We start from the raw sequence: 144,179 nt of genomic DNA, 5'->3' as shown, positions 1-144,179 counted from the left end.
ACATCTCTCAGTTAGCCTCGGCTGGCATGGAGACGGTGGCTGGGAAAAGAGAGGTCTCGGCTTCATTCCTTAGAAAATGGATGGATTTTTTTTTTAATCCTAAATGTGACTTTTTTTTTTAATGACGTTTTAATTAAGAATTTAATGAAGGTTTCTTATTCTAATTCCACTTTCCATTTATTTGGGTATTTATTAATGCATTAATAGTTCATTTAGAAATATTTACTTATAATTTGGCTTTTTATAGTAAATTTAAATGATTAAATATAGAATTACGTCATCAATGTCTCTCAAATGATTCAGTAAAGGACTAGATGTTACAATCCCTGATAATGCATTGCTTCAAATGGAGTAAGTCTTGAGGGGTTATTAGGAAAGGCAGTCCAGAGACTTTACCAGCGGGACACATCTATGTGTGCCTCAACTTCACAGGGTGTTTCGGTCTTGTATCCCAGGCTAATCTGCCCTTTTTTCCCTTCCTTGGTTAGGGTTTAGGAATTAGAGATCTGATCTAGATTATCATATTAAAATTTTGGGACACATCGTCAGTAGTGGACCTTGGATTCATCGGGTGTTTCAGCCATTATTACTAGACACTCTCATCCAAGGAGGCCTTCCATGGTTGATCAGGCCCCGGAGTGTGTCACTGGTTTATGTTAAATTGTTATTTCTACTGCTTTCTTCTGTTTAGTTTTCTACAATAGTAATACCTAGCCTTTAATATTTATGGAGCCTCACTTCTTCAAAGGGACAGAAAAGGTGATAGAGAGCAGTAAGACAAAAGAGACAAGATAGGAGAGAGCAGAGAGGAGACACCTCCCCACTGCCTCCCAGAAAAGGGAAGAAGAGCAGAGGGGAGAAAAGCAGAACATTTTCCTTTTCTTTATTTCTCTTTCATTTAGTTTCACTACCATGAGGTTGACTGCACAGCCCCCAGGAGGCCCTGAGACAGCTGTATCAGTCAACCAGCAAAATTTCTAGTGTTTTCTACACCCTCTACTAAGGCAGGCCCACCACAGGTTAATCAATCCTGGGCGTGTGTCTCACGGTTAGCTGACTGCCTTAGCTGCCCAAGTGTTGTCAGTCCTCTTTAGCCACAGCCAGTGGCTGGTCCTCTCATCAGTGTTAGCTAGTTCTCTTATAGCCTGACGTTGCGCCTGTCTTCTGATCCCAATCTCTCTAAGCAGTTTTGCTGCTGTACTGGCAACAAAGCCCCTGTACCCCACAAAGAATTTCCCAGAGGACATATTTTGTCCAAATGCTTCATTTTGCAATACATGCTAATTAGTTGGGTCTGTTGCAAAGAGAAAACAGATTGTGCTAGCACATTTTGTTGTGATTTTGTAAGCAGATTTTCCAAACATCCGCATTTCCACAGCTATACAAGAGTGTGGTCTCTATCATCAATATTTCCCTTTGAAAATTTAGTTTGTCTTCAGAAAAACCGTATAGATGAATGTTTGTTATCTCTATGTCTGTAACTGTGCATTCAGCCAGGCTTGAATGAAAGGATAGAAACAGAAAGCGAGATCTCTGTGTTTGCTCATCAAATATGAAACAGCCTCCTTGGTGGCAGCAGCTCCCCAGGATAGATTTTAATTTCTGTAATGCTGTGTGCTCGTACACCATCTCCCTGTGTGTGTGTGTTAATGAGTGAGTAGGAAAGAAAGAGAAACTTGCCTGCTGCCGAAGGACGAGGGCAAGCGTGTGTTTCCATCTGTTTTTACACGTGTATTTGTCTTTATGGCAGTTCAGATGAATTAAAACCAACATTATGTAATTTTTAATTTCGTGGGAATAATATAATGAATGTTTTCTACCTTATTCTGCAAAATGAAACACTCGCCTGCATTGATTCGTTTTTTGTCACTGCAGAGGACAAACGTGAGTGTCATGATTACATCAGACTTCAGCGTCATTATCAGCTTCACTTTTTTTTCTTTTTTTTTCCTCTTAATATAAGTTAATAAACCTTGATGTTTTGAGAAGGGCTGCATGCTGCGTCGTGTTAATCATTTGATTCAAAAGTGGATTTTTCAGATTTCCCTTGTGGGTGTGTGTGCGATAATGCAGAATGACCGATTATAAACAATGTCCACCAAATGGACTGGACTATATATAGATATACTAGATATACACTCCCAACTGGTGCATCTGTGTCCAGTAAAGGTCCCTAGGCTAGACTTCAATGCCAATCAAGCCTACCTCAGACATGAGCAAGAGACAGAAAAATGAAGCGATACCAGCTCAGACATCACCCGGATTAACAAGGTCCACGTCAGGTGTTGAGGAACCAGGACACACTGAAAAGTGGGCAACTGGAACAAGAAGGCATAAGTGGGCAAGAGATGAAAATAGGGCGCTGTTGGAATGCTACTACGCAAGTAACCTCAGCGGAAGGGGTTATATGAATAGAATGAGAGACTTATGAAATCTCCGATACCCAGCATCCAGATTGATGGCGAAACAATGGTTGCTCAGTGTTCCAAATTTGGGAAGAAGGAACTGCTATCTCGGCTAGAGACTGACGAGGTACAACACAAATGCTATGGCAAGGGGGAGCCAGGACAACGGGTCAGGGGATTATGTGAGGACAGCCTGGAAGGCTTCTGGAGAAACCTGTAGTAGAGGAGGGACTGGTTCCATTCAACTACCAGCCGATATCCTGCCTCAGTACCACAGGCATCAGAAGAATCAGAATCAGAAAGGGTTTTATTGCCAAATGTTGAGCAGGTTTACAACATTAGGAAATTGCTGCGGTACTTAGTGCAAACATACTGTCAGACAATGCTTAAATAAACATAAAAATAAAAAATTAAGTGCTAAGTAGATAGATATATACACTCAACAAAAATATAAACGCAACACCTTTGTTACTGCTCCCATTCCCCATGGGATGGACGTAGAGACCTAAAATTCATTCCAGATACACAATATAACCATCCCTCCCAAACAGTGGTCACAAATCAGTCCAAATGTGTGGTAGTGGGCACATCTGCTATATTGAGATAATCCATCCCACCTCACAGGTGTGCCACATCAGGATGCTGATCTGACATCATGAGTAGTGCACAGGTGTACCTCAGACTGCCCACAACAAAAGGCCACCCTGGAATGTGCAGTTTTGTCTCACAGCAAAATGCCACAGATGCCACAAGCAATGAGGGAGCGTGCAATTGGCATGCTGACAGCAGGAATGTCAACCAGATCTGTCGCCTGTGCATTGAATGTTCATTTCTCAACCATAAGCCGTCTCCACAGGCGTTTCAGAGAATATGGCAGCACATCCAACCGGCCTCACAACCGCAGACCTCGTGTAACCACACCAGCCCAGGACCTCCACATCCAGCAGGTTCACCTCCAAGATCGTCTGAGACCAGCCACCCAGACAGCTGCTGGAACAATTGGTTTGCACAACCAAACAATTTCTGCACAAACTGTCAGAAACCGTCTCAGGGACGCTCAACTGCATGCCCGTCGTCCTCATCGGGGTCTTGACCTGACTCCAGCTCGTCGCCGTAACAGACTTGTGTGGGCAAATGCTCACATTCGATGGCGTCTGGCACGTTGGAGAGGTGTGCGCTTCACGGATGAATCATGGTTCACATTGTTCAGGGCAGATGGCAGCTGAGAATGTCCCAGTCCTTTCATGGCCAGCATACTCACCGGACATGTCACCCATTGAGCATGTTCGGGATGTGCTTGACCGGCGTATACGACAGCGTGCACCAGTTCCCACGAATATCCAACAACCTCGCACAGCCATTGAAGTGGAGTGGACCAACATTCCACAGGCCACAATTGACAATTTGATAGACTCCATGCGACGATGTGTTGCACTGCATGAGGCAAATGGTGGTCACACCAGATACTGACCGGTTCTGGGTCCCCAGACCCCCAATAGCGCAGAAAACTGCACATTCCAGGGTGGCCTTTTGTTGTGGGCAGTCTGAGGTACACCTGTGCACTACTCATGATGTCAGATCAGCATCCTGATGTGGCACACCTGTAAGGTGGGATGGATTATCTCAATATAGCAGATGTGCCCACTACCACACATTTGGACTGATTTGTGACCACTGTTTGGGAGGGATGGTTATATTGTGTATCTGGAATGAATTTTAGGTCTCTACGTCCATCCCATGGGGAATGGGAGCAGTAACAAAGGTGTTGCGTTTATATTTTTGTTGAGTGTACATGAGTGCAGGTGGTGATCAGTGCAAACATGGAATGATGCAGTGAACACAGTGTAGGGTCATGTGTTAGTGCTGGAAACAGTCATATGGTTATTGTTCATGAGTCCAACAGCAGAGGGGAAGAAACTGTTCTGATGCGAATGGACCGGAGCCTCCTGCCTGAGGGGAGCAGGTCAAACAGACTGTGTCCAGGGTGAGAAGGGTCAGCTGTGATCCGAGCTGCACGCCCCAGTGTCCTGGAGGTGTACAGGTCCTGCAGAGATGGGAGTCTGCAGCCAATCACCTTCTCAGCAGAGCGCACAACACGCTGCAGTCTCTGTTTGTCCCTGATAGTGGCTCCAGCGTACCACACGGTGATGGAGGAGGTGAGGATGGACTCAATGATTGCAGTGTAGAATTGGATCATCGTCCGTTTCGGCAGGTTGAATTTCTTCAGCTGCCTCAGGAAGTACATCCTCTGGCTAAGATGAATAACCACATGGCTCAATGCATGAGCGGGGCACAGAAAGGAAATGGCAAGAAAACCAGAGGAGCGAAACACCAGCTACTGGTAGACAGAGCAGTCGCCTGAGACTGCAAGACCAGGCCGACCAACCTGTGCACTGCCTGGATTGATTACAAGAAGGCCTATGAGTCAGTGCCCCACAACTGGATCCTAGAATGCCTATAATTGTACAAGATCAACTGGACCTTAAGAGTCTTCATCAGGAATTCAATGGGGATGTGGCATACAACACTAGAGGCCAACTTAAAGGCCGCAGCACAAGTCAATATCAAGTGCAGGATCTACCAAGCAGATGCTCTGTCCCCAATGATGATCTGCATAGGCCTCAACCTCCTCAGTCAGCTCATTGACAAGACAAGACGGATACAAACTAAGAGCAGAGCAATCGTCAGCCACCTCCTCTACATGGATGACATCAAGCTGTTTGCCAAGAGTGAACAAGACATTGATTCACTGATCCACACTACCAGAATATACAGCAATGACATTGGAATGTCATTCGGATTAGAGAAGTGTAGTCAGATACTAAAGTGAGGCCTACTAGTTTAATTTCATTTAATCGGTTTTATTTGAAAAGGGATGATCTACAATATAAACAGAAATCTTGCCATTTGATGAATTATACCAGAGTTAGCTTAAAGCTAATTGGCATGTGCAGTCCCTTGGCAGGTTACATGCAAAGATCACAAAAATGTCACTGTGAGACAAATGAGGACACACACACAGCATTGCACATTGCTATGTGCTTTATTGTGTATATGATTAGGCACTTTCTTTCTGAGCAGCTTTCCAGCTGCTACACCGCTCTCCCCTCCAGTGCCGGCAACATCCTTTAAAGGGGAGACACATTCGATGATGGAGGTCAGGTGTGTGAGTCAGCCTCCCCTGACACCACACCCTGAACACACTGCTCCACACCTCCCCTGCAGCTGAGCCACAAGCCACACCCCGCCGAAGTTATTCACACAACAAAAAATGAACTAGTGCAAACATCCGTCAAATAGATCAAAACCATAAAATTATTGGACAAATAAGAAATGAAGTCTGTGTCCTCATCATAGATTTTTTTCTGTTTCTCATTTTTTCTGTCCAAATTGTAAAACAATAAGAAATAAACAAAAAAAATCTACATTATATGAATTTAAAGTGCACAATACATAAATATGTGACTGGGCATCAGTGTATTATTGCAATAAAGACAGATTAAACAAAGAGAACAAACAGTGAAAACTCAGTGCAAGGCAGCAGCAAAGAACTCTAAAGGGATTTATTTTAATTCTGTAACAGGGTAATTAATCTGCTGCGGAGAGTTCAGTAGTTCATTGTTTTTTTCTTTTCCACCCTCAGGGTTCATTCCAGAAAAACGCAGCTGAACTTTCACCTCTAACATCTTTTTCACCATGTGCTACAAAGTTCTTTTAAAAGACTCTCCAGCTGGTCCCGCAACATCTGACAAGCCTCCTTTTGGAAAGTCTGACCTTACTCAATATAGTTTGTACATGTGCAAGGCTCTGAGGCTGTCAGCATGTGAATACCCATCACTGACGCAGACAGTCCTCATCATGCTTGACCTCAGCTGCACTTCTTTACCAATGGGAGCCGCTCAAAATATACTAGCATAATGTGGCAATACTTTACCTCAAATTACTCTAATCCAAGATACTGGAGATATACATTTAAAATCAACAGGTAATTACATCAGTGGTGATAATAATTCCCTTTTTACAACCTACTAATTGTGTTTAAAGATGTAACAAGACGTGTTTAAACTGGTTTACTGCCAAGATTGCAGCTTTGCAATAAACCAGTAAACTGTAGAGTCTGGACTATGGAGAGTCGCAAAATACGACCTTACAGTCACTCAGAGACTTTTTCTTCATCAGCTTGCTGTCTTGCAGAGAATATGAGAGATTTTGAGCTAGGTATGTCATTTCCACCTTTATTTGTCAAGTTTTGCATCAAGGTAAATAGGGACCAACAGAAGCAATCTTTGCATTAACATTAGAATTCAAGTCTGTTAAATGTACATCAAAGCAGTGGTAGATGTACACTTAAACACAAAAAGTACTCAAACTAACAAACTCTAAAAATGAAATCTAAAAAAGCATTAACAGCACAATATTTCCATGAAGTGTTAAAAAAAGGAGTTGGTGAACAATCAAAGGGGATTAGGTAACTCAATTGCTGGAATCTGAAGGGTACAGTGGTCCCTCGCTATAACGCGGTTCACCTTTCGCGGCCTCGCTGTTTCGCAGATTTTTTTGGGTGCAATTTTGCATGCCTTTTATTTCGTACAGCGCATTGTGTTCTGTGTCCTGATTGGCTGTAGACCATTGTCAATCAATCTTGTGTTATGTCTCCTGTGCAGTACAGAATGCATTCAGATTGTCAAATTTACATAAATCTTCAATCGCTAGCTGTGTGACTCTGAAGTGCTGTACTGTATGTTTGTAAGTTTTCTCCCCAACAAACAAAACAATGTCAACGAAACCGCGGGTGCCTTTGGTTTCATTCTATGATACTGGACTTATTTTTCTACGAAGGTTTGAAATTTGAGAGCATTTAAACAAGAGAGAAAAGTGTGAAAATGTTCGTGCCTGTCTGAGAAAAGTGCATAAATTGTATAGTGAGGGGTTTTACAGCCTTAAGACATCTATAATAATTGTAAAAAATAAAGTTGGCTACTTCGCGGATTTCACCTATCGTGGGTTATTTTTGGACCGTAACTCCCGCGATAAACAAGGGACCACTGTACAAGATAAGAGGTGACTAATGCAAAAGTTCTACATAAACTTGAATGGACTGACTTCTTTGTGAAATATTAGTTTCATTACCTGTGTAGTTATCCATTTGAGTCCTTAAATATTCACTGTGGCAAAAATGATCTTAATCATCCTAAAATGTCACTGTCTGAAACTGTGTATAAAAGATGGATGTGAGCACCATGACGCCACCCAGTGGTTAGCGAGGGTTCATGATGAGCAAGTGGTTACTTACTCATGAGCCAACAACGTCTCAGCAATGATGTAGATCTGTTTTATCCTCCTTTTCGGAATGTGTTTTTCCTTACTTTTTTGTTAAGCCACTTAAATCTGACCTGTGAAACATTCAGGAGGAAGAACCTGAGAGATGAATCTACTGTTCAATGAAGCGTCATCAAAAATGGCCTAATTAAAATGTAGCAGTTTTTCCCCAAATTTTAAACACAGTCTATGATCAGACAGCATGGAAAGAAACAACTCTTCTGTACGTAAACTCATTGTTGCGTAAAACCCTCAATAACTACTCCTGCACAACAGGTTATATTTTAATGTTACTGCTCTCATTAATCACCACGGTGTTAAACACACAACACAGTGACCAGCCACAGCTGCTCTTTACATAACACGATCTATCTGAAATGTCTACAAATGGAATGTGATAGCAGTCGAGTCACCACTGCCAGAATGACTTCAATGTTGCCTAGAGGGGAAGGGGCGTTACTAAATTTGTACATTCACAACAGAGAATGAGAGATCAGAAGAAAAAAGAGGAGAAGAATCGTAGGGTTAGGGTTAGATCCCCACTGGGAAAAGGGTTGTCTTCTGAATCACTGTGATAGTGTCAAACTGAATTAAAATCAGTGTAGCCACAGTTGGATTATGAATGAACATTTGTTTGATTTAGCCTGAGTAATATAACTTCTGTATAGAAAGGATGGGCGTGGTTGTGTGGCTTTTAATTGTATTATTTCTAATGGCCAGCAGGGAGCGACTCCTCTGTTTGCAAAATGTTCTGCTTCCTTTATCTTTGACTGCAGTAAACACTTTCTCGATGAGTTTCTGGGGTCATTTAATAGTTTCTTCTATTCACAGTCTTTGATTAAGTTTTATAACATGGACCAGACCAGACCATGTGTCATGGTCTTCAAGTCCTCCTAAGCTGCCTCACTCTTTTCTATCTTTTCTCTTCTCTTTATTGCACGATCTCTCGTTCTCCCTGTCTATCTGAATGTTGGTGTCAGTGTGTGTGCTAGCCACACGCTGTGTTTCAGGGGTGGGTCCTACTCTGGTTTCCCACCCTCAGAATCTGCGCACCTGGAACTAACAAATTCACCTGTTGGTTATTACCTGAGTCTTCTACTTAATAGGAAGGAAGACCTTCAGCTGATGCCTGATCATTTTTTGGGACCAAGTTAGTGATGGTGCCTCCTTACCTGCCTGTTGCTTTAATTTTGCTCTGTGACTTTGTCTAACCTTCTGTTCTCCTCTGTGCAGAAAACCTGGAAGTGGAAACTGAGTGAGTTACCAAGAGAGAGATTCCTGAGAGAGGTTTATTCTGTGCATGTGTTTGTGGGAGCCCAGGCTAAGCTAACCTTGAATCTTTAATTACTGTAAATAAACATGCTGAACTCTTCTCCCGAGTCCAACCTGCACCTCTAGTCAAGAAAACATAGTATGATAATGTCTCAGTAGCTCTTCCATGGTAGCTGGAGCCTGGCTATGTAGAGCTTTGTGAATTGATGATAGAATTTTAAAGTGGATGCTGAATTTCACTGGAAGCCAGTAAAGTGAAGAAAGAATGTGAGTGTTGTGCGCCTGCCTTCTAGCTCTTGTTAGCAGCCTACCTGCTGCATTCTCAACCAAGTGAAGTCAGGCTAAGGAAGACAGAGATGCACGTAACGCAATAGTTACAATAATCACAGCAGGAGAGAATCCAAGTGCACACTGAAAGTTCCAAATTATTGAATGACAGTAAATGTTTAATTTTTGCAATACTTCTGCAAGACTGGATAAACTTAGATTCAAACTTCAGATCGATTCAATTCAATTTTATTTGTACAGCGCCAAATCACAACAACAGTCATCTCAAGGCATTTTATATTGTAAGGTAGACCCTACAATAATACATAAAAACCCAACAATCATATGACCCCCTATGAGCAAGCACTTTGGCGACAGTGGGAAGGAAAAACAGGAAAAAACCTCCAGCAGAACCAGGCTCGGGGAGGGGCGCGACCGGTTGGGGAGAGAGAAGAAAGACAGGATAAAAGACATCATGGTCAAAGATGATACCGTGGTTTTGCTTTAAAGGGGGCCGATATAATGACCGGCCTCCTTAGAGAAGCTGTCAGGGTCAAACACAAGAACCCGAGTTATCCCAGGGTTGAGATGGAGGAAATATGGGGACATCCAATTCTTAATAGAAATGGAGAGGCTTTTGAGGTTGTTTTGAGGCTGCTGGGCTTAACAGAAAAATTTAAAATAATTATGATGAAACCCATTTGAGAACATCACTGTGCCAGTGATGCGAAAACAGTTCTATAATCCATTAATAAGAAAAAGGTTGCTGAAAAACTGCAATGGAAAATTCACCTTTGTCTAAGTGCATAAAAATATTAGTAATTTTCAGTAAAGTGGACTCAATGAGCGATGGCAGTTTGAAATAAACGGCAGTTTGGAAGTAGGCCTGTAATTCTAAAAGGACAGAACTCTAGGAAGAAGTTGTTTTAAGCAGAGGAAGACATGAGCTCTTTGACCCCTAAACTGGGCGAGTGGCTCCAGCAGATCCCAGGAACAACATCTGAGATCTCTGTCCAGAAGAGCGCAGTCTCAGGCCTCTGGTAGAGGACCTGAGATTGAGGCAAAGACTGTTGCTAGGTGAAATTAGAACTCTTTGGGCCCTAGCTAATTGTTTCATTTGCCCATAGTTTGCATGGAAGATGCTGACTTGTTTGCCACGCTCGCTAATTAACCACTAAGCAGCATTTAAAAAATGAAGACATGAGGCAAACAAAAAAGTAAAATCTGTGCCCTGCACACATAACTTTTTATGCTCATCAGCCATTCTGTGAGATCTTGTGTTTTATTACCAATTATTATAGAAATGTTCGATTACAGGTGAGCATTTAGAGGAACATCCTGAAACTTTCCTCCAAGGGAACAAGTAGACCCAAAGCAAAACTTCCCCGCAGCATGACAGATTGACAAACTCCCCTCACTGTGGCGGTCAGTGTTTCATTTTGTTCCTTAAAGAGTTGGAGTCACGCACACAGACACTTTATGTGCAGTACATAGAAACAAGGATACTGTGCATGTTCAGATTTACACACAAATATGCACTGTTATATGCATTCTTTCACACACAGAAACACACACACATGCTTTCATAGATGTCGCCACGCTAGTGTGTGCGCCCTGTCAACACCACAGGCTGGCTCTGGGGGAGGAGGGGGAGGGCTGAGAGGCAGAGGCTCGTGTTTTCCCGAGTGGTAATTGGCAGTCGCCATACCAACGAGGGAGGGCCAAAGTCAGAGATTGGTGGGGGAGGAGTTGCAGGCTGATTAAAAAGCCCTCCTCAGCAGCAGTTTCTCCTCTCCTGAGCTGTCTCCACTGTATTTCTGTGTCTTTATTTAGTCCTTCCTGTTATCTGGCCAGTGAAGCGACGCTTTGCGTGGAGGACGGAAGGGAGGGTGGAAGGGTGAGCTGTCAGAAGGACTGGTGGACAGGTTGGTCAGTTTCTTTACCCTGCCAAGTCATCTGTCCATCACTGTGGCAGAGCTGCCTACATCCTGTGGATTTATCTCTGTTTAAGACTGTGAGTGACACCTGGGAAGGCGAGAAGAAACCTGAGAGACAGGAGGCAGGAGGCTGCTCAAATCCCCTCCTCACCTCGCCTCTCACTCCCTCCATCTATCCATCCATCCATCCATCCTCTGTGTGTGTGTAGATGACCTCTGCTCTTCTGTAAGTAAGTAGCTCTGCTGCAGCAACATCCACTCACAATGTTTATTAAAGGCGAACAGACTTCATAGCACCGATCAGGGGTTCAGGGAAAGCATACTTACATTTCTTTTCTTTTTTCTTTAGAAATCCTCCTTACCTCACTGAATATCTCATTCAGTAGCAGTAATTTGCCACATAAGTTGCCAGTTTCGGTTTGACGCTTTGTCTGGTGCAAATACAAGGTCAGACTTAGAGACTGTTTACACATAATAAAAGCTGCTATTACATAACATGCTCTAAGTACAACAGGTACTGATATGAGGAAGCATTTTTCTTAAAGTTGTACGTCTGCACAATAACTGTAGCTGCTACAAAAATAACATCTGAAATCCCTGCCTACTCCCACCTCTCCCCTCAAGGTCTCTTCTCTGTGATCAGCTTCATGCATTAGTACTCACATGTAACCTGACACAGTGATAGCTGTGATGTAATAAGGACCCCTCACCCCAATTTACAGAGATCCATCTACAAACACTGTACACACTGCACTGTTTGCCCATAAGGGCCTGCAGGTGTAATTGTGCGTCTGATGTGTGTGTATGTGTGTGCAGACCAGCTTCTCTTTTCCACTTCATTGTCACACGTTGTTGAATCATGCAGAGTTAAGTCTGCAGCGTTGCTGCTATGGCATCACGAAAATAACTGACTGTAACATTTTAGTGAGAAGTTTTACATCTGCTTAAGTGTTGCATACTGAGCACGCTAAGAATGTGAAGTCATTATTAAATAGTTTAAAGTCTTCGCAGGCATCAAATAGCTTCGACTTTAATTCAGTTTCATTTTTCTGCAACTGCATTTAGTGACATACAGTTGGCAAATGTTTAGTTTGGCAATAACTGATCTCCCCTTATTCTGGACAGCAACTATAAGCTGGCCTGGCATGTTTGACAGGCTTTGATTATATCAAAATAGCAAAGTAGTGTCTGCAGGACTTAAAGTTACTCCAACGTTACCATTAGCTTGCTGCCTACTGTGGTACCTTAGTGCTGTGTGGATATTAGCTGCCATTATGGGTAACCTTAAAAAGCCACTCAGGACCAAAATATACTGAACACAGAGCTGCAAGCAAGTGTGAAAACACAACCAAAAGTGAATCTTTGAACTTGTTGCTAAGCCATCCAGGTCATTATAATCCTAAGTGGTTGAGTTAAAGGCAACGGGACTCCTTTTTAGGTGCATGAAGATATTTCATCTCTTTGAGACATTTTGGTTACACAACTTGCCTCATTCCCCCATTTACACAAACACTTTTTCCTCTTGCCAAAATATATTTGGCATGCAGACTGGAGCAACCAGGGATGGAACCACCAACCTTCCGATTAGCAGATGACCTTAGCTTTTGAGCAAGAGGTAGCCAGGGGTGCTTAATAAAGTGACTGGTGAACATAAATATGTAGCCATAGACAATGTTCCCTCCAAGCTGCGCGCGTGCGCAATTGCGCACTGCTGGCACGGTCTCTGCGCACAGAAAATCTGTGTTGCGCACAAAAAAAAAATCCGCACAAAAAAAAAAAAATCCAACCTGAATTGAAATGAAAATTAAAACTTTAACAATTCTGTTTTGCAGTGTTAGTCAGTAAGTGACTGGCTGCTCCAGTATGGGATCAGAATGATGCCACCTTATCCCATAGTCCTGCCAATAATGCGATTCACATTCGTATATACGCAGCTAATCAACGTCGTTGACAGGCTATGACAGCGTACTTATGTGCCGACACCGGTGTTTTAGCTAGCAAAGCGGCGTGGCTGATGTGGAGTGAAGCCACGTTAATGACAACGTGTACAACCATTGGAGATGTGAGCAGGACAGACGGAACAATTGACAGAAAAAGTGTTGACTTTATACCAGTTTTTAAATTGTGTTGATTGGCCACGTAAAACCAGAGTTATGATAAAAATATCTGCAATGTTTGTTTTTCTTCCTGAATATTGTCGTTGTTTATATTTACTGCGGGAAGAAACGGTAAAAACTGCGTTTTATAAGGAAAACGTTCAAAAGCTCTCTCCACCTGTGAGCAAAAACCAAACCAAAAAACTCCACCCTTTCCTATTGGTGGAAAAATGTACTATGTGGACCAATCAAAAAATGATATGGCAACATCCCACTTAGTTGTTTAGGAAGGGGGGAAGTTTTAGGAGTGACGGCGGTGTTTTGAGATGTGAGAGATTTGCGACGTTTAGCACAAATCTTGTGTAGTTAGTGTGTAGTGTAGACAATAGTTTTGTTGTGTGTGTCAGAACAATGAGGCGACTGCTGAGTGTTACAGGTGTTACAGCAGTGATACATCTGCTGTTGTCAGGCCTGCAGGTATCAGGCTGTTGTTCTCCTTCATCTCATAGTGGACAGAAATTATTTTTTGGCACAAATAATCTGTGTGGCATCAAATTTGATGCAGAACAGCTGATTGTTCTGTAAATAGTTTGAAATGTTTATTTAAAAACGCCTTGGCTGCATTTAAAAAATAGCTGCAAGAAACTTTGTTGTTTGCACAACTCAGTTACTTTTTTAAAGAAGTAACTAAATAATTAATTGCCCAACATTGGTCATTATATTCTGTATTTTGTAGACAGAGTTACAGGACTCTCTCCCAGACCACAGACTCAGACTCATAATACAAGTCAGAGCAAATAATAATAATAATAATAATAAAGTTGTGTTTTCAAAATTGGAGTTCAAGTTATTTTTACTTCCAATAGTGTTAACATACTATACACGTCATGAACAAGATTTTTTAACATTTTCATTGTAAGTGGGCTAAAGCAGTTAATTAAAAGTAGTCTAACAGAAATGTAAATGCTGTAATTTGATGATTTTAATAAACATGTAACTTGGATGGATTCGATGCTGGCGTGACCACAGTGCACACGTCTGCTGTTGCTCACAGTGGTCCACGGGATTGTTCAGCGAGTTTGTGTGTTCGCTCAGACACATGAAAAATTAGAGGGAACATTGGCCATAGACACATTGTAGCTTTTTGCAGGGTTCTTTAGTGTAAAATAGATTATCAGATTACAATTTGAATGTTAACTGGCTATCTGGCTAGCTAGTAGTTCTAAAACTCCCATTAGCAGTTTCCAGCTTACCTGGCAAACATGCTTATTTTTGTATTTGTTAACTGCATATGTGTCAAGCAAAAATGAATTGCAAGAGTAGCAGCAGTGGCTCAGAGGGGTCTGAACGGGATGTGAAGGCTCACCTGTCTGCATGCAAGACAGCAGCTTGGATGTGAATAAAGTGACGTTGCATAAACAGTCACTTTCTTTCTAGTTTTCAAGTGTTTAACACTGAATTTGTCCCATCGCTCCAGGATTAATCCAACAGACCAAACACAAGATTTGCTCCTGCTTTTTTGTATTCTGTTAGTCTTTGTCAGCCTCATGACAGCTTCCCGTTTCAGATGACATTATCACATGCGTCACGTGGTTGTGGGTTTTTTTAAAGTAACACTTTGCCACACAGAGAGGTTTGTATAATTTGGAAATCATCATCATGTGTGCAGCTGAGGCACAATAGTAATATTTACATAAGCAGCTTATTATTGAGTTCCTAATTACAGAGCTCTAGGCCCACTCAGCCATGATAATGTGAAGATAGACCTTATCGTATTCAACAATAGCCATGGCACCAGCTCTGAGATGAACAAACACACGCAAACATTTGGTCAAACACACCAAATGGAAGATGGCTTGCCTGTCACACAGCACCAGGCCTCTCTCGCAACTAATGTGATGAAACATTAAAAGATTAAATGCTCCAGCAAGCCAGAATCTTTTGTGCAAATATTTCCACCGTGTCCGTCACCTGAGACTCCATTTGTCTTTACTGTGTCTGCATTATTACAAAGGCTGTATTTCATTCGTGTAACCTGTTTAAACAGGACGTGGCACTTCACCACTTTGTTTCTTTGTTTTCCATGAGACGTACAAAAAGTTATGTTTACTCGCTGTTCTCATAAATCATTTGTCAGTCTTTAATAGTACATTTGTAATCATAAACTAGCAGAACTGCCTGACATCCTTACCACAAATGTGCATCATATTGCAAGTGGCTTCGCATGAATGCTGGGCTGCTGGTGGGACCTTTAAATACAATCTTCTATAAATCATGTTCACATTTTATAAAGTGTTATAATGTTCCAATATGTGGACAAACTGAAAGCTGTCAGTAAATTGCATGTAGCAGTCAACTGAATTCTGTTTTCTTATTATGCATAATCCAAGCTATGGTGGCCTCAGCTGGCTGACTAAAGCATACTTGTCCTACAGCAATCAAAAACATTAAATTAAATTAACTCATAGCTTTCATTTAAGTGATAACAGACTCCAAGGAATGAGAAATTAGGTGAAAAATGGATATGTCTTCATATTTTGCACTGTCACTGTGCAGAGCCATATGTTACTGGTTAAAAGGGCTGAACTAGTGCTGCACGATTATTGCCAAAATGATTATCTTAATAATTTTTTATTAATATTAAGATGATAAACATTTGTCAAGATTATGCAATGGGTTCAGTGACAAAAACGTTTTTATTCCACATAACACTGGTTTCACATCCATGTTTGGGTGTCATTCATGGTAATGTATACATTGTTGCATCACATAAAACTGATGACACTGATTCACCTAAATTCAGTTTTATCTTTTAGAAGAAAAGTGTAAAAATATAATTAGAAGAACTGCATCAAAAACAGGGAATTGTTTTCACTTTTAGATTCTGTTCCATTCCTGTTGGTCGCATTGGAAAGCTGGCCCTCTCTGAGCCTGGTCCTTCCAGAGGTTACTTCCTGTTAAAAAGGAGCTTTTCCTTCCCACAGTCGCCAAATGCAGAGTGCCATCTGATGGTTGGAGCGTTCTCTATATTATTGTTGGCCCTTTGCCTTTCAGTAAAAGCTGCCTCGACGCAAATGTTGTTGTGAAATGGCACCACATTGAATTATTTTAAACATCTATGTAGGCAAACAAGGTATGTCTTCACCTGACCTAGGTGCATCTATTAGAAGCTCAATGTAAAGTCTTTCACTCTGTTGACTGTGCCCGCATTATGGATGTGACTAAAACCCATATCAAAGCACTCAACAGCTGTATGACTGCTGTACGTTGACCATTTTCCTGAAGCGTGTTCCTCACTGTGTTTAATGGACAGATGTCTTTGGCCAAAACAAATCTGACTGCTTGGTGATTTCATTGTGTCTTAGTGAGCTGGATGGATTGTAAAACCAGCTGCACAGGCTCATCTTTATATAAGCCTGAGCTGATGTTGTAACATTCACATTAGTTACCTTACATTGTTTTTCTTTGCTTTCATGCAGTAATTATACTGCAGCCTGTGGTGGCTTTCCAGGCAGCTGAATAAATCAGTTATGTTGCTCTAGACCGCTCTGCATATGATTTGTTCTTGATCACTTGTGCTCAGTCCAAATTATTTCCAAACAACAGATGATGGTCCTCTTCGAGGGACAAACTCTTCACCGTCTGCCGTTTGATTTTTGTTTAACATAGTGTTACTCTTCCAGACTAGTACAGGAAACTTCAAGGTGCACAATACACGATGATTGGTTTTGTTTTGTTCTATTGGTGAAGCAGCCATTTTCAATACTGCTTAGGTGGTAGAGTGCACGGTCAAGTCAATCAGGTCGGTGAATCAAACCCTGGCTTTTATAGTCCATGTGTCAAAGTAACCTTAGGCAAGATACTGGACCCCCAAGTTGCCCCTGATGCATCTATCAGTGTGTGTGTGTGTGTGTGTGTGTGTGTGTGTGTGTGTGTGTGTGTGTGTGTGTGTGTGTGTGTGTGTGTGTGTGTGTGTGAGAGAGAGAGAGAGAGTGTGGATGTTAGATAAAAGCACTGCATGACTGCATTTGTGAGCATTATAACACACAGTCAATATATGAAATGGTCAAATTTCACAAGCATTCGCAGACAGTCAGATTCTGTCATGTGCACAGGCAGTAACCACGTACTGCAGCATGTGCAGCTCTGGCTGCTGCTGCTGCTGCCAAGGTCACACTAATTTTTTCTTTTTAAAGCCCTAAAGGACGTAAAGTGTTGCTGGGCATTCTTACCTCACTCACACCCATCACGCTTCAAATGGTTGTCACAGGTGTGTGGGCAGCGCTTTCGCAGCCTAGCAGTCCAGCTCATTTAAATGATCCATCCTATCTCAGGCAGCCAGTGCTTTTTAAAGAATAATTGTTGTTTTCAGGAATGTTGGACAAAAGCAATTGTTGTGACAGGCTCCTTCTCGAGGGGGGGGGGGGTTCGGTGATGGCATGGGAAAACGGACATCCAGGATCTGCTTCCTTCTCTGTTCAGGAGGATAAACACTTTAAACTGTGAGCTCAGTTTTGTATTTGAACACTCTGGATAATTGCAGGGCTTTTTCTCAGAAGTTGCTACAGTGCTGCAGCTGCGTTGGCTTATTAGGTGCCCGCTCACACACAGACATGTAGAAGACACCTCTGTGGTGTAAAGTAAGCTGTGAGTCACCAAGCTGCTCCTGTCAGAAACCTGACCAGAAGCTAAAACCTGAGGGAAGAGTCTCAAAAACACCAGAATAATCACACACACCAGGTGATGTGAGGCGGTCTGACAGGTGTGAATGTCTGAAACACGATTCCTGTTTCTGCCTTTAAAATGTGTTAATTTCACAACCAAAGTTTGTTTTTCCGCTTATACAAACTGAAAGAAACAGAAGATCCATAAAGCTAAAAATCACATCCAGCAGCTCTAATCTGAAAGTTAATATCTCTCAGTGAAACACTGTTTCGAGTATTTGCCCCCTTTCTTAATTATTTTTGCATAGATTTGAATGACTTTGTTTCTCAGCTGTTTCTTTTGATAGTGGCATGATTTGTTTCTTTCTGAGCTATTTTAGCCTGCTTCACTTTATCAGACAGGTTTTATTTAAGTGGTATATTTCTGTTTAAGGTCTGGCAGTAACCAGGCCTGGGTGTGGCTAGTGAAACTTTGGGTGTTGATTGGTTAAGCTATAAGGACATTAAATTGTAGCAGGTACAATGCACAGCTCCTTATCAGGAGTGCGGAGCAATATCAACAGTAGTACACATGACCTGAAAGATAAGCCTGAAACGTGCCCTTAGTAATTCCTCAGACGGCGTTTGTGAGATAAAAAGCAACACCAGTGTCAAACAAAGCGCATGTATGGTGCCGATCAGAACGCCCTGACTAAACTTAACATTTCTTTCTGTCAACAGGAAGTCCCTCACTCTAATTTTCCACTGAGCTTTTTTGGCCTCACTCGAGTAATTTCATGCTTTCAGTCACAACAAATGTCCATTAGGCTGAGCTGAGCTTGTTTGAGCATGATAGCCTTTCAGTGACGCTGCTCCTTTATTCTTTATAGTCTGGGATTAGTTTTTCTTCTTTGTTCTTATACCCTTTGTTTTTCTGTTTGGCAGCTAAATTATTTGGAGAGACATTTTATTTATGCTGCACTTTGCATCACATGATACCACATTTCAGTCTGAATCCTGAGTCAATGTGAAATCTCCATATCTTTAAGTTAACAGCAAACCTGAGCTAGCAGGATGGTTTATGTTGGATCTATGTCTTTAGTGTTGTTCGTGGTGGAGTGCAGACACTCGTTCCCTGTTCTTTGTAAGGATATTAACTTAACATGTTGCGTGCCCTGTTAGCCGCTATGCAGGTGTAGACAGTCTAAATAGATGCAGCAAAAAGGAAATCCCTTCATTCATTTTAGGTTGCTGATGCTAAATTTTTACCCTCATTTGTAGAGGAATGAATGAATGCATAAGTACCTTAACAATGCGGCAGACTCACACTCACTACAAACAGTTGCTGAGAAACGCAGCCACACTGCTAAGTAGCTCCCCCGAAGATCCTGATGAGCTGCAGGTGTGTGAGATCATCCTCGTCAGGTGTGGCCAGCCTCCCAATGGGACACACCCGGGACACAGGGTTGACAGGCCTGGCGGTTACTGTAAACCGGTCCTCTGGAACACGCACACACCCACACACAAACACCTATACACACAAACCCGGAAACGAGGGACACAAGCACCACGGACCAGCAAATATACACAATTCCACAAGCTACTCATGAACCCTGGGTCCACAGACCCAGGGTCCTTGACAGTACCACCAAGTTTGTCTTTTTAATCGAACTGTGTGACAAATGTTGTCACCTGTGGTAAGGCCTCAGTTTTGGTGACTGGTATTTTTTTTAGTCCGTTACATAATCATAATCAGGAGTTTTCTGTGGGGTGGCTGTAGCTACTAATCAGAAAGGACCACAAACACAGTTGGACAGTCCAAGTGATACTTGAATTAAGCCTTGAAGCAAGTGGCTACAGCTCCTTGTTTCCACATAAGTCAGAGTAGTCATGCCCCTCACTGTAAGTCTCACCAATATTTCTTACTCAGTTGTATATAGCATTTGTATTTCTATTTTATTCTATTGTATATATTATTCTATTCTATTTTATTCTATTGTATATAGTATTTTATTTTATTGCATTCCAGTGTTTTCTAATTTCTGCTACATAACTTTGCACTTTTGCTGTAACAAGACAAATTTCCCACCTGTGGGACTAATAAAGGTACGGAGCCCAGCAGGGGAAATGGGAGAAAAAAAAATTAAGACGGACTTTTGCGAGATCTCGCAAAACTATCTTGGGATCTCGCAAAACTTTTGCGAGATCTCGCAAAACAAACTCGGGATCTCGCAAAACAAACTCGGGATCTCGCAAAACTTTTGCGAGATCTCGCAAAAGTTTTAGCCGACCTCCCGTTAGCTCGGAGCTAACGGGAGGTCGAGACCTACTACAGCCGGGAGGAACACCACTTTCCCGGCACATCGTGCCTCAACCTCCCGGTCGGCTTCGAGCCAGCATCCGAAGAATGCGGCTAAAAGTTTTGCGACATCTCGCAAAACTTTTGCGAGATCCCGAGTTAGTTTTGCGAGATCTCGCAAAAGTCCGTCTTAATTTTTTTTCTCTCCCATGTCCCCTGCGGGGCTCCGTATAAAGGTCATCTTATCTTATCTTATTATATTTATTATTAACTATTATAAAGTTTTACAAACTTTCCCCACTATAGAGTTATTATGAAAGGGGAAACTAGCCAAAGAGGCCAAAGCAATTCATGTGCTCGGTTGTTAAGGTTTTCCAAGCACATTCAACTGTTAGGAAGTCAGATGCAGGTTCTGGGAATGTCCATCAGCTGACTGCCTAGAGAAGAATTAATTTTAAAATAAATACTAAAGCTCTTACAAACACATTTGCTGTTTTATTAAAACTTCTGACTGATTAAAAAATAAGCAAAACTCTAAATGAATTAGAGGATATGATAAACAAGGAAACAGAACAACCTCTATGACATTTAACACGTGCAGCACAAACCATGTCGGCCTGGGTTACAATAGGCCAGTCTGACCTGTTTGACCTCAGTACTTTTGCTATTCACTCATGAATACAGTGGGGCTACTGTTGACACGGGGACATGGGGTGACATGTAACAGAAAACAGCAGAGTACAAAGAGATTTATTGTTTCTGTCACACGTCTTGTCAGTTTTATCTCATTTATTAGCATTTATCTTCATCATCGAAGATGTGAACTGAGAATTTAAGAGCGATGGGAGATGAACAAAGTGATGGAAATGTGTAGCAGAGAACAGAAGGCTGCGACTGTAGTCTAGTCAGCCTTGATTGAAAAAACAAGAATAGATGGGATGGAAGCAAACAAAATGCCATCTTTATTAAGGCTTCAGCCTGGAGACAAAGAGGCGGCGAGAATGTGACATCATATTTCTAATTACAAGTATTGTGTAATATGTCACACAAATGTTAAGCACAACAATGCTTGATTTTTCATCATTGATAAAAGGGGGACACCGACTCATAAACAAGCCTGTGTCAAGTCATTCAGGCTCGACTTTGCTTAACACAACACTGCACAGAGACGTCTGGCAGAATTGATTATCACTGTGGGACATGGAGGCAGGGGGAATGTCTGGGTTGCTACCTCTTAAGCTAATCCCACTTGTTCCTGACACAACTTAAGTCAAGTCCCTATCAAGTGTGCTTTAACTCTAAACTCTTCTTAAAACTGTGCTGAAGCCTGTGAAAAGTAAAGAGTAAGCATTCACGGTGCTGCTTTGTCCACAGTAACTTCAGATTTAGTTAAATATGTTAAAGGACATGTTAGACTGCTGAGAGCTCTTCTTTAAGTTTGGTTTGAAGTTTCTGAGATGTACGATTGTTATTTGTATTGTTATGTCAGCCAGCTACAGGAAGCTCACACTGTCATGGACTAAACACAGAAAGCTCAGGCCTCAAGGTCTAATTTTTAAAAAGGCACAAAAGTTACAGCTTGCTTTTAAAGCTCAAATTATAAATGTTTTTAAAGCATCAGATAACAAATGACTACATGTAATCGCACTTCTGGTGGTGACAACATTAACCGTGTTACAATCCCTCAGCTTTGCTCTGCTCCAAAGAGCTTTTAGCAGCTTTAGCAAATTGCTTTGGTTCCTCTTGGTTATTCTATCTTCTATATTCTGGATGGGTCAAGTTCAAGACTTGACCTGTTTTAACATTTAAATGACCAGTATTTAGCATTTAGTCTTCTTGTGGTGAGAAGTTGAAGACTGAAATCAGTGCGTACCCTTCTATCACACCTTAACTTTAGTCCACACCGGACAGAAGAGACTAGCAGCAACATGGAGACCAGCGATCATGAATTGCCAAAGAAATTCGGCAACTTGCAGCAAAAACGGGTGAAATAACTGCTATAGACTCTTTCCACTAGTGCCTGCTTGGGTCAGCTCAGCATGACTCGACTTGGTTTTTAGGCTTTTTGATTAGGTGGTAGTACCTGCCCTTTAGTTCCTACTTCGCAGGGTTTCAAGCAATTGGCTGGTCAGTGGCGTCACAGGATGAATCATGAGTCTTCTTCTAAAATCAAAACCGCCATTTCTCAGAGCAGCAGGTATATCATCACCTCGACGTCCCCCATTGTGTTGTTTGTGTTGCATATAAATGACATCAAAGGACTTTCAGGCACGTTGCTATAGCAACCCTACGCACATTAGGTGCTACTTGATTGTAATGGAACCAAGTTGAGTTGATTGATGGGTGGGTGGGGGGTACCTAGTGGATCATAGCACGGTTTTTGTGCTCTCAAAGAACTCAGTGGGACTGTGCACAGGAAGAATGCATTCATAGCGTGATGGCGTTGGTTCCAGGGTGGATGAAATTTACTCTGTATTAGAGAATTACCTATACAACCAGGTTTCAACTCCAACTAGCTTTTGATGACTGTTCTGGGCTACAGTAGAAAGAAGACAGCTCACGTACATCTAAATAAAGTGCTCATTTGATTAATTTTAATAATATTCATATAAGGAGTTCATTGCCATTGTGATCGTTCTATATTCAGGGTTTATTTATGTAATGTCTTAGATTATATAACACTTTGCTCATACAGAGATGTGTATTTGATTATATATGTGTATTGTTGCAGTATGGCTGGATAATGGCAGCTAAAACTTGATTGGCTGCATTACAGACTGTACAGCAGCTATTTCATAGTGATTGTCTTTCACCACTCTGTGAGCAGCACTGTCACTCCCATTCATCTTCTTTTAGGGAAAATGCGCGTGCATTTGTGCACGTGTGATGGTGGGTGTTGTGCAAGCAAAGGGGTTTTTTCAGTCTATATGAAGCAGTGGAGCACACAGTAATTTAACCCCAGGCTCAAGGTCAGTTAAGAGCGCATGAGCCATCAAACGAATACACAGAAGACACTGACAGACATGTTCACGTGCTGAACTCTACTCCCTCTGTTTCTCACACACGTTGAACATAAAGCAGAGAAAAGCATGTATGACGATGATTTTCACACATGAACAACATGCGAGAACATGGCATGAACTACATAGAAAATAAAAAAGTGGTGTGTGATAACAAGACCAACCTTGTGCACATATACAGTACAACAAACTGTTTACCTTTCCGCCACATGTGCTGTTGGTGTGCAGCTGGAGACGTTCTTGCAGGAGGAGTCATGATACTCAAAGAATCCTGAACAGAAATCTGTGGGAGACTTCAAAAAATGGTGGTTACCTCTGCCCCTCGAGAGCTAATTAGCAGCTGAAATATATTAGCTGTTCCACTGACATCGGTGCATGGCAGAGATTTAGATTTGTGGTAGACTCTCTTATTCGTTACCAAAGTAAAGATTTACATAAGGGTACTTTTTATTTTTTTTGTCTTAGTATCTATGATGTAATGTGAGCCTTTGATCACACAGTGAGTTATTAATACAGCTTTAATATTGTGAAACTTTGAGAATTAAAGTGATTTATTTCTAAAGGAAAAAGTCTTTCAAACCTTTTTTGTAGATCCTAGTGTGGATCAGATCACAGCTTGTGCTGTCAGAAACAAGAAACGGCCATGCCAGGTTTCACTGGACAAACACAGCAGTCAGATGATGCAGCAGTCTGAGTGATAGCAGGCTTATGGCCTGCTCTGACGCTACGCCAGAGCTGCTTTTTACCAGCCTCTCAGGGTCATTCATTCACTCACTTTCAACAAACTGAATGGAGAGATAAAAATATATGTTTGCCCAAGGCTCTATATCTGAATGAGTGCACATGTGAACTGTGGTTTGAGTCACAGTGGTATATAGTCATGCCTGTTCTGTTAAATGTGTCATATTTTCTGAGGTCTGTGCTTACTGACCATGAAGCCCATCTAAACAACCCATCAGCTGGCCCCATTCTAAACAAGCGCACACAAGGGGAGTTGTGTACGCCACGGTTCACTGATTTGATCTGATTCTAACCCAAAAGTGCAATATTTTGTTAGCACTCAGCAGCTGAGCCAAGTTACTTGATGCATTTATAAGTACGTAACTAACAGGGCTACTGTCAGCTTTTGCGATGATCTAAACCACAATAGTGAAAAGCAGATTGTTATTTCCACCCACAGTACTTTATATTTAGCTAAGCCTGCACTGGACCTCCCCGTCCTTTCATGTGCATACGTGGAAAGCCAGAGGCAGGGAGAGCAGCAGCAAGACCCCCCAGCACAGAAAAGGACAGGCATCAGTGACAAGTGTCTTCTATCTGTTTGGTTGTGGTGATAGTGTAACTAACCCTCTGCAGTCCAATTCACCATAAGTGCCAACCCCTAATCATATATTTTGGCAAAACAAAGGGGGGTGGCATACATCAATATTTTTCAAATTTTGTTTCCCCCAATTATTTAGTTTATCAGTTAGAAGAGTAACCATTTTGGCGGTACTGGTGACATTACTTTAACTTGTTTTGGAATGTTGCAACTCTTCCAGTCTCCTCTAACTGTAACGACTTAATCAGAGGTCGGCTGGGACATATTCCCAGGTCACTCTGTGCATGTAAGTCATCACACTGCTTATTTTGCAATCACAATATAAAATTCTCTGTATCCATGGCCAAATCATCATAATAATTTACTCTAATGTTATCCTAATACCTAGAGATTTTGAAGAATAAACAATATTCCATCCTGTTAATAAAATAACATTAATGTACTAATGCCCAATTCATTTTTAATTGCCAAATAAATACTGGTGTAGAGAGTAGAGCCATATGTGTCCAAGCGCTTTCTGATTGGCTGTTATTCGCATAATATGTTTGTTAACAACATGATATCAAAATGTAATTTTCAAAGTTTTCAAAGCTGTGGTTTGCCTGGATGTAGAAGGTCAGGCAAAATAATTAAACTAGATTTTTTTTAAACAGACACTGAGTCATAGTAAGCTCAAACTGCCCAATGATTTTAATCTGAAGCTTAATAAGCAAAAGGATAAAAAAAAAAAAAAACCCAAACATAAACACACATTGACTAAAAACTGATCATTAGTGATTGTTTACATTGACTTGGTTCCAGACTCACAGGTTTCACAGCTGCATCTCTTCTTTATTCTCTTCCTCTCTACTTTGCTTTCTTTCCTTTTTCCTGATTGATGTGTCTAACATTGGCTCCCTGTGTCCATTTACGTGTGTAATTAGCCATTAGAGAGCATGCAGTCTGTGGCTGAGACTCTGGCACCTGGCACATAAACTGTTTGCTGATCAAGTGGAATCGCAGTAAGGTGGCTCATGGTGTTGTGGGATTCCTAATGCTAACAGAAATGTATTTTAATATAACTCAAATCCATAAAAACATCTAAAAAGAGAAAAACACATTATTTATGCATGAAAAGAAATTCTGAATTTTCAGAGCTGAAAACTAATTGATAATAACACTAAGACAACACACATGAATATGTATAGCAGGATCCACCAGGAAATATCCAGTGTCCCCTGGAATAGTGACCAGTCTGCCTCTGACAGTTACAATCATTTAGTATTTTAATTTCTTTTACATATGTATCATTCTGTTAACCAGCTCAAATCTAAATTATTCACAGTAAAAACAGCATGTTTTAAAGAAAAGCTGATGGTGCAGCAGGTGCAGTGGCTCTATAAGCTCTATGGGTTAGGGCTTTGTCTACGTTCACACATAAGCAGACTATAATCAGCTAGACTTCCTTATGGAAGAACATGATGTTCATACAGGTTTCCATCCATTCCCTTCTGCTTATCCTTTTATACCTTCATTTTTTTTTCTTGATTCTGTTCTCTTACCTATCATCCAATGTTTTAGTCAAGATCCTGTTTTTAATGTTGTGCTATAGAATATCATCTTAAGTTCATCGTATGTATTTACAGTGACAATGTTTATTTTTTAAACTACCAGATCTCTGGTAGTTTATTCAGGGTGAAGATTTGGATTTTGTTGTGCTGAACGAGCACAACTCGGGTGTGCCAGATGTTTCATTAAAAAATACAATAAAAAATAGAATCTAGTAGCCTAACCTTAACTGTTGTTAGTGTTTAGAGGTTAAAAATAAAGTCACTGGCATGTTTCTGTCTGCAGTGGAACCGAGGGTGCAATGCTGATTTACAACATTTCTGATAGAACAAATTAAGGTTACGTGAGTGACGTGTGTGAAAGAAGCCCTCATCCAGATGCATGAGAGGTGGGAGGGTTGATGGAGGAAGACAAAGAGAGATCAAAGAGGAGAGTGGGTGCTGTAGCAACGTGAAGTGTCCAGGCAGGATCACAGTGAGGGGAAAACTGAGATATGCTGGCACCTTGCTTTGAGCAGATGCACTTATGAGATCAAGCGTGTGTGTGTGTGTGTGTCTGTGTCTGTGTGTCTGTGTCTGTGTGTGTGTTAGTGTGTGGTCAGACAGTATCACACAACTACAACCACAAAGACCAGCTTCCTCCCTTTGATGGAGTAACTCTGAGTGTGATGCCAGATTCTGCTGATTGGATGCAACCATCCAGGACCTAAATCTGCACTCTTCTCCAAACAGAGGAGTCTGTTGTCTGGAAGATAAATACAACACACCGCTGGTCTCACAGAAAAACACACAAACACTGTCCACTGCAATCAGGAACTTTCTCCGTCACGACCTATGCAATTACGTTGTTCAAGAGGGCAAATGAGGGAGCAAAGAGAATAGAAGCTTTCAATCAGATGTTTTTCAAAGTCCTGTGTGGAAAATGAAACTTTTGATTTTCTTTTGGAGAGCAAAGGGGCAAGATCAACTGATATTATCTTTGTGTGGACACTGCAAACAGAAAACATGTGGCTGATTGGCATTCTGTGTGAATAGAGTTGGAGGGGAACTACAGATGAACAGATCTGTGGTTAAAATCTGAGGTTTCAGAAACTATTTCCACTTTGCTCTCTGTCTAAACTTTGGAAATTAAGTCATTTCACATATGCATAATACTGTACATGGGGTTTCAATTGTGCTGGCCTAAAGTTGCCATTAGATCTTAATGAAATTTAGACAAATTAATTTGGAGAAATCACTGAAGAGCAATAAAGTTTACAAATGTCATTTTAATACTCTGGGCAGTGTTGAATCTGCAGGGTTCTGGATTCACACTTCTTGGTCATCTGGGGCCTTTCTGTGTGGGGTTTGCATGTTTTCCCTGTATTTTTGTGGTTTTTGTGAGTGTCAGTGTGTGGTTGTCTGTCTCTCTGACCTGCACACGCTATGTGTACATTAGCTCGGAGTGCCCAGCATATTAAGTGCTGTGTCAAACCAAGTAGTGTTAAGTGGATTTTAAAGTCCTCCAACCCTAATGCATACTTACTAACCTCACTCCGTGAAGGAGCAGCACCTGGTTTGTTTCTGCTATGGAGGAAACAATCACTTCCAAAACTTAGTTTTTATTATTTCAGTGGAAAAGGAATGTTTTTAATGGAAACTTTGTACATGACTTTCTACATCTGTACATTTAACCCTCAATATTGAATTTTTCCCTCTATAGCATGAAGTGAATGAAGTAATGCCAAAACACATGTCAGAGAATTAGTTTGAAGGGTTAGAAGCTTCTGAAACTAAGCTTGTTTAGTGTGTTGCTGAAATGCAACTCTAACCCCAGTTCTAAGTAGTTCACTGGCTGATCTGGTGGATTTGAACCCTTTGGGTCTAAGTCATAATCCTGCCCCTGTGATGGACTGGCAAACTATCCAGGCTGTACCTTGCCCTATGGCCCAGGTGTCAAACTCGAGTCCTCGAGGGCCGGTGTCCTGAAACTTTTCCGTGTGTCCCTGCTGCAACACACCTGAATACAGTCATTAGCGAGACTCTATAGAACCGGACTGAATGCTGAGGTGACAATTCAGCCACTTCATTCATGTAACAGCAGCTCATGAGTGAATGAACATGGTGCAATGAGGTGCAATTTAGAACTACATTTTCACTTAAATTTACTTAGATTTACTTGAGTAGGGTTAGAGTCCCCACCTCAGCATGCAGTCAAGTTCTATAGTCTTGCTAATGACCTACTAATTTTATTCAGGTGTGTTGCAGCAGGGACACCGTCCCTCGAGGACTGGAGTTTGACAGCTGTGCTGTACGGCATCTGGTTGTCTCGACACACTGAAATAATCTGCAAAGACTGGTATGTAAAAACAATATTTACTTAGGGTTTAAGGCCCAGTGTCGGGGGCAGAGTTAGGGGTTAGGAGGTTTATCTAAAAATAAAAACTGGAAACTATTTTCTTCAATGATGCTGATAAAGATTAAAAAAAAAACCACCTCCTCAATCTCCTTAGAAAGAATAGCTCAGCCAGTAGGCCAGTGCTGATGTAACACGAGGAAGTGTTTGTATTGCTGTTTTTTTTGCTTTGTTTTAGATCAATTTCCTTGACTTCAGTTTTAGACCACAGACTGAGCTACAATGTTCCTTTGTGTATCTCAGCTCCTGGTAAAGTGCATCGGCGGTACTCCTTGTCTGTGCAGCAGGCTTCCATACCCTGCTGATACACTGGGGAATTCAGCCTTCACACAGGCAGCCCCACAAATCCTCATGGGGAAAAACATTTGCCACAACTGCAAACAAAGCAACACTTCAGTCAGCCTGCTGGTATTGATTTCTGTCTTCTCAGTAAGCCTCTTTCCGCCTCCATTCTCAACTCGTTAATCTGCTTTCTATCTGATGGCTTTTACTATTCCAGCTTCCCAAATTTAGAACTATTGTGCATTCCAACAATTCACAATAAATGCCTCAGTCGTCAGGGTTCATTGTTTATTCTAGTCTCTGGGCTTATGGGATTATTATTGGCATATTATGGACATTGCTTTAAATAACTGCAGCAAAGATATTTACTGGTAGTGAGAACAACTGCAATTTTGCTGATACATTTAACTTAATCTAATGCATATATAAAATGTGAAATGTCAGCTGCTCATTTGACTTGATACTATCAGGTCTTTAAAAAAAGGTGATCTTTAGTTCTTGTAGCTCTGCTATGACAGTGCTGTTGTGATTTATGCCTCCGAGAGTGAGATTCCCTCCACAACGAGGCTTCACGTGAGCTGAATTTGATTTCTAAAGGCATCCCCTTTTAGAAAATGAGAAATCCTCTCTTTCTCTGCACTGATCTGGGGATTATTTGCTTCCACCATCTTCTTGTGAGCGGCTTCCTCTCCTCTCATTCACTGTTCAATTTATGGCTGCCACCTACACGTCTTTGGTTCTGAGAATGCATTCATTATCTTCCCCCAACCCCCCGGTCTGTATTCATTTTTCACACCTTTAAATGATTTTTTTTAGCAGATTAAAGCACCAAACTAGTTATGCTGTAGAGCTGAAAAATAACTAAATACATACACATATACACAGTATGTGGTAACTGTTCCCTGGTTGTTGAAATGACAATCAGCTGAACACAAGCTTACTGGCAGGGCTGAGGATACTGTCTCATAACTATTGCTGTCTGGCCAAAGCCATCAAAGGAATCTTAAATAATCAAACCAAAACAGTTAAAGCAAACTTTAATAAATCAGTTTTTGATTTTCTCCAGTCTCCTTTTGTATGAAGATCCAGATTCCTGTTACTAAAATGAGAATCAGACCTCAGCCATTGCACTTATAAATCTGCTTATATTTCCTGTTTAAAAGAAGAAAAAACTATTGGCTTCTATATTGCAGTGTCAGACTTTTAAATCACCAAATATCCGTCACATTCTTAATAGCCCTGTGTGCTTTGGGTTATCATGAGTACGCTACAAAACTTTTATGTATGTATCAAAATTTGTTTGACAGTTACATTGATACTTTCAGCATGAATTAAACTTCTTCCACTTAACTTTAAGTTTTAAGAGATTATGGATATCTGCCACATACACAAAATCTAATATTAGATTAATGCTATTAATGTTGAAATTAGTCTCATATCAAACTTTTCCATTTAATAATATTTAATCAGCTACAAAAACGAAGATTATGAACGAGTGTGTGCACACCTGTTTCTAATGATGTTTCTCTGAGTCATCACAAGGCTAACATTATTCATGCTAATCTCATTAGTCTGCAGTCCCACTGTTATCAAAAGTATCAGTTCCAATATTGACTAAGCAGCCTGTGTTGTCTTACCTTGAAGCTGGATTTTAAAGGTTATTCACCACCTTCAGTGTTTCCCCTGGATTGACCAGTTTGGAAGGGGGAGGTGGTTTGTAGTGGCGACATCACCGAGTCCAGCAATGACACGCTTCCCTCAGAGACCATTTAGAACTCAGAAGGTGCACAGACTTTGTCATACTGACTGCTCCGGTGCCTGCCTGCTTTAGAATTCCTTGGAATGTTGTGGAAAATTCTGGAAATGACCATTGTCATACTACTGTCTTTACCTTTACTGGGAAAGGATCGAGAAAATAACTGAAATTAAAATTAAAAATGTTGTTTTTAGCTCTGTGTGCATATTTGTGAATAATTCATCTAAATTCACTTACAGGAAATTTGTGTATGAATCATTTCTGTGAGTGAAAATTTCAAAATTTTAATTCCATTCCCAGATCTCCACATACAAGTCTAGATTTTTCTCCTCAAGGTTTTGGGGCCAGCTTTGTGTTAACATGTTGGAAATGCTAAGAGTGATTTGATGTCCGTTTGCAGCAGTGAGCTGTTGTGTAGGATCGGGCACAGTCTGTACTTTACCATCATGTTCTTGTCCTTTTCAGAAAAGACCTCCTTTCTGAAAGCTGCAGAAGTTTTAACTGAAAGTGCTCTCACGTTAGAGGGATCTGAATGCAGTTTGTACACTGCCTCCTGATTGTCAGCTATTGAAAGACACTGTATGGGCATGCTTTAATTTAAACCTAAAATGTTACCCACCTTAACCAGAGACTAACTAAAAATATTCAATCTTACCAAAGAGTGAAATCTGCTCAACAATGTCATTAATAGCAAAATGCTAAACATAAGATATCATGACTCAAAATATCAGATTTTCTAGTTTTTTGGAAGAATAAAACAAGATAACATAAAATAAATCTTCCCAGACAGAGTGCTGCTGGAGTGTGTTATGACTTTTAGATTGCTGCTATTTTCTGTGTGCGTCTTTGTTGTTTTTGCTTTGAGTCTTTCTTTCTCTGCCACCTTGTCTTTCCTGTTCCTTTGTTCTGTCTCTTCCTGTGTCTCCAGCCTTGGTGTTTTCACTGTATATGGCAAATAGACTGGTCTTTACATAGCACTTTTCTAGCTGTTATGACCACGAGCCACATTTATAAAACATTATTTTCAAATACTTTTTCTGTTTTGCCCACACTGGAAATTAAAAGCTCAGTATCTTGAACCATCCAACCTCCAGTTTGTAGATGAACAGTTCTCCCTCCACAAACACATCCCCGTGCTTTTTCTAGTCTTTTTGCTTTTCCTGGAATTGCATATGTTTGTGGTCCTGCGTCAGACCTTTGTTCATTATACCTCCCTCCTGATCTATATCTAATGTCAGGGTAAAGGGAGATGAGTAGTTTGATTAGGTTTCTCAATCATGCTTTTATCTATTAAAAAACTTTAGTGATTGTTAAGGAGGGAAAATTCTGGGTAACAGATTCATATCAGGAGTTTGACATTTTCTGCAGTTACAAAAGACCTTTGTGAAACCAGGCTCACTAATCATGAATACCTAAAATGTTCGCTTCCTGGAAAATTAAACAATTTCCCACTGATTACATGTGAATTGTGCTGCTTGGCACCAAAATAACTCCTGATATTCATCCTGCATTTTTGGTGCAGATGTTTAGTGAGCTGCTGTATTTCCCAGAGAGAGAGAAAAATATTTGATCATTTTATGATGGAGAAAGATGTCATGAATGCAGGAATTATTTTTGAATGTAAGGACTGCTCCATGACATTTGATAAACTGGACATTTAAAGCCTACATGTGATGTCCTTTGTTAGAGTTTAACAGAGCCAGATGATTTGGTGCTGATATGTTTTTTCTTTCTTTTTTCTTTTTAAAATATCTTCCAAAACAAATTGTAAAAAAAAAACAAGAAGTATACTAACTTGAGAATGAAAATATTAAGCAGTTTCATGTTAATCAAATCAAGCTGAATTTAAGCTGTTGTCGATCTGCAGAACTCATTGAGCTTTATACTGGGTTTATATTGTCTAGAGGTTGAAAATCAATCATCGCAGATGCAACAACATCTGTGTATATCTTGTTAAATTCTTTTGGCTAAATCCATAAAGAGCAGTGAATCTCAGATAAGAGATCACAACTTCTCATCCCAGTCTATACACATAAATCTTAGCCTATTTTTAAGGGACTCAACTGGACTTCACTTTTTCTGTTAAGGTGAGGAGGTAAAGACAACCATCTACAATGTAAGAAACGGCAAATTTCAACCTCCAGGAGTACACGGACACTGTACTCTCGTACATCAGGAACTGTGTTGACAATGTCACCGTCAACAAAAGGGTCAGGGTGTTTCCAAATCAAAAACCCTGGATGAATAGCGAAGTGCAATCCCTCCTAAAAAGCCGCAACACTGCCTTCAAGTCAGGGGACAGGGCTGCGTATAGGGCGGCCAGGGCAGACCTGAGTAGAGGCATCAGGAAAGCTAAGGCTGCCTATAGGAGGAGGATTGAAGATCACTTTGCTGACAACGACCCCAGAAAAATGTGGCAGGGGATCAATCACATTACCAACTACAGAAGCAATAACCAGGCAACATCTAGGACTGATGCCTCACTGGCTGAGGATCTAAACCGTTTCTTCGCCCGCTTTGAGACGACCAAGCCCTCAGCTGCCACACCACTTCCACCCGCCCCCAGCACTGGCACACTAACACTTAGGGAGCACCAAGTGAGGTGTGTTCTAAGGTCAGTGAATCCCAGGAAGGCGGCAGGTCCTGATGGAATACATGGAAAGGTTCTCAGAGCATGTGCTGACGAACTGACCGGAGTCTTCACTAAAATCTTCAACCTTTCCTTGTCATCAAACACCGTCCCGCCCTGCCTCAAAACCTCCACCATCATCCCCATCGCCAAGAAGACAGCTGTGGCCAGCCCAAATGACTACAGGCCTGTTGCACTTACGCCTGTAGTGATGAAGTGCTTTGAGAGACTGGTCTGTCAGCACATCAGGGCCGGTCTGCCTCCCACTCTGGACCCCCACCAATTTGCCTACAGGACAAATCGTTCCACCGAGGACGCCATCACCATAGCGCTCCACACTGCGCTGAGTCACCTGGAGCACCGAGGAAGCTATGTGAGAATGCTCTTTCTGGACTTCAGCTCAGCATTCAATCATATCATCCCGGAGATCCTGGTCCAGAAACTGTCTCACCTGGGACTCTCCACCCCCATCTGCCTCTGGATCAAGGACTTCCTGACAAATAGACCACAGTCTGTCAGACTCGGCCCCCACCGGTCCAGCACCATCACACTCAGCACCGGGTCTCCACAAGGATGTGTTTTGAGTCCCCTCCTGTTTAAGATAAGATAAGATAAGATAACCTTTATTAGTCCCACACGTGGGAAATTTGTTTTGTCACAGCAGGAAGTGGACAGTGCAAAAGTTATGACGCAAAAATTAGAATACAATAAGAATAAATACAGTACACAGCTGTACAGAATAGAATAAAATAATATACTATATACAGTAGAATAAAATAGAATAAAAATATACAATAAGATAAAAATAGAATACGAATGCTATATACAACTGAGTAAAAATACAACGATGCCAGAAAGGCTCTACACATCCGACTGCTCCCCTACCCATCTCTCAAACACCATCATAAAGTTCGCGGATGACACCACAGTGGTTGGACTCATCTCAAGGGGGGATGAGTCGGACTACAGAGATGAGGTCAACAGACTGACTGAGTGGTGTTCAGTTAACAACCTCCAACTGAACACCACGAAAACTAAAGAACTTATCTTGGACTTCAGGAAGGGCAGAGCAGACCCGGCCCCACTTTACATTCACGGGAGCTGTGTGGAGAGGGTACACTCCATGAGGTTTCTGGGCGTGCAGATATCTGATGACCTCTCCTGGACTGCAAATACTACAGCGGTGGTTAAAAAGGCCCAGCAGCGTCTCCACTTTCTGAGAGTGCTCAGGAGGAACAACCTGGAGGAGAGGCTGCTGGTGACATTTTACAGAGCCACCATAGAGAGCATCCTAACGTACGGCATAACAACATGGTATGCAGGGTGCTCAGCTGCAGACAGGAAAGTACTGCAGAGGGTCATCAACACAGCCCAGAAGATCACTGGCTGCTCTCTGCCCAGCCTGGAGGTCACTGCAAACTCTCGGTACCTCAGCAGAGCTGGCAATATCATCAAGGACCACTCTCATCCCAGCAACCAACTGTTTGAACTATTACCGTCAGGCCGACGGTACAGGTCACATAAAACCAGGACAAACAGATTCAGGGATAGCTTCTTTCCCAGAGCTATCACCGTAGTAAATAAGCACAAAAACAATTGAACCTATTCCATACAGTCACTGTCATTATATTATGCTGCTATTCATACTGTCATTATATTAATGCTGCTATCCTGTATATATTGTACATACTATTGTTTGAGTACTTACGATTGTTTTTTTTGTACTTTTTATATTTTACATTTATATTTATTATTGAAACTTGCACCAAGGGAGTGGCACTCCAATTTCGTTGTACTCTGTACAATGACAATAAAGGCTATTCTATTCTAAATACAGCTGGATGTTTTAATTCCCTGTTTCCTGCTTTTCTTCTACTAAATAGATGTTCAAATTGAGCACATTCAGAAGAATTTGAATTTAACTTGAAATAAAGTTTGTACTCCCCTGTACAAAGTGATTTATTTTGTTATATATTAATATATGTTGTACAGTTTCCTCCAACAATGTGCTTTTTACAACCTGCACTTTTTCAATGCAAGTTAATCTTCTACTTCAACTTTTTCCAGAGTTTGTCAAAATGTTTGTACGTTGCCACTGCAAAAGTCACCAGATGCAGATGAAGTGGCGATGACTCCATCGCAAAACCTTCAAATGAAGGATTTTGAGTGCAGTAGGCTTTCCTTTTACTTTTGTTCTGCACCTTTTCCCTGGATGTGTTGTTGGGCCCGGGTATAACGGTTATGTCTATACACTAACGCTACTCTGTAAATAAAAGTGATTACAGGATTGTATTGTAGAGCAATACAATACTGTGCACTGAGAAATGATGCTAAAAACATGTACAGCAGGCTATATTGTGCCAGGGATGGATCCTGACCACATCATTGTGCTAACCATCTGAGGCAAAAGTTTTTGGGAATATTTTTCTTTTCTTTTAGATAGTGTGATCGTTTAATATGTTCCTTAATTACCAGAGACTTGGAGAGCAATTGAATAAAAGCAAAAAGGGACATATTCTGATTCACTAAGGGGGACAGAGCTGTCAAAGATGATGACATAAACCTCGGGGGTTAAGACTCAGGAGTGAGAACAGGTTGCACTGTACATTAAAATCCGTATATTCAAATATTTGGTAGTGGGCTGGAAGATTGCACCTGCTACTGGCAGAGTTCTTAAAAATAGAGAATACTGTTATGGGCTCAAAATGTGGTCATAAATATTTTGTACTTGTAAATCGGTTTTGTACTTGTAAAAAAGATTTGTATGTGTAAAAAAATTTGTGCGTGTGTAAAAAAGATTTGTATGTGTAAAAAAGATTTGTGCGTGCGTAAAAAAGATTTGTATGTGTAAAAAAGATTTGTGTGTGTGTAAAAAAATTTGTGTGTGGACTTAGCCAAAAACCCCTGCAAGTTACAACTAAGAATTTTGACCCTATTTTTCTTCCTTTCATCTGATTGGTCGATGTCATGTCAATCACAAATGTAACAATCCAATCAGAGAACAGATGGGTTTGGCTGTCGGAGGGGCGCTTTTTTGAACTGCAGGTCCTTGAAGGGTAATCTCTATATAAATATCCGATAGCAGCTAGGTCCCCTAACTTTCAGTAGCTGTTGAAAGGAAAAAGTTGTGGTATGTCAGTGGTTAGAAATACCATTATTACTTTAGGATTAGTGTAACACAAAGTCAGGGCTGACCCGGGACCATTGCTGTGAGTCACAGTGCGCAGCATAAAAGTCCTTTCACATCGGACGCAGGATGTGCTGCTAATGCTAATTGCTAACTAAAAGCAAAGGATCCAGAATTTGTTGCTGGCTGCTGGGCTCTGTGGGTTTTTGCAGCAGCTCTACCTGTACTAGATGCACCTGCTCCTTGTCGTTTTTATCTCTGACTTTATGTGAACTACAAGAGTTTGTGGGTTCTCTTGCTAGTTCTTCAAATGTTCAATAAAAACATGTATGCTAGTTCATAACGAAGAAAGCTTTGTAATGAAGACTGTCATTTCCAAAACACTGCCCCCCCCCCCCCCCCCCCCCCGCGCGTCCGCAGCGCTGTTGAAAAGGCTGTGGAAGTCCCTGTATTAAACACGTAGTCCTGTGACACAAAAATCACCAAACTCGGACGACCACAGACTGTTTTCCTTCGTGGTGATGAAGGAAAACGCTGGGTTGGCATGTAAAAGGGCATTTATTCCCTTCAAAGACCTGCAGTTCAAAAAAAGCGCCCCTCCCACAGCCAAACCCATCTGTTCTCTGGTTGGATTGTTACATTTGTGATTGACATGACATTGACCAATCAGATGAAAGGAAGAAAAATAGGGTCAAAATTCGTAGTTGTAACTTGCAGGGTTTTTTTTGGCTAAGTCCACACACAAATCTTTTTTACACACACACACACAAATCTTTTTTACACACACACACACAAATCTTTTTTACGCACGCACAAATCTTTTTTACACATACAAATCTTTTTTACACACACACACACAAATCTTTTTTACGCACGCACAAATCTTTTTTACACATACAAATCTTTTTAACACACACACACACAAATCTTTTTTACACACACACAAATCTTTTTTACGCACGCACAAATCTTTTTTACGCACGCACAAATCTTTTTTACAAGTACAAAACCGATTTACAAGTACAAAATATTTATGACCACATTTTGAGCCCATATACTGTCTCCTAACCCTCTTAAGACTTCTGCATCACCAACAACCTCAAACCTGGCTCCAAACCCTAACCTTGACCCTTTTCTGTCATGGGCCGTGGTGCGCGGGCACGAAAAGATCCAGGCGCAGACTCCGCGCTAACAGAAAAAACACTTTATTGTAACAACGAAAGGCGACCCGGGGAAACTAGGGAGCAAAACAAGAAACTAAAAACCCGGGGAAACAATGACACGAGGAAGCCTGTTCAGAGTCTGTTCAGTGACAGGTTGCTTCTCCCCAAGACAAGAACTAACAGACTTAAAAACTCCTTTGTCCCACACGCCATCAAACTGTTTAACTCCTCTCTGGAGGGGAGAGGGAGGGGAAACAGGAGGACAAAGGAGGGGGGAACAACTAAGCTGTAGTGCCTCTTCACCTCACTGTACAATACCTTGTGCAATACTTTTTGTAAATAGTCAACAGTGCAATAGACTCAATACTTGAAATGTGCAATTCACTTGTATTTTTATTTTTTATTCCTATTTATTCTATTTATCCCCTTTGTATATTTTATTTATATTTGTCTCTGTATTTATATATGTGTGTGTGTGTGTGTGTGTATATATATATATATATATATATATATATATATATATATATATATATATATATATATATATATATATATATATATATATATATATAACAATTCTGTAACTGTAACTTCGGTCGTTGCTGTGCTTTTTGGAAGTCGAATTTCCCAGAGGAACCCACCCGAGGGATTAATAAAGTTCTATCTTATCTCTTATCTTATCTTATCTTATCTTATCTTAAGCCGGGATCGGGATGGTGGGAGGCTGCAATAGAAAGGGGAGATGATTACTAGGGAGCCGGGAAGTGGGGAAAACACATCTGGACTGAGTTAGAGTAGGGGGCTTACGATAGAACGGGACCGTGGGAGCTCGGGAGGGAAGTGTGGCAGTCCGTGGGGGCAGGAAGTCCGTGGGAATGGCGAATGGGCCAGGTGAGCACCGCGAGATCCAGTTGAGCCGGAGGACAGGCAGGTAGCAGATGCCGAGTAGAAACCTGGACAAAAGTAGGCAGGTTAAACACAGTTCCAATCCAGAAGAGAATGCACGCTTTTCGTGGAAGTCTGGTTACCACTGTGGGGGTGACTAACGGACTGGCGTGGAGCATCCGTCAGCGCCGGGTTAAGCAGATCTCCGTGTAGTCACCGTGATGGAGAGCAGGTGTGCTGGTGATGGCCCAGCCCGGGGGTGTGGCTACCCGAGCATCACGCATTCCACAGACACAGGACCACGGACCATGACATTTTCTAGGAAAATGTAAATAGTTTTTGAAATGTTTCAGTTATATATTCACACACGGTTAACGTAATCACAGATGACAACTTCCTTTACATTATCCCTTACATTATATATGCCTTACAGGGATATATAATGGACAAGCACAGTATTTTACTTGGTGCATTCATACATTTTTTCACATTTTCTTGACTGGGCTAGGCGGCCGTCTGACCTGCACTGTGTACAGACGCACGTTCTCTTAGTACCTACGAAGATTTCTCTGAGATAGCAATACTCTTATGAGCGAAGGCTCAGTACTGGTTGTATTTGAACCCACCACACACATCTCTTAGCTTTTTGCAGTAATGAGCAAAAACACATATACACATATGCTATATGTGGAAATCTTAGATAGTAAAGAAATGGTGGCGACCCTACGATACCAGTCTGTGCAACACACAGACCACAGGAAAGGAGGAGGATCAAAAAAACAAGACCAACAAAGTAAAAACTAACTGCTAGGGCAGGATTTGGCTGTGTAACCTACTGAGAGAGGGAGTATATTGATCAGCTGCTTTCCCGCTGCTTTCTGCCTCATTATCAGACAACACACATGACTTTATTTGGTCAAGCTGCACATGAAGATCAGAGCTGTACAACATGCCCTGCAGCCTGTGCCATGTAGACGGTGTACCAAGGAGGATTAACACTTAGTTACTTGTATTGATGCTGTCCTCTTTACATCGATCATTCTCTTTGCCTGGATGGAGGTATGTGTTTACTGCCAATTTTTAGTTAGCAAGGTCATGCAAAAGCCCCCTAACAAAAAAAGAACAAAGGAAAAAATCTCACCCAGTGCACTCATTCTAAATAGTTTGCATTCAAAATGACTGACTACCGAGTGTAGTGTGCATGGCTTTATTACACCTTGAAAGTTTTTGTGAAATCTCTCTCTGCTTGTCTTCTCCTAGAGTCAACTACTCAGCATCATGAACAAGATGAAGAACTTTAAGAGACGTTTCTCTTTGTCGGTTCCTCGGACTGAGACGATTGAAGAAAATGAGTTCACTGAGCAGATCAACCAGCTCAACATACGGCACACTCAGGGTAAGAACACCTTTCCCCCTCAAATCACCAGCATTGTCTGAGATTACTACAATTATCTGTTCAATTTTGAAATTTCACAGATTATGAAAACCATTGCGGTTGCAAACATTTTAACAGCAAATAACTCTTCAAAACTCACTACGATGGTCGATTTGTCGTAACATCCACTGCTAAGCCACATAGTGTCATATGATGTGGAATTGAGCACCCAAAGGACGAGTTGTGGGACAGAGTTCATAAAGAAAAAGACAAACATTTATTCAGGTGTACCAGAGAAGTCCAAATGGCAACTGATAAGCAAAGTCCGTAAGTCCAAACCAAGAGAGGAAGGACTGATAATCAACAGAGAACTGAGGGGAGACCGAGGGTATAAATATACAGTAGGCAATCAGGGAGAGTGACGAAACACAGATGCAAATAACCAATAATTAAGAAAAAGACAAGGGAAGTAAACTTAAATATACAAACATCATTTAGTTGCTTCACTAAACAACTTTCTATGCATTGTTTTGATTTAACAGCCAATTCAAAGATGTCCACTCTCGTCAACAACCTTTGGCACCAAAACAACAAAGAAAAATCCACACGTCAACAACTAGGTGCTGAATGCAGTGGAGCATTTAGCATCTGCAGCTAGAGAGAAGACCAGAGCAGAGTTGGTGGAATTGATCACTTTACTGTTAGAACAGGTAGCTGGTGGAACATTTAGGAGCTTGAAAAGCCAGATATTTCTGCCGTTCTAGATTTAAAGAAAAAATAGTGCATATCTGACTTAAGGTTGTAAGGTGAGCACGAGCTTTAAATGGAAGATGTTGTTCTTTAACTGTTGAATGTTTGATTTCTCAGAGTATTCAGAGGCCGAACGAGCTTTTAAAAACAATAAAGCACTGGGTAATTAAAAGCATTCAAATCCATTCACATTCCCAACCCATGAGCTCTTCTACCTCTTTGCATCTTTGGTCTCCATGTGAGCATGAATGGCTTGTGTCTAATAATAGAGCACAAACTGCAACACCGCTCTGGGTTTTAATACAAAAGCCTTCCTTCCTTCCGTGTCTGTAGCAGACCCTCACAGATTAACTGGGGGTTTTCCGGCTATGACTGGTACCACCACCAAGTTGGAGCCAGAGGATCAGCAGGCTTCAAAGGGGAATAAGGGTTATAGTGGGATAAATTGGGGTAGATAATACCAGGAAGCTGAATACACTCACAAGTAGATCCTTGAGTGCCTGTGCTTGATTATGTAAACCACGTCTGATACTGAGAGATGGAATAACAGTGCAGAGTCTATAAAATGCATCTGATTTAAACTTTCATCACAATTTCCAACCATTTGTTCCCGGGTTCAATTCAATTTTATTTGCACAGCACCTACTGCTACGGTGCTATTTTGACGATTCAGTATTATTATGACGTGTTATTATAAGATACCTTAGGCGTCCGTGTGTACTACCACATAAGTAATCAAAATGAGGCATCTAAAGTGCTTGCTTCCTATGAAAATATTACATTTGAATGAGGATGTTATTCAGCTGTCTAACGGAGTAGCAGCTGGCTATGTAGTCTTACCCCCCCAGAGTCCATCAGTCTGCATTACTGTCTGCTACTGAAGGTCAGGAGAGAGGTAAGCAGACAAACCCAGCTACCTCCTGATATTTACAGTCCACTCGTAGCTCTTACTGATCATTTCTCTTTTTTGTTTTGCTCTGTTCCATCTGAAGCATGTAGGATTTTATCATGTCCCATAGTGTAGCAGACTTGAATAAAAAACATCTCGGATATAAGCATCACATGGAAAAATCATGTGATGCCTTAACATTTTATTGTTGCTGTATGCCAACTTCATAATTTGTGTGGTGATGGAAAAAGTTTGGTCGGCATCAGCAAACATGGTTTTTGGGGTTTTTTAAATTCAACCCAGAATTGTTTCTCGTGCAGCAAAATAAGTAGACTACCATACTACGTCAAAGGTTTGGACACACCTTCACATTTTTCTTCTGTTTCTTCTTTATTTTCATTACTATTTACATTGTAGATTCTCACTGAAGTGAAACTATGAATGAAAAGATACAGAATTATGTAGTAAACAAAGTGTGAAATAACTCAAAACATGTTTTAGATTTTAGATTCTTTAAAACAGCCACCCTTAGCTTTGATTCCTGCTTTGGACACTCTCGGCATTCTCTCGATGAACTTCATGAGGTCGTCACCTGAAATGGTTTCCAACAGTCTTGAAGGAGTTCCCAGAGATGCTGAGCACTTGTTGGTCCTTTAGCCTTCACTCTGTGGTCCATCTCATCCCAAACCATCTTGATTGGAGGTCAGCCTCCATATGTCAGGTGACTGTGGAGGACAGGCCATCTGGTGCAGCACTCCATCGCTCTCCTTCTTAGTCTTCCATTCAGTGTGCCTTCAGTTTTGAATAAATCCCCAACAGTGTCAGCAGCAAAGCACTCCACACCATCACACCTCCTCCACCATGCTTCTGGGATCCATGCATGTGGAGACCATCCGTTCACCTATTCTGCGTCGCACAAAGACACAGTGGGTGGAAACAACTGTGGGAGCAATCATCAGAAAATGGAAGACATACAAGACCACTGATAATCTCCCTCGATCTGGGGCTCCACGCAAGATCTCATCCCGTGGGGTCAAAATGATCATGAGAACGGTGAGCAAAGATCCCAGAACCACACGGGGAGACCCGGTGAATGACCTGCAGAGAGCTGGGACCAAAGTAACAAAGGTCACCATCAGTAACACACTACAACGGCAGGGAATCAAATCCCGCAGTGCCAGACGTGTTCCGCTGCTGAAGCCAGTGCATGTCCAGGCCCGTCTGAAGTTTGCCAGAGAGCACATGGATGATACAGCAGAGGATTGGGAGAATGTCATGTGGTCAGATGAAACCAAAGTAGAACTTTTTGGTATAAACTCAACTCGTCGTGTTTGGAGGACGAAGAATACTGAGTTGCATCCCAAGAACACCATACCTACTGTGAAGCATGGGGGTGGAAACATCATGCTATGGGGCTGTTTTTCTGCCAAGGGGACAGGACGACTGATCCGTGTTAAGGACAGAATGAATGGGGCCATGTATCGTGAGATTTTGAGCCAAAACCTCCTTCCATCAGTGAGAACTTTGAAGATGAAACGAGGCTGGGTCTTCCAACATGACAATGATCCAAAACACACCGCCCGGGCAACAAAGGAGTGGCTCCGTAAGTAGCATTTGAAAGTCCTGGAGTGGCCTAGCCAGTCTCCAGACCTCAACCCCATAGAAAATCTGTGGCGGGAGTTGAAAGTCCGTGTTGCTCGGCGACAGCCCCAAAACATCACTGCTCTCGAGAAGATCTGCATGGAGGAATGGGCCAAAATACCAGCTACTGTGTGTGCAAACCTGGTAAAGACCTATAGTAAACGTTTGACCTCTGTTATTGCCAACAAAGGTTATGTTACAAAGTATTGAGTTGTATTTTTGTTATTGACCAAATACTTATTTTCCACCCTGATTTATGAATAAATTCTTTACAGATCCTACCATGTGGATTCATGGATTTTTTTTCCACATTCTGTCTCTCACAGTTGAAGTGTACCTCTGGTGCAAATTACTGACCTCTGTCATCATTTTAGGTGGGGGAACTTGCACAATCGATGGCTGACTAAATACTTTTTTGCCCCACTGTAGGTAGTGAGTACACAGAAAGTGTGCTTCGGATGAAGCACGTGAAGATTATACTATGAAAAAGAATGTATTTAAAAGTTGTTAATTAAATTGCTAAGCAAATAAGCTACTCAGAAACACCACTGTGTTTGAGCAGGAACAGGAAGTGATACTCTACCGCAGAGCGAGCAAACACCAAGTGACAGCGCCACACACATGCATTCTTCAGACCAAAGCACAGATTTCCACTGGTCTAATGCCCACTCCTTGTGTTTCTTGGCCCAAACAAATCTCTTCTCCTTGTTGCTTTTCCTTAGTAGTGGTTTCTTAGCAGCTATTTGACTATAAAGGCCTGATTCACAGTCTCCTTTTGAACAGTTGATGTAGAGATGTGTCTGCTACTGGAACTCGGTGTGGCATTTTTCTGGGCTCTAACCTGAGCTGCTGTTAACTTGTGTTAACTTTTTGAGGCTGGTGACTTGGATGAATTTATCCTCAGCAGCAGAGCTGACTCTTGGTCTTCCTTTCCTGGGGCGGTCCTCATGTGACCCCGTTTCCTCGTAGCACTTGGGGACGCATTCAAAGTTTTAGAAAATTTCCAGACTGACCTGGCAGTAATGACGGACTGTCATTTCTCTTTATTCATTTCTCTGATTGGTTCTTTCCATAATATAAATTGTAACAGTTGACAATGCACACCTGTGAAGGGAGAACCATTTCAGGTGACTACATCATGAAGCTCATCGAGAGAAGGCCAACGGTTTGGAGCACTGTCAACGAAGCAAAGGGTGGCTACTTTCAGGAATCTAAAATATAATACATATTTAGAGTTATTGATCATTTTTTTCTTTGCCACATATATCTTGCTTCATATATTTGATGACTGTATCTATAAAGAAAACCCATTAAATGAAAAGGTGCGTCCAAACTTTTGACTGGCAGTGTATAAGTGGTCAAATAATTCATGCAAACATGAGCTGGCGTGTCTATTTTTAAAATACAATCAATTACATGAATAACTGAATGATTTTACAGACGTGTGGCAACAGGACTGAAAACACCTGATGAAAAATTACTTATACATATAGACCTATACTACAGCGCTGTAATAGTGAAACACAATAGTGCAGGACAGTGTAGTATATGTTGCATAATATATGTTGTTTTGGTAAATTGTCTCTATCATTGTAGTAATACGATGGTACTTTGTCATAAAGATGTCAATAAAGGCTCAACTTATAAGATCCCACTATCCATACTATAATAGTTTTAATGTAGTGTATCCTGTCAAATCATTGGTTTCTATTACATGTTTTTTTTTTTAAAAAAAACATTGCAGCATCAAACAGAGACGATTACAATCCCTGATCACGGAGTACAATCAGCTCATCAGCGTAACCTATAGATTCATGCACACATGAACAAAAACACACACTTTCAGTGCTGTTTTCTGTCATTATAAAATTATTATATTACATTGCAGGAATATTTTTTTGTTTGCATGAAACTACGTGAGAGTGATTTTGTTTTAATGGATAATTTAAAGCTGCTTTGCTGAATATGCTTTTGTATAAGTGTGATATTTAAATGTCAAGTGTTTTCCCTTAAGGAGCTATACCAGATCAGAAATTCATCTCAGTCAATTGTCTGTGCAGACGACGTGCAACACTGATGAAAAGCAAATAATCTAACATGTCCAAGTCAGTACTGAAGGTATTTCTTTCCCCGCTCATTTGTTCCTATTTCAGCCTCTCACTATGAGCACAGTTTGAGATGGAAATGCTACAAAAACATCATGCTGCGTACCATATTGGATTGTCCTTTTTCTAACAAGATTTCTAGCAGGCATCCATCCATATTTCACAGCAATGTGACACTTTGTTAGCGCGTGTTCATATCAGTGTCACCTTCACCGACCCTAATTAGCATCAAGAGATCAAAGGAGTGCTGTAGCTGTGATATTCAAATGACCAGCAAACAGGTTGTCATTTCATCCCCCCGGCCCATTTAGACAGTCACTGAATACAACGCATAGCATGGCTTGTTAAAAGCCTCTCTGCGGTGCTGTTAAAACGTTGCATCAAACCCAACCAGGCATGCTCAAATCTGAGCACCTGCCTCTAGTTTTGCGTTATCTTTTTATATGTGTATGCATATATGAATGAGCTGGGTGTGTGTAGGCAGGTTGAGAAAGGCCATAGTTACACAGTAAATGTTTAGCATGTATGCATATAAATGTGAGTGTGTGCTGTGCGGAAGCTAGGAAGAAACCTACTGTCTGAGACCTCCTCCTGAACACGAGACCTGCTTCCCTTGTTAAGCAGTATCTCCATGGAAACAGGGGCGCTTTGTATTTTAATGCACATACACATGCCTGGAGGCTGCAGATGAGATGAAGCTTATGGACAGTGAGGAGCTACTACCCCTGTGCTGGCACAGCTGTCAGTCAAATCAGGTCAACATTCAAACTTTAAGTCTCATCAAAATGGTTGTAAAGAATAAAGTCACACACACAAATGGAAGACGAAATATCCATAAAATCGAATACTCTTTTGTTCCATCCTGTAAACATGCCGTTTAGTTGGGCATTTAAAAAAAACGTCCTTATTTCATTTAAAGTTTAAATGCTTATGCATTTAAAGTACATAAGCAGAGTTTTAAACATAAAAGGAGAAGGCAGTTTTCTTGGGAAAAACACAGATTTGTGCACACATGGATATCAGGGTCAGATGTACAGCTTTGAAGTGGGACTTAATTACATGGGTTGGGGATGGATGTTTTCCCTTGATATTGAAAGTCAGCTGTAGTTGTGTGATTAAAGGACCACGACTGCAGAGAAACCCAAACTGAATTACTGCTTAAACTCAATGAATGCCGACGCTTTACAGGAGCTAAGGTGCCAGTCGCTGACTGTTCTGTCAACGTATCCCACTGAGATCTTAAGCTGTTCTCAGAGTTTTCGGTGGCCCACCACCGTTGATTATATTTCCCCTCTGTCAGGCCTGACTCCAGACAGACTGGGTCCTCCATCTCATGATGTCAGCCCAGTGAGCCCTGAACCAACCACTCCAGGAGCTCAGTCTCCATCCCACCTCCACTACCACAGCAAGGCCCAGCACAGACGCTTCTCCATGGAGGTAAGTAAAAACTCAAATTGCAGTATTACAGTACAGTAAATAAACCAGTGCAGTGGAATTATAAGACGTGCGTGTGTGTGTGTGTGTGTGTGTGTGTGTGTGTGTGTGTGTGTGTGTGTGTGTGTGTGCGCGCGCGCCACATCAATCTCCTGCATGTTTGTATTATCTGTTGTTTTCTCCTTACTACACTGATACAAATCATTGTACCATTTGCCTATATGTGTCACAGCATGCAAAAACCATGCTACAGTCCAAAATTGAATTTTTAATTTTTTTAATGAATCATAAAACTTCAAAGCCTGTGGATTAACATGCAAAAACAGATTGGTTTAATTTTCTATGAATTTGTTGCTTAAACGTGTTACACTGTGTCTGTTCTGTGAATTATTGTGGTTTAGCAATGATGCATAAATAGTAGTCTATAAATCATCACTTACAGCATGTTTGTAAATGATTAAACGTCCAATAAAAACTCGACCAGGGTTACAAGAAACTGTTAATCAATCACAAACCACACAGTGTTTGGACATTAGCTGGAAAAATGTGCTGCCACGTGACTGTAGAGTGGACAACCAGATGATCTGGCAGAGACAATATATACATTGAGTCACAGAAGACAGGAAGAAGAGGAAGTCATAGAAAAGGAGATGAGAGCAGGGCAGACAATCACAACAGAAGGAGACAAAAACAGAAAGTAAAATTATCAAAGGTCCAAAACACAGCAACATGAAGATGAGATGTGAAGACTGACACTAAAAAAGATGTCAGACAAAGAGACAGAAAGGACGAAGGCACTGAAGGAGAGACAAGACGGAAGGAGATGAAAGGGAAGCACTAATAACAATGCAGTCAAAGCAGGGACCATGGAGTGAATCACATTAATTCCATCAGGAAGTTTTACTGAAAGGTGAAACTATAAAGATTAAAACTGATAACTTCGTCATCAGAAGGACCCAGCAGAGGTAGTTTGGGTATCTGACAACAACCAGGAGGAAGCCCCAGGGAAGACCCATTACAAGCTGGAGAGATCGTATCTGTCGACACTATGAGCTGGTTAAGGTGGCCGGGATGTTGGAAGTCTGGGCTTCTCTGCTCAGACTGTTGCCTCCACGAACTTAACCCAGACAAGGGACGAATGGAAACTGATCGCTAGAATAACAAAGAAACTCATGTGAACTGAAATCCATCATGTCTAGAAAAAGAAATCTGGATGATAACAGAATGGCAAATGTTCCTTCTTATGTGCAGAGGTAATGAATTGTTCTGAAGGATTTTACAGCTTCTTTTAAAACCTTCATCTGTCATTTGAGAACTGAACAAAAGAAACTGAGAAAACTCTTAATACTTAGAGTATTTGAGGATATCTAAGTGTTGTAGAGCAGCGGTCTCCAACCTTTTTTGCGCCACGGACCAGTTTATGCGGACATTATTTTCACGGGCCGGCCTTTAAGGTGTCGCGGATAAATACAACAAAATAAAACTAGTACTGGTACCGAAAAAAATAAGATTTATTCATAACACACGTGAAAAACCCAGGAAAACCGAGGTAACGATAAAAACGATAACAAAATAACGCTGAAAACCAATTAAAAACCCTGAAAACCATACATTTCACACCTGAGCCTCAACTCTCGTGGCCCGGTACCAAACGACTCACGGACCAGTACCGGTCCGAGGCCCAGGGGTTGGGGACCGCTGTTGTAGAGTATTCAGTGTCACTGAAATACCTGGTTTAAAGAATCTCAAAGGAAGACGACATTTTGATGGCAGTGAATTATTCATGCAACGATTTGATTTTGATGTAAAATCAATACTTTGCTGTGTGTATGAGTTCTTTCGTGAAAAGCATCTTCAGAGGTGAGGCGCTAAAACATGTCGTGTCACAGCACTACAGAAAAACTGTAATATAATAGATGGTAGGGTTTGGATTCCTGTAATGCCTTCCATCTCACACGCTGCTTTCACACTAATTTGTGTTTTGCCAACTGACTGAAAGGAAACTGTCTAGGTTGGAGTGCATATTAAAAACATGAAACATCAGCCAGACGCAGATATCACCAGTTACACGAGGAGATGTCCTCCTCCCCACGAGTTATTTCTCCATTTCCACCTCCGTGGGCTCAGTGAGATGAGTCAGAAGCTTTTAACCCTGCGCGCTGCAGCAGACATTTTTATTGAAAATGTGAGAGTTCACAGTTCTACCTTTGCAGAAAAAGTCCCCGTGGAGCAAAAGTCGTTCACGCCACACAGCACAGACAGTCGAGCGAAGCCACGAGAGAAATGAGTGCTCAGTGAGAAGACAGAAATAGGTTGCAGCCTGCGAGCTTACACAGACTTGGACAGCTTTTGTGTGCAGCTCTTTCTAATAAAAGGCTTTAAATACTGTAACTAATTAATGTGCTTTAATAAGAGATCGTTTCATGGATTCGGCACTCCTCTGCTCACCTTCAGTCTGAGCAGAGTTGCAGTAAATCCAAATAGCCCCTGTGTGGGTGCTGTCTTATCAAGTAACACTTTTTGACCACACACTCTTTAATTACACGTCATGTTGCAGTTACTAAAAACGACTGAGTAAATTGCTCAAGGGCAGTCATTAATGACTGTTTAATAGCAGCGCAGTTACTTCACTTTATGCTTTCATTAAAGTGTCATTTCTTTCATTTTAACATGCAAAAGAGCAAAATGGAATTTAACCTATAATAAATGCGCACTGCCTTATTTAAGTGTGTATGTAGGACATATTAAATCTGATATGTATTTTAACCCCCCGCTCCCCAACGTCTCACTTAAGCTCCTCCCTGAGCCTGGAGGGAGGAGCTTATACGGGGGTTGTTTGATTGTTAGGGTTTCTTTCTAATGTTTAGGTTTTTACCGTACAGTAAAGTGCTTTAAGATGACTGTTGTGAATTGGTGCTTTATACAACACTGACTTGAATTGAATTGAAATCATCCTGTAGTAACTATATAACTATTTCAAATTCAAATTCAAATTTTATTTGTCACACACACACACAACCATACACAGTATGACATGGGGGTGAAATGCATGTAGCTGTACAATGCCCGACCATTACATGACAGAAGAAAAGTTTTACAATATTTACAATTTACAGTTTACTACAAAATTTACAAATTAACTTGGGAATTTACAGTAAAGAATGTGCAAATAGCAGAAAAGATTATAAAGATAAGGATTATAAATTATAGGAATTATAGGATTATAGGAAATGTGTGGTGGTGCGTGTGGTGATGTGTGTGAGAGTCCAGTCTTATAGTGATGTGTGTGGGAGAGTCCAGTCCTACACCTGGTTCAGGGCCCGAATAGCCTGGGGGAAGAAGCTCCTCCTCATTCTTTCTGTTTTGGCCTTAAGGGAGCGGAAGCGCTTCCCAGACCTCAACAGTGAGAAGAGTCCATTGTTGGGATGGGAGAGGTCCATCATAATCTTCCTAGCTTTGGACTTGCACCGCTTGGTGTAGATGGACAGCATGTCAGGGAGCTCTGATTGAATGATGCGTTCGGCTGAGCGCACCACTCTTTGCAGATCTCGTCTGTCCTGCTTGGTGCTGTTCCCAAACCAGGTGCAGATGTTTGCCGTCAGGACGCTCTCGATGGTGCAGGAGTAAAAGTTCTTGAGCACCTTCAGTGGCAGATGGAAGTCTCTAAGTCTTCTGAGGAAGAAGAGACGCTGACGGGCTTTCTTAACCAGGGAGTTGATGTGGCAGGACCATGACAGGTCCTGAGTGATGTGGACACCCAGGTATCGGAAACTGTCCACTCTCTCAACTGGCGTGCCACTGATGATGAGGGGTTTGTAATTCCTCGCCTGCTTTGTAGTGAGGTCCACGATCAGCTCCTTAGTCTTGCTGATGTTTAGGAGGAGGTTATTCTCCTGGCACCAGGTCTCCAGGTTCCTAATCTCCTCCAGGTAGGCCGTCTCGATGTTGTCGGAGATCAGGCCCACAACAGCAGTGTCGTCAGCAAACTTGACAATGGAGGTGGTGTCTGATGTGGCTACACAGTCATAAGTGTACAGTGAGTACAGCAGGGGGCTTAAAACACAGCCCTGAGGCACTCCAGTGCTGAGTGAGATGGAGGGGGAGACTTGTTTTCCCACCCTCACTGATTGGGGTCTGTCTGTGAGGAAGTTGAGGATCCACTGACACAGTGATGAGCTGAGTCCTAGATCCGTCAACTTGGTGAAAAGCTTAGATTGAATTATTGTGTTGAATGCTGAACTGTAGTCCACGAACAGCATCCTAACATAATTCCCTCTGCCAGTGTCCAGGTGACTCAGGGATGTGTGGAGCAGGTGAGATATGGCATCGTCTGTGGAACGATTAGTCCGGTAAGCAAACTGAAGTGAGTCGATGGTGGCAGGAAGTGAAGAAGTGATGTGATCTCTCATCAGTCTTTCAAAACACTTCATCACAATTGAAGTCAGTGCTACTGGACGGTAGTCATTGTGGCAAGCGGGCTGTTGTTTCTTTGGAACAATAATGGACTGTTTGAAGCACGTGGGAACCACAGCTTGGGCCAGGGAGAGGTTGAAGATCTCTGTGAACACCGGTGCTAGCTGGTCAGCGCAGGCTCTAAGGACCCGGCCAGGGATTGCATCTTGTCCTGCTGCCTTCCTGGTGTTCACCCTCCTGAAGGTGTTCCTCACGGCATGCTCTGTGATGATGAATGCATTGTCTTCACTGGTGCACTCCGAGCGCGCGCAGCCGTTTGTTGTTTTAATTGCTGCGGCGTCGAAGCGAGCATAAAATGTGTTCAGCTCATCAGCCAGTGAAGCATCGGCATTCATCATTGAAGAAGCTGGTCGTTTGTGGATGATCTGATATCCTCGTGTTGGTGTTGTTCCCAGACCATCATGAAAATGTTGTTCCAGGTTCAACATTGCAAGTGACCAATCACATTGTTGTGACGTTATTCCTTTGCGCGCCAAGCCATTCGTGCATTTATGAAATTCCAATGTTGCAAGGACAATATCAATTCTGCTTACTGTTTATTAAAGGGTTATGGTTAGGGTAAGGGTCAGGGTCCGTTGATCGGCGGACAGAGGTGGTTTCACGCAGCTTTAGTACAGTTTTTTGTTTTACGCCAGTTTTTCCCGAAGTCGCAAAAGTATGACGTCACAACATTCTGATTGGTCACTTGCAATGTTGATCCTGGAACAACATTTAGTATGATGATCTGGGAACAACACCAACACGAGGATATCAGATCAACCGGTCGTTTATAGTCCGTTTATAGTCCGACTAGAGTCACACTGTCGTAGCTGTGACTCTAGTTTTTCCCCATAGCTCCGCTTTGCCTATTTGTGGGGAGATTTCCATCTTTTACTAGATCTTTGAGGTTTTGGCTGCAAGTAATTAATTTCTGTTTAATATGAATTTCTATGAATGTAGACAACTACATGCCAAGTAACTAGACTCAATCCCTGTATTATCACAAACACATTGCCAGTTTGATCCCATTCTGTCACAGAATGATAGCAGACTGATTGTCTTATTGCTGCTTCATCACAGTCCTGATGCTCTAAAGACACTCGGAAGGTGGCAACTGACTGGAGAGTCATCGCAGATCTGGTCCCCATCTTTGAAGCAGCCATTTGAAAGGCAACAAGACTGCATGTTCTTTGCACACGGTCAAAATAATTGTGGTAGTGCCGCAGTTTCCAACCACTATTTTTACCCAGTCTGACTTTGGCATGATTTAATAAGGTTGTGTGATGTCGGTTGTGTAGCATTGTGTGGACTTTGTATTTTGAAGGCAGACATGACTAACAAGTGAATTGGACTGAGTGAAAATAAACAGACAAAAAGTGTTAAGCAATGACGTAATTTAAAAATAATAATAGTTATAAATGGTAAAAGAATTAACAGTATTAATGACAATGGCTCAAAAAGTACAGATTCTCCGCAGCCTTCGGGAACAGTAAAGCCATTATTGTGGATTACAGATGACAGCTGAGGTGTGTGGAGACCAAGAGAAGGCCTAAAGGATATTCACTCCAAGAAATATCCAGCCTACTTATTGAGGTCAGGTCAGTTCTCTTGTTAGATGGACCCGTGTGTTGAGGATGAGACTGCTGGTGGAGCACCAAGCTGACAGGGTTAGCAGTTCCTCCCTGTATGCAGTCTCCTCATTGCTGGCGATTAAACCGATGACTGTTGTGTCAACTGCAAATTGTATGATGGTGTTGTTGCATGAACGGTTTTTGTGCCAGGATCAGTCCCTCGAAGCACTTGGAAATGAGAACGTACAGTTTTTATGAATCACTTTTATTCTTGCAGGACGTTAGTAAGCGCATGTCCCTGCCAATGGACATCCGCCTGCCTCCAGAGTTTCTGAAGAAGTTGCAGATGGAGAATGAAAACTCACCGCTCTGCAAACCTCTCAGTCGCATGTCTCGACGCGCCTCACTGGTTAGTGATGTGTCTGTTTTTGCCATGTTTGTCTGCCTTTTTAATAGAACTTTCTCATTTTAGTGACTTTATTGGCTTTTCTTCTTGCTCCTAGTCTGACATAGGATTTGGGAAACTGGAAACATACGTTAAGCTTGGCAAACTGGGTGAGGTAAGTTGTAACAGTAACAGTTTTCATGTTTCATTAAGAACATACACATAGGTTAAACACTCAGTTTTGCTTATAAAGGCTTTGAAACGAGTGAAATGACGTGGACACATCTGCATAGCAGCCATAATAAGAGCTGGGTGAATTCTCTAAACACCTGAAATGGCATCATTGCTTCCTGTATTACCTCTTTTATCAGAGGGCAACCCTTTGTGAAAGGAAAGGAGATAGTGCCGTCCAATATTTCATAGTGACACACTACAAAAACAAACCATCAACAGAAGGTTATCATGTAAGCTGCTGCTCCGTTTCTTATCTTACAGGTTACAATGTGATGTTAATACACGTTTTGTACTCTGTACAATTTGTTAAACCCACCGGTGAACTTTAAACACTTTGCCGTCGTGTTACGTAGTTGTTGTTTCAAGTACTTTGGAATTTGTATAGTGCTTTTCAACCTTACTGACCAATCAGAAAGGTTATGCCACGTTCATGCACTTCTGTCCACTCCACTTTATCTACCTCACATCCATGACCAGTGTGGAATCACCAGTTAACCTAATATGCATGTCTCCGAGTAGGGGTCAGAGTACTCACGGTTGGTCAAGTTACTTGAATATAGTAATTAGTTCCTAATTACTGATCACTTCTCAAAGAAAGTAATCCCGTTACTTTACTGATTACTTATTTTCAAAAGTAATTATTTACTTTGTTACTTTGTTACTTTTTAAAAGCATGATACACAACCTGAATATGTAATAAAGCAACAGACCTTTCAGCCATTTTTTTCTGTATAATCCATCATATGAAACTGAATCAAATGAAAAAAAGTATCTTTTTAAAACTTGTTTTATTACTTTTCATCTTTTAACGTTATGCACATTGCATCAAGCAAAAATTCATTGCGTTAAATGCAGTTATATGCAACACTGTTTGACTTGAAGAAATCTGTTTAACATTGAAACCTATTTTCTGCATATTCCTGCATATAAAATTAAATAATTTTAAACGCTAATGTTTTTGTCACTTTTTACGGACTAAAACTCAAAGTGATATGAGTACTTCCACACTTTAAACGCTGCATGGTCGTGTTCTCTCCTGCACTCCATATTATCCATTGTTGATCTGCACATGTCTGTTACCATGGATGTCGCACGCTCGTACGTCATTAATGAGACACTCACAAACAAAATCACGGTTTAGTAACGCAGCGTGCTTACGGGAAAGTAACTGTATTTAATTACCTTTTTGCAATAGTAATCCCTTACTTTTTTCAAGTAATGAGTAAAGTAACTGGATTATAGAGAGACCATGCAGGAAAGGCCCCAGTCAACCAGGAAATGTAAATCAGGAAGTTTCTTGCCATGATTTTGAGCTGTATTAAAATGATGAAGTGGAGTTTGTAGTCTTCATCATTTTGGACATAGTTGTATTTTAATTAGTTTGCCAAGTTCGCAGAATGATTTCAATAGGTTTTCATATTTTTAAAGTCTCATTTTTATTTTCATTTTAGTTAACTACGTTTTTAGTTTAAGTTAACTGTAAAAACCTCGCTCCAAGCACTCTGCTTTTTTCCATTTCACATGGTGTTAATTTGCCTCTCGTCCATTTCTAGAAACACAAGAATCTGAACTGACGTGTTTTTGCAAAGCTTGAATATTCTAACACAGATTACTCTCTATTCAGTTTTGCCTGGAGTGAAGTAATCTCAGTTAACCTAACATAGTGTCATGACACTTCATGTTTCCTGTGAATGCACACTAGACTTTACAGAGGTTGGGAATTAATCTTGTAATGAAGTGATTTTTGCTACTGGTTTGTCCACGTTGACACAGCCATTCATAAAACACAGAAACAATGCACAGGGCAAAGTATAAAAGATGTGAGTTTTGTAGTCCATCTCTGGGACATGATATCAACTCAGCAGACTGACATCAGCAACATACTGCTGTCACATTATCACGTGTCAGAGCAGTCAGATACACAGTGGTTCTGTTCTCCTCAGTCACTATAACTGCTACTTTGCAAGAAATAGATTTTCACCCACATCATAGTCCAGTGAGATATGAGTGTACACAACAAGTCCACAGATAAACGTCTCCAGAGGATAACGTTGTCTGTGATCAGCCATGCTCATCGTATCAAAATGAGTACCACATGCAGTATGTGCCTTCTTTGCTTATATACCAAGCCAAACTAGTGTACCCATGTGTCCAGATTTCTGGCATGGCTTCATGACAAATTGCTAAGTGGATTACATTTCATGGACTTGCCTAAGATGAAGAGGGCTCATGGGCTGAAAGCACCTAAATACCATGCTATTCATGTGAGAACATTTATTGCCTTAAGGGCTGAGGAATGTTTAGTGGCAGAAGCAGCCTGCATCAATCTGAGTCACAAGGCTCAGCAGCTGATAACAGGGGTGGCAGGAGATCAAGAAGAGCTGCTTTTATTGTCAATTATAGTGATAGGAGGTCCACAAAAGCATGGTTAGCTTTACACAAAACCAGCAGTGGAAGGTTATTCTAGATGACAAATCATCAAACTTTAATAATCAGATCCTAAAACAATATTTACATATATATATATATATTTAATTATTGAATGTGACAAAGGCTGTTCGAGATGTGAAGTTGATGCTTTCACACACGATATGTGAAATCTTAATTCAGTTTGTAAAAGAACGGAAAAGTTTTATTGGGAATCTTTTAACAAATGATATTATTATAACATTAAAACCTATTGTGACATCAAATTGTTCCTTTAAAAGAAAAATTGTTATTGTTGTTATGGATTTTCATAAACTATAGACTTCATTGTTTCATCCTGCTATGGATGGTTCCACTGCGCTTCCCAGTATTCCCGTTATGACTCCATTAGCATGCAGATGTTTGAACCACTTCAGCTCTTTCCTTTTGATGGAATACCAATAAGAGCCAAGGATACAGCTAACGATTGAAAATATATTAAAGGGTTATTTGTGCATAAGTGATGTGGATGTGTGTGTGGATGGTGCCACACCCATAGTCTCTATGTGAACATGTACTTTTTATTAGTATATTTTGTTGTAGTACAGCAACATCAGAATATCAGTAAGCTCTTCGGGGTGTTTCTCTGTGCAGGGGACATACGCTACAGTCTTTAAAGGGCGGAGCAAACTCACTGAGAACCTGGTTGCACTGAAGGAGATCCGGCTGGAGCACGATGAGGGGGCACCTTGCACTGCTATCAGAGAAGGTATGTGCACACACACGCACGCACACACACACACACACACACACACACACACACACACACACACACACACACACACACACACACTTTACAGTCCAGTGCTGCTGTGTTTGTGTAGCACTTCTACTTGCAGTTTTGGTAATCACACCGAACAGGTAGGTCTAATAATAACACCGTGTCGTTTCATTCACCTGCAGCATTAGTAACAGAGCAACTTGAATTAATACTACAGAACTGTTGATACAGTTCAATATATCAGGTCGATGTTGCTAAAGAATTTGCTTATGTATGATCCTTTTTAGAAGCTGAATTATCTTAAATGGTCATTTAAATGTTCCTCATGTGAGTCATGTCACGGTCTCAGGATTTTACAGTGTTATGGAATTTTGATCATCATTAATTTTTTATTTTTGTTCTTATTCTAGTCTAGTTGTTCTAGTTATTTTATTCTGTCTCTTAGGCTGAGATGTGGAAAGATCTTGCAGACCCAAATGCAAGACGCAGAAGATGCAAAATCAAACTCAAAACAGACATTAAGTGCAAATTTAATCTGAACAATTTACAATGTCCAAAGAATCCAAAGGGAATGCAAGCCAAAGAAAATAAGTAAAAGGGAACTCATTAAATAGTAACAGTGAGTGAAACTTAAATGAACATAATATATCAGAAACTCAAAACACAAAATCTTTGTGTGGAAACAGTGAAGTAGGAGTATAAAGTAGCATGAAAAAAAATCAGTACATGCATGTGTGTTAAATTTGATGAGAAGGATCAAAGAGCTCTCTTTTTGTTGTACAGTGGCTATGCAAACTTTAAAGCAACACACAGCTGCTAGCTTTAGACCACAGACTGTATATAAAGGTGGACAAATAAGTGAAGCCAGAGCATTTAGTTTCACACCTCGGGTGTAGTGTTGTCAGGTTTTGTTGAATAAAATAGCTCACTTCATGTCTCCTTCCCTTGCCCAACCAGTGTCTCTGCTAAAGAACCTGAAGCACGCTAACATTGTCACCCTGCATGACATCATCCACACCGACCGCTGCCTTACTCTGGTGTTTGAGTATCTTGTGAGTATATCACTTCATCTTTATTAGGTTTTCTGAAGATGTTGATCTCAAATACCAAAAAGCAAAATGGATCAATTTGACTGTGTGTTTCAGGACAGTGATCTTAAACAGTACTTGGACAACTGTGGGAACCTCATGAGCATGCATAATGTCAAGGTGAGTCATATGCATGAATCATCATCTACATACTGCACATTGTAGAGAGTTGCACTAAGTAAGTTTCCTGAAAAATGCGTTCAACATTTCTTTAACAAAGGTCGGGAGGTCACCGAACCTCACCAAACCAAATTACAATCAGGGGGAACCAACAAAAAATTCTGCCACTGTGGAGCCACCTGCTACAGTGACCCACGTGAATAAGAGAGCAGCCAAAACGAACTATTTGTTTGCAAATGTGAAAACCTTTGGGCAGATCTACGGTCTGTATCAGGACAAAACTGTTTAGTTTTTTGATACTAAGAGTTGCTCTCCATATTCATAACTAGGTCCAGTGTAAATTGTGCAGTGGAAAGCTGGCCTTACTGCATATGTATTTATGGGAGCTTCCCTTTAAGCTTGAAAAACTTTGGAAGGAGAGTATTTAAATGATTGACAGAAATGTGCTTTGTCCATCTTGTATGATGTATGTTTTGATTTAGTTAAACGTAAACAGTTTTTTAATTTTATTTTAGAGTTACTATACGAGTTTCCTTAAACATTGATCAATTTTTTTCTGCTTATTTGGGCCCTAGTCACGGCAGCAGCCTAAGTTGACCACCCTCTCCCCAGCCACCTCCTCTAGTGTGTCCATGGAAAAACCAAAGCATTCCCAGCCCAGCTGAGAGATATATTCCCTCCAGCATGACAACTACATTGTTTAAGGACTCTGATAATAGATGATAGTTATGCAATACACTGAACATAGAAAACATATCAAATGTTTAAATTAAGGGAATGTACCATTTTAAGATGTAAATAAGGTCTGTACTTGCCTCTCAGAATTAATGCTGCCTTTCCAGATCCATTCCCACACTCTCAGAAATGCAGAGTGCAGATGCGCATCCATGTTTTCTAAAAAGAACTTCAAATTTCGATTCATCTGACTACAGGACAGTTTGACACTTCACCACAGTCCAGTTTAACCTCTGGGTGGTCTTGGGTCGATTTGTGCCATTTTTCATTGTTCGTATACACGCCATTTGCACTGTGTTGAATGGAATATAGCGAAAGTCTGCAAAAAAAAGTTTGGTCACATTTACTGTTAAAATTTCAGTATGACTTCCGGAAATTAGCTTCAGTGGCTAAGCTAGCGATAAACTTACACTATTGGTCTTAGTGGTCGATTTGTGCCCCATTGAAACCCATTATAAACGCTATTTTTCACTGCAGATTAATTACGGTTAAAGGGATCGTGATCGTTCCACCTTCAGTCTTTGTGGGGAGCTTGCCAGCAGCTGGCCGCCTGGAGGGCTTTTTATGCTCCTGCAAAAAAAAAAAAAAAGTGGATCGAAATACATGTTGGTGCTAACCCTAACCCTAACCCTTAAAACAACGAAACTATAATTAAAACTTTGTATGAATATTTCAGGGAGAAGTAGTTTTAAAAGACTGGCTAATTTAAAGTGGAAAGAAATATTAATATATAATCTTTTTATAGCACTTTTTATGGCGTGGTCGATTTGTGGCTCTAAGACCAATAGTGTATGCATTTTTCTAGGACCTCCCAGAGGTTAAATTAGCATAACGGAGAGAAGAGGATGCTGTTTCTAGATGCTGTGCACATGTTCACAGACCTTTGACCTTGCTTTGTGAACTGTGTTCACAGAGGGTGATTTGTGGAAGCGTCCCTTAGTGTCATTTTTTATTAAAGATTGTTTTGTTTTTATCTTTTCTTTTGTTTTAAATCTTAACTATTACACAACTACTGCAACTCTTTTTCTCCTCAGATTGGTCCTGTATTGTTGTTCTGGTAATTACATCCTCCTTTCATGTTTCTGTCTGCAGATCTTCATGTTCCAGCTGCTGCGTGGTCTGTCCTATTGTCACAAGAGAAAAATCCTCCACAGAGACCTAAAGCCTCAGAACCTGCTTATCAATGATAAGGGCGAATTGAAATTAGCTGATTTTGGTAGGAAGGAGAACAATAACAAACACACAACAACATGCACACATTAACAAGTGAACTTTTGTGAAGGAAACGACACGTTTCTGGGCATGATCACTCCCCAGTTCTATTTTACTGCCACTCAAGAGATCACCTGTCCTAATTACTTTAGCACCTTTACTTCCTGTATCCTAGCAACTGTGCCCCTCACTCTGAGTTTTCACAGTTTTCTGCTGGAAATGGGAATTAAATCCACCAGTACTTTCTGACTGCATTTCAAAAGTTTTAAATAAACACGGGTAATGTGCGGATAGCGGAAACTTCTCTTTACCTGCTCACAGTGTGTAGATGATGGACTTATGATATTTCACTGTGCTGTTACTGAGGTCCTGTGACTTGTGTAATGTCCAGGTCTGGCCAGGGCCAAGTCCGTCCCCACTAAGACCTATTCCAATGAGGTGGTAACGCTTTGGTATCGACCTCCTGACGTGCTGCTAGGCTCTACAGAATATTCCACACCCATCGACATGTGGTAAGCAGGGGACAATAGACGTTTCTGTTGAAGGGCCGTCCTTACATTTTTCCACATCAGTCACGGTGCACACTGACCTGCTTGGCTGGAAACTAAATGCTTGAAACACAGCTAGAAGTGTACTTTAAACCACTGAGCTGGTCAGGAAAGGAATTGGTGCCGACCCTGGTTACAGTAAAATCCTGTTACTTGGTGAAACACTCAAATATTCTCGAGGGCCATCCAGGATTTCCATGACTCAGTTCTGTCTATTAAAATGTCACAGGTTGTTAGCAGTGAGGTGAGTCACTAGTCATACAAAGGGGGCGTGCATTCACTTTCCTTACGTGTTTTTGCACACGGTTTGCTGTGGTGAGAACACCCCCACAGCTCTGCTAAATCAGAAATATAAATGTGGCTCTCTAGCAACACAGCAGCCTTTTATGAGCACATAGAGCTACATACACTCTCATCAGACTGCAGGATGCCTCTTCACCACGCCATCCTGTGTGGAACAAAAGGCTGGACTGTGCCCACTCACTGCATACTAGTTTGCACTTACAATTAACAGTCTTTGAAGTGTGTGTGTGTGTGTGTGTGTGTGTGTGTGTGTGTGTGTGTGTGTGTGTGTGTGTGTGTGTGTGTGTGTGTGTTGAACTCAACCTCACTCAGAATTTTTATACCTAACAGCTCGTCCTCCTCTGTGCCTCCTTATCTCCGCCTCCTTCTCACAGGGGCGTAGGCTGCATCCTGTATGAGATGGCAACAGGTCGTCCTATGTTTCCTGGTGCCACTGTGAAGGAAGAGCTACATCTAATTTTTAGGCTCATGGGTAAGAAAAACATTATTCAAATGTAAAGGCCATACTAAAGTATATTACAGCAGCGAGAGACAATAAGTAAAGCTTTAACACTAGGAAGGCCCAGGCTTCTACCTTTCTACCTTTAAAACCCGCCACCAGCCAAATGGCTGGTAGGCTTTTAGCTAAGCTTTAGCTTCAGGCAAGTGGAAGCTAAATTGGCTAGTCATTCATATGTAAATTGGGTTGTTACCTGGGAATTCTGGAGGGAGGGGAGTGGGGGTGTGTGGATGAGGGGGTGGGGGAGCTGCTAAAAGCGGTGAGCTTCCTTTTGTTTCATCTTGATGCATTCTCAATCATCCAGGGAAACAAATCTCCAAAAGTCACCAACTTGGAGTGTTTCAGTTTGCCATCTTAGGGAGAAATCAACACACATGGGTGTATGTCCTTTGTTGCTGAGATTTATTGATAAAAACAGTACAAAAAATCAACCATTTGTACACATTTTTACAAATAATTATAAAAAGTGAGTGAGTACATTTCAACATTTTCAGCAATCACTCACAATCCTGGCACTGCCATGGTATCTGTAGTCTGCATTTACCTTGGCTTGGCTTCCTGATCAATTGTCCACTACCAAAAGGAAGCCAAGCCCTGTGATCACACCTTGTTTTGTTGTAAAGGGTGGCAGGGCTTGGCTTCCTTTTGGTAGTGGAGCATTGATCAGTCGTCCATTGTGGCATCAATGTGATCACACCTTGTTTTGTTGTAAAGGGTGGCAGGGCTTGGCTTCCTTTTGGTAGTGGAGCATTGATCAGTCGTCCATTGTGGCATCAATGTGATCACACCTTGTTTTGTTGTAAAGGGTGGCAGGGCTTGGCTTCCTTTTGGTAGTGGAGCATTGATCAGTCGTCCATTGTGGCATCAATGTGATCACACCTTGTTTTGTTGTAAAGGGTGGCAGGGCTTGGCTTCCTTTTGGTAGTGGAGCATTGATCAGTCGTCCATTGTGGCATCAATGTGATCACACCTTGTTTTGTTGTAAAGGGTGGCAGGGCTTGGCTTCCTTTTGGTAGTGGAGCATTGATCAGTCGTCCATTGTGGCATCAATGTGATCACACCTTGTTTTGTTGTAAAGGGTGGCAGGGCTTGGCTTCCTTTTGGTAGTGGAGCATTGATCAGTCGTCCATTGTGGCATCAATGTGATCACACCTTGTTTTGTTGTAAAGGGTGGCAGGGCTTGGCTTCCTTTTGGTAGTGGACAATTGATCAGGAAGCCAAGCCAAGGTAAATGCAGACTACAGATACCATGGCAGTGCCAGGATTGTGAGTGATTGCTGAAAATGTTGAAATGTACTCACTCACTTTTTATAATTATTTGTAAAAATGTGTACAAATGGTTGATTTTTTGTACTGTTTTTATCAATAAATCTCAGCAACAAAGGACATACACCCATGTGTGTTGATTTCTCCCTAAGATGGCAAACTGAAACACTCCAAGTTGGTGACTTTTGGAGATTTGTTTCCCTGGATGATTGAGAATGCATCAAGATGAAACAAAAGGAAGCTCACCGCTTTTAGCAGCTCCCCCACCCCCTCATCCACACACCCCCACTCCCCTCCCTCCAGAATTCCCAGGTAACAACCCAATTTACATATGAATGACTAGCCAATTTAGCTTCCACTTGCCTGAAGCTAAAGCTTAGCTAAAAGCCTACCAGCCATTTGGCTGCTCTCCGGGTTTTAAAGGTAGAAAAGCCAAATGGCTGGGCTCTGGGCCTTCCTAGTGTTAAATCGTCTTTATCCTCGACCAAGTTTAAAAGTCTTAGAGGACTTGGCCACTACATTTAATATTTCATTTCTATTCCAAATATTGCATATTCAGAGTTTGATGCAGCTCATGTATGTTCTACATTCAGCATATTCTGCTCTGAATTGTTATTCTGAAGCATTTTTATGGAGAGAAATTTGCCTCAAAAGGGTTCCAAATGCGTACGGTATGATCCACCAAGGGCGTAATTTCCAGGAGGTTGGGGGGGTTATGACCCCCCCAATAATCAGACCCAGGCAATCCCCCCCCCCCCCCCCCCCCCCCCCCACCCAATAAAATTATGGATTATCTTGCATAAATAGGCTGTTGATTTTCTTTACTCGTTTCAGTTATTACCAGCAAAATAGTTGCATATTTAATCATCTGGGAATTTACCCAGTGTGATTCAGTCCACACAAATGTGAAGCAACTGGCCACACATGAAACTATTTTACATCCAAACCTGAATAAATAGTCATTATTTATGCACAATTTACACACAAGTTCAGTTTCATGAATTGGATAAATTTCTCTTTCAAAGAGCTTTTTAAAGCTTTGTCTAAGACTACGTCTAACCTCTCTCCCGCTCACAAAACTTTGCATGCTTGTGCACCAATCGCCTGATATTTACAGGTCGCATCACGTGCCGACGTGGGGTTTTGAGGCCACAAATTCCACAAAACCACCCAGATCCACAAATACAAAATCATCCGATTCGTAAAGTTGAACTTAATAAATAAATTGACTTCCTTATGCATATACAAACTGCTGCGTCTTTATACAGTACTGTGCAAAGGTTTCAGGCAGGTGAGAAAAAATGCTGTAAAGAAGGAATTCTTTCACAAATCGAAGTGTTAATCATTTATTTTCATCAATCAAAAAAATGCAGTGAATGAACAAAAGAGACATCTAAATCCAATCAGGATTTGGTGTGACCTCCCTTTGCCTTCTTCTAGGTGCACTTGCACAGTTTTTGAAGGAACTCTGGTGGTAGGTTATTCCAAACATCTTGGAGAACTAAGCACAGATCTTCTGTGGATGTAAGCTTCCACACATCCTTCTGTCTCTTCGTGTAATCTCAGACACACTCGATGATTGTTGCCGTACCATCACTTCCAGTACTTCCAGTTCTTCTTTACACTGAAGATAGTTCTTAATGACTTTGCTGTGTGTTTGCGGTCGTCGTCCTGCTGCAGAATACATTTGGGGCCAATAAACAATCATTTATATTTCTGAAAGCATTCTTTGTTTACACCATTTTTTCCACACCTGCCTAAAACTTTTGCACAGTACTGTGTGTGCCATACACAAAGCTGCCAACCAACATTTTATAAGGCCGGGTACAAGCACATCTCCCAAGAGTAAGTTAGTATAGACCTGAATATCATTTGTGCATGTTGTTATTTTAAAAACATTTATTTAATCCTTGAGATCATGAGCTCATTTTTAGGAGAGGCCTTTGTACAAAGCACATGTAACAATATGGACAGGCACACTTATGTAATACAAAGATACATGTTCACACATAAATGTAACCTTTTAAAATGCTCTAATGAAATAATAAAATGCAGCTCCATGCTTTTTTCTAGTTTATCGTGTTCATAGGCAGCAAAGGTTTCCATCCACTTTGTTTCAAGTTCAACGTAACTGAGAAGAAGAGCTGATGTTAACATGAGTGCAGAAAAGAACCACCTGTGAAAACACACAAAAACCCCACCAAAGGCAGTGTTGGGCAAGTTACTTAATTATAGTTACTAGTTACTTCTTCAAAAAAGTAACTGAGTTAGTAACTGTGTTACAATATTCTAAAAGTAATTAATTACTTGAAAAGTAACTATTGCATTACTTAAAAAAAATGTTTAACCCTCTGGGCTCCAGGGTATAATTAGCCATTTTTAACTACTTTTGATGTTTCCTCCACATTTCACCTTTAAAAACTATTTATTTGCTTGTTTGGTATCATTCTTTTCAGCACAACCTCACGTGTCTGAATTTACAGTTATGTTTTCATTTTGACTGTATTACCACAATTGATCTAAAATCAGACAAAAAACATAAAATCAGAGTAGAAAGAGTTATATTTTTACTGTAACAACCACAAACATGTTTATTGAATCATATTTCATAACTTTAAATGCAAATATAAATTGTCAATTTTAAAATCCTATTTGTGCCACTCCAAATATTTCTGTCCACTATAAAGGAGAACATCACAGCCTGATACCTGCAGGCCTGACAGCAGCAGGTGTATCACTGCTTTTTCTACCTGGAGACAGCAGTCGCCTCATTGTTCTGACACACAACACAAAACTATCCACAACACTCACACACTAACTACACAAGACAACACATTAACTACAAACATGCTAAACGTCACAAATCCCTCACATCTCAAAACTCACTCTTTCTCTCTCTTTTTCTGCTCTCTCTCTCGCCGTCACTCCTAAAACTTCCCATTTTTTGTTTTTTTTTGCTCATAAGCAGAGAGTGCTCGCTGTGCTGTCATTAGACAGTAAATGTGACGAAACTATTGAGGAAAAAACACACGTGTATATTATTTATCATGACTCTGGTTTTACGTGGACTATCAACACAATTTATAAACTGGTATATATCACATTGTTGCTTTGTCTTTAAGTGGTCATGTGATTGGCTTACCACGACTTCCTCAGTCAAACAGCAGCACTCATGTGATTGTTTTGCCCCCTGAGCTCCAGGTGTTGTGCAGTGATCATGATTACCGTCCGCGGGAGCGCGCAGCTGCTTAAAGCTGTAATGCCCAGATTACTTACAGCTGCTTCCGTGCAGCTGATATAAGATGCGGTAAGATGAACACAGCTTCAACCGTCTGTTTGTTGAAAAATAGTAACGGACCGCATTTTCTTATTAGTAACTGTAAAGGCGTTGTAATGATAGGAATAGTAATTAGTAGGAATAGTAATTAGTTAGATTACTCGTTACTTAAAAAAGTAACGCCGTTACTTGTAACACCGTTATTCCCATCAAAGGTAATCGAGAAAAAAATGTAAAAATTGAATAATAACTTTCAAATTTACATTTTCTCAAATTTACTCTCCTGAAGTCTCACAGAGAAGACAATTCTTTCCATAATAATGATTCCATAAGTAACATTCAATCCTCAAAGACCTGGGGAGACACAAATAAACATGACACCACAGGGCAAAGTAAAACTAAACACATTAAACAAGAAAACACTAAACTCTTCAAAATAAAACAGGAACCATGGAGAGACGTAGACATGACAACACAAGCCTGACAATTAGAACATGGAACACGCTGAGAGACGGACACACAGGCATAACTGAAAAGTAAAAACACTGAGGACAAGACAGACTACAAAGAGGACAACAAAAGACTTCAGGAGTTATAGATGAAACAAAAACTAGAATGAAACTCAATTAAATTCTAACTAATAATAACAACCAAAGAACTAAACATATTTCTAATATAACACGAGGAATCAAAAATGCAAAATAAACTCAAAACGCTCGGTCACAGACCCAGCGCCTGACAATTTCTTTGAGCAAGCCATCATTAGCAATAATATTTAGCCTTGTTTCCAGAGATTGTTGATCCATTTGTTAGTTCCTGCAAATTTTTAATAATTTTTTTTCTTGCCCAACTGTGCTTGAACCCCAAAAGTGTGCCCTTTAATTCCCTTCCATCTTCTACTGTAGTTTGCATTGCACCATTATTTTATTGGTGTCTATTCAGTAACGATTCAGTGAGCTTAATGCTTGTCTTGCTCCTGATTTAGATATAGATCAGCTCAACATTTGTATGAAAATGTTAGGTGGCAGTGTCCTCTGATCAAGTATTTCTTTTGTTTCTTTGCCCAACAGGCACTCCGGCAGAGGAGACCTGGCCTGGTATCAGCAGTAATGAGGAATTTATGTCCTACCTCTTTCCTCAGTACAGACCTCAAGCTCTCATCAACCATGTGCCCCGGTAAAACTCACAATCTTCTCTTCACTGCCTATTCACTGGCACAAAAAACAAGCTAACATTTGCTGATTAGCATCACATGCAGAATAATTGCTGATGCTGGTATCAGTTTGCTTGCTTGTTTTTTGTTGTTGTTTTTTAAAGGATGCAAAACATTTTTGAAGAAAGTAACTAGTTTTTGAGCCATCACACTGATAATGGTAACTTTATTTGTCCCCAATATGCTCATGTTGTTGTCATGTTTCAGGTCTTACATAGTTAACTGAACTCAAAGTTAATTATGTCAATTCTAAACACAAAATACAATACAGTATAAAAATGTTATTCATTGTTTACAGTAGTAATATGTATTTAAAGGCACAATTAGTGTCCTTTACAGAAACTATTTCTTGCAGCTAAACTCATTATACAGTCTGAACTGTTGCTTTGTGTCCCTAAGGTTGGACCCAGAAGGGATTGACCTGCTGTCTGCTCTGTTGCTGGTAACGGACCACACATCCACACTCCTGGCTATGAGGACCTAAATATTCAGACTCACCGATGAGCTGTTTTTATCTCATGATTGCAGTATGACACCCGGAGCAGACTCTCCTCTGAAACCGCTCTACGTCACCCCTACTTCCTGAGTTTGGGAGACAACATTCATAATTTGGCAGACAGTAAGACACACACACACACACACACACACACACACAGAGTATATCAATATCTAACAAAGCATGAATGCTGATGGTGCTTTGTACTAAGTTAAAGTACTAAACTCAATATTTGTTCTAATTACTGTAGGCAGGAATGTTTTTACTCTGTGTGTGGATAGTATTTTCCTGCTGCTGTATTATCACTCTTCAGAAACAAATGTCTTTTCCTGCATGTCAGTTTGTCTTTTCATAGCAGCGTATGACCAGTGTGTAGCTAATTTAGTTAATTATGACCCTGTTCCAATTGGGGGGACACCCGTAGATGAACCTCTCCACAGCCTGCTCTTCAACATTGTTGAAGCAGTGTGGGGTCATCTTGACAGAGAACAGATTTGTATATATTTGGACCAACTTTGTCTTATAGCATAGTGATTAACATTTCCTTGTCAAGCAAAAGGTCAGTTGTTCAGTTCCAGCCAGAGACAGAAATCCCCTTTGGGGTCGAATCAGAATCAGAAGTATCCAGTATGAAACTCCTCCAAATGAAGCATGTGAAGCTGCCCGCACTGGCAACCCCTTTGTGACAAGAGAGGACCTAAAAATAAATTCTCCTGTTACTCAAGAGGATAAGTGACTTTGCCCTTTGCTGGGCTGAGAGAGGTGCCAGCTGCAGCCTGAAACCTTCACAGGGGCGTGGGTTTCTGGCTGGGCTTTAATTTCTTCTGGTCTTCTGTAGAGATTATTGCCACTGTAACGGTGTGCCACCAGATATGCATGTACCATCGCTGGGATCTGAACCTGAAAGTGCAGGTAGTATATGAAGAAGGTGAACTCCTTCCTTAAACACAAGAAGAGTGCAGGTTCACAGCTTTGTCATACCATCTCACAATGATGTCGTCCTGCTTTTCTCTGATGTCTAAAGAGCCTCTTCCCTTTTTCTTCAAATCTTTCTCATCCATTGTGTTGCAGTCTTTTACTCTGCTCATTCAAACTTTTTATGTTATGTTTTGGATTCCTCTTTTTTTCGAGTGTTCCACGTGTAAAAGGGAAGAAAGTCGTTTTCTGCAAAAACCTTGTGATTTTATTTTTCCTGCTGGAAGAGCTGAGGCCATTTTTACACAGCATCTCCAGTAGAACCAACATCAGATTTACAGGGAGTGCAGAATTATTAGGCAAGTTGTATTTTTGAGGAATAATTTTATTATTGAACAGCAACCATGTTCTCAATGAACCCAAAAAGCTCATTAATATCAAAGCTGAATGTTTTTGGAAGTAGTTTTTAGTTTTAGTTATTTTAGGGGGATATCTGTGTGTGCAGGTGACTATTACTGTGCATAATTATTAGGCAACTTAACAAAAACAAATATATACCCATTTCAATTATTTATTTTTACCAGTGAAACCAATATAACATCTCCACATTCACAAATATACATTTCTGACATTCAAAAACAAAACAAAAAAACAAATCAGCGACCAATATAGCCACCTTTCTTTGCAAGGACACTCAAAAGCCTGCCATCCATGGATTCTGTCAGTGTTTTGATCTGTTCACCATCAACATTGCGTGCAGCAGCAACCACAGTGTGTCTTGTTCAGTGGTGGTCGTCTTTCAGCCTTTCTTACCTTGGCCATGTCTCTGAGTATTGCACACCTTGTGCTTTTGGGCACTCCAGTGATGTTGCAGCTCTGAAATATGGCCAAACTGGTGGCAAGTGGCATCTTGGCAGCTGCACGCTTGACTTTTCTCAGTTCATGGGCAGTTATTTTGCGCCTTGGTTTTTCCACACGCTTCTTGCGACCCTGTTGACTATTTTGAATGAAACGCTTGATTGTTCGATGATCACGCTTCAGAAGCTTTGCAGTTTTGAGACTGCTGCATCCCTCTGCAAGATATCTCACTATTTTTGACTTTTCTGAGCCCGTCAAGTCCTTCTTTTGACCCATTTTGCCAAAGGAAAGAACGTTGCCTAATAATTATGCACACCTGATACAGGGTGTTGATGTCATTAGACCACACCCCTTCTCATTACAGAGATGCACATCACCTAATATGCTTAATTGGTAGTAGGCTTTCGAGCCTATACAGCTTGGAGTAAGACAACATGCACGAAGAGGATGATGTGGACAAAATACTCATTTGCCTAATAATTCTGCACTCCCTGTATTTGTTCTGGATTTTCTGCCCCTTGTAACAACAAATCAATGTAAAAAAAACACAAATACTTTGTCCTGTACGTCTCCGCATCTTGAAAATCCATTGTTGAAGCTTTGCTGGCATGTTAAATGTTTTTTAAGTGAATCAGCATCAGGACTTTCAGGAATCTGTCTCAACACATCACTTCACAAACAGCAAAGCGCTTTGCCTTCATCTCCCAACAGACTCGTACACTGGGCAGCTGTACTTATCCCATGTGCATGTACATACCCAGAATTTGCTCAGTTTCCTTAGGAATTTTGTTTAATGACTTTCTTCTTTCCACACACTACACATGTTTATTTGTTCTGTTGTTGTTGTTTCTTATAGCATTTCGTATTCACAGAATTTACAAGATGCATGTATGGTGCTCAGACAAGTCTGTCGTCTGAGTCGTCCTCAACACATTCCACAAATTCAACATCTCAAAGTCAGGATGTTTTTCTTTTTCCACTGATACTCTTTCCTTTGCACTTTGCCTCTTGCTGAGTGCTTCGAGGTCAGTTGGTGTGTGATCTGGACAGTTTAGGTGTGACATGTGACAAATACTGGATGAAAATGGGACGCCGTCCCACAAAAATGTGTGACCAAGCTGGTGATCAGCATGAGGAGGTTGCAGCCTGTGTCAGCTGTGTATGGTTCCTCCACATGCTACTGAAGGCCTTTATTGTTAAATGAATACATTAAATTGTCAATACAGTAAACACCAACAAACAGCACTCAACAGCAGAATAACTGTTTGGTACTGACAGAGAAGCTTTAGCAAGGTTTTCATGGGAGCAGCCCACATTCAGTGCTCTACTCACTCCTTACAAATGTGGCACCATTTCAAGGGCAACAAAGTCTCTCCAGTTGTTTACGATTTATTGTGAAGAACTATTACTATAGAGCAAAGGAATAACTGACCAAACAAAAGTGTCCTTACTTGCTTTGCTACGTTTGTTCTCCACCTGCGTTACAGCTGCTTCAGTGTTTTCTCTCAGAGAGGTGCAGCTCCAGAAGGACCCAGGACACCGCAGCTCAGTATTCCAGCCTTTAGGTAAGGGATCTGACCTCAGTGCAAAATCTGGCCACTTGTTGTTCACATAAGTAACATTTATAACATTCAGTCTTTGTGTTTTCTTCATATTGGTCACAAGAGAAAAATTTCCTTCATTGTTAATTTATCTGATTCTAAAAAAACAACTTTGTTCTTGAAATGCTGAGGTGTCTGCACATGTACTTTGTCAATTAGCAAAGCACTCTGAGAGGCCAGCGTGCCTTGTTTGTTTATTCTAATGCAGTAAAATTGCCACTCCAAAAACTCTCAGGGGAACTGAAAGACAAGTAAAAGTAATAAAGCCCTCTCTACTTTTTCATTTCCTTTTCTTTTATTGGAAAGTAGGCTCAGCTATTGTGAGATTTCTACTACTCTTTAATCAAACTAATTAATGTTAGGTTGAGAGATTCCTTTGAGGAAAAAAACATGAGTCATTCTTTCTTTTAAAAATTGCTTTAATTTGTTTGAATTAGTCAATAGGGCTGTTCGATATAACGATATATGTCGGATGACAATATAAAAACATCTATCATTTCATTTTACGTTATCTGTCTGTGAAGGTTCTCAGTCATCCAGGTCATCGTAGTCAAAGGAGCTTGCAAAGAAAAGCGTCTGGACTTCTTTAAGTTGTCCCTTTTGTCCCTCTGTGGGGGGTCACTCCCACTAGGTTTATATCTGGGACTCTCCACCATTTGACCTTAGAACTGAAGAAGCTTCTCGGATGAGAGGTGAAACGTCTTCAAGCAACTTAAAGAAGTCCAGACGCTTTTCTTTGCAAGCTCCTTTGATTTTACGCTATCGTTTGTTTCGTGGTGTCGAAACTGTTTACGGCAATATTTTTTCATCGTTCTGATGGTCACTGTAGTGGCTAAATTAATTCCTTAAAGTTCTCTCTTTCTCTTATATTTTATATAACCACACTACAGACGGACAAGCGCCTGTTTTTATGCGTTGTCGTTAGCAACAACAACGGTAACACCATCGCGAGTCCGCTTGTATGTTCCACATAGACCTTTCACAATAAAGCTCAAGATCCTGTTGAGACTTTTCAAAATAAACTGAATCACGTGAAAGAGCAGATTATTTACGGATGAGAAGCAAAAAAGAGCCGCCAGGTGCTAAAAAATAAACCTTAGACTCAAACCTTAGAACAGGCTTTTTCCCCGCAGCACGCCGTGTAATAAATACTCACAAAGAAAACTGCGGCCGTTACAACTTATGTCTAAAAATGTATCGTTTCATGCATCGGTTAAAACACTCGACTCCAGCTACATGACGCGCAGCTGGAAACACTTCACGCAAGTTGAGCTGCCCGAGATTCACAGAATTTACAGAAAATGTTACATTTTTGTGATTTATATCGTTATCGGGACGATAGAATTCTTATATCGGGATATGAGATTTTGGTCATATCGCACAGCCCTATTAGTCAATGCCAACTACAAGTGTCAACTTCAATTACAGGTCGAGGAAAGAACCGAAGACAAAGCATCTTCTAGAGGTCGTGGAGAGGATGAAGAGAGAAGACGGCGAGGAACTGCCTTTTCAGATCACAACACCAAGGCCATCGCAGCTCAGCACATTCACAGCATGTTCACCTGCACGGACAAACACGCACTCATTTCCATGGCAGCTGACCGTGGAGGCACACAGAGTTTCTGGAGACAAACTTGTATTGCACTTGAAATACCTTCTCTATTCATACATATTTGCACACATTTGCACAATCAGCTACACTGAACATGCTGCCGTGATGTAACTGGACACACGAGAGATTCATCCTCCCGACACGCACATGCATTTCAGCCTAAGAAGAAACGGAGCACTAAATGAAACGCTCTGCTATGCTATACTTACACAGGCCTGCTTTACATAGTGTTCAGAGCACACCCAGGGTTCTAGCCATTCAAAGTAGCTGCTACCACAACTGGAACAATGGATACAGTTGCAGGTGTGCGTGTCTTTGCCCTAACAGAAATGCAAGTATTGCATTATGTGTTGAGTTTGTTCCAGGTCAGTTGGTTTCTAAATTATTTTCTGGTTTTATCTTACAAAACTTATGGTCTAACACTGATATGTAGCTTAAAGACACAGTTTGGCAACCAAGGACCCTTATGAATCCTAATTCTTCTCTCAGCTCAACAGTGATTCACCAGGGATTTGTAGTTTGAGGACAGGGTTAAAACTTATACACCACCACTACCCACAGAAAAGGCTGACCAGAAACCAAAGAGAATAGTCACATTTTTTTCTGTTACTTGGATTATCGATTTTGTGATGTAATTTGTTTAAACATTGTGTAAATATATAGTTAATATTTTATTGTCACACAAGATGTTCATATCATGTTTTTAAGCCCCTTTGCTTTGCTAATCTGAAATTTAAAAAACTGTAATGTTAGATAAAACTCTGGGTGCTGCTAGGCACTTGCTCAATAACGGAATCGTATGCATTTGCAAAGTGTTTTGGCGAACTGATGAGGCAAAAACATTATGTGGCTGACAGAAAAACACTCAGTAAGGCTTCATGGTCATTCATTACTTTGCATAATGTGACAAGCTATGCATAATGTGCATTCACTAGTGACGGTTAGCTATCCCAGCTAGCTAAAAACTTATTCCAAATCCCACTGACATTTGAAATTATGCTAATAGCTAAAAGTTTATTCTGGAAGGGCATCTTTTAAAATGGCACGTTATAGGCACACAGATATTAAATTAGATATTTGAAGACTGATATAATATTATTGCTCAATAATCAGTCTGTTTAACAGTGCAGGGTTGCATGGAAGTTTTAGCATGTAGTGGTCAAACCATGTTCAGTTTCTGTGTTTACTGTGTGTTGCAGAAGGCGTTGATGCTCTCTTGGCTTTGTAATGAATATATACTTGTAGGTGCTGCTTTCAGTCTTGTGAGGTGCTTCTCTGCACCTGCTCACCTGACCAAGGATTCAGCACGGCACTAATCTGAAATGCAGTCGCAATTTACTTACACTTTGACAGCACAGTAAATGGGTTTAAATGGTGTGAGTTGCATTTGACAGTGGATTTTTACTGCTCAAGTTTATGAAAAGCACCTGTAGAATTGGAAAGTTAACTTTAAGTGTTATATTATCGAAGTATTAGGGTTGCTAACAACAACTTAAGATATTTTGTTATTAAAATATTCTTATAGGGAAACCCACAGATCCAAAATCATTTTAAAATTCACTCATGGTCATTTTTAATTGAGTATGAGCCTCTGTCCCATAGTTACAACTGGAGGTTCAGCTCTTCATGAACAATATGGCAACCGTGTTGACACAATGGTCCAATGAACCAAGCATTGCAGCATCTACATGTATATACCTTATCTCAACTGTTGTTATTGAACAGAATGGAATCGGATGTATTGTGATATTACCTCCGACTTTCTTAGGCCCCAGTGTGGCAGCTATGGGTTACTGTTATCATATAACAGTCTTGAAGTTGTAGGCATAGCGTCACACTGCTCATTTGCAGTACCTCTGCCGTCACGTAACAACCACTGAAGCTACCATAAAATCTGACTCCGTTGTGAATATAAACCTGGAAACTGGATAGACTCGCCTCGCTACAGTGCCCGTGTCTCCTCGTTGTGGGGGTAACATTCCTTACAGTGTTAACAGCTGACTTTCACACCAGTTTGTTGAAGTTGCCTTAGTAAACTGTGCATGATATTTTAGCTTGTGAAGAAATTATATTTGCTTCAGTGTATCCAATGTGCTAGGAGGCATTTATTTTGTGTATGTAAATAACTCACTATGGGTGTATGTATTTTTGTAGTTTCCTATTTGCACAAGCCGGAAGTGTCCTCTGAAGCCTGTTCCCCTCCCTTTGTGTCTTTCCTTACACGGTTCCAAAGTATGACCCCATATTTTACCAAACCCCCCATTCCTAAACCAGTGAATGGAGAAAATATGCCCTGTAGGTACTTTCTAGTATCAGTTTAATAGGGGTCACCACTACCCTAAATAATTTGCACAGCCTGTTGTTAGAGAGCAGCTTTTCACAGTAGATTCACTAAACAAAAGCACATACAGTGAGAAGTACACTCATCTGTTAATAGACAGGTGAGAATTTCACAACTGTGTTTTTAATAGTTCCCATGTGATCATTTGAGCCAAGAGCTTATGTGTATGTCCTGTTCAATGAATATTATCTGGAGACAAAAGTGATAATGGCTTTTGGATATTGATACTCTCCTCTGTCCTTAATTTGCTCTGACATCTTGCCTGTCCTCTTCCTGCTTGTTCAGTGCTGCTGAGGTATCCTCATTAACACCTCTGAGGTGTTGAGGCAACTGAGGTATTATTAATAGTTTTAGATGCACCGTTTGGTGCCCTTGGACGCATCATCAGTGATGTAACCTGAGGTCATGGGGGGTTTCGGGTCTCTCCATTGAAAAAGAAGATAGGCATTATTTTGTGACACGTTCAAAGTCTAAGTATGTGATCTGTAGTAAAAAGGTCCATAAAATATGTGAAAATCTCAAAGACCACTGTACTGGGACCACTGCTCTCCTGCCTCGCGGTATGTGGTCACCTCTGAGCTAAAGCGGTACTGAGTAAGCACTGGTTTTGAAACTTTCAGGGTGGTGCTTACACCGCTGAACCTTGCAGATATATTAGTTTGTTTTGTCTGTAGTTACCAGCCCGGCTGCCTTTGTAAGAATTCAGCTCTGTATGTATGAGAGAGACATGAAAAAGTCCCTCCTTCCTGTTTTTTTTTAATCCTTTTGCATATCTGTCACACTTACAGGTTTCAGATCACCAAACAAGTTTTAATATTAAAATATTAATATAATATTTTAATATTAGACAAAGACTGATCCAAACCCAATGTAAGGTTTATGTCACAGCTTGCTAACAGTATCAATAATTACAGTTGTTTCTTTAATGCTTAATCCACCAGTTTGTGCAACATATTTAATCAAAATCATATTTTTAATACTACAGTGTAGTAATTGTCATTATCTATGAACTTTCAAATTTACTATTATACATAAATCCAAAAAAATAAAATAAAAAGCACATCATTATTATTTTTGTATTAAGATAAATAAACTAAATTGTTATAATTTTTTGCTGATATTCAAGTACAAAATTAGTTTTGGTGGTTGAATGCTACACCTGATTGATGTCTGATTAAAGTCCAGTGTCGGCTCAAATTTGAGTATAAAAACATGAATTCAGTAATAAATAACAATCACATTTTTAGTTTTAAACGTGTTTTTAACAGATATCTAAAATATCTGTTTTCTAGTTTTTATGAAAGGTGGTCTAAAAAATTGGTAAGCGCTCTCCATACAGTAAATAGATACAGGAAGGCAACCCAGCAGCCTTTGTAAGGCTTTTGGTTGGGAGACCAGTCATTGCATTTTGAGCAGAATGGCTCTAAATCACTGCTGTGTATTCCAGACAACCCATGTGGTCGTGCTTTAAACTTGCATTCTTTCCTAAGGCCAGCTGTGAGCAAGTCCTCTAGTTGCAAAAAGAAGTCCAGTAGAAGTCTGTTGTTTAAGCCTGTGATCTCAGTAAACACTGTCCCCATCAGCCTATGCTAGTTCATGTTCTAAATGATGGTCCCTGCTAAAGTGAAAAGGAAGAGCAAAGCTGGGAATGCTGTAAGGCTGTGACTGATGTGTTGCTATTGTATAAGCTTCACGCATTACAATAACCTGAGGATTATGATGGACTGTGAAGTGGATGGGCTACTATGTCACTGGCATTCTGGTGTACATGTGAGTCTAGTTTTAATATAATTTTAATGCAGAGTAACTGATGTCACACCATGTGGTATAGGTTGCTAATGGTGGATGGCTGTGTGCTGTTTTATTGACGTCAAGGACAGTTTGAGGTCATCCTGGCTGCTAAAAAAGACCAACCCTTGATTTTTATGTTGCAGTATTGGGTATTGCTGCACATCTAATGTGAACAGTCTCACAGGCTGCAGTAGTTTTAACATGCCAAATGAGGCGTTGAGTGGGGATGGCAATTCCAAGAGGCTGTAAAAGCCTTTTTGGGTGAGTGTAGATATGTCCTAATGAAATCTACTGCCACTCCAGTTGTATTTTACTTAGCTTGAATAGATAAGTCAATCCACAGATTTACTGGCTATGTGTGCTCTCTATCCAAGTGCAAACAAACAAATGTCACTTTAAAGTGCTCATAGAGGACAGCAGTAGAGAAGCAGAGAGCTGGGTCCAAGTGTCCTTAAGTCAAGCAGGTGCTTGCTGAGCACCGTCAATGGGGTTACGCTTGTATATGAGTGAAGAGACAGACGCCATTCAAATTTTTTTCTACCTCTACAAGTGGGTGAATAGAATAATGGTACAACCATCCCAACCTCTGTTCACCTGTCAGCGTGTTAGAGCAAAGATAGACACCGAGGAGAGGAATTCAGGGCCCACCTGCAGGGACTTCAGATGGATGTATCGCTGTAGACGTTACACTTCCAACCTTCCCCTCCTCCTCCCTCAATGGCAGAAGTATTACTGTGTGTTTAGTTGTGGTAAATGAAGCTATTTTAAATATTGTAATAAAGAAAAAATAAATAATATATGTATTTTAACAGATGTTCTCATTTTTCTCAGTGAGTTTTATGATGTTAAAAAAAAGCGGAGCTCTTAAAATAAAAATAAAGAAAAAAACTGTAGATGACGTCTAAATGTTTTATAAACGATGAGTTTAGATTTTGTATAAGATGTGATATTTTGTGGGATTTGTCTACACTGTTATACAACGAGAAATTGAATGTACTGTGACCGCCATAGGCATAAAACTGATTGAATAATTGCTCACTTAATGAATCAATAAACTGCCGAAATTGTGGAGAAAACTGGTTCCAGTCTTTTTGTGTACGTTTACCATAATGCTGCTCTTGGTGGACACGATACCAAGGAGAAGAAGTAGTAACTCAGATGAACACAAGGTGGTGCTACTGGACAACTACAGGCTGTTTTTGCTGGATGAATGAAGAGAATACAAGGACAGTGACAGCTCCAGTAATTTCAGTTAACAACAATTAAACTCAGTTGTTATTATCAGTTAAGGTAAATATTGGAGGACCAGAGAACTGACTGTGACAGATAAACAGGTCCAGAGAGTGTCAGTGTCACAGGTATAATGAGTTTGTAGACCTGTAAACTGCGGCAGGAATTCAAAGAGTTGATTTAAAAGAAACAAAGACCAGACAGATGTTGTGCAGAGACGCAGGATGTGGCCACAATCCAAGTCATTCCAGAGTGTCAGTGAAACATAGAAGTCATATGACGCTCTGGATATGTTTGCAGCTTCTGTAACTGGCACAGATGGTGGCAGCAGAGAGACGCATGCAGAAGTGTGCAGACAGAAAGTAATTCCTTAATTCTCACTTTTATCCCACAGCCAGACGATGATCTGAAAACACCCACCAACCACAGTTTTTATTCCAGTATAAAACAGGAAGTGTTAGAATGGTTAAATCAGTCAGGGGTGTTGTAACAACAATAAAGAAACGCCCCGGGAAGAAAGCTTTTCTAAAGCAGATGTTTAGTTCTGTCAGTAGTCACAGATTTAATGGCATCATTGTATCGACAGCCTGTGCGATAGAGTTGTTTCACTTTTGTTTGCCATGAGATTCATCTGTTAGCAGAGTCAAGATCATCATTACTGTTTGTATGAAATAACAATTTATATGCATTTACATGTATAGAGTTATGAAGATCTCTGCTCCTTTTTGTCCTCCATGCAGTACAAACCAGTCCTGCAATTCAATTCAACTTTATCTATATATCACCAATTCACACCAACAGAGACATTATATTGTAAGGTAAAAGCCTAAAATGATAGAGATAATCAGATAACTCCCTATGAGCAATTACTTGGCAACAGTGGGAAGGAAAAACTCTCTTTTAGCAGGAAGAAGCCTCAGGCAGAAGCTTCTTCCTGCTCAGCGAGGGGAAAGCAGAGAGAGACTGAAGAGAGCGGGGAGAATGAATGTGTTTCTTAATGTAGAAACATCCGACTGTGCCCTGTATGCCATGGAAAGCATCGTAAATGAGCTATTATTTAAGGAGTTTAACAGTTTACCTTTCAGCGTCCACAAGGTCAGTGGCAACCCTTGAAGAATCAGGGTTAGGGTTTAGGGGAGGTTAATATCCCCTCTTTTTACAAAATCTTCACCCGTTTGAAAAATGGTAAACCTTCGAGGCCAAAATGAACGTATGATGCTTCATTTGAAAGACACATCTTTTATAGTTACACCCTCCCACTCACAAACCCTAAAGCTAACCCTGAACATGTTACTGCTACGCATGTCTCTCAGTAAAGGAAACAATGCATTTCCACCGGAAACTGAGGGAACTGTTTCACTCTGGGGACCTATGGCTCAGATTTTTTGTTGGAAGAAATATGAGTGTAAGAAGTCCACATATAATAATAAATAAACAAAAATATTATAATTATATTTCACCAATTACTGTTCTCCTTCAGATTTTCCAAAGTCATCCAGCGGGCCAGAATGGAGTCTTTGCGGACTGTTTGACACCACAGCACTAGAGAAAGCTCTAGCTTAACCTTTTAAGTCATATTTGACATTATGTAGTCTGTGTAGGACTACAGAAGAGAAGGAAGATACAACTAAACAGTTGAGACAAGATATTGGACGACCTGCACAACTCTGAAATTGATCATACATCGGATATCGTATCTGTGTTGTAGAGGCGAGAACACGCCGCAGCAGCTGTAACTTACTTTAATAAAAAATAACTATGTTAAACCTGTAATTAGTTCTTAATTTGTATATGAAATATTTGAGATGACATATTAAAATAAAATTATTTAATAGTTATTGCAAAATATATATTTCAAAAGAGCTCACGGTGACTTTCACACTGAGGAAGGTTCCTGCTGAAGGTCAACACTGACTCTGACATAGTTTTCCTGACAGTAAAAAAGCATCTGGGCTCAAATGGATTAACTATGATTTGTTTCTTCTTCCAGTTCTATACGCCATTTAATGTCATCATCTGCATCATGTATGGGTTGTTTTTGAGGAATGTTGCTTTGAATCCTACAGGCATGCCTGCACAGCCTCCTGTAACGACAGTCACATGAGAATTCCGTCGACCCTCCAGGAAGAACCACAACAACTTTTAGACGTTTCTGTCCTCACAGAAAACGGATCTCGGATGAGACAAAACGGATCAGATCTGTCATTATCATGAGGGCGGTGCTTTCGACAGCCAATCAACGTGATTTTCACTACAAGCTCGCTGGCACAGCAGTGGAGGACGCCTCGGCTGTAGTGATGGGATTTCCGGCTCTTTTTAGAGATCCGGTTCTTTCGGTTCGACTCACTAAAAAGAGCCGGCTCTTTCGGCTCCGAACCGGCTCTTCGGGTTGTTTTGTTGCTTTAATTAATTTATTATTAACAATAATATAAAATGATGCACAAAAGGAATTACTAACGTAAAAAAAAGTGGTTTTATTTATATATGTTTATATATAAATATATGCAGTGGCCCCTAGAGACAAAGCACGTACAAACTCCAAAACACATTTCTAGCATGAACTGAACTTCCAAAGCAGAGCTACTAGATCACTTAAATTACACAACTGAAAGCACATGTGTGCATTGTTTGTGTATTTATACACAGGCACTCATATATATTCAAATAATTTAAAAAAAAAAAAGTTCATTTACCTGTTACTACCACACACCAAATCTGGTCGTTGGTACTTGCTGGCTTGTGTAGCCACTAGGTAACAAAAGCTCAACACTGCGCCCAGCATCCTGGAGCACTTCTGTTGTGTTTTGTACGTATTTTGGAGTTTTTACGTGTTTTGGAGTTTTTACGTGTTTTGGAGTTTGTACGTTATTTGGAGTTTGTACGTGTTTCGGAGTTTGTACGTGTTTCGGAGTTCGTACTTGATTTGAAGTTTGTATGTGCTTTGTCTCTAGGGGCCACCGTAAATATACTTTTATTTATTCACTCCACATAAAATGCAATAAATAAATCATATAATACAAAAATCAACTATTCACATTTTCAGCTTTTTACTTTTACAAATTTAAAGTGAAAACAACACAAAACACTGCAAGCCACAACACAATTAAATATAAATTATAATATGAAAACAAAAAGAACATGCACATTCTCTGTCATATGGACCTGCATGAATAAACTTTCTGAATCCTTTATCACCTGCAACCGAAAATAGCTGTGGATGATTACTATACCTTTCTAATGTGACGTTGTTGTCCCTGGCTCTCTTTCTCTCTCTCTCTCTCCCTCTGGCTCTGATCCTGTGCTACTGAGTGTAACTACTGCCCCTCCCCCCTTTGCCCAGCGTAAAGCACAAGGCTCGCGTGCAGAGTGAAGCGGAAAAAAAGTGCGAGAGAGAGGGTGAGAGAAGAAAAAAAAAAATACAACCCACGTGACGGCTCGCGATAAGGAGCCGGCTCGCGTCGTTCACGTCAAAGAGCCGGCTCTAAGAGCCATTTCGTTCGCGAACGACCCATCACTACTCGGCTGAGTGCTCGCACTCTGTTTACTTTGTCGGCTGGCAGTGTGTTCAGTTCAGTGTGAAGGAGCCGGCTCTGTAGATATGAGCAGCTGGCAGCTGTGAGGCCTCTCAGGACTTCCGTCTGCTCAGACGTGTTAACGATGCTGCTGGACGAGCGGATCTGGTTGCTGTTTAAGCGCCACTGGCCACAGACTCTCACCTACTGGAGCGTGTTCTTCAGCTTCGGCCTGTGCATCGCCTTCCTGGGACCCACTATCCTGGACCTGAGGTGTCAGACCCAGTCGACCCTGCAGCAGATCACCTGGGTGTTTGTCTCTCAGCAGTTCTTTCTGCTGGTGGGCAGCAGCGTGGGAGGACTGTTTAAGAAAACGTGAGTCTGGTTAGTGAACACAGGGTGTTTTCACGAGGTCTAGCTTCACATGTAAAACACCTCACCGCTCACTGTGTTTCATCCAGTGCGTCCTCTGCCAGTCATCGATGCTTTGACTTGTGTTTGTTATCAGAGCTCAGCTGTGAAAGCTGTGAATCCTCTCTCACTCTGCATGTGTGATGGGTTAGACACAAGCCCACTGGGACGGTTTCTAACAGGGTCCATGTGAACCCACACCCAAGGAGTGTGTAGGATAACATAGTTTACATGTCAGTGATGAACTTTATAATAAACAAAGGATCATATACTTCACCTTTACAGGTCCCAGCTGTGCGGCAAAGGGAGTTACTATGAACTGTTTTCAATCTGTTCCACACATTTCCTAAAAGAACCTGGTTTGTACTAAAAGCATGATATGAATAAACTGCTGGCTGCAAAGCTGAAGCCACTGACGTCAGTGGTTATAGGAGAGGCTACTCTCTCAGGTGGGTCTGTTATCAGGGTTTCTGTGACTACAAGCACAACTGCCTGCAGGAGCCTTTCTAGATACCAAAACCACAATTGTTAAACTAGTTAATATGTCTTATTAGCCTTCTGTTACATGTTGAAAATACACTTATTCACAAGGGGGTGCCACAGTGGGTGGCGTGGCCACTTAACCATGAAAGCAGCTAAAAAAAAGTTAAAACTTTTTAAATAAGGAAAAGAGGACGAGTTTACCTGTTAAGTTTAAGTCAGTTACAGTGGGGCAAAAAAGTATTTAGTCAGCCACCGATTGTGCAAGTTCCCCCACTTAAAATGATGACAGAGGTCAGTAATTTGCACCAGAGGTACACTTCAACTGTGAGAGACAGAATGTGAAAAAAAAATCCATGAATCCACATGGTAGGATTTGTAAAGAATTTATTCGTAAATTAGGGTGGAAAATAAGTATTTGGTCACCTCAAACAAGGAAAATCTCTGGCTCTCACAGACCTGTAACGTCTTCTGTAAGAAGCTTTTCTGTCCCCCACTCGTTACCTGTATGAATGGCACCTGTTTGAACTCATCATCTGTATAAAAGACACCTGTCCACAGCCTCAAACAGTCAGACTCCAAACTCCGCCATGGCCAAGACCAAAGAGCTTTCGAAGGACACCAGGAAAAGTATTGTAGACCTGCACCAGACTGGGAAGAGTGAATCTACAATAGGCAAGCAGCTTGGTGTGAAAAAATCAACTGTGGGAGCAATCATCAGAAAATGGAAGACATACAAGACCACTGATAATCTCCCTCGATCTAGAGCTCCACGCAAGATCTCATCCCGTGGGGTCAAAATGATCATGAGAACGGTGAGCAAAGATCCCAGAACCACACGGGGGGACCTGGTGAATGACCTGCAGAGAGCTGGGACCAAAGTAACAAAGGTCACCATCAGTAACACACTACAACGGCAGGGAATCAAATCCCGCAGTGCCAGACGTGTTCCGCTGCTGAAGCCAGTGCATGTCCAGGCCCGTCTGAAGTTTGCCAGAGAGCACATGGATGATACAGCAGAGGATTGGGAGAATGTCATGTGGTCAGATGAAACCAAAGTAGAACTTTTTGGTATAAACTCAACTTGTCGTGTTTGGAGGAAGAAGAATACTGAGTTGCATCCCAAGAACACCATACCTACTGTGAAGCATGGGGGTGGAAACATCATGCTATGGGGCTGTTTTTCTGCCAAGGGGACAGGACGACTGATCCGTGTTAAGGACAGAATGAATGGGGCCATGTATCGTGAGATTTTGGGCCAAAACCTCCTTCCATCAGTGAGAACTTTGAAGATGAAATGAGGCTGGGTCTTCCAACATGACAATGATCCAAAACACACCGCCCGGGCAACAAAGGAGTGGCTCCGTAAGAAGCATTTGAAAGTCCTGGAGTGGCCTAGCCAGTCTCCAGACCTCAACCCCATAGAAAATCTGTGGCGGGAGTTGAAAGTCCGTGTTGCTCGGCGACAGCCCCAAAACATCACTGCTCTCGAGAAGATCTGCATGGAGGAATGGGCCAAAATACCAGCTACTGTGTGTGCAAACCTGGTAAAGACCTATAGTAAACGTTTGACCTCTGTTATTGCCAACAAAGGTTATGTTACAAAGTATTGAGTTGTATTTTTGTTGTTGACCAAATACTTATTTTCCACCCTGATTTACCAATAAATTCTTTACAAATCCTACCATGTGGATTCATGGATTTTTTTTTTCACATTCTGTCTCTCACAGTTGAAGTGTACCTCTGGTGCAAATTACTGACCTTTGTCTTCATTTTAGGTGGGGGAACTTGCACAATCGGTGGCTGACTAAATACTTTTTTGCCCCACTGTATGTCACTTATGTCCTCTAATTCACCTGCGTCTTCTAATTACAGGACTTACCTGCAGTGATATCAGCGTTCTTGTTCTGGCAGAATAACTGGTTCTCACATTTGAGCAGGACAGTGGTTTAGAGTTTCACAGAGTACAGAGCCAAATACAGTAACTAACCCTGTGGGTAACAAAGACGTGCCTTTGCTGATATCTCTGCTACCTTTAAAGCTTGCTTTTTGGCCCTAAAACAGAATAAAGTTACATTGTAAATAAACACATTCAAACGAGAGTTCAGGTTTATGAATGCACAGATAAAATAACTGAGCAGATGAATTATTACACCAAATGGGATTTTTTTTTTTCTTTTCTTTTTTTCTTTTTAGTGACTGAAGTTGAGAGTTTGCAAAATATTGTAGTCTTGATGGACAGCTCAGTATGAAATGTTTTGTTCCTGATTAACAATAGTGTTGAAATAATTTTGCAGCTAGACTTTCACCTGTGACAGTTGGACTGAATATTGTATTTGACTGGCAGATCTGTGGCATGCAAATGACAGAGTTTTGGTTCACATCTCTGTTTGAAATTTCCAGCCACTGAGCAGGAATGACAGATTGTGTGAAATGGAAATCTACATGTGTTGGGACACAATGAACATACAGTATGATGCCAAACACATTCACTCGTCTGTGACATCCCATTCTTAATCCATAGAGCTTAATATGATGTCGGCCGCTGTTTGCAGCTATAACAGCTTCACCAAGGTTTAGTTTTTGCGGGAATTTCTGACCATTTTTCCAGAATCACACTTGTGGGGCCAGACACTGATTCTCTAACTCATCCCAAACGTGTTCTGTCAGGTTGATTTGAGGCCAGTTAAGTTCTTCCACATCAAACTAACTCGTCCGTGTCTTTATGCACCTTGCTTTGTGCAGTGGTGCACAGTCATGTTTGAACAGGGAGGAGCCATCTCCAAACCGTTCCCACAAACTTGGGAGTATATAATTGTCCAAAAATTGTCCAAAATGTCTTGGTATGCTGAAGCATTAGGAGTTCCTTTCACTGAATGTTGGGTTTTTTGGTTAATGGGAAAAAGCCTTTGGAACCTTGGAACGTTCCCATGGAAGCCCAGTCTCTTTCTTATTGTTAAATCATCAAAACTGACCTTAACTGAGACAAGTGAGACTTTTGAGACATCCTGGCTGAGTTGTTCTTGATGTTTCTTTGTGCAATGATGTGTTGCTTTTAGAGATCTTTCAGCTTACTTCACTTAATACATGCATACATTTTCTACTTCAGTGAGCAGGTCTGGCAGTACTCAGGATTGTGTGGCTGTTGAACCAGAGATTAGCTTTCCAAAAAATGTAGTTAATCACAGTTAATTTATGATTGAATAAGGAGGGAACTATTAATATAAAATAATATTTACTAAAATAAATCATCATTTAAAAAACTGATTTTCTATTTACTTGGGTTATTTTTAAGATAATTAAATTTGTTTCGTGATCTGAAACGTGTGAGGAAAAAGAGGAAAAACAGAAACTAGGAAGTGGGTAAATACTTTTTCACAGCGCAGTTTCAGCCTGGTACCTATCATACGGGCATGTGGAATTCTCTAAATACTGAGGAAAGGTGCTTTTTTTTCTTCACTCCTTTACCAAAGACACGCTGGACCATCCATTACGAACAGAGAGGACATAATGCTGCCGCATTCATACAAACAAACAACATAATTAATAAGTGACTTTGGTCATTATGTACATTGCTGTGTTCTCCCCTGTTACTGTTACTTGCCAATATGCTGTTAGGTGTTGAACTTTCATCAGTTTGAAGTGTATAGTTCACTTATAGATTTAACAAACTTGAAGCACTTTACAAAAGCTTTGGTGCTATAGTTAATGACCTACAGTACTGTATGTTTAAATAATCCATAAGAATTTTGGCACATTGCAAAAAGCAGTTGGAAAAATAGGCACGCATAAGGTCAAATTGTTATGCCTAAATGACTGGGTCAGAGCATCTCCAAAACTGTAACTCTTGTGGGGTTTTCCCAGTCTCTATGAAAGGGAGTCCACGGAAGGAACAGTGGTGAACCAGAGACTGAGTCATGGTTGGCCAAGTCTCAGTGATGCATGTTAGTGGTTGGCCTATGTGGTCAGATACAAGAGAAGCGCTGACCCCTGTCCACTGCCGAATGCTTACATAACCCTAACCCAGGCACCAGGATGCACTGTAGAAAGAAGTCAAGCCGCTAGAAAGGTAATGTCAATGTTCTGCTGGGAAACCTTGGGTCCTGCCATCCATGTGGAGTTTACTTGTACCACCTAGCTAAGCATTGTCGAGGACCACGCCCACCACGATTCATGGGTGTATTCATGGGGTTTTCCCTGATGGCTGTGGCCTCTTTCAGCAGAATAATGCACCCTGCCACAAAGACAAAATGATTCAGGAACAGTGAGTTTGAAATGTTCAGCTGTGATCCAGCTTCAGCTTCTGAAAACGGGCCTGTTTGGCATGTGGCTAAAGCAAAGTCAAGTGGCTGTTAAGAGGTTAAACAGCCAACCATGTTTCTTGGACATTTGTTTTTTTAACCATTATCTTTTAGTGCACCTACACTGTTTTTTCATTATCACTGTTGAGAAAGCTCCTTTATCTTTATCGTGTCTGCTGCTCACCTTGCACACCTGCGTAGGTGAATTCATTTCCCAAAAGCTAATCCTGGATGTGTTTGTGTGCACTTTGGAAGCCTTAAACAGTACATTTATATCATTTAAAGTGGAAGCCTTTACAAACTTAGCAGGTGTGATTCATTATTTTTGCTGCTGGCTTTTCACCCTCCGGTGGTTTTTGTGAATGTCCCTGTAGCTAACAGAGGATTATCTGGGACAAGCTGAAAGAGAAGAAGGGGAATGTAAGGTGAAGATAAGATGTAGGTTTGCTGAATGTGTGTGTGTGTGTGTGTGTGTGTGTGTGTGTGTGTGTGTGTGTGTGTGTGTGTGTGTGTGTGTGTGTTTGGGGGGGGGGGGGGGGTGGCTGTGATAATTTTGGCTAGGTAAATAAGTTTTAAGCGACAGACCATCAAGGTGACTTTACTGCAGCAGTAAGTAGGTGTGAATGTAGGCGGAGGATTATTGTTGGTATTTTCCTTTAGTTTTAGGTTAGGTTAGGAAGTTTATTTATTCAAACAAAACTCTATCATGTGTACACAGGATGTGTATTCTATCCTCTTTTTTTTTTTTTTAGCCTTAAGTCCTCGCTCTTAGCCCTCTTCATCTGCACCCTCATCATCTCGCTGGTGTTTGCCGTCATACCACTATGTCACCACGTCATACTGCTGTCCATCGCCATGGCGCTGGCTGGCAAAGCCATGGGCGTGATCGACACCATCGCCAACCTGCAGCTAGTGAAGCTGTACCAGAAGGACTCTGCCATCTTCCTGCAGGTCACTAAGATGTTGATGTGTCTGTGTGTTTGTGTCGGTGCAGTTAAAAAGCTGCTGTCGGTCAATTTGGGGAAAAAAAAAAGAAAATCACTCTTTGACATAGCCTTGTTGAAAAAAGTAAGGGGAGTAACTGAGAATAATGGTGCCTTAATGAGCATTTTTATTTAGTCAAACAGTCACATGGTTTTGTGTCTGGATTTTCATGGATTTTATAGGTTACTCATTTGTTTACTGTTTGGATTCCTTTCATTGGGCTCATTAGGAGGCCAAACTAGGTTAAAAGGAGAGTGAATGTGTGACTTACATTCATCGTGCCAACAGAAACCAGGCGCCTGCACAGTCAGGTGAAAATCCTGTTTGCTTGTCATTGCAAATGACCCCTTATCACGCTGCCCTTGACACACCACACTAAGCCTGCACGATTATGGCAAGAATGATTATCACAATTATTTTGTTCAGTCTTGAAATTACTTTTATTTGTAGTGATTATTAACAGTCTTTAGAGACAAAGTGTCTTTTTATTGCACTGTCATTTAAATTGAATACTGCTTTCACATCTCAACGTCTGTATAAATCTTAGCACAAATATAACATCTCTTCATTATTGAGCTGAGCATCTCTTAGAAGAAAAGTAGAAAATACATGTAAGAAAAACAGAACACACCAAAATGTAGCACAAAATTAATTCAGAAGGACACTTTCACTTCATTTCACCTTTACGTTGTGCTACATTATGCTAATAAATTAGTCTTTGCAGACAAATAATATAAAGTCTGTAATTCCGTCCTGTCTCTGATGCCGTGTATTTGTTCAGACTATTCCAAGAAACTTCAAGCTGTGTGGTTCAGGGAACAGCTGTGATAATTGGTCAGCGGCTGATTTGGTCAACAGAGCATGCTTTTTAAATATCGCTTGATCGTGCTCATATGATTGTTGGAAACCAAAATTGTGATTGAGTTTAAAATTGTATTAATTGTACAGATCTGGCTGATAGAATAGAATTCAACTTTATTGTCATTGCACATGCACAGGTACAGGGCAACGAAATGCAGTTTAGTACAATGCCAGCTAAAATAAATGAATAAGTACATGCAGGGCTGGAGGAGGGTGCAATATTTTAAAAAGTAAAAACAAAACTTTTTTTTAATCTTGAAAGTTCTGACTCCTAGACTGCTAGATCCTCTTAATTTGAATAACGGAGGCTGCTGTTCGTGTCTCTTGCTAGGCCTTGCATTTCTTCACAGGCCTTGGGGCACTGGTCAGTCCCCTGGTGGCCGATCCCTTCCTGGCTGAGGACAGCTGTGTGCTGGGAGCTAACTTGACCACCAACTCATCCTCTCCCAGGAACCTACAGCATCTCCGCAGCACCCTCGCTGGCCATGGAGCAGCACTGCACACCATCTCTCACTTTCGTCTGTATACTGACGGGGTTGTCGTCACCAGGGTGTCGTATGCTTTCTGGATCATGGCTCTTATCAATGTGAGTTCAATGTGATGATCCTTGATTTCTTAATTTTTGTATATTTTTCACACTTAAATGTTTCAGATTATCAAACCAATGTAAATATTAGGCAATGATAACCCGAGAAAATACAACAGAGTTTTTAAGTGATGATTAAATACATTTTTTGGAAAGAAGGTCAATTTCTCTTACAGTAACCAGGCTTAATTACTTCCAGACCCACTGAATCAAAAAAATCCCCCTCTGGACTGATGAGATAAAAGCTGAACTTTCTGGAAGCTTTGAGTCCCTAAAACTAACACAGCATTTCATAAAAAGAACATCATACCAGCAGTCAAACATGGTGCTGGTCTAGGCCTGCTTTGCTGCTTCAGAACATGGATGACTTGCTGTAATTGGTGGAACCATGAATTCTGCCCTTCGTTTGCGAGGTGCGCCTGCTGCTTAACGGCACAGAGAGGAGAGGGCGGGGCGGCGAGGGAGTCTCTGACCGGCTGGAGCGGCATCTAATAACCAACTCGCAAAATAAAACAAAATAAAAACAAACCAACAAACACGAAAACACCAGACATTATAATACAGACTTATAATTTGCACCGATGTTTTTTCGAAATTCTGTAAACGAAAAGTGAGCGCGAGAGCCCTCGGTGCGCCTGCTCGCTGCTGAAGTCAAAGTAAACTTTATTGTCATCTCCGCTACAGTCCAGTATATAGAGAGACGAGACGGCGAGGCTCCAGTTACAGCAGTGCAAGTAAACAATGTATATAAGAAGAGTAAGAAAATAAATATACACTTTAGGATTAAGGATAAAGGGATCAATAACAATTTAAAATTTGATGATTTGGGGGGGGGGGGGCGCCAGAGGGAGTGTTCGCCCAGGGCGCCAAACAGGCTAGGACCGCCACTGCCTGAAATGATTTTCCAACAGTCTTGAAGGAGTTCCCAGAGATGCTGAGCACTTGTTGGCCTGTTTGCCTTCACTCTGTGGTCCATCTCATCCCAAACCATCTCAATTGGGTTTAGGTCAGGTGACTGTGGAGGCCAGGCCATCTGGTCTGATCTGGGGTCATTGTCCTGTTGAAAAATAAATGATGGTCCAACTAAATGCAAACTGGATAGAATGGCATGTCGCTGCAGGATGCTGTGGTAGCCATGCTGGTTCAGTGTGCCTTCAGTTTTGAATAAATCCCCAACAGTGTCACCAGTGAAGCACCCCACACCATCACACCTCCTTCACCATGCTTCACGGTGGGATCCATGCACATGGAGACCATCTGTTCACCTTTTCTGCGTCGCACAAAGACACGGCAGGTGGAACCAAAGATCTCAAATTTGGACTCATCAGACCAAAGCACAGATTTCCACTGGTCTAATGTCCACTCTTTGTGTTTCTTGGCCCAAACAAATCTCTTCTGCTTGTTGCTTTTCCTTAGTAGTGGTTTCTTAGCAGCTATTTGACCATAAAGGTCTGATTCACAGTCTCCTCTGAACTTTTTGAGGCTGGTGACTTGGATGAATTTATCCTCAGCAGCAGAGCTGACTCTTGGTCTTCCTTTCCTGGGGCGGTCCTCATGTGAGCCAGTTTCCTCGTAGCACTTGATGGTTTTTGCGACTGCACTTGGGGACGCATTCAGTTTTAGAACATTTCCAGACTGACCTGACAGTAATAATAATATTATTAAAGCGCTTTTCAAGGCACCCAAAGCGCTTTACAATGCCACTATTCATTCACTCTCGCATTCACACACTGGTGGAGGCAAGCTACGGTTGTAGCCACAGCTGCCCTGGGGCAGACTGACAGAAGCGAGGCTGCCATATCGCGCCATCGGCCCCTCTGGCCAACACCAGTAGGCAGTAGGGTAAAGTGTCTTGCCCAAGGACACAACGACCAGGACAGAGAGCCCGGGGATCGAACCGGCGACCTTCCGGTTACAGATACGCTTCCCAATCCCCTGAGCCACGGTCGCCCCTTGAGCCACGGTAGCTGATTGGTTCTTGCCATAATATGAATTCTAAGGTCGGGGGGGGGGGGTCCCATTTCACTGCAGGGCAACCTGCATGTGACGAATAAAGCTTTGATTGATTGATAACAGTTGTCAAATAGAGCTGTCAGCTGTGTACCAACCTGACTTCTAGATAATAGAACTGATGCTCCCAACCCCATTAAGAAAGCTTGAAATTCCAGAAATGAACCGTGACAAGGCACACCTGTCGTGATAACCATTTCAGGTGACTATATCATGATGTCACTGAGAGAAGGCCAACGGTTTGGAGCACTGTCAACAAAGCAATCTTCAACAATCTTAAACCATAATACATAGTGTTACTGATCAATTTTTTTCTTTGCTAGATAATTCCATGTATCTTGCTTCATATATTTGATGTCTTCATTTTGTATCACAATGTAGAAAGTAGTAAAAATAAAGAATAACCATTAAATGAGAAGGCGTGTCCAGACTTTTGACCGCTAGTGTACATGTGATGAATATGCAAAAAAAAAAGTCATGAAGGGGCACATACTTTCCCATGGTACAGGACATGATGTGAATAATGCAAACACATAGTTACATAATACATGATCTTGAAAGTTAATCTAAGCTGTCTGTTGTGTGTTGTGAATAGGATCCTCTTATGAATAGAACACTGGTCAGGTGTGGTTATGAATGAACAAAGAGCCCCTGTTTGACATGTTTGCCTCATTGTTAGTAGAGTAGTCAAACATGCTACTAGAACAGTGTAAGAAATATAATCAGCTTTCTCTTAAACACTGAATTTGTGTGTAAGTTTGTACCTAAGTTAAATGTTTAGCTTGGTCGAGTAATTAGCTCGGGGTGCTGGCGGCGAAGAAACAAAACAATCTGCACGGATTTTTAGCGTAGTTTTCTTCCCCATAATGAAATCACTGATGTATCCCATGACTAGATTTCCCGAGTAATGCTGAACAATTTCACATGAAAATGGCTCAAATGGAAGTTAATGATATAATGACATTTCCAGATAGCACTGCTGCTCCTCAGAGTTGCCTAAACCTCTTGTTTACAGTTTATCTGGGTTAGAAGTAACAGAGGTTCAGATGAAGTAAACAGACTTCCCCATCACTGCGTGCAGCATTTTCAGAGTGTGCTGGATCAGTTTCAAGCTGACGACAAGAAAAGAAGATTGTATGTTTGTGAGAACCTCTTCTCACAAACATACAAACAGGAAGTGTTATCTCTTCATTTGGTGAACAACGTTCTCATTGTGTGTCTGTGTGTTTGTGTGTGTTTTGACAGCTCCCTGTCCCAGCGGCAGTGCTCGCATTGATGTCCCATGAGCGATTGCTGCCTTGCTCCAGAAGCAGTCCACGTCTGCTTGATGCAGACTCCACCAGGAGCCCCACGGGGGACACGGACCAAGGTAGTGCACACGTGTTTGTGTGTCTGTGTGACAACTTTGCTGAGATGAAAGTGCAGACCTCTGAGTGTGACTGTCTCCCCAGGACATGGGAGTGTTTTTAGCTGCTGTAACCCTGCCAAACTCCGGGATCGCTCTGCTACTTTCTTCATCATCCACGCTCTAGGAGGAGCTATCCTCTTTATCACAGATGGGATTATAGTAAGGCTTCCAGCTAACACCACACACAATTACACATGAACCCAAGTAAAATGGGAACAATCCAAGAATAACCTTTTACACACAAAACAGGATCGTGATATGTGAGAGCTTCAGTGCTTTTGGCTTTGCTGTATTAAAACATCATCTAATCGACTAAGACTCTGCTTAGGAGCAACACAGAGCAGTACATCGATGTGCCGTCACCGTTAAAATAGAAAGTTTGCACTTGTGACATCATGACTGTTTATTACACTGTGTTATATATTATATTGCACCCGTGTTATATTTATAGAAGCAATATCCTGGGAAGGGATATTGCTTCTATAAATGTGGTAAGAAATCATACAAAAAGAGCACCTTTACACTGAGTTTCCTTAAGAAACGTCATTATTAGAGTGACCGGCTGAAGGCTGTCTGTGAATCCAGTGTAAACAGGCAATATAAAGCTTTAAGAACAAGGCTCAGATATTATGGTGCCTTATTTGATCTGATTATATGTTACCAATGAGAACAGGGAAAAAAGTGAGCGACAAAGTTTGTTCCTGGGCCTGATCTAACTGACCTCCGGCCGGGTTTCTTGTCCTGCAGGGCTCTTATGCTGGCTTCGTCTACACCTACGCCGTCTCCCCTCCTCTGCTGATGGGCCATAAGATGGCAGGCTGTCTGGACAGCATATTCTGGGCCGCGATCACCGTGGGAAGACTGGCTTCAATGTACTTGTCCTACAGATACACGGCACCCAAGCTGCTCACCGTCAGTCTGGTATGGACACGTGTCTGAAGGACAAACCTGCATGAACAGAGATATCACAGGGCAGGAAAAGCAGAAGTGACCATCAGGGGTCAGGCTTTATTCCTCTTAAAGCTATAAGACGTTTGTCTTACGACAGTTCAAACCAAATATTTGAACAGGGTGGGAATGCAGCCACCGAGAAGAGGATTGTTGTCTGAGTGGGTACACACAGTGTGTCTGAGCTAACCTGGTTCAGTCTCACTTTACCACATCAGTCTCATTCATTCCACTCAGTTTCGGCATTGTAGTGTCTCTGTGGACAAGCAGTCCATTACAAACGTATAAATGCCGTCCTGCTTGCTCTCATAAGTAAGGATTGTTATTATCAGTTTTCTGCAGTGTTAGCCTGAACATAAAGTTTGCCTTTCTCATGCAAACAGTGTTACTGGTGTTTTTTTGTCTTTATTAATTTTGTTTAACAACAACAAAATTGTATGAAATGCAAAAAAACAAATTTTCTACAGTTTCCTGGAGCCCGATGTGATTTTAAATGATCGTGTTTACAGGTTTTAACCTGTAATGGTTTCTAGTTTTGTTCGTCACAACAGGCTCTCTGTTATGTGTTGAATATCTCAGCTGGTCAAGTGTTAGACTGAAGCCGACTTTGGTTCTTTGCTGGGTTTTGGCAGCACTTAGTTCCCTTTTAACCTTTAGCAGGACTTTCCAGTGTTAGTCTAAGCTTTCAAATCCAGTCATCTGTTATTTCCACTTTACAACAGTATGTGTACATTTCCATCAACGTCTGTGCATCACCTCTCTGTTGTTCTTTCTGTTTATGTATATTTTATATTTAGTGTGTGTGTGTGCATGTGTGTGTGTGTGTGTGTGTGTGTGTGTGTGTGTGTGGGTGTGTGTTTCTCAGGTGGGAGTCATACTGGTTCAGTGCCTGCTGTTAATCTTCTACACCAGCTCTGTGTTTCTGTTCTTTGGCACCTGTGTGTTGGGCCTGTGCATCAGCAGTGTGTTCCCCTCTGTGTTAGCCTTCACAGAGGACATATTAGAATACAAAGGTACACACGCATCGTCAGTGCCTCACAGGAGTACAGCCATCAAACAGTCATTGTTAATATTAGGCTAAGATAACCCGACGATTTCATTTATTAAAGGGAAAAGGCTTCCCAACCCTACCTGGCCCGGTATAAAAAAGTAACCTCCCCAACAGAGAGTGGCTTATGAAATTAAATTCAGTTTGTTTTGCCATAGTCTGGCCTGATTACTGCCAGACCTGTTGAATCAAAAAATAGAATCTGACCAAGTGAAGTTCTCATAGAGCAACACTTCATGCCAAAATGTAAAGAATCTCAAGAAGAGAAACAAAATCAGTCTAGAAAGGTCTTTTCTATGACTTTGAGAGAGCTAATTTCCAAAAATGGATATAATGTTGAACAGTGGTGAACCTTCACAGGAGGAAAAAATAACTCCTATCAAAATAAGAGCGCACTCGTGGCTTATTCAGGTCACAAAGGAACGCAGACAAACACGTAAAGAACAGTTAAGGTCAGCGTTCATACAGTTTGCTCACTGAAGTATTTTCATTTGTAATATTTCTGTCTTTGTTAGGATTTGTAGAAAAAGAAAACAACGGTCAGAAAGAGGACAAATACTTTTTCACTGCACCAGCGTGCATACTGCATTTGCTGCATAAGTAACCTTATATATTGTAAACCAGTAGGAAATGAGTAAAATCATTCCTGATGACACTCAGTTACAGAAAAGTTAACAGTGAAAGTGTAAAACAGAATAACTTGTTTGCAAAACATATAAATACAATATTGGATGAAGAGCAGATCAAACTGTGGGCATGGAAATATGTGCTCACTTTGAATTTCATGCCACAAAGGCAGCAGAAGGAGAGATTTATAATACATGAAATTAAAACTATCACATAAAAATGTAGCATTTTTACATGTAAAAATAAAATATTGATGTTCTGTTTATAATTCGCATCATAAATAACTGTGTTTCTACAGTTCTGTTGAGGGTTTTTCCCCACATTCCTGCACTTGAGTGTAATAATTTCCCCCAAAACAGACAAAGATTGTTTAAATATACATGTTTGTCTTCAAGTATGATTTATTATTAGTTCTTAATGATCAGATCTTACTGATTAATTTATACTTTCATTAGTTTTTACAATTTTTATGTCATCCAGTTTTTATTATAATATTCAAATTAATTAAAATTTCTCGATATATTTTACATCAAGTGTTTAATATAAACAGAAACCCTGCTCTCCATGTAACACACACATATGATCATAATCTAACACATTTGTTCATTTGTTTGATTATTAATTATTATAACTTAATAATAAGCATTGATTTTTTTTTGTTAATTAATTGCCTCATGTACACTTTTACAGCGTGCAACTTTTGTCCCATAGCTGTAGATTATTCCTGTGTGCTTATTGTGTGTTACAGGCTGTGCCACAACAGTGCTGGTAACGAGTGCCAGCACGGGGGAGATGCTGCTTCAGCTGCTTGTTGGATCGGTAAGAAAGGATTCGAGACTCTTCTGTCTTCCTGAACATTTTTATAAAGCATTCGCTTTCACAAAATGCTTTTACATTCAGTGTTTTATATGAATTTCTTGTTTCTTTCTGAAACATTTAAATAAGTGTAATATAATAGTGCATGTCCCCTCACTGGGGAACAGGCTTTCAGGTCACTACTGAGCATTTGTGCAGTGACTGTAGCCTGCTGTGTCTGCATGAATTAGGCTAAAGTGCCTCAATAACGTTGCTTAGTGGCTTCCCAGGGTTGACCACTGAGATCTTTGCGATTTGGAACTCAATGTGTGTTTATGTGTCCTGCAGGTGATCCACAGTCAGGGCAGCTACTCCTTCCTGCTGTGCGGTACAGTAGCATCCTTTATCGGCTTCTGCCTGTTCCTGCTGCTCCTCTATATCCAGAATATCCACAGAAGCCAGCACACAGGTAAATACATGCAGAAAGACTAAATGATTTGCCAAAACACTGGTGATGCAAAAGGCAGCCTCATGTGGCCATTAGAGGAACTGCAATTTTGGCACTTGTGCTTCAGTCACATTTTCTGCCCTGGAGGTTGCTGCCTGGACTTGTTTGGACTAATTCTGACGTTTCATTCTGGTTCTATCTGCGCTCACAGGTAGCAAACCAACAATCAAACCTCCTTTTTCATAGATTTTTTTCACCTTGACAATATCGCATCCGATGTGACGTGTCAGCCTGTGGATGTCTTTTTTTTTTTCTCCTGTTTTCCTTTAGTAACCAACTCTTTTACCTCTCAGATTTGTCTCAATGCACAGACATGAAAGAGAAGCCAAAGACCGGAGACTCGTGACACACTGGAACCCAGAGAACAGAGGATACAGCAAAGGGAGAAATACTTCAGGAGAAGCTGACACTTCTTCCCCCGGGGTGGAGGGTTCACAATCACACTCCTGCGTCATGGAAATCACATGCTGAATAATTATTTGCACCCTACTTTCACAGCCTGATGATCAACAAACGGCTCAATGGATGATTAGAGTGTACACAATCATCTCTTTGAGCACATTAAACTGTGCGTTGATTAAATACGACCTCTTCAGTATGAATGTGAATGGACTCTTATAATAGGACTCGTTCGGTGGTGGAAAATAAAGATAAGATGCAGTCGGTTAGAGATCTTTTATTATTGGTTTCTCCTACTGCAATTCTTCTTATATCAACTCTTCCTCACACATCAATACACAATACAGTCAATCCTGTGTGTGCATGTAAAGTGAGTCACTAATGGAGATTATCAGTCATCAAAAGTGGTTTTGGATGGGGCCAGACTGCAGGCCTTTCTCTGAAGTGTTTCACTTTTGAACTGGTAGATGTTACGAGCAAAGAGTTTCAATTCACTTTCACTTATATAGAATCAAATCACAACAACAGTCACCTCAAGCACTTCATAAGGTAAAGATCCTACAATAAAATAGATGGTAATCAAGTTCTTATATAGTGCTTTGCTATTCTACCTGAACAATCCAAGCACTTTATACATCATGTCTCATTCACCTAAGTGCTTTTCTTCCCTATGCTTAAGTACTTATAAGTAGTATATCCAACATTTACACACTGATGGATGCAAGCTTCTGTTTAGTAGATGACCTCTTGAGCTACAGCCACACCAGACAACAAGCAAAGTGTCAGATACCAAAAGATCTTATCTTTCAATTCAAGTGTCTTATATAGACTATATGTTATGCATATTCGACTTAACGGTTCTTTTATTCTAAAGTTTAAATTTGGTTTTGCCATATGTCATTTGAAAGGGTACTAAGTGGTGCTGTAAAGACGATTCCCACGTCTGGTAGGCCTTCAAAAGAATCCTGAGGGAGGCTGGGGAGCTCAAGTGTACCATGTTCAACATACCATTTATATTAAAATGGTTACCTGTGGTAAAACGACTCAGTATCCCAACACCTTCCATAGTTACACCTCTTTCATAGCGTGCGGCTCATAAAAATCGGTAATCCATTATCTCAGATTATTAGAATATTTTCCAAGGTCAAGCAGAAAAGTATTTACAGAAATATCTGAAAAGTATGCTCATTTAAATACTGACTGTATTGATGGAGTTCATTAGCTTGTGGGACTGCTGAGGTGTTATTAAAGCCTAGGTTGCTTTGATAGCGGTCTTCAGCTCATCTGTAGTTTGAGGTTGGGTGGTTCTTGTCTTTTTTTTCAACATGTGGAGTTCATGTGTGAGCGAGTTGGCTGGCCAGTGGGAATATGGCCAGAAAACCATTTGGTAAAGTTCTTCTGAAAAGCTAAAGTCCATCTCCATATAGCTTGTCAACAGATTAAAGCATGAAGTGTTCTGAAATGACATGGCAAAGTTTGGCTTTTGACTTTATAATAGTGGACCGACCACCACAAATACCAGCAAAGGACATGGTGCAAGAGTCATCACAGGCTTTACACTAGACTTCAAACACCTTGGACTTACTGCCTCTCCACTCTTCCTCCAGGATTTTCAAATGAAGTACAAAATTTGCTTTAATCTGAAAAGAGGACCGGATCACAGAACAAAAGTCCAGTTTGTTGTGTCCTTAGCACAGCTCAGAAGCTTCTCACACTTCATTCAGGAGCGACCTGAGGTGGCTGTAGCTCAGGAGACAGCGCAGGTCATCTGTTAATTAGAAGGTTGGTGGTTTGATCCCTGGCTGTTTCAGTCTGCATGCCAAAACACCTTTGGGCACATTAAATTCTTAATATTTGAGAGTTTATTAAGGTTCATTCTTAAAGTCTTTCAAGAGTTTTCAGTCAAGACGCTTTCACTGTTTGAACTGGACAGATCAATGTGGTAACTTAAGCACATAACCTAGTCTGGAACAACTTGTATTCAAAGTGGTGATGTAGACAATGTAGCAATGTTTTCAAGCTTGATGCTGATGCTGCTGGACTACAGCACTACTGGAATTACAACAGAGAATCGATGTATTTAGAGGCTATTCCTGATCATTTACAGTCAATAAAATTAAATTCACTTTTTCTGAGTCTGAATACGTTTAGAAAGTGAAATTCATTTAAAAGTGAAACTGATTTGTGTGAGTGTATGCGCGTGTTTGTTTCCTGGCGGACATTAAAGAAGCAGTCAGTTAGAGATCTTTTATTATTGGTCTCACCTAACTCTTTTGATATAAACACTTCCTCGCACATCAATACGCCACTTAAGACAAGCAGCTTGTAAACATTTGAAAAAAAGCATCAAACAGTTGGAGAACTGGACAATACAAAGCAAGAAGGGGCTCAATTTGTCCAAAACAAGATTTTACATTTGAAGGAAAAGTCAAGGGGGGAAAAAATAAAATAAAATCAGAATACAAAAACAAATATGTCGATGAATAAAAGGCCAAGAGGAAATTTTAAATGGAGTTGAGGTTGAGGTCACATTCCAGCTATTTCATAGTTTTTTTTCATTAAAGTTACTGCAAAAATATGCAATATAGCTTACCAATTCTATTGGGTATAAAGTCATACAAATAAATATTAAGTGGCAGTGCCTGATTACAAATTATTGTAAATTTATTTGATACACGGTAAAAGATTAAACTCTTGTTTGCCATATAAAATACCAAGTGCATAATTGTTTCCTCCCTTTGGGAAAATAGACATTTCTCAGTAAGCAAACAACATTTCAAAGAGCAACTCTGAGGCATAGAAAAGTGACAGAATCCAATACTACAGGAACCCCGAAGATTTAAGTGCAAACGTTTCATCACAACATCTGCATTTACAATATCAGCACTATTATCAAAACACATAACATAGAAAATGCAGATTTAGATTTATCCCATAAGGCTTTGATTCCCTACAAAACAAAACAAAAATGGCCAACATCGCCACGGGGCCGTCGTTGCCACCTCCTCCTAAATCCACAAGAGGAAACACATGCACAGAGAGAACATTAAATCAGAAAACCCAACATAGGAGACATCTAACTACTTGGCCATTACAAAAATAGAAATTAATCTTAAAATTCTATTTGTGTTACAGGAAAATAAAGAAGATTACACACAAACAAAAGCTTAAACAGGTCTTCTATATATATTCATATACTTTCTGAGTAGAACATTGAGAAGCAGGCTGGAAACAGACATGGCTGCCAACTTTAATACACTGCCTGATTACATTTTACATGCTGTGCATGTTGCTGTCCGTATGTACAGTAAAGCATCCAGAAGGTCACTGCGGCACATTTGAGCTGCAGTGTGCTTGTGCACAAAACATCCCTGGTGAAGTTTTACTCCAAACTTCCGGGGTTTGGTCTAAGATATGGCATAAAAGCGAAGAGGAGAGCTGTGGTATACTGTTCCATCGCTTTACCTCCATCCAGTATCGGGAGAGACGTGGGCGCGGCTGTGGTAAGGCACCATATATCACTCTGATGGACAGTGGGGTCAGTTAGTTGAGCAGAAATGAGCAGTAAGTTCCCCCACTCCCCAACATCCATCCCTGGGGTGCAAAGTCTGGTAAACACACAAAATTCAGTGTGTTTTATCCAAGTATTGTGTAAACATGTCATGTACAATTTGCATGTTTAGCATAGAAAGGTGGGATTTACCACCTTTGGGATTTCAGTCTGTCACTCAGACGTATGGCTTTAAAATCAGTGGCAAAGAAGGTGCAAACCTCTCATGGCTGATCAGCGAATAGAGGGTCCTAAGGGGGAAGGAGCTTTTCTGCAGATGAGCCACAACATGATGGCTGCTCTCATGAAGAGAGAATAATCTGGGGTGTGTTTAAAGGTACTGTGAGCGAACTGCGAACTAGTAAATCTCGGAGAAACAAGCAGATAGCTCTTACAATGGCCAGCGACAACACATATGGAACACCAAGGCTGGCGTGTGGGGTAGTAACCAACAAACCACCTTCAACTGTCTGATATAATCCCCAACACAGCAGGTGTGCACTGTGGCACATGAAGGTTCATTAGCATATGATGAGAGGTGACCATAAATGCTTTGGCTCGTCACTGCATGTTCAGATGACTAACAGCCAGTGCTGGGAACCAACAACAGCACTGACACGCCAAGCAACACGTCAGATATCAGTGAGACTGTAAAAGATGCTGGGAATGTTTCCTGGGAGAAGAATCCTTCTGGTTTCAGCTCCCACCAAAGATCAACTAATACATCAGCTCAAAGATATTACGTCTTTAAAAACACCAGCTCAGCTGACAGAATAACCCAGTATATATGATGTCTGCCATTTTTACTGCATGTTAAACAAATTGTACAGAGAAGATGGACACAGTCTCCACGACATTGCCAATTGGTTTTGGTTTAAACATTTTGAAGCCTCAGTGTTAGGAAACAAGAGGCTGTAAACATACATTTTAATGCTGTACTGGAGACTTCTCCACATCACCTGTCTTTTGCATAACTACATCAGATAATGATAAACTGGTGTTGGCACAGGTGAGCTTTCATCCATACTGAACTAATGTTATGCATATTAATCACTGAGCTTTAGCGGCTTCTGCTGGAGTGGCAGTAGAGTGGCTGCTATGCTATTTTCTCTCGGCTTTTCTCTTACATGGTTTGTTTGAGACACTTATGGTAAGAGCCGTTAACATGATGCCTGAATTACAAATGAAGGATTTGTCGTTGCTTGGAGAAAGAGTTATGGCTTCGCTTTCTTTCATTCCCACGTGAAAGCTTTACCAACCGGAGGCAGACCAGCTCATGCTGGATTTCAGACCTATTCTACTAGAGACGCACAATTCACTAGAGCTGATACACCGAGGCAAGGTTCATGGTTCAGCTTGGATTATGGCCACATGTTACGATAAGACAGAGCAGCTGAGGCTAGGCTTAACATTTAAATTTGTGTTGAGACCTGGCTGAAAGATAGAGGAGCTGCAGGTAAACATGCAGGTTGAAATAAATCCTTTAAACTAGAGGAAAAGTTAAGGACTGAGCACAAAACCAAACAGAATCACTGTGAGCAGGCCCGGTGTCGTGTTTGGCAAGAACACTTTAGCACGAGAAAAGAAGGTCTGAGTCTATAAAAGGAAAGATTCAGCTGCTCCGTGTGTCCAGGTATGAAGACTGCAGCTGCTGAGGGTTCAGTCCACGTGCACATCTGCTTCCATAAAAAAGGGGTTTCAAAAAACAACTTTCTTTCAACTTTTGTGACACAAGGAGCCCCAAAAAAGCCAGACTCTGTTTAAGTGTGTTGATATTATTAAGATAATAGTGAAGATGAAAATAAACGAGCACAGCAAAGCAGTCACACAGCAGGCCTGCCGACACTTCTCCACACACCTGAGCGTAGTGTGAATCCTGTGGCAGAGAACTTCAAAGCACCAGAGTGATATGAAATAAACACTCAGCTTATCGTCCTGGATGTGGGTGGAGAAGGTGGAGTAGGAGCGGGAGAAGAGTAGGTGTCTGGCTTTCTGGGTCCAAATGTGTTGGTACTGAGGGGAGAAGGAGACGGGCTACTCCTATGTTTTCTGAGGGTCCGGTGAAATGGGGCCAGGTGTGTTGGTCCCGTCCATGCTGTGCACTGGGATCTGGAACTGGGGGGTGACGACTGACGGAAACTGAAAGAGATTATCAAGGGGTGAGTTAGATGCACCGATAGATACAGAAAGACTGACTGAGAGCAGAGAGCGGCACTGACTTGGAACAGGTGGCCTCCCTGGCGTCGCGTGGCTGGGCTGAGTGGAGCGACCGGACTGAGCGTGCTCCAGAAGTGGATGTTGGAGAGAAGCGGGCTTGGAGTCAGCAGAAGCGTTGGAGTCTAAGGAGGACAAAACAAGGCCCACACTTAAACTAGACTGAGATTAATGTGCATAAATGATAAAGATGTTTTTATAGCAGATTTTTTAAAATAAATAAATACACATTGGGTGTCAGTTTGGCTCAGTGAGAGAGCAGCGGCCTGCTGCATGTCTTCCCTCTCCATCTTCACTGTTTCACTATCCAAATATGCAAAAACACAGAGTCATGACTTTCTAGTCATTGTGCTGCACAGAGGTGTCACGTTGCATTTTTGGAGTTTATTTCTAGTCTAACTGTTAGGATCACGATGCTTTTGTTCGACTCCAGTGTTGCCCATTAGCAGCAGCAGCATGTATTTCTCGGAGGAACCCTGAGAATGCAATTACAACGCACTAATAGACCTTATCAAGGTCCGGGAAGTAGGATGCTTAGGATGCTGCAGGATACCCAAGGGGATCATAGAGAATCTGCACATCCACAGCTACTTGAATGAATAAATATGCATGTGATATATGATCTGATATGGCACGGAGAGAGAATCACAAACCAAAGGAACAACTACCACCGAGTTAGTGCCAAAGCACTTTCACTTGGTTTTCTTTTTTGTTTATTGTCTGGCAGTTTTTGCAATCAGAATTGTGATCTGAATCCTTTGTGGTGCCAAACACACTTTGCTTTTGCAAGAACAGCTCTAGAGAATCTCTACAGGCTCGTCTTGCTCACATGACTCTTTTAACATTACTCATTTCTATTTGTGTTATTTCAGTTATTACACTATATGTGGCATATAATGACGATGTCTAAGGCAGGACACACACTGACACATTCAAAGACAATACACAGAATAATAAATACCAAGTGACCAAATTGAGACAAACAAGTCCCAGGCTGTGTGACGTAGGAGACTTTTTCCCCAGTGGCAAAACTTCTTTACCCAACAACACAGACATTATGTTAGACATCAGAAAAAAGAACAATAGTTTCCTGAAAACATAAAGAGACATTCAAACAGAAGCAAACTGCTTTTACATGACACCTTGGAAATTACTCTTTCATTGTTATTAAAAGTGATCGAGACCTCTCACACATTGCTTTAGTTGAAAAGATCCCCATTCAGTCTAAAAATATCTGGATAGGATTTTGATCTAGTTTTATAGAAAGACAGGAAATAACAGGATGGATCACCATGCATTAAAAATAAACTACAGCTAAAACCTCTGATGCCACCAGTGCAGCTCTGACTCCATCACAGGCTGCGAACAGAGAAAACATGAACTCAGTCTGAGCTGGATCTCATGATCAGACCTGGCTGGCCTGCTGGGGGACAAATAGTGAATCAACAACACAATTACATCTAACAGACTGTGACATTTTATACAGCAGCGCACGCAGGCATGTGATCTGTAAATAGCATGACCAGGAAGACTCAAACACACAACAAAGCAAGGGAGCATCAGTTAATCCTGAAGCACTGCTGCCCCCTGCTGGACATGATCACTACCTGTTTGAGCCGTTTCTGTGAACTCACCTGAAGCATTGCTGGTGTGAGCGAGGCAGTAGGCAGTGAGGGGCTGCAGAGATTCATGGGGGAGAAGTCAGAGGCAGTGACGAGCAGAGCTGGTGGGCTGAGGTGCAGGATTTTGGGGGGCTTGCGTGCCTTTCCTGAGCTCTGGGTGCTGACTGTGGTGCTGCTGCTCACTGAGGAGGAACTGGTTTCAGTGTCCAACATGCTGGTCTCATCTCCAGACAGGACAACGCTGCTCTCCATCTGCTGCTCAAAGACAGGTTCTCTGTTTTTTCTCTGACATATTCAAACTACAACACAACCCCGCCAAAGAGAACTAGAACAGGAGTCCATAGTGACTTTAGTGGGCATGCTCATTCCATTTAACTTTATTTATAAAATATCTAGTTTAAATTGGTGTTTATTGTTTTCAATTAGTTCTACTTTTCATTATATGGAGGGGTATTTGTCAGGTGTACCACGTCAAAAAGATATATTCTAACAGACAAGTCAAAGTTTTAGCTGAGTTCTACTTAACTATAATAACCTTGGTAAAGGTGCATCGAGTGTAGCGCTGAGAGGAGATTAAAGTCAGACTTTGACAGGACTGTAAAATTTATGGAGTAATCCAGTCAGGTGTTTTATCACCAGTATTTAAGGCATCACAAAAAAGCAGCTGCAGAATTCTAAAATACACTTTGACGTTCTTTTTATTACTATCAATATAAAAACACATAATAAACTAAATCAAATATCCTGTATTATTAAAAAAGTTCTACCATTTTTAAAGAAAATGAACTGCTTGAAAACTCAAAATATGTATGATATCCAGTACTGTGTAAAACTCCAGACTTTGTGTGGTTTTCTGTAATCTTGAACAAGAGTTCTCCAGACTTTCTGAAGGCCTGTCAAAGATTTTTCTGCAGACATTGGCTGCCTTTTCCCCAAGTCCTTTTTTTGGTTTTGTTTCTTTAGTCGCTTAACACTGACCTATGAATCATTCAAGCAAAAAAGAAAGGCACATAAATAAACAGTGTTGTATATACATGTAACAGAAAACTTGGCAATCCTATTTCTTTTTGCACTTTTTGCAAGGTGACTCAGAAAGAGCTATTAGCTGCAAACTTGGCATATCAAAAAGAAGGGGCAAAAAAATTACTTATAGCAGATGAACAGTATCTAAAGGTCATGTTCTGGGAAGGAAAGGCTGGCAAAACTGCCAACAGTGAGCATCCAAAGTCTGTTAAACACAGCAGAGGTCGTGTCCCTCTGTAGCATGTACATGGTTTGGTTATGAAAAGTCTGCCATGGACCAGAAAACTGTACTATGCAAATTATACAGGAAACCGGTTCCCACCTCAGACTGAAACCCGGCAAACCTCTACCACCTATGCAAGAATCACGTGAAAGAGTATGGAGACAGTTTATGGATGAGAAGTAAAAAAGAGCCGTCAGGTGCTCAAAATAAACCTTAGACTCAAACGTTAGAACAGGCTTTTCCCCGCAGCACGCCGTGTAATAAATACAAAGAAAACGGCGGCCGTTACAACTATAATAATAATAATGGATTGGATTTATATAGCGCTTTTCAAGGCACCCAAAACTATGTCTAAAAATGTATCGTTTCATGCATCAGTTAAAACACTCGACTCCAGCTACATGACGCGCAGCTGAGAACACTTCACGCAGGTCGAGCTGCCCGAGATTCACAGAATTTACAGAAAATGTTACATTTCTGTGATTTATAGCGTTGTCGGGACGATATATCGGGATATGAGATTTTGGTCATATCGCACAGCCCTACTATCAGTCAGTGACCCACCCAGAGCCAGCACTGAAGCAGCGTGGGATCATTTTAACAGAAACAGAACAAAATGTAGTCAACATCCAAACAAGGGCTTTCAATGTCCTTCAAGAAGTCTGGAGAACTTTTCCTAAAGACTACTTAAAGTACCGCTGACGAATAAAGGTGGTCATACCAAATATGGAGTTTCAAGCTCTTTAAAATTGTACAATCTCATGTGTACTGTATTTCCACGTCTGTTTGCACATGTTTCAATAAATCGTTGCACCTCCAAGAAAAATTTTAATAATTTCAGTTTTAATTATAACTAAAATTGAGGCGTGATTCAAGGCTCTTGCACAGTACTGTACTATGATGATGTGTGATTGTTCCACTGAGCAGAGTGACTGTCTCTCTGCGTTTGAATGTATACTTGCCTTCTCCTGTGCCTGAGAATTTGTGGGCTCCGGTGCCTGAGCGTCTGTGGGCTGAGAAGATCCAGACTCAATGTCGCTGTCAATCACCAGCTCCTGGGAAGAGTCTGGCACTAGATTGGGCGAGGGGCTGGTTGAGGTCAGATCTGGGAGGCTGAACATTGGTTCTGATGGGCGGATGTTATCGAATGAGTAAATGGTCTGTGGTGGCAGGGAGGAGTGTGTGCTGATGTCTTCAGCCCTGCGGGGAGGAGTTTGAAGAGAATCCAAGGGGCTGGGCATGAGGCCGGGCTCTATAGCAACCTGAGGAGGCAGTGCTGGTGCTGGTTTTTGAGGGGTGTTTCCGAACTTGATGACCGAGGGCAAAGCAGTGGGTTGCTGCGTTTGAGGCAGCGTCTCCTGGCCCTGTGAAGCGGCAGTGACAGCCCTCTTCTCAGCCATCTTCTCTGCTGGATTCTCTATTTTGATGGACTTGAAGAGCTGCCGCCCATTTTGCAGCGAGTTGAGCGTGAAGGACGTGTACATGCCAGAGTGAATGTAGTCATTGCGGTTCGACTGCTTGGTGCTGGAGGCCAGAGATGCTGCGCTAACTCCCACCCTGGCTCTGTCGCCAGACTCGGCCTCCTGCACAATGTCGTCTGCCCTCTTCGATAGTGGAGTGGTACCCCCTGCGCCCGCATCCACGCCCTCTGCTTGAGCGACGTCTCCTTTGAGGATGTCAGGATAGGACACGAAGCGATAGACAAACTTCTGACCGTTCACCTTCTTTATGATGTTCTACAAAACAGAAACACAGCGTGATAATTATGCACGCACACAGCTAGTGCAGTGTGAGACTGTGGTAGTATGTTTCTAAGAAAAAATATAGAGTCAAACCACAGAAAGGCTTTGTGCGTGGGACAGATCCGTCTTTCCTGTCTGTACGAATCTACTAACCACGAATGCTGCAGCCAAACATACCAGACCAGCCCTGCCCTGCACGCCCACAGGGTCAGCCTGAGACTCAGCCAAACCGCGAGCAGAGTGGGAGACAGACAGCTCTCTCCTTCTCTTCAACATGTCACAGAGCAGTAGGTTTGAAAGGCCCCTCCCCACACTCAAAAATGCATTTGACTCTTATTGTAGACAACCAAGTGTGGTATTTAAAGAGGAAGTGGGAATGATTCGGTGACATTACTACTGCTTTGAAGCCAATCATGGTGCCACATGTGTCACAGATTACTACTGAAAACTGTTTTTCTATACGTCTGTATATACTCTGGAATGGTTGCTCTTTGATGCAGCTGCCTGGAAGAAACGACCTCAGAGTCTCCAGCTGCTGCTTCAAAACACACAACAGCTGCACACCTGATTTCACACACATCAGAATGTGATCAAACTTACAGTACACGTTTTGGAATGTGAGTCTTTATGTAGTTAACATTCTGCCTCCCGGACAACATGCCGGGGAGCATTTTTAAATATTCAAATTTAAAATTCCCTTCTGCTTCATCTGACCTCAGGGGCTTTTTGAAATTCGAGAAATAGGACAAGAATAGAACAAGTGATTCATCATAGATTAACTGTGCTAATGTCATATACTCCAGCATTATCTTATTTTGAAAACAATCATCAGTATCTAGAAAACAAGGCCAGGAGACTGTGCTGCACATTTAGTGGGAAAACTATTGCTGATCTCTACTAGAGAAATCAGAGATGATCTGAACCTGTATGGCCCTCAGCCCAAGGTGCCATCTCTGAAGCTGAATGACGCTACCATGAGTAAACTGCAGGTCCTCTAAAGGTCACTTGAACCTGGCTGCAAAAGCAAAGTGATCACCACAGACTCCCAGTTTAAAAGCCTTAACTTGACATCGTGAAAAAGCATATTTACATCCCAGTTTAAAAATGGTTTTCCAACTAATGGCTATTTTACTCCTTCACAACAAATGCATGGTAGCTGAGGGGTTTTTGTTTTTACTTCTGTTTGGATTTTACTGAGGTTTACAGTAAGGAGCATGTCAGCTTGGATTGACAGATGCGGTTATGGTTAGGCCTTAGCTCTGCTAATTGGAGTCAAAGAACTCGATCACTTGACCACATTTGAGGGTTTGAGTATGTTAATGGCCTAATTTGATAAATAACGTCCCGCTGGGAGACAAAACCCATTCAATAAATAACGTCCCGCTGGGAGACAAAACCCATTCAATAAGTCAGTGAAATTTCAGTGAAATTCAGTCATTTTATTAGTCTGTTACTTACCGCTGTAGTTCTCGGCATTGTACAGTTTATAAATATGGTCAGCTTTGGCTCCAAAGTGCACGTTTCAAAATGAGGAGTCCAAAAACCATAGAGGGTATATAAATCTTTTCAGACTAAGGAAAAAAAATTGAGAAATTGTCACAACTGTGTGCTTTTGGCTCTTTACCCTCTGCCTCCGTTAGCTTTGAAAGCTAAGTCTGTTTCACTAGTCACTCTTTGTGTTACTTAAGTGGTGTTACCAGTAGAGCTGGGCGATATAAGATTTTTTCATATCACGATATGTTTTTTTCATTTCAGGCGATAACGATATCTATCACGATATCAGCCAAATAACTATATTTGTAAGATTTAAATGTGCCGTTGCTCACAAGTAAAATGTGAAATAATCAGCAGCTTGTTTTTATTTAAATATTTATTTCCCATAATAAGTTCAACAGGGTAGATGTACTTAAGGAACATGAGACTTTTTCAGATAAATAAAGGCAAATATTGCAAACTACACAAAAGGCAGCCGCTAAAGCGTTTAAGTTTCAAAATAGAACAAATGAAACAGACTAAATTGTCAATTCCACTTAGAAACAAAATATTAATTCTAAAAATAAATCTTAGTTTGTTTTACAGAAGAACAGACAAAACTGACTAACTTTTGTCAATATCAAATAAACTGAGAACTAAAAGGAAATTCTCGATCGCTCCTTGTTGTATAGCTGAGCTTTTCAAACAGTTTTAACAGTTACTTTAGTCTGACAAAAGCCGAATGACGAATTAGCGCTTCCAGTCAGAGACTGAGGCGACGTCCACACGTACACGGGTATTTTTGAAAACGGAGATTTTCCGTTTTCGTTTTAAAAAATAATCCCGTCCACACATAAAGGCAGAAATGAAGGAAAACGCTGCTATGAACATGCCAAAGCAGCAGGTGGCGCTAGATTCCTAACCGTGCAGAAATGTTGGCCAATCAGAAGTCTAGAAGCCTCGGTGGGAAAAAGTAAACAAAGCTGGGGCATAGAAGCAGAACCGAGTCGTATGTGTGGAGGGACAGTAACTGTGTGTATATGTGAGCATGTAAACACTGCAGAGAGTAGAATTAACAGTATTGTAGAAATTCATTTCACCGAAACAATAACGTGGCGCACAGTGTGACGTCAAAAAATGCGCACACCTTTGACGCTGCGTTTTCTCCGTTTTTCTAGTCCACACGTAAATGCAAAAACTGAGTTTTCAAAAATCTTCGTTTTCAGTGACCAAAAATGCCGTTTACGTGTGGACAAAAGGTGCAAACGCATAGAAAAATCTGCGTTTTCAAAAATACCCGGGTACGTGTGGACGTAGCGCATGCACCAGTTCATTGTATTTCCAGACTTGCTTTCGGCACAATTTATAGTGCACGCTACTCTGTTTTTTGTCAGACTTGAAATAGCCGAAATACCTTCACACTACAGAACTTCTATGGCTCTTCCGTTCGACAATCTCTCCGGCATTGGAACCATCATCTGTTTTCTCTTCGGTCACGCTCGGTTGATTTTTCTAGTCGGCACACTCATTTCCTCCATTACCCGGGCGGTACGGTGGCTGGCTGCTTCCCAAACAAATACACATGTGCGGCTTGGCACTTGTGCTGTACGTAACAAGTCACGTGACGTGACGCTGCGGCTGTGATTGGTTCAGCTCTGCGCTACGTAATTTGGATTGGCTGACCTTTTTTTTTTTTTTTTTTTTAAGAGGACAAGAGCGGCGAGGTCTATCGCGATAGTTTAATTTTTCTATCGAGAAAAAGTTATATCGCGATACATATCGTTATCGTTCTATCGCCCAGCTCTAGTTACCAGTAACAGACCAGTCTCAGATTCAGATTATTACAGTTGCAATCACTGCAACTTTCTTGGCTGATTCTGATTTGTTGTAACTGCATCCCGCCGATACAGATCTTCTTTTTATACCCGATTTTCTTTCTAAAACCTATAATAAAATAAAAAACAACTTTTCTTCAATAAAAAGTTTTATTTTCACAATAACAGAAATGATTCAACTTTACAGTTTTCACAAGTTCTCACTTAAACAACTGAAAATAAACTGCTCTCCTGCTGTAAGAGGTACAAACTCTGAAAACAAGTGACCTGACATATTTTAGCTTACAACACAGAAGCAGGTGCAACAGTTTCGTACAGCAAAACAAATGGCAGTAACTCGTATCACGTTGCAGTATGTTTATAAACTCCTTCGATAAAGAGACTTTTACGCTACTCTCTTTTTCACCTGTCTCTATAATTCTCCTCATAACCACTTTGATCCTTTGCCTGTACTTAGCCTGCTAGCTTGTGACTGGCTATGAGTAGCTTTAGCCCTTTTGCCTCTGCTAGCTTCTTTAAAATAGCCATGTTCAGCTGGGTGAGGGGGATTTTTAAAACACCCAAATAATAATAAAACAAAACAAAACAAAAGAACAACTTTTCAAGGCAGTTAAGGCTCACAGCAGCTGGTAGCCCACCAACCACACAGTACCCACCCTATCAGCCACAGGAAAAAACATATCCTGACATCATCTGGCCTACATGAACACCAGCCTGCAATTGGTTGAATGTTTAAGAATACTGAAGAACAATGAATGGTTTATGTTCAGTCTTAATGAACTGAAAGTGTAATAACTGTTACTTGAAGAACAAAAAAACCCTGAGCTTTCAGCTGCGATGTATCTCACCTGATAGAAGACTATAGACGTGCTTACCTTGTCATAGTAGTATCTGAGTGCCCTGCTCAGTTTGTCATAGTTCATATTGGGCTTGTTCTTGCGGGCTCCCCACAGCCGGGCCACCTCCTCAGCCTGCAGCAGTTTGAACTCCCCTTCGTCATTGGTCCAGCAGATGAGCTGCTCATTGTTGGAATCCAACAGAAGCTGAAGCAGGAACTGCCACAGGGTGACGGAGTTGTCCATGTCTGTCACTGAAAAAAAAAAACAAGGCAGGGACAAAAAAATAAATAAAAAAATGACGCTTTGGGTCAGTATTAAATCAAATACTGAGATCCCACAGACATGTGGCCCCAATTTATATTATATTACATCTTATAACTAAAGATTTACAGCTTTTACAGGACCAGGTGGAATATCTGCTACAAGCACTGTTCACCTGTGTGGTTCTGCCATTGTATTACTGTAGGGTCTACCTTACAATATAAAGCACCTTGAGGCGACTGTAGTTGTGATTTGGCGCTGTATAACTAAAATTGAACTGAATTGCTAGATAATAATGCAGCCACAAACTCTGCTGAATAAACGGAAGACTTGTTTCTTTACCAGCTGGACTGAGTCAAAAATCTTCGATGGAAATTTCTAATACGCAGAGAACAGTCACTTTGGTTCGTCTTCATATCTTGGTGAGCAGGAGCATTCTGAACGACTGCGGTTGTTTACGACCATGACACACTCATACTAAATGGAAAATCACTTGCTGAAGGGGCCCAGGATATGCACAGGTGTGTCATCTGCAGAGGTGTTTATGTATATATTGTATATGAGTTAATAGACCTCTCTGCATTGAATCATATCTGTTATTAACCTCTGTCTCTCTTCCACAGCATGTCTTTTGTCCTGTCTTCCTTCTCTCACCCCAGGACTCTTTAAAAGAACTTTTATGGGTTTGTTTTTTTATAAAGATGATCAAACTTCATGCCTTTCACTGTTTCTCTGTGTGTGATTTAAAAAAAGTGTCTGATATGTTGTTGCACTGCACCGTGTTGTGAATTGAATTGACAGCAGCTAAGCTTCGATCACTGACCAGAGAGGAAGAACTTGGTGCAGACCAGCGTTTGTTATTTTTAATGTACCATGCCTTTAATGTAGTGTTCAACATTGCGGGACTATGAAGCACTTGTGACATCCACAAGCAGCAACCCCCGACTGGGTAGCAGGCAGCTATTTCTACCCTGCTGCTAATGGCCCACGCTTTGCTAGACAGGGCTGTTTCCAAATTTTACAAAAGGCAATTACGACAAGCAAAACAATTTTCCGTATTATAAACTACAATAGAAACGGTCACTAACACAAATACTGGATTTACATTAAACAATTTAATAAAAAAAAAAAAAAAAAAAAAAAAAAAATACCTAAAAGGATCTAAAATTTTTTAAAAAAAGGATCCCACACACAATTCCATTCTTGGTCTTTCCCAGAAACTTGAGACTGTTTTCCATTCTCTGGGGATACAGTCGCCCGAACACCCTCAAAAAGTACAAAGAATAAAAACGGGTGAGTCCTAAGTATAATAAGTATAAGTGATAAGTGACTGCCTCCACTTCACACTAAAATTAGCACCCTTATTCATAACAGATTCAACACACATTTACCCACACAGTAATCAATTACATTTGATTTCATGTGGCTAAAATTGTCTCTTTATCTAACAGACTCATTCTGCCATACACCAAACAGCTGCTCGAGTGCCTGGAAGGCAAAGACAGAATCACACACACAAATCATGTAAATGTATAATAAGTAACAAGTTCTTCCAGGCGCATTTACACTTTGAAACTAAATACCAGTTATTCTGAACCAAAAATAACACACCTCGTTATCACAGGCACAACAGTAGTTACACTATAACAGAACAGTATGTCAAAGGTCACATTTAATTGGCACTGCTTTAAAGTGATGGATCCAAGTCAAAGGTGACTCGTTTTTGTTAGAAGTTAGAAGGCTGTTTTCTTGCCTCCTCTGCTCACATTTCTAGTGGGAGTGATTAAGACACGAGGGGAGGAGCTGAGGATGAGAATCATTGATGTGCAATTCTGGATAACTGTGACAGAACTCGGACAAAGATTGCTATAAGAATATTTACAGCTTGGTTAATTAATGCACATCTTTTCAAATGCTAGAAGATGCAATCACCACTCAAGAGTATGTTGAGAGAGGGCCGACAAAACCAAAATAAATGGTCACTAGGGATGGGTATCGTTTAGGTTTTATCCGATACCGGTGCCAAATCGGTACTTTTGAAACGGTGCCGGTGCTCAAACGGTGCTCAAACCGGTGCTTAAAGAATGGAGAACACAAAATTGGTCCAAAAACCTCTCATGTTCAGCTGTTTTTTTTGTAAAAAGATAACAATGTTAGCCTTTTCTGCAGCTATAGAGCATATATGGTATCACTCTTGGCTGGAAGCAGTGCTTAAACAATGGAAAAAACACAAACTTTGTCCAAAAACCTCTCATGTTTAGCCGTTTCCCTCTTTTTCTTTGGTCATTTTAGCCTTTTTGGCCAGGGTGAAGGGAGTATCTGCCATCAAACAAGAAGACAGCCGCATGTAGCTATGATGATGTTTGCTAGTTCACCTTACATGCATTAATGTAATAACGTGGTTAGCCTACTCAACGTAAATTAGCTACTCACGCAGAGAAGAACGGCTGCTGCTGCCATCATCATCCTCATCATTTCTGCTACACTGGCAGGGCTAGGGGCCAGGACTCTCCTCTTCGTGTTTTTGGGGGATGTTGCATAACAGGCAACCCACCCGCAGTAGATGTGCTCGGTGTGAGGTCTCGCAGCAAGCTATCAAATACGGCGCATTTCTCGGCTTTTAAAAAAAACGCTATGCGTCGCCAGGTGTTTCATCGGATTTGAGGTGTTACCTCCTTTGACAGTATCACAGTATCAGCTTAAAGCACTTGTTGCTGCTGAGTTTGCATATTTTGCTGTGAAGTACAGCCAGACTTTTAACCGCTTCGCCTTGGGCATTTTTAATCTGTAGCTCTGCTCTAACAGAACGTACGTACCTGGCCCCGCCTACTATCCTCGGAAACGTAAAATGATTGGCTAGAAGTGTATCACAGCTCAGGAAAAAAAAGCACCGAAATAAAGCACCGAAATGTGCGCTGCTTTTCGGTCTGGTTACTACCGTTTATGACAGAACCGGTGCCATCATGGCACCGGACACCGGTACCCATCCCTAATGGTCACTGTTGGCTAGTTGAGCTAAGACTTGGAGCAAGTGGATTTTTTCTTAAAATGAAACAGAAGGAATGAGAAAAGATCTGGCACCCTTTCATTTTTGACCATTTTGACCAGTGTCCATTTATGAGGCAACAGTGATAGTTCTCTTCTTGTCTCATTTTCTTCTTACTGTCGTTATTTTTCATTGATTCCCTGTTTTGTTTTTTAATTGTGTATCTTTTTTTAAAGCTAAAAGACAAAGATGTTTGAGCATTTAAACAGCCAGAACAACTCAAGCTGCCAACTCATGCACTAAATTATATGTAGGAAAACATTCCACCTTAACAGTTGCCAGCTGCCTTGGAACAACAGTGAATTTGATCATTATTTTGTTACCAGAACATACATGGACTGTCTGATAAAGACGGTGAGTCAGAGGCCCTGGCACAGTCAAATGACTTTAAGAACTGTCTACTCAGTTACATCTAAGTGTTATATGTAGAACTGCCATCATAGGAACGGTGGTTACATCACTTCACAAATCAGCCACAAATAACTGCACTCCGGTTTTTAAGTAGACAGCAATTTTAAAGAAGGGTAAAGTCTGAGGTGGTCACCATCAGAAGTGTGCATCCCCCAAATAACACAATAACTGTAGCAATGACAGTGGTAGCAGCATTAATACGACTGCCACCCGTAAAAGTGTAACCATGCAGCCTTAACGATTTGACTCTGTCCAATCCTTACTGGCTGTGTGATGAAGCGATCAGTTTCACTATAGCCTCATACCGTGGCGTACAGTACTGTTCAAAAGCCTCAAGCCAGCTCTCATTTCTTTAGATTTGGCCTCCAAAAAGCCAGTAATCTTGAGCAATAGTTCTCCAGGATTTCTGAATGTCTTTCAAATTTTTACTTCACTCACTTGTTTTCAGTCCAGTCCTTCTACCTGACCATTTTCAGAGGAATGGGTTAGGATTTATTATTATGACTTATGAATCATTCAAGTACAAAAGGCACCTAACTCAAAGGATGAACCAGCGTAAGAGAATTTAGCAAAGAACCAATATATAATTCTATCTTCAGACACACAGAATTTGCCATCACTGACAAACACAAAATAGTACTGTTGCACCAATTAGTAAAAGTGTTATTAGCCAAAAACTGATAACTTATATGATCTTTTGGTGTGTAGCGTGTCCTTTTTAAGACATGCTTAAGGAAGAGAAACGGGGAGAAAAGAATGAAGTATGCCAAATGACACAGGAACTGGACTGAAAAGCAGCTGGACCTTTGAAGTGATGGATTCAAATCTTAGGTTTAAATCATCACCAAATACCCAGAGGTCATGAGACAGGTACAACAGTGTGTGTTTCCAGGCATCTGTACAACATGGTGGAGCCTCTGTCATGGTTTGGAACTGCATTTGGGGATCTTGTCAAAGATGAAGGAATAATGAACACAGAAAAGAGCAATCTGATTTTGTCATACCAAATATTGACTTTCAAGCTCAGTAGAATTGCACAAACTCCATTTTTGCCACATTTACATATTAGATATATGCAGGCCTGCTGAGGCCCATGTGTTTCTGACTGTCTTTGAGTCATGGTGGGAAAAAACACCAAGTGAATATGCTTATTATGCTAATTTAGCAGAAAAGAGTCCTGTTATTTGCAGATAAATCGCGGTTTCAACAACACTGCAAACAACTGAGTAACAATCAAAAGGCTGACTTTTGATAACACTTTGGTTTCCTGTATTGTTTTGTAATTTTCAGATCATGTCCTCGGTGTGATTTTCTTTCATACTTGTGATTGACTTTACTGATATGACAGTGCACTCTGATTCCAGCCCACAAACACAGGCGGCACACCCACACAGGTGTCCTCACTATAACTAATTAGGACTATGTAGGAGTGTACAGAATGTTGTTGACTGCCATCTCTCTCCACATTGCAACTCACATATTTGTAAGCACCAACTTTTATTTTCTTTTTGTTCCATGCTTTGTGGTCTTGAAATCAAGAGCACAGGCAACTGGTACATCTTACTTCAAACCAGCCAAGACAGCCTAACTATAGTTCTTCCTGCTTGTTACCTCAGCTGGGTGCATCTCTCAAGGGTCACCTAATTATATGGTTTCAAAAAGAAAAATGAGAACTTCCTTTTCTCAGCAGGGAAAAGGCTTCTATGGAATTAGAAAAAAAATCAGCTGAGTTCATGTTGTGAGTGACACTGCTGCAAGTCCTATAGTGAAGACAGGAGAGGAACAAATGTATACTGAGTGAGCGGATACTACACATAACCCTAAAAGTACACAAGAGTATAGCTGCCCTTTGTCTCCGGTGCTCCTTATCCTGCCAACTCTCTGGACTCGTGCAGTTTTTGGACATAAAAAAAAAAAAGAGTGGACAATCTCTTTCTATTTGGCTGGGGGCAGGTGACCGTTTCATTATAACAACATCCTACTTTTCATGTAACCTTTTTTCAACCTGTTTAGAATTATGAAAACAATAACCTGGAATCTCTGGTCCTTTCTCACACTTTAATGCTATGACAACAATTTTCGTGCAGTTGCTGTGCTGTGGAAAGCAACAGTCTAAAGCTAAATGCTTTCAATTTTTTCACTGCATATTAAGAGCAAAAGACCGTGCAAGTGTAGAGTAAATGTAGCTAAACAAATCTGAAATGGAGGGCGGAAAATGTATGTGATAAGCAAGCAAGCTGCTCTACAACTTGTATCTAATTGTAGCAAGATTCGTTAACAACAGAGCTGCACAACTAAGACCATCAGGCACATTAAATGTGGCCCTCCTGCTCCAAAACGTAGCCAATCTCCATAGACACCCATGTTAGAATGCACGGTTTTACAGCACATTTGCAGCCTGGGTCAGGCTAATCGCAGCATTTATCAAAGATAGGGCAATAGAATGATGAGCTTCCTTGTAACATGTTCAGTATATTTTGGTTTTCTGGTATTAGTTTACTGTTAAAAGAAAGGTTCAACAGTAATTTGCGATTGTCTGGTGACAAGCAAGGGGAACGGACAACTGTTTCCAATAGAATAAAAAAAATAGAATTATTAAATGCCTGCAGCCTTATCAATTATTTTAATCACCACTGGAATGCGTGCGACAGTTTCTCATTCCAAAACAATGACATCAAATTTAAGGCAGTGGAGCAACAAGCAAAAGCGCCTAATAGGGCTGGGCGATATGACCCAAAATTCATATCTCGATATTTTTTTAGCTGGATGGCGATATAAGCTATATATCTCGATATATTTTTTTAAAGCCATAAAGTAAGAACAAAAAGAGAGTTCTTAGTCAAAGCTGTGTCCCAGATGTCACACAGGCACTTTTATTAACATAGAGCAGATGTACATAAAATTTACTCAAAAATAAATTATGAGCATTTATTAAATAATCATGCTCCATAAATAAAAGAAAACAATGTTGTTTTTGTGCATAACAAAAAGCTCACAATTGTGCAGTCAAAATGTAAACTAAAAGACGCTGAGCACAATAACAAAGACAGATTTCACAGCTGCTCTGTTCCCAACTTGTACTGCGTGACTGACAGCCTGGAGTTTGAAATCCGCTTCGCAACCACGTCTCTTAACAGGTGCCATTTATGGTCCTTATACACAGTAGGGTAATATTACGTTGAAGCACAGTACGTATCACTCCGCGAGGCTCAGCCGTAATGCTCCGACAATCCATCAAGCGGTGCAGCTCCGTAGCTTACCAAAGTCGTACTAAAACATTTATGACAGATTGCTGAGCGCCGTGTTCCACATAAAATCGGTTTGCGGCCATCAAGCACAACCAGAATTCATACATAAGGCGCACTGTCAACTTTTGAGAAAATGAAAGGATTTTAGTCCGTGCAGCACCTCTGGGCTGCATGGCGTTAGCGTGGTTAGCTCGTTAGCGTGGTTAGCTAGCTAACACGTTGACGCCATCCAGCCCCACGCACGGGGCGATGCGCAGTAACTCGTTAACGGAGATTTGCCGTGTCCATCTTGTCTCTTCCTGCAGGTGAAGCGATGGGGGAGGAAGGGGAGTTGTGTTCAGTGAAGGAGAGGTGAGGCCGAGTAACGTTGCGTAAAGACGAAAGTGGACGAAAGAGAGGCAAACTTGCGGCTCCACAAGCATAATTATAACGTAACATAGACTATATCGATATAAAAGATATTGTCACATCTTATATCTCGTATAAAAATATATCGATATTTTTTAAAAACTCGATATATCGCCCAGCTCTAGCGCCTAACCCTAACAGGATCTTTTGCTTGTTGGTTTCCAACAGTAAGCTGGTATTAATCATGTAGTACTAATTATGGGTGGGCAATATACTGAATATACTTCATGCATATTTGCAAGTTTTTCCACGTACAATGGTTAAAATGGCTTTATTGTAATCATCACGTATAAATTGGAAATATTAAGCTGTCTGCAGTGTATCAGCTTTGGGGTTTTTTCTACCACATGCTGTGAATGCATCATTAATTCCCCCTCCGAACCAGGACATTTTCTACCTAGCACACTACGCTGAGCATGCGTGCTTATATACTACCAGATAGGGAAAAATATGGAGACTTCGGGAGTTTCAGACATGCGAGGGAATACTCGCTGTCGTTCGGATTTCATACGGAGTATGCCAAACAAAATGCAATCATTTGCAAAGCTTTCCATAAAACTATTGCTGCAAAAGGTAGCAGTACCACGAATTTATTCCACCAGCTGAAAAGTCATCCACTGCAAAATGAAGACTGTTTTAAACTCGGCATGTCAACGTCTCCCTACACGCCAAAGAAAATGTTAAATAAATCAGCTGTGATACTTGTGACTGTTCTTGGTCAGGTGTTTTTATAGTCACTCACTGTATAGATCTGTAATTTGAGGTCATCACATTTTTTATTTTACAATTTTTATATAAGCAAAAAGAACACCTTTTTAATTTCAATTGTTTTATTTTGTCTCCTGAATTCTACGGCACTATGTAGTTAAAAACAACATTAGTATACGGTGTATCATGATATAGCCAAAACATGTTGTGATTAGATTTTCCTCATATCGCCCAGCCCTAGTACTAATGGTATCAGTCTACAGCTCTATGCTGACTGTATGCCAGCGTTAATTTAATTATTTCATTCACAGAACACAATTGCTTTACTTTTCACAATTTACTCACCCTTCTTTGAAAATTAAGTCAATGCTAACCAGCTAGCTATGCACTGGTTGGTTAGGTTGCTATTGTGGTGGTCATCAACGTCTTTCAGTTGTCTTGAGTTCTTGAGTTTTCTCAAGACTGAATGCAATGCATGCGCTCTGTGAATGCAATGAATCAAATGCACAAACAGCACATAAATACAACATCTTTGTCTCCATCCATACTGGCTGTATTTTCCAAAAGGCTAGCTAAGCTGCAATGTTTTGGTTTTGACTGGGTTCCATTTTTGTACAGTTCATTGTCCAAATACCGTGCCCCACACACTCTCCTACTGGCTTTAATGGTAGTATATCATAGAATTCCCAGCATTTTGAGTCAAGCCCCATCATTCAGCACCAGCACAGGTCCATATATGTGAGGAACTGAGAACCCTGTGCTTAACTTATTTCCAACAGCAATGCTGCCAAAACAACATTATAAATGTGAGTAAAGTTTCTTCTTAGCTGATACACTGATGGTACATAGCTGACACTTTTTCCGAACTCTATAAAGGCCAGTTTCGAGCCAGGGAAAACCCTGCTACCGAGAACTTGTGATGAGAGACTAGAGAGACTTAATCATTGTTGAATAGGAATAATTTTTAATACTTTGCTTAGAAGGTTTGTGTTTTGTTGACTAATATATCAATGCACACTGATATAAATGGAAGAAGGGCTGTTCTTTAAAAAAAATTTTAAAACAACAAAAAAAACTTATCTATTGACCATTTTCCCTCATTAGGACTAGGGCTGCCACAATTAGTCGACTAGTCACGATTACGTCGACTTTCAAGATCGTCGATGACTAATTTAATAGGCGACGAGTTGTTTAAAGCCTTTTAAGATCTTGAAAGACGCAGGAATAAGCAGTAGGATTTAAGAGTGCAATAACTGACTGAAACAGAAGATGGCAGCACGGAATGTACAAGGAGTCCAGCTGCCGTTAAACCCCAAAGAAGAAGAAGCAGTGCCTGGTATTGTAGCTGTATCCACATTTCGGTGGCCGCATTTGTAGGCCAATTACATTACAGCGACACGGCGAAGCCTGTCCAAATTTGAAGACTCCCCCAAACACGGCCGAAAAATGAGTCCTTCATTTCCCCAGATGTGAAGGATGGGTCGGGTGTATCCTTCGTGGCCCAACCTATCCCAGGATTCATAGTGCGGCCCAGCCAATTCCTGTTTCCAACAATGGCGGCAGCTACTTAGTTTTAATTAGAGCTGGGCGATAGAACGATAACGATATGTATCGCGATATAACTTTTACTCGATAGAGAAATTAAGCTATCGCGATAGACCTCGCCGCTCTTGTCCTCTTTAAAAAAAAAAAAAAAAAAAAAGGTCAGCCGATCCAAATCAAGTAGCGCAGAGCCGAACCAATCACAGCCGCAGCGTCACGTCACGTGACTTGTTACGTACAGCACAAGTGCCAAGCCGCATGTGTGTTTGTTTGGGAAGCAGCCAGCGGGTAATGGAGCCAGCGCGTAATGGAGGAAATGAGTGTGCCGACTAGAAAAATCAACCGAGCGTGACCGAAGAGAAAACAGATGATGGTTCCAATGCCGGAGAGATTGTCGAACGGAAGAGCCATAGAAGTTCCGTAGTGTGAAGGTATTTCGGCTATTTCAAGTCTGACAAAAAACAGAGTAGCGTGCACTGTAAATTGTGCCGAAAGCAAGTCTGGAAATACAATAAACTGGTGCATGCGTCACTGTGCGCCACGTTATTGTTTCGGTGAAATGAATTTCTACAATACTGTTAATTCTACTCTCTGCAGTGTTTAAATGCTTACATATACACACAGTTACTGTCCCTCCACACATACGACTTGGTTCTGCTTCTATGCCCCAGCTTTGTTTACTTTTTCCCACTGAGGCTTCTAGACTTCTGATTGGCCAACATTTCTGCACGGTTAGGAATCTAGCGCCACCTGCTGCTTTGGCATGTTCATAGCAGCGTTTTCCTTCATTTCTGCCTTTATGTGTGGACGGGATTATTTTTTAAAACGAAAACGGAAAATCTCCGTTTTCAAAAATACCCGTGTACGTGTGGACGTCGCCTCAGTCTCTGACTGGAAGCGCTAATTCGTCATTCGGCTTTTGTCAGACTAAAGTAACTGTTAAAACTGTTTGAAAAGCTAAGCTATACAACAAGGAGAGATTGAGAATTTCCTTTTAGTTCTCAGTTTATTTGATATTGACAAAAGTTAGTCAGTTTTGTCTGTTCTTCTGTAAAACAAACTAAGATTTATTTTTAGAATTAATACTTTGTTTCTAAGTGGAATTGACAATTTAGTCTGTTTCATTTGTTCTATTTTGAAACTTAAACGCTTTAGCGGCTGCCTTTTGTGTAGTTTGCAATATTTGCCTTTATCTATCTGAAAAAGTCTCATGTTCCTTAAGTACATCTACCCTGTTGAACTTATTATGGGAAATAAATATTTAAATAAAAACAAGCTGCTGATTATTTCACATTTTACTTGTGAGCAACGGCACATTTAAATCTTACAAATATAGTTATTTGGCTTATATCGTGATAGATATCGTTATCGCCTGAAATGAAAAAAAATATCGTGATATGAAAAAATCTCATATCGCCCAGCTCTAGTTTTAATATTACTCTTATTACTATTTCTGGGTCACAAAATAAACTTTTAGCATATTTTCAGGCGAGAATGTAGCTGTGTAAACTTCAAATATCTGCTTGGTTTATCAAGACATCACATATTTGCAAAAGTGCTCCGACGTTTTTGGAGACGTCTGTTACCCACCAGCTCAATAGCTCGTTTTTCAGTTCAAGGCTCACTAGAGCGGCCAGAACATCGAACTCTCAGCACATAATTTTCAAACCCCCCGCGGACTTTTGCTACTCATATATATAAGTCACTTAGATAACTTAAAAATGTTGTTGTTTGGCTTTTTTCAGTATTTTATTTGTTCCACGGAAAATCGGTTTGGCTGAGATTAAAGTTATAGTTTTTACACAGCTGAATAAATGTCAAAAAGAACTGATTAAACAGAAGTGTGAGATGGTCGAGAATTTACTCCAGTGTCCTGTTATATTTTAGATAGCAAGGAGCTGAGTTTATTAAACTCCACTGAGACAATCTGCAAATTTCATCAAAAGTTTAATAAACTATCATCTTGTCTTTACTTTTAGTTAGGACATACCTTAAACACATCAAGCTGTAAGCTAATGATAGTTATATAAGAGCAGACACATGCTGGTGCAATAAGCCGTACGTTTTACATGATCTGATTAGTCGACTAATCGCAAAAATAATCGGTGACTAGTCAACAATCAAAATAATCGTTTGTGGCAGCCCTAATTAGGACATTAGTACATAGAATCGAATGTGTGTATGTGAGAAAGATTTTTTTACGCATTTATCAAATGAAAGTAATAAAAGCATTGATAAAAGCCACCCAACATCACCCCCGTCTATATTTTGGAGTGCTGTGTTCAGATGAGATATATATAAAACACCCAGCACGCCCCTGCGGGCGGTTTATCCTTCAAGCTCGGGTCCTCTACCAGAGGCCTGGGAGCTTGAGGGTCCTGCGCAGTATCTTAGCTGTTCCCAGGACTGATATATATATATATATATATATATATATATATAGATAGATATATAGATAGATATATAGATAGATATATAGATAGATAGATAGATAGATAGATAGATAGATAGATAGATAGATAGATAGATAGATGCGCATGATAGCTTTATTTAAAAAGTCTAATGGATCATGCTTGGAGCCCAGTCTCAGTAATCTACAAGTGATGTAGTTTTGGAAAAGGTCGTGGCTGCCTTATTTTGTAAGAAGCTCGTTTTTTCCTCATGCTTACTCTTCAGTTTTAATAACATCTCCTATTGCAGGTTTTATGTACCTGTAAGTCACAGCTCCACTCCTCTTGCGCACAACAACTTATTACTGAGGTGATCGCTGCTGCTGCTGTGTGTTGCTGGCTTTTTCATCTGCGATTCTTGTTATTTTGTCCAAGTAACAGGTTCAATATGACTTATGCTCTCGTCAGTATCTGTCAACATGTGTGCATATAAGCTTCTTATGGGCCAGGGAATAATAAATCTGTCCTGACTCATCGAAACCTGCTGGGATGGAGACACCCAAACCCACACACTCACACAATCTGTCCCAAACTGTCGTGTTAAACCGGTGATATCAGGGCAAAAATAGGACAGTGTCAAAACTGGTGCCAGGGAAGAAGATTACCACTGAATGTTATGCAACTCCTGACATTAGCTGCAAATGTTATCTATGCAGATAACGTCAGCTAGGTCAAATCAGTCAAATGAGGTGTGTTATTCGTGTGGTGCGAACGCTAGGACCCGAGTTGCTGGTTTTCTCCCCTGTCACAGCAAAGCACCCACACAGTTCAAAATAAAAGACCACTTGTTGATAGGTAACGTTTGCTAGTTTCGTCACCGTCAACACAGGCTGGACGTCTTTTCCCCCTCGAGACTTGCAAGTCTCGAGCTATAGCTTCGAAGCTACGTTTAGCGCGAGCGCAAACATCCGCGTACACCAACAAATCAAAGCAGTCTGTTATTTTGCTAACTCTAAGTTAGCACTTAGCTAACCTGGCGTTAGCTTTGCCTGCTAACATTACCTCGCTCGCGGAGCCCGCTGAATTTCCGAGTCGTCGAGCCGCATCGAAATATTCCCCAAACATTTCCGGAGGGCTTTCTATGCGACCATAGCTCAGGAAACAAGTTTCAAACAGAACGTCAAGCAAATGCCTGAACATCAAACACATTAAACTGTATTTGGCTCCCACTGACGAGATATCCTCTGAACAGGAAATAATGTCGCGTTCAACGTTCCTCGTACACTTCCAGTTCAGTGAATTATCCGCCTTCAACTGCTTCAGTGTGCTGGCGGCACTAGATTTTTTTTTTTATTGGTAAAACCTGAACATCAAACGCATTCGAGTTACGAAACTAGTGTAAGAATAGTCGCTTTTCTTGCTGGATATGCGTTTAATGTTAGCAGTGTTATTATTAAATCGGCTTAAAAGTTATACCGTGCAATCTTCAGTGTTTGCACCTGCTTTTGGTTGCAAAAAATCCTGCTCTACCAAAAGCACGTTAATGCGTCATTAAACTCACGCTGAGCTCACTTCCTTTGTCGTTATTTGTTTATTGCAGGTGTGTCAAAGTCATTGTAGTTAATTTATATATTCTGTAGCTAAACAACAATAGTACTTTACTTGTGATTTAAACAACTTCAGCAGTGGAAATGACACGTTTCTACTCACAGTTCGCAGTACTACTGGTATCCCCACAGCAGAAATCGCAAGGCAATTACATGAAAAAAGGGATTGTGTCCACTCAGTTTTTACACATACTTGTAGCCTTCACCAGCTCGTTTTGACCGTTGGTGTCACGTTATTGTTTTACCTAAAAGTTCCAAATAGCAGTGGGCTTCTTCTGTGTAGTATTGCTCTTACAGATAATAACATAAGTCCAAATCAAATTTGATAAGAAATGAAAACAAAAGTCTCGTAACATTGAGTCTGTAATACAGACTTTTTTCACACAGCGCCATGTAGGTTTGGATTTTTTCCTCTTAATAAACAGCTTCATGTAGAAGTGTTATCTTGTCTTATCTTTGTCTAATATTTACATTTGTTTGGTGATCTGAAACATTTATGTGTGACAGACATACAAAAAAAAAAAAAAAAAAAGAAATCAGAAATCCAGACAGGAGCAAACACTTTTTCATATCACTGTATATTCCCTAGTTTCTTATGGAATTGTACTGCTTTACATTGTAGTTCCTTTAGCTAATGCACTGCCAAGTAATTAAATCTAATAGCAAAAAAAAAGTGAGAATGTGGAAGCAGAGTCATACTGTTCACAACTGCAGACTTAACCCCTACGCAGTGTTCCCCTTATTACCTGCAGGGTACCAAAGTGGGTTTTTTCACTCTCTCTCTTACATACTTTCTGTTTAATACTTGGTCATTTGTTTGTTTTGTGCTACTACAAAATAAATAATCCCATTTGGGGACATTTAAGCTATTTGAGGCTCTAATCTTAATTTCAAGCTATTTTACAAAGATATAAGTTAAGGACTTTTCACTAAAATCTATATAAAAATATTATTTATTTCACAAGCTGAGAATAACTTCAAAGATTTAAAAACCCTGTGCCACTGGAATAATCTGCTTGAGTCTGTCACAACTGTAATTGCATTCAAATTCAAAATGAAAACTCTCAGAATAGTTACAATGTGTCTCTGATTTATGTTTGTGGGACTGTTTTAAAAAAACAAATAAATTCTTATTTGTGGAGTGGGTACTTTATCATCTGTTTAACACATATTGCGTAATAAAGTGTACCATTTAAATGGTCTCTTTATTCAAATGGAATTTCAATTAAAGACTACAATATAAGAGAGAGCGAGTACTTGGCAACAGTGGGGAGGAAGAACTTTACAGTGACATCCAGACACTGGTGTTGGGAAATTTTAATGGCCTATATTCCGTGGTCTATGAAATCTTCAGAGAGAGAGAGAGAGAGAGAGTGTGTCGTTATATATACAGAGATGCAAACAGGAACCAGGACAACAGCAGAAGGAGGGAGGCCCTAGATGGGGTGCCCAGTGCCAAAGAGTCCCAGAGGACCGGAGGCAACGGGAAGTCGACCCCGCTAGAGGCTGTTCACCCTGGTACGAGGGGGCAAATACTTTTTCGCAGCACTGCATGTATTTGACACATGGACTGGCTATTCACAGTCCATGTGTGCGGGCCTTCAACTGAGCCACATGCATATGATGTTAGGCAACAGAAAGAATGCTGATCAGCTGAAAAGTGGACATGAGCAGCAAAGGAAGTGACAGCAGAATTTACCAAGAAGAGGAAGTTGAAAAATAGATTATATAATAGAAAAGATTAAAAAAAAGAAGCACAAAACGTTGCTGCTGTGGGCAGTTTTTCCTGTTTTTAACACTCAAATAAATATCCATGGCAGTCTGAACATAAGTCCTGCTGATCTACTCCAGCCATCTCTTTAAGAGTGGTCTGAAAAAGAGAAATTATCCATTGAGGTCAGAAGAGAATGGCTTATTTTCAGCCGACAGGAAGTGAAATAAATCCTCATTACAACCAAGATATGCAAAACATCTCTGAACCCACGACATCTGCAATCTTGAAGAAGATAGGCCACAGTGAAGAACACCAGGCCACTGTCACTCCTGTCAGCTAAGATCTAGAAACTGAGACAGTAATTCATACGAACTCTCAATCAACATTAAATTGCAGCCAGGGCTAAAGAATCTTGATTTTGGCAGACACAACATAAAGTACTCAATTCATCCAGCCTTGTATCAACAATTCAGGCAGCTGGTGGTGTAATGATGTGCAGGATATTTTCATGACACACTCTGGGCCTCTTAGTACCAACTGAGCATCATTTAAGTACCACAGCCTACCTGAGTATTGTTGCTGGCCATCCATTTATGACCACAGTGTATCAATCTTTTGGTGGCTGCAGGGTGGATGCAGACATCATGTCACAAACCTTAGATTATCTTAAACTGGTTTCTTGAACATAACACTGAATTTAATGTACTCAAATAGCCCTTTGGGATGTGAGGACATGTGAGAATCACACATGTGAGCAATAGCACACGTGTGATTATTATGCACCAAAATCTCTGAGGAAAACTTTCAACCTCTTATTGAAACTGTGCCATGAAGAACTAAGCCAATTATAGGTATAAGCAGATCCAGCCCAGTTCTAGCAAGGTGTACCAAAAAAAGAGTTGATTGAGTCAAAATATTACAATTGAAATATATTTTGTGTGTATACAAATTATACAAAAAGCAATTTGTAAAAAAGAACCATGTTAAACGTCATTTTGGATTTTCCATCAACACAGAACATCATTAGCAACAAAAAACAATCTAACCTCCAGGTCCAGAAGCTGCATGTTGTCAGATTAACCACCAAGTGGCAGCGTATGCTAACAGTCACAGTAGCATCAGTGATAGGGGTGGGTTTTTATAATCGATTCATCGATTAAAATCGATTCTGGCTTGGATAACGTAAAATCGATTCATTAAAATCCTGAATCGATTTTTTAATATAAATTTATTTTGTCCGAAATGCCAGAATCTCTGGTGACATCTCACAAAATTTCCAGAACCACCAAACAGTAAATGAGAGCAGGTACAGGGATTCTGCACATAGACTTAAACACACAGCGCAACCCGCGGATCAGAATCAGTTAGATGTCGCCTTTCTCACAGTCGGGGCTGAAAGCCGACAGCTCGCTGATCCGGGTCCGCGCTTTGTGTTCACGCCGCTTTTTTCATTATTCGCTTGCTTGTTACGCACAAGTCTACTGTTGTTTACAGCGCTGTCGGGCGCTGTTTTTTTCCCTTTTACATTCTTCCGAAAAGAAAACCTCATTTCTGCTGTTCAATACTGAACAAATTTAAACTTTTTAATATTATTCAAAATGCAAAATGCTTAGCCGTGTGTCTAATAAAACCGCTGTAACGTCAGAGGTAATGTTCATTAATTAATGGTTTTCTTTCGTTTTTGATGTACTGCAGAATATTTTTATAAAATCCCAGGCCAGGAAAACCTTCATGTTTTTCTGTGTTTTATCCTCAGCTACTTTGACACAAAGGCATCTGCTGTGATGCTCACACCTTGGATAAAGTCTTGCGAGTGTCAGCTTCCTTTTTATAGATACAAAAATATGTAAATGTTCTGATCTGAATTATACTTCTGACTGTCAAAATTTCCCAGATTTAAATCGAATCGAATCGAATTAAATCGAATCGTGGATCGAATCGATTTGGGACCTTGTGAATCGGAATTGAATCGATTCTAGAAATCAGTGACAATACCCAGCCCTAATCAGTGAGCCCTGTGCAGATTCTAGTCTTGTTATTGTGGACATTCATCTGTTATTATCTGATGTTGTCAGAAAGCAAACATACTGCTAAATGTAGCCTAACTGCATTAAAAAAAACTGAGAAAAAACAGGTTAGGTTATGTATTATTTAAAAAAAATAAATTAATAACAATTTAAAAAACAAAACAGCATTATGTTACTACACGAAAAAAAAGTCTGAGCTGTTGTATACACCTCAGGCTGGAGAGTGAGAGTACAGAATCAGACCCGACTGGCACATTTAGCTAAAACAAATACCAGCATTATTCAGACATAAATGCAAAGCAGTCGAAGACCAGAGGGTGATTATTTATAGAGTGGTGGAGCTTGATTGACTTGGCGGATGAGTGACTCATTCGCAGTTGAAGTAGAAATCTGCTCTTTTTTTTTTTTTTTTCTAAATGACATCAGAAACAGCAGTATGCGACATTACGTGATGGCAGAGCTTCAGTTCATCCTTTGTCATTTTTTTTTTTTTTTTTTAATAAATAGGACAGGGGGAATGAATGAGAGAGAGAGGGGGAGAGAAAGAAAGAAAACCAAAGGGGAGAAGAGACGGTGAGAAGGGGGGGGAAGAGAGAGAAAAAAAAAAAAAACTCCTGGGTCACCTGTATGGAGAAAAAACAAACAAACAAACAAACAAAAACAAACAGAGGAGACAGCAAACAACAAAGAGCAACATAATAATAGAGAAAACAAAGCACCATCACAATAAACTAGCTAGTCATAGATATCAGTATTTACTAAGTAATAAACGATATTGTGCAGCACGCAAGATAGACAGCGCACAGTGTGCTTTGAGGCAGCAGCCAAGAAAGCTTTAGTCCGCGTCTGTGAATACCCATGTGTGCATACCTGTGTGGATCAGCATGCTTGCATTCCAAAGGTTTCTCCATGTAATGATCTGCTAGGGAGTGTGGGGGGGCCACAGCCCCGTCCTCCAGGGTGTGAAGCGGGTATGGAGGAGATCAAAACTCCAGACATCCAGAGGCCCCCAGAACACAAGAGACCATGGAAGACCAACAGAGGGGCAGCCGCGCCACTGTCCCAGTAAGAGCTGAGGAGAGTCCCAGATGAGGGCTCGCCCAGCAGCCGCGGAGCAGAAGTCAGGGGGAGTTGCAGTGACGCGCCCGTGAGCTCCGCCGGCCCCCAGCTGCGCCTGAGTGACCGAGCCCTAGGCCGAGAGGCCGGGGGCACCCCACCTCCAAAGGGGCCCGAGCGAGCCCCAGGCCCCAGGCCCCAGGCCCCGACAAGCGGCCGCCAAGGAGTGAGCCGGTGTGCACCCGGACGCCCACCCCCAGACACAAAGAACCACCAACACACCGACACCTGAGGGAGTCCGCCACCGGCAGGGGAAGTGGTGGTGGGTGGAGATAGGCCTCCAAACCTTGGAGGGCCTGAGGTGTCCCCAGAGAGGTGGCGTCTGATACCCAACCTGACATATAGACACAGACATACAGGCACACACAGACACAAACATCCATTCCCACCCTCATGCTCTCATATGCACTCACTCCACACTCAACCAACGTGGAGACAGACATAAAGAGACGCTGTACACACAATCACACTCCCCAAGCGTACTCTACAAACCGGGTCTAGGTACCCTTGCCCCTGGAGGGGGGAATTGCACCCAGACCCAGGTGGTGTTACCCTTTTCCCTGCGGTGGGGAGAGGCAGACCACCCCGACTCCGCAGCAGCAGGGAGGCCCCACACCCCAGACCGCAGTCGGACGGCCAACTCCTCCTACTAGCCCTCCCGCTCCAGCAGGCCGCAGAGAATGGGGGTGGGAGAAGACTCCAAACCTCCCTCCACCCGCTCATTGTAGTGTTGATGCATATGTGTTCTAAGGTGCAATTAAAACCCAGGAGGGCATGGAGCTACCTGCCAAGGAGCAGCAGGTAAGCGCATAGTCCCTCCTGCTAACCCTCAATGACTAAGTGTATTTAAAATTGAGAGGTGGGCAACGACGTCAGGGGTGAGGTATACACCCTGATGGTGATTTGGACTCCGTGATTGTGCCCACCCCCAAGATCCTATATGTATGTGTAATGAGAGTGTGAATAATGTGAATGTCTAAGTTGTGGGATAAAATTGAGGCAGAGGCAGCCAGAAGGGGACGGGGGGGGGGGGGGGGGGGGGGGGGGTAGCCTCCTCTGCACCCTGGTGACATACCCCCACTCCAAGGCCCTGCATGTGTGGGTGGTTGTGGAGGAGCGGGAAGAGGGAGGCAGCTGGAGATGGGGAGGGAAGGAAGGGAGGGGCAGGTAACCCCTCCCTGGGGCCAGCTCCCCCGCTGACCCCAGTAGGCACTCCCACCCTCCGCGACCCGCCAGGGAAGGGGGGCCCAGGCCCATCAGACCGGGGCCCAGTGCAGTAGCGCCCCCCGGCTCCACAGAGCCCTGGACAGTCCACCCAACCCCACCACAGAGAAAACTGCACCCACCCCACCAACCACACATCTTCCAGACTACATAAGACGGTAAACGCCCAGGCTGAGATCTTCCTCCACCTCTCCTGTATCTCCCCCTCCTGCAGAGAGTTCCTGAGAGAAGAAAGCTCCTGCAAGATGTGACCATCCCCCCCACCAGTTGAAGAGCCCCCCAGGCGGCTCGATGCACCGGCGGCACCCTGCTCCAGGGCCGGGCCCCCATGCACCCACCCGCCCACAACCCCGGCAACACACCAACCAGGACCCGAGCCCCCGAGGCCCGGCCCGGGCCCCAGCCCAGAGACGGAGCGCCCCCAAAACCTCACGCCCATCCCGGACCCACCCAGGGGCAGCCAGGTTGCCAGGTCAGTAACCCACGTCCGTCAGCACAGACCCTCCCCTAGCCCCGCTGCACGCAGCCGCGAGGAAACAGTCACCTGAGAGCCAACAGAGCCCCTAACCGGACGTGACCGCTACCCCGGGTTGAGCCCCCCAAGGAAGATGCCTCCGGGGAACCCCCCGACGCCCTAAGCCTGTCCCTACCCCCTCACCAGTAGAAATCTGCTCTATATGAATTGCCCTAATTAATATCTTGTGTAGGATTTCAATAACCTCATATTTCTGGATGCCAGAAAAAGGCTTGTCTGTCAGTGAGAGTCTAAGGGCTTTGAAGGCATGACAAAATCAGTTGTAATGAGTTTTGTGTTTTATTTTTGGTCCCTGTCACATTAGTCAGTGTGAACATCTAGATTTCAGGAGTAAGACTGCTGAATTCCACAGAAGCCTTACATTCTTTTAACATTTGGCACTGAAGCAAACTCAGCTTTTATTATTAAATATATTTTTGTCACTAGAGGGCAGTGGAAAAGGCAAAGGTCTACAGTTGTGGTAAATGGTCTTGTGCTTTTCTACCCCCAACTGAACACTCAGAACTTTTTGCTACAAGCTTCATTCACCCAATCACACACCTTCGTGCTTTTAAGCACTTTGATCTAATTCAGTTTAATTTATATATTTACAAATTACAAGAACAGTTACCTCAAGGTGCTTTATATTGTAAGGTAAAAACCCTGCAATAATACCCCAATAATCAGATGACCCCTATGAGAATTCACCTGGCGACAGTGGGAAGGAAAATCTCCCTTTTAACAGGAAGAAACCTCTGGCAGAACCAGGCTCAGGACAAAAGACATACTGTTCACACAAACAGTCACATTTCAATGAATACATGGGAGAAGGGGGGGGGCACTTATGGTTCAGAATCTTGTCCAAAGATACTTTGAAATGTAGACTTGGGGAGCCAGGGATTGAACCACCGAACTTGGCAGACAACCCGCTCTACCACCTGAGCCACAGTCAGGTGGTCTGTCATCTCTGTTTATCTCACTGTAATAAAAGTAATTGCACACCACTGTGTTGGAATAGTCCAATCACAAGCCCCTAGATGGGGTGCTGGTGAGTATTTGTATATGTTCAGAGCAGCTGCCTGCTGCTAAAAGTAAGTAGATATGAGCTGTTAGAGAATCAAAACAGCAATGCTGAAAAGCAGGCTGTAAAATACAAAACAATGTGCTTAAAGACACTAAAACAAGCTGCAGAGCTCAAGGGATACAATGATGAGAAATGTGTCACTGTAAAGAACATTTCATCACCCAAACTGGGAGGCTATAGGGTTTTTGCAGAAACATGACCGCTTACCACGTGACAAGGGTTCCCGTTTTAGCCGGGGCTATTGTGCTTGTGTCCAGTCACAGCCATCAGTGATGGCCCATCATGCACACCAGATGTGAGGATGTGCACCAGATGTGTGATTCATAAAAATAAGGTGCCGTTTGGTCCATTTTGGATGTGTAATAATCCTGAAATACAGTTTACTAAACATAGTAAACATATACTCTCTTGGAGGAAGTACATTTTCTTGACAAGCATCTTGCTTGTTATTTGGAAAAACTCGGCAAGGCATATGGATAGCCATAATTTTCCATCAGTGTGTTCTGCTGTTAGCTCCTGTTCACCGGTATTCACGGCTGTTACTGAAACTTTTTTTGAAATGGATTTGACGTTGGCAGACTCGTACTTAGCAAATAAACTCTTGTGATGTGAAAGTGAAATCAAACTGTTAATCAGAGGGAAATTAAGTTTTAGGATGCTAGAGGCTAATGTTAGCTTGCATGACTAGCTTGCATGGTTAGCTTGTTACGTTGTCGCTTAGCCATCTCTTGTTACCTGTCCAGAGACGGGAGGGTCACATCTGCTGACAATAACTCATTGCAGTAATATCAAGATTAAATAATTATGTTCATATGAGACTTCTTATGTTAGAACCCTAACGTTAGTTTAGGAGGAAGAGGATGAAATGGAGATGAGAAGGCGAGAATTGTGCTGGAGGAGGCAGACGAAGAAGAAATAATGAAAATATCAACGTAAAAATTTTAAATGGTACATATTGTTTGAAACAGATACTGGTTATTTAAAAAATTCAACTAACCCATAATTGTTATACTGTTATACTATTTATCTGATGCCTTTATTCATTAATTTTTTTTCTCGTATTCTTCTATCTAAAAAACATGATTAGAAAAAGATTTTCCCTCTGTCCTTGATTGTCCTTGATGATTACTGCACCTAACCCCGCAGCATGTAGGCGTTGTGAGGGAAAAGTAGTGATAATTTCTACGTAAACAACGGATTAGTGATGATTACGTCCAACATGGCAGACAGGTCTTGAGTGACGTGTGCATGACGTCCTCTGTATGTAACGCCTCTGTATGATTTCAGAATCTGCAAAACGTATTATTAATATCACAGTTGAAATTATCCTTATTATCTAGGTTTGATTAGTTAGCTGCATATTGTTTGTAGTATTCAGATCACTGACTTTCACTTGTGTTGTCTATTTTTCACACATCCTCTTAAATTACACAGTTGTTAAACACTAATCTTTCCTTAAGCTGTGTTTTTATCCCAGCATGGATTCTATTTAGTTTCCACCTAGGCTGGGTGATGAATGAAAGAAGGTAAGAAGGAATAAAAGGAGTAGTCTTCAACAAAGTTTCTTGTTAACAGTCACAAAGAATTGCTGCAGGCATCTATTGAGATAAACAGAAAGCCTTCTTCTGTGTTCTTCAGCTTCATGTTCTGGTCCCATTTACTGATCATAATAAATCTATAGCTTTTTAAAGGCCAAACTGTTCTGTTTTAAAGAGCAGCGCAGCGCTTTGTCCTACAGTAACCTCTGGTCATGACTGTTGTCGACTACTCTTATTACATTACAGCTTGTGGGCACATTTCATTTCTAACAGGAAACTCCCTCCTTGCTTCTCTCCTCCTCTTCAGCCCTACGTTCTTGCCAGATGCCTGCCTACAGTTTAGGAATCAAAACAGGACTCAGACGATCAGCATTTTTATGACTGCGTATTCAGGCCACATTAGCAAAAGTGTCCAAGAGCAGAGCAGGAAAGGAGGAAACTGTTTTTTTGCTTTGAAGCTGGTCCCAGTTCCTTCCAGGTGTTCCCCTCCCATTCCCCATGCAGTCAAGCACAGCTAGAAAACACTGACAGCCAAAACATGATATGTGTAGAGAGCTGTAGCTTCCTCTTAGCTTTGTAGATTACCGAAGTGAGAGGTGGTGCAGCATGCAGCAGGATTCAGAGTACTGGAAAGTAATTACAGGATTGAAACCTGCCTGCTGCTTTTTTTTAAAGCCAGATTTGCTGTGCTGTAATCCCTGCTGTCATTTAGCACTGCAGGAAATTCAGATTGGTGTCACTTCTATGAGACAATCTCTGGTATTATCAGAGAGCAGGTGACTACAGAGAAATGAAAGGAGAGAAGCTGGTAAGTTTGCCTGCCAGTACCGCAAAACTGTCGATATTTGAAGATTCATGTTTCTTTCTTCCAAGATTTGTTGGGGAATGTTGTGCATCTGTTACTATCCTTTTTCAATCACTGTTTCTGCATGTGTATTTTTATATCGATGCTAATGTTTCCTTGGACTTGACAATTTTTTGCTGTGTTTCTTGTTGTTTCTTTTGATGTGAATCAATGAATGTTAGACGAGTCAAATGGAGTCTACTCATAACAGACCTTTGCATGGACACCGGACACAAAGGGAAATTAGCATTCAATTTGACATGTGATTCTGGCCAAATGGTGAATTAAAGTCAAACTTGTTTCCTATTTACTTATTTGTCTTCAACAAGAACATAAAAAGTCTCATTTAGTGCCAGTAAATAGATATATCAGACTATTCATGTAAGCTGGGACCCAAAAACAAAAACCCCAAGAAGACAGCTCCAAATAGCCCCTTAGCTTTTTTAAGATACCTTTGTTTCCCACAGTGCATTCGAAACTATCACTAAGAACAGTACTCAAGATTTCTGGTTTCTGTACTGTACACTGTACACAGATATTTCACACTATAAGCTTGTTATAAAAAGACTGAGTGTGAATAAAAATACTTTCACACCATTTCTATACTTGTTATTTTCTCACATGCTGGTACATTGTCACTGTAAACCTCGTAGCAAATGTTGATCTACAGTTGTGGTCAAAAGTTTACATACACTTGTAAAGAATATAATATAATGGCTCTACCGAGTGTCCCGTTATTTCTAAAACTCTGATTTTTCTCTGATAGAGTGATTGGAACAGATACTTCTTTGTCACAAAAAACATTCATGAAGTTTGGTTCTTTTATGACTTTATTATGGGTTAACAGAAAAAAGTGATCACATCTGCTGGGTCAAAAATATACATACAGCAGTGCTAATATTTGGTTACATGTCCCTTAGCCATTTTCACTTCAATTAGGCGCTTTTGGTAGCCATCCACAAGCTTCTGGTTGAATCTTTGACCACTCCTCTTCACAGAATTGGTGCAGTTCAGTTAAATTTGATAGCTTTCTGACATGGACTTGAAAACATGTGGACAATGCTGAAGAACAGCATTGTCCACATGTTTTCAATGGGGTTTAAGTCAGGACTTTGGGAAGGCCATTCTAAAACCCTTATTCTAGCCTGACTTAGCCATTCCTTTACCACTTTTGATGTGTGTTTGGGATCATTGTCCTGTTGGAACACCCAACTGTGCCCAAGACCCAACCTTCGTGCTGATGATTTTAGGTTATGTTGAAGAATGTGAAGGTAATCCTCCTTCTTCATTATCCCATTTACTCTCTGTAAATCACCAGTTCCATTGGCAGCAAAACAGCCCCACAGCATAATACTCCCACCACCATGCTTGGCTGTAGGCATGGTGTTCTTGGGGTCAAAGGCCTCACCTTTTCTCCTCCAAACATATCGCTGGGCATTGTGGCCAAAAAGCTCAATTTTTGTTTTGTCTGACCACAGAACTTTCCACCAGAAGGTCTTATCTTTGTCCATGTGATCAGCAGCAAACTTCAGTCGAACCTTAAGGTGCTGCTTTTGGAGCTAGGGCTTCCTTCTTGCACGGCAGCCTCTCAGTCCATGGAGATGCAAAACACGTATGACTGTGGACAATAACACCTGTGTTCCAGCAGCTTCTAATTCTTGGCAGATCTGCTTTTTGGTGATTCTTGGTTGACTCTTCACCCTCCTGACCAATTTTCTCTCAGCAGCAGGTGATAGCTTGTGTTTTCTTCCTGATCTTGGCAGTGACGAAACAGTGCCATGCACTTTATACTTACAAACAATTGTTTGCACTGTTGCTCTTGGGACATGCAGCTGCTTTGAAATGGCCCCAAGTGACTTTCCTGACTTGTTCAAGTTAATAATTTGCTTTTTCAGATCCATGCTGAGCTCCTTTGACTTTCCCATTGTAGCGTTTGTGGGCGTTTGTATCCAATGAGCCCTATTTAACTGGCCTAAGAGAAGTCAGCAGCTGTAGTCACTCATAATCACTCACAAGGTAAGAGGCCATGCTATGAAGCTCAGTTCACTGACAACTTTGTAAGTCACCAAAATTGCTAATTCATGTTGCTGTATGTATATTTTTGACCCAGTAAATGTGATCACTTTTTTCTGTTAACCCATAATAAAGTCATTAAAGAACCAAACTTCATGAATGTTTTTTGTGACAAAGAAGTATCTGTTCCAATCACTCTATCAGAGAAAAATCAGAGTTTTAGAAATAACGGGACACTCGGTAGAGCCATTATATTATATTCTTTACAAGTGTATGTAAACTTTTGACCACAACTGTATGTCTGCCTAACAAGCATTACTAGAATAACAACATAGCAAAAGGATTAGTGTTTTTCTTTTTTCTTTTTTTTAATTTTATTTCTGCAAATAGGAAAATAGCATTTCTGGTATTCAAAAAAAACAAACAAACAAAAACAAAACAAAAAGAAAATATCGCCTGTGCTCAGGCATCACAGAGAGAGAGAGAATTGGATGATGATGATTAGGGAATACAGGTCTGGATGTAGGTCAGTAGAAGCAGCCTGGGGAGGCTCAGACACAAAGACAGCACTGGTTCAGACAGATAAACACGTCTGCCCGTCTGTTTCTACGCTACAGAGCATGGCTGCTTGGAAAGAATGAAACCTAGGGTTTCCAGAATGCTAAGAATCACAGATATAAGAACGATTGCTGTGTAAATAAGTGCTCTATTTTTGCGCTTATCCATAAGCACCAGTGTTGCTCCAGCTAAAGTTAAGACTGCCGGTAGTTATAAGTGCCTGTTCAACAGAGATAATCCAGCTATGTGAGGTGTTACGCTTGTAATTACAGCCTATTTTGTGAAGCACCGGTAGGTTAACAAGCACCACAATGTTGAGATCTAATAACACACGGTAATACCGACCGCCACGGGCAGTTGAACCTTCCTTACAAAAATTGCTTCACTATTTTTTTTTCGCATTTTGCTGTTCCAGTGCATTTTATGGAACTGCCATAAGAGCAGGAGTGTTTTCTGACTGTTTCTCACTTTTCACTAGCACAAGTGCACTTGAGACCAGCAGACTCAGCTTAATGGTTTATGTGAACGGGTAGAGCGGGACTCCAAATCCCAGAGCATAATCAGTCCGACATTCCACAGACTGATCGCGCTACAATCAAACTCACATAACAGACTGAAAACCTCTCCAGGAACACCACTGAATAGCTTAATGCGCTGATTGAAAATCCTTGGATTTCAAAACAAACAAACATCTATATAAAGGCTACAAGCTGTACACGTCATCTGTGTCCTTAATATTCAGTACACATTATATTGAATATGCTAATACAAATGATTGGATAGATGTTAGCTGCCTTTCCAGCTATTCATACTATTAGCTTTTCTTGCTGCTATAACCAAAAAAATAAACATTTACAGTAAGTGCTACTGTAAATTTAAAAAAAGAGCAAAGTTTCACATCACTGTTGCACCTTATAGGCCCATAACTACTTTGTGTGTGTGTGTGTGTGTGTGTGTGTGTGTGTGTGTGTGTGTGTGTGTGTGTGTGTGTGTGTGTGTGTGTGTGTGTGTGTGTGTGTGCGCGCGCGTGTATGTTTTTTAAGCCACATCAATGGGCTGCACAATGATTTCCAGAGAACAAAGAGCTTATAAACCGTATAAACGAAGGTGTCATTTTCATCCTCCCACAGAGGGCCAGAACAGGGATTTCAGGTTTGGCAACCCCGTGTTCAGAGTCACAGTTAAATAAGAGCAGTCATATGATAACAGCAGGCTCAACAGAGGTTTTGTGAAATGGACAAAGGCATCGATAAAGAGATTAGGACATACTGGGACTGAGAAAAGGCATACAGGTCCAAAGCATTTTGGATCACGACTGGATGAATGCGATCAAGGCCAGAGGTGTGGTCCAGAAAACAGTGAGTTTTGCTCAACTTGGCCAAATTATCAGGGACACCAGCAGTTCAATACGACTAAACTATCTCTGCTGTGAGGAGCCTCGGCATCCCTCTGAAAGTACTTTCAGAAGAATTCAGAAATTGGGAGCGGGTTTCCGAACTCTCTCGCGCGTATCGCGTTAACGATTAGAACACATAAGTGCAACAACGGAAGCTTCATCTGAACCATTTGAACCCTGAAGTTTACCTTTGAGGAAGCAAATCGATTGCAAAAGTAGAAAAAAAAAGATTCTATAATTACAGATGCTCCCATTACTGGTTAGCACTCTACTTCCCACAGCACCTGGCAGCTTGGTAACTGGAGCAGTGGGGCACGCAGTGGTTACAAGAGGAGCCCTTATAAGAATGTCTGCTGCTCTGCATTCTGCCACGCATGAGTGCGCAAAGGCCAGGAAATCCACTTTGAGCTGACTTTTTCCTGAGGTGGCTGCTAGCTCGGTACAATATGAGCAGCTCACAAGGAGCACTGAAGGTAAAACAGAGGGGAGGAAGAGACGGGACAGAAACTTTGAAGTGAAACGGCAGCCAACTCCCGAGATTCTTCTGAAAGTCCAGCTCGTAAAGCACCAAAAGTCCTGAGGAGGCCCGGACCCTCACCGCGCTGCCCAAATCGAAGCTGGGCAAGGGAGGCACGGCAGGTGTGGGTGGGTGGATGCTGGGCAGGGGTCAGGTCAGCTGAGGGTATCACACGGTGGCTCTGATAATCCTGCTGGGCCTGGAGCTGCGGTGGACCTTTGTGTGTTTGGAGAGGTGGTCGCTGCGGGCAAACTTCTTCTCACACAGTGAGCACTCGTAAGGCTTGACGCCCGAGTGAGAGCGGCGGTGACGAGACAGTTCGTCGGAGCGGGAGAACCTGGAGACACAAGAACAGAGGGGTGGTGTTATCCACAGCTTGAAGGAGGTTTAGAGACACACCAGCTAACATATCCATTAATCGGGACATACCAAATCCCTTCCTCCCAATGATGGATAAGATTACACAAATTAATATTGGATTTATTATATGAATCAAATCCATTCTCATGTTTTGCAGTTAAAGATGAAATATTTGTAGAACTTCTGCCAGCAGATCTCCTGTGTGGGAGGTACAGTAAAGGTTCAGGAACTTCTGGGGCCGAGCGTGCTGATTGGTCAAATGTTTTTGTGCTTTTGTAAGTTTTTTTAAAAAAAAAACCTGCAGGTCATGTTTAGCATTCACAGAATAAAAGTGGGAACTGTGGCATAAAGAGAAGGATTTATCTTGTAATTGCTCACAGTCTGTCATTTAGTCCTGTAACAGAGAGAGTAGAACAGCTAAGAAGTGACTATTATCTTCACTGAGCTTCAAACTTAGATAAGGAGTTAAAACAAGTCTCAGTCCCTTTGGAAGTCCCTGACATCAATCCTCAAAGCTAAAAGGCATTAAAAGTCTTTAATGACACAAACGTAATCACCGTTCCTTATTAAGACTGAATAAGCTGGCAATGGGTAACAGGAGACTGAGAGGCTGAAATCAATATTTAGCAGATAAAAATGAGAAAATGATCATATGAAACAGTTTCCGCACGCTCAGTTACAAATGATTCTTTATTAATATGAAGCACTCCAGTGCGTTAACAGCCCTGGAAAAATCTGATTTTTTTACCTCAACAATCATTTAAGGCACCACTTCAGCAGCTGAGGAAGGCCTTGTGCAGACACTGTAGCACAGGCTCAAACACCCCTCTCTCTTCATATCAGTGAGACCACCCGGGGAGACCAACGTTTCATGTTTAATAACTACCATCTCAGTCTCATCGGTGATCACCATCACATCTCAGCTCACCTCACAGGTACTTTTCAACCACCTTTGCCCCGCCCTAAAACACACAATATCATAATAATGTATGTATGATCCCTATCTTACAGTTAACTGAACGCCGAATGGTGACCTTACAACTGCGTTCACCATGCGCATGCTTGTTGACGTTTCATGCACATTTGGTACGTTCATCTATTTTGTTGATGTTCTATATTTGTTAACGGTTTTTATCTTCGACAAAATAAGCCAGTGTAAAAATGCTTAAAAGTGCAGCAGAGCAGGCGACATCAGCATGAAGATAAGATCCCGAAGGCTGGGTGAGCATAATCATATCATGAGACACTTTCTGAAGCAACCTGCTGGGTATTAAATACTCAATATCTATTTGATTATTTATGTTATTCATATTATTTTGATGCATTCCAAATTTCAAATAGTTTCATTGTTCATAATAAATTTGTTATATTTTTACTAAACTACATGCAGGTCTTTGCTAGCCTTTTAGATTTTTTCGTCAAGACGTCAAGATGAACATAATATAAAGAATCTAACATCATGCTGTTTTGAAGAATACTTGAATCTCATAAACTCATGAGCTAAACATTTACTAAGGCCACAGATCAAGAGTCATTTTACTGTGGGCTTCGATATAATCGGACTTCATTTTGCAGCCAGAGGTGCTGCCCCCTACTGACTGTTAGAAGGAATGCAGGTTTTAGCCACCTCTATACTGGCTTCACTTCCCAGAACTGGAAGCTTCACACATCTTTTAAGTAAACTGTTTTTACATGAAGGTATTCATATAAAGTTATGCTAATTTATGTGCATAATATTGTCAATTGACAAAATAGCTTTGACAATTGACTGCTGATTACCATCAAACCTTTGGAGCCAAAGGGAAAAAAACACTAGACAAAAAGCACTTCTAGACACAAAGCTTAATGGGCTGTTAACCAGGAAGATGCTTTGTTAAACTCGTAAAGTATAACCGAGATGGAAACTGAAATTCTTTGTTGCTATGAAAGTATTCTGTGGATGCATAACAAACCCTTGTGAATAAAGGAGCAGCTGAAATTGTTTATTCTTCTTCCGTTTCCTCATATTGTAATAAACGTACCGTGGCGTGTTTGTGCAAGGTCTGTTGCTCTAACTAGTCTTGCTGGATCAGGCCATCTGCTTAATCAGTGCCAACAATCAATCATGGGGAAAAACCCCTAAAACCTCATCTTAACTGTTAAACCTGCTACAGTCTGCATCATGTTCCATACCTCCACCCACACTCGGGCCAGCTACACGTGTAGGGTTTCTCTCCTGTGTGACGGCGGAAGTGAGCTTTCAGGTGGCTGCTTTTGGTGTACATCTTCCCACAGCCTGGGTGGGAGCACTTGTGGACCCTTTCAGTAGGTGGCACCCTCGTCATCCGAGGAGCCATTGCTTTTAGCACACCGCCTCCATGGCCCCCGACCCCAGTCAAGCCTGTGATCTCCAGAGTCCTCATAGTGATTGGCAGAGGGGCGATCTTTACATACTTCTGGTCAGTTGGCTTGTTATCACCACTGTTTAGTGATAACAGAGTGGTGTGGGTGGAGGGCACCTGGGGAGCCAGCAGGGTTACATTTTGTCCTGTAGCACCTTGAAGCCCCATGACCACATGGGTGAGCAAAATCCCACTTTGGGCCCCTGCAGGAGAGCCTGCTGGATTCTGGGCCTGGGCCAACGGAAGAGGCTGGAGTTGGAGCACCAAAGGAGCACCCAGGAGCACCGGTGGGGACAAGGTGGGTGGTGAGGGGTTAACTTGGGCACAAGAAGAAGGGTCAGCTGGAATGGGGCTATTTTTCCCGCCTTGAGTGGCATCTGAGCTAGACGTGCATTGGGAGGCATCAGTCTTTGGATCATTGATAGTCTCTGAGGAAGCAACCGGGAGAGCCGAGGCAGGTGGAGGGTCAGCGGAGCTGCATGGTTGAGGGGAGGCCTCCTCCTTTGGAACAACCATCCCATCTTTGACTATTTCCATCTTTTCCCTCAAAAACTCTTCGATGTCCTCCAAGGTTGGGGAAAACGGGGAACAGGGGTGGAATGAGAATTCAGGCAGCTTAGGCTCCTGACTGGCAGCTTCCCCTTCTCCCAATTCTCCCAAGAAAATATGGAGACGCTTTTCTCCATCCTCATCCTCCTCCTCTTCTTCATCTTCCTCATCCTCTCCTGGGCTGGAGCTGTGCAGAACCTCCACTTCCCTGGCTTCTGGGCTGTTGCAGGAGGCCGAACTGCCCCCCTGGCTGCGGTCTCCGTCCCCGAGGTCAAGGGAGAAGAGGCTGCTGCTGTCCCTGAACAGGTCATTTTCCAAACTCAGCATTCTGCTGCTGAGAGACACCATTGATCCTGTCCGAACGCTGCAGATGTAGGGGATGTAGAGGAAACTCGATCCAGAAGAGGAGACACAAAGACCTGCAAAGGCAGCAGTGAGACCAGATTTTATTACCCAGCAGAAAGTAAAAAGGCAGGAGGGCCTGAGGACCTCAATGACTCGATTATTGACTTCAAAATAAATATAGTCGATGCATTTGGCAACAAAAAACATTTTTCTCCTTCAGTTTTTCTCCTTAATATTCAAGTCAAAGTTATATTGTAAACTCTGATTATGTCAGAGGGTTAAAACTAATACTGGAACACAGAAAAAGAAATGAGCAAATACTCTAATGATGCGCTGAATCACACACATATCTGTATAAACGTACCAGGTGGTCCAATATCGATAATATCTAGAAAAACATATGCAGGGTAGTTGGGGTAATGGCATCATTTAAAATTTCTCTTTTAATACTGGATGTCCATACATATAACAAGTTTTGGCAGATGAGTGCATGGCATCCTCTCAGTCACACTGTTGCAAAACTTTTCATGCATAGCAGCATATTAGGACCCCTGCGGACAGCTGGGTCTAAGCCCCCCCCCCCCCCGAACCAATACACTGTTGGAGTTTACCGATCTATCTTATTAGCAGTTTTTAGACATATAAGAGTCTTGAAAAATCTCTGTGGTGATATTTCATGACTTTATACTTTTTTAACAAATGTCCTGGGGATGAGCTGAATGATTTGCTGCTGCACGCAAACAAGGTTAAACATGATTGGGTGCTCTCCCGCTGGTACATGCATACTTTCTGGGCAGTTTATTTCCTGCTTCTGTGAAGAGAAAAGTAAGAATGTATGAGCAGGAGTGTGAGAATTCCTTGGTGGTGCAATGCAGAGTCTACTCCCAGTTAGTGTAAGTCTCTGGTCCTCACTTGGATAAATAAATACTTTGAGCTCTAATATAACGTTAAACAAGTCAGGTACTAAACGTGGACTCTGACAAAGGGCCCGTGCAGCACGCTGCTACAGCATCAGGGCACAACAAATCTGACTGTCATTGTACTTCAGCAAGGTTACCACCTTTCAACTATCCACTCGAGTGAGAACGTGGGAACCCCAGGGGGTGAGGGGTGGGGGTGGGGGGTGTTAGTCATTTGGGTTGAGGCGGCCCTTTAAATAGAGGCGCTGCTGTACATTTACAGTATTACTAAGTATCAATACCAAATTTTCAGACAGTTGATTGCTCATAAAAGCGTTTTATTTACTCAATGAATGCCACACACTGGAAATCCTGTTCCTGTGTGAGGATAACTCATCTAACCACAGCAGCTTATGATACAACTAAAACATTTTTATTGTCACCGGGCTATTTCCTGCCCAGTTATTTTAGTGACTAACAAACATGTCTGTTTATACTGCTTAGAATAATCCATGTAAGGCTACATGTTGCATTTTAGTTATATTTATTTGTTTACAAGCATGCCAATAATAAACCACAATAAACCTGT

The 144,179-nt window shown here is 41.3% G+C and overlaps 4 protein-coding genes and 1 long non-coding RNA gene across 6 annotated transcripts in view; 2 read left to right on the top strand and 3 right to left on the bottom strand.

The window, feature by feature from the left end:
• Positions 1–38,293: 38,293 nt before the first annotated feature.
• Positions 38,294–39,980, bottom strand: LOC146669125 (uncharacterized). Its single transcript, XR_014911678.1, has 3 exons — positions 39,899–39,980; positions 38,507–38,681; positions 38,294–38,431 (listed from the first exon to the last, which is right to left on the bottom strand). It is a non-coding gene; the product is annotated as an uncharacterized LOC146669125 (long non-coding RNA).
• On the top strand, positions 39,240–77,325 carry cdk18 (cyclin dependent kinase 18). The gene is made up of 16 exons (XM_085405578.1): positions 39,240–39,422; positions 39,624–39,759; positions 46,424–46,560; positions 52,858–52,989; positions 53,084–53,140; positions 56,260–56,374; positions 57,344–57,438; positions 57,532–57,594; positions 59,422–59,545; positions 59,933–60,053; positions 60,767–60,864; positions 66,505–66,610; positions 67,047–67,089; positions 67,176–67,266; positions 70,404–70,481; positions 71,946–77,325. The coding sequence occupies exons 1-16, from the start codon at positions 39,417–39,419 to the stop codon at positions 71,978–71,980; spliced, it is 1,437 nt and encodes a 478-aa protein (XP_085261704.1). The 5' UTR covers positions 39,240–39,416; the 3' UTR covers positions 71,981–77,325.
• A 3,672-nt stretch (positions 77,326–80,997) lies between these two features.
• slc60a1a (solute carrier family 60 member 1a) lies at positions 80,998–98,466 on the top strand. The gene is made up of 10 exons (XM_085405576.1): positions 80,998–81,378; positions 86,948–87,146; positions 88,372–88,626; positions 91,882–92,005; positions 92,088–92,203; positions 92,792–92,965; positions 93,858–94,005; positions 95,416–95,486; positions 95,811–95,931; positions 96,264–98,466. The coding sequence occupies exons 1-10, from the start codon at positions 81,149–81,151 to the stop codon at positions 96,314–96,316; spliced, it is 1,491 nt and encodes a 496-aa protein (XP_085261702.1). The 5' UTR covers positions 80,998–81,148; the 3' UTR covers positions 96,317–98,466.
• Positions 98,467–98,602: 136 nt separating this feature from the next.
• On the bottom strand, positions 98,603–124,180 carry elk4 (ETS transcription factor ELK4). 2 transcript variants are annotated; one of them, XR_014911677.1, is made up of 7 exons: positions 123,967–124,180; positions 110,927–111,141; positions 105,964–106,737; positions 103,768–104,010; positions 102,139–102,258; positions 101,778–102,058; positions 98,603–99,977 (listed from the first exon to the last, which is right to left on the bottom strand). XR_014911677.1 is itself a non-coding variant. In XM_085405577.1 (6 exons), exons 2-6 carry the CDS (start codon positions 111,131–111,133, stop codon positions 101,960–101,962), a joined length of 1,443 nt encoding a protein of 480 aa, XP_085261703.1. In that variant the 5' UTR covers positions 111,134–111,141; positions 123,967–124,180; the 3' UTR covers positions 98,603–101,959. The 2 variants fall into 2 exon arrangements, 1 of the variants encoding a protein (XP_085261703.1); XM_085405577.1 differs by having other exon boundaries at positions 98,603–102,058.
• Positions 124,181–136,934: 12,754 nt separating this feature from the next.
• The window catches only part of LOC146669121 (uncharacterized), an 8,548-nt gene continuing 1,303 nt past the window's right edge, over positions 136,935–144,179 (bottom strand). The window contains exons 2-3 of the mRNA XM_085405575.1: positions 141,589–142,765; positions 136,935–139,393 (exon numbers count right to left, since the gene is read on the bottom strand). Coding sequence (XP_085261701.1) covers positions 139,225–139,393; positions 141,589–142,765 — 1,346 coding nt within the window. The 3' untranslated portion in view covers positions 136,935–139,224. The remainder of the gene's footprint in view (positions 139,394–141,588; positions 142,766–144,179) is intronic.

Source organism: Rhamphochromis longiceps, linkage group LG5 (assembly GCF_057381845.1).
Source record: "Rhamphochromis longiceps isolate RC_006_pf linkage group LG5, R_longiceps_female_GT1.1, whole genome shotgun sequence".
Lineage (NCBI taxonomy): Eukaryota > Metazoa > Chordata > Actinopteri > Cichliformes > Cichlidae > Rhamphochromis > Rhamphochromis longiceps.
Note: the sequence above shows the minus strand (reverse complement) of the source record. Positions and strands in the feature narration are given on the sequence as shown.

Bases quoted from the DNA above. Each gene is read 5' to 3' on its own strand.
- cdk18 (XM_085405578.1), top strand. The intron at 39,760-46,423 runs GTAAGAACACCT...CCCCTCTGTCAG, and splicing joins CAACATACGGCACACTCAGG to GCCTGACTCCAGACAGACTG. The intron at 66,611-67,046 runs GTAAAACTCACA...TGTGTCCCTAAG, and splicing joins CTCATCAACCATGTGCCCCG to GTTGGACCCAGAAGGGATTG.
- slc60a1a (XM_085405576.1), top strand. From the start codon at position 81,149: ATGCTGCTGGACGAGCGGATCTGGTTGCTGTTTAAGCGCCACTGGCCA. The intron at 81,379-86,947 runs GTGAGTCTGGTT...TTTTTTTTTTAG, and splicing joins GGAGGACTGTTTAAGAAAAC to CCTTAAGTCCTCGCTCTTAG. The intron at 92,204-92,791 runs GTAAGGCTTCCA...CTTGTCCTGCAG, and splicing joins TTATCACAGATGGGATTATA to GGCTCTTATGCTGGCTTCGT.
- elk4 (XM_085405577.1), bottom strand. From the start codon at position 111,133: ATGGACAACTCCGTCACCCTGTGGCAGTTCCTGCTTCAGCTTCTGTTG. The intron at 102,259-103,767 runs GTGAGTTCACAG...TGTCCTCCTTAG, and splicing joins TCACACCAGCAATGCTTCAG to ACTCCAACGCTTCTGCTGAC. The intron at 102,059-102,138 runs GTCAGTGCCGCT...AATCTCTTTCAG, and splicing joins AGGGAGGCCACCTGTTCCAA to TTTCCGTCAGTCGTCACCCC.